The sequence below is a fragment of the Tasmannia lanceolata genome, unplaced genomic scaffold (genome assembly GCF_043159265.1).
Source record: "Tasmannia lanceolata isolate RefF3 unplaced genomic scaffold, GAP_Taslan_0.1 ptg000008l, whole genome shotgun sequence".
NCBI lineage: Eukaryota > Viridiplantae > Streptophyta > Magnoliopsida > Canellales > Winteraceae > Tasmannia > Tasmannia lanceolata.
In genome coordinates this window covers 18,976,610-19,092,973 of record NW_027518685.1, presented here as the reverse complement: position 1 = coordinate 19,092,973, position 116,364 = coordinate 18,976,610, and the positions used below count along the sequence as shown (strand labels likewise).

Genomic DNA, 116,364 nt, shown 5'->3' with positions numbered 1-116,364 from the left:
TCAAACAAGTCCTTGCTGCATTTTTATTAGACATCATATTCGCTGATCTATCTCTAAACATTGTCCATTCTGGTTTCGTGAAAATGGTAGTGATGCGTTTTTTGTCGACGCCCGCATAGACTTTGATTTTCTCCAACTCCATTTGCTTCTAATCGATGGTCAATTGCTTGTAGTAATGCTTCATCTGCATTATCATCTCATACAAAGTTAGAGAATATGCGGCATGCGTTGATTAGTGTAGAAATTGATGTTCTGTAATATAGCCTATTGGTGAAGGTAGATATGGAGTGTTTTCCCTTGACTCATTAAAATAGTATCTTAACTTGTGTAGCCAACATCAACGAGTTAATATTCTATAATATAAACAAATCAAAGATAAAAAATAATAATATTTGTGAGTACATAACCTATACATGTATAGGTGTGTAGTATAATCAACGAGACTTTGAAAGACCTGGGCATACACAAAGCGTATCTTAATACACAAGTGTTTGATTCCGGTCCTTTTCAACCAGGCAGTGCATAAATGAATTTGAGATTAGGGTTACACACTCATAAGATGTGTGTAATGATCTGAATCTTTTAAATCATAACATTGCCATTGTACACGTTATTTTCTACACTTATCCCTATTAGATGAGGGTTCTTTGTCTAAGTAATAGTGATGATACAATGCTCCTACAACTGCCGCAATAAATGTAAACATTCTCAACTAACATTCTCAACTCCAACTCCACTAAGCCTTTGTTCCAAACTAGTTGGGGTTGGCTAATGAATCCTTTAGAAAATTTTCATGAAGAAGGTGAAAGAATCTATCCGGCTCAAATTGACTAAGTCAAATCTTGACACTAGTTGGGTTCATCTAATGGATCATTTTCTTCCATTCTCTCCTATCCAAGGTCATGTTCTCTGTCATGTTCCTAGCCATCAAGTCTTTCCTCACTGTTTCTACCCAAGTTGTTTTCGGCTTGCCCCTACCTCTTTTTACAATAAATGTTAACATTATGATAATAAAATCCTTTTTTTCTTTTGATCCTTCAATCTCTGTGTTTCCTCTTCTTCTGTAGCATTCTTCCTACTCAAAGTCAAATAAGTCCACTTGCATTTCATTTCTATGTAGAGCAAACAGCTGCGTTAAAAAAACAAGAAAGAAGAAACCATTGCATCTAAATTCTAAACAGCTTATTGATACATTTCAAGTGATAGTAAACTAAAGACATGTGCATTTCAGTGATAGTATGTACATTTCAATACTAGTATAGTAAGAGCAGATACATTTCAATGTTAGAAAACTGAGCATACAAAAACATATGGAACATGACGATACATAAAGAATTTAGCGTGCAATGATAGACAAAAGAAATTGTTTTGCTCCAAACTCAATAATCAAAGACAACAACAGATAACATTGGTTCTAAATGTCAGATGAAACCAACACAAAACAACAGATATAGTTCCGTTTCCTTTCCTTCTGAAACGTAATATTTTGTTCAACTTATATAAATTTCGAGAACGTTTCTGTCATGTCGAATGAAACGCTACTACTTTAATGTATAAATCATAGACATTTAGCAAGATATCAAAATTTTGACCGAAGTGCTTAGAGAAACTTGAGTTTTAACATTTTTGCTTTGTAGATGCTTATTTTATAGTTGTTGTTTTTTGGTCGTTTATGTTTTAAATGCATTACATAATTGTTATTTTAATGTATTTGCATATAGAGTGGTGCATGGATTTTTATTTTTATGGATTGATGGTTTTGAAAATTGGAAAAAATATTATTTTGACTAAAAACTAGTCATATCTGTAAGGGCCCGTTTGGATGCCTAGAAGATTTTGATTTGGAATTCTCACATTTGCAGCCCTTTTTGCGTTGACATTTGGATCCCGATCAAATCCTTGAATTTCCAATTCAGCAATTGACAGTGAAAAAAAAAAGATTTTCAAATAAGCTGTGGAAATAAGAAATTAGAAATCCACTGATGTGGCAGTTTACTTCACCCTCTTGGTTCCTCAACCTCTCCCCTGCAGCAGGAATCACCCCCTTCCCTCCTCTTTCCCTCAACATGAGCTGGCAGATCTATTCATTTTGTATTGAAAACACAATTCCAAATCCAAATACAAAATCTGAGGTATCCAAACGGCCCTAATTTTCCATATGATTTTTTAAATGAGTTATTCATCCTTTATCTCGAATTTGTTTTTCAAAAATTAACTACGTTATTTATGAAATAAATAGAGTTGTTAAAATGCATCATTATGTTGTATTGAAATAAATTGAGTTGATTTTTTCGAAGCATATGTATATGTAATATTGAAAAAAAAACATATGTAGATGTGATTGTATACATATTCAGTTTAGAATGGACCTTACTGTTTCCGGGGGCGGAGCCAGGAATGTGCACCAGAGGGGGCAAAAAATAGTTGTTATACATCAATTAATAAATTATTATAAATTGAAAAAAAAAAAAAAATTTGCACAAATTTCTATTCAAATTAGTTTCAATTTTAAAATTATATGATGGGTAGGTGTACAAACCTTTCAATTAAAAAATTATATGATGGGTGGCTGTACAAACTCTTATTTTTCAAAACATACAGTACGGCCCACTCAAAATAAAGTGGGCTGTCCCAATTAATAAAAGGGTCGAGTATATCATTCCCTATATTTTATTCCGGAAACTTCTCGTTTAAGCGCAGAATCACCCCCTTCTCGTTTATTCCGGAAAGTGGGCTGTCCTCTTGTAACGTTTCGATTTTGAACAATGAATGGGACCCACATCAAAAACCCTACCATTAGGTCCATTATGCTGTTGGCTTACGTTTCGATTTTGAACAACAAATGGAACCCACATCAAAATCCCTACCACCATGCTGTTTGCTTTTCGTTAAGAGGAAAAAAAATTGGGCTTTCTAAAACCAGACCTATCCAGTATCCAATCCCCTAAGCTCTGAAAATTTTCTGCAAAAATCGAGGGGGGGGGGGGGGGCAATTGGACCCCCCTTGGTTCCGTCCCTGACTGTTTCATACATGCGCATTAAGGCATGTTTGGCTACCGTGAATTTTTTTCCCTTTATATTAGCTGACCCAATGGTGAGGCAAGTTGGGAGAGGGATAGACGCAAGAGGGAGGGAGTGAGTGAGAGGGTAAGAAAAGCTTGAAAAACAAGGAAACAAAAAAACTCCTCCCAATATGTGATTTACATTTTTCCTTGTTTTTTAGCCACTTCTTACCCTCTACTCTTTCTTGCCCACTCAAGCCTTTCCTCCTCCCACCCTCGCTGACCCTCTCTCAACACTTTAGACACTAATTTATCATAAACAAAATCATGGTTGCCAAACATAGACTTAGGTATTTAATTATGTCAAACTAGTATGGAGGATTGCATTGTTTATGTTATGGTTTCTAAGTGAGTTTATAGAGTGTAGTAATATTCATGCATTTTTATATACTTCAATGATTTAATAAAATTTTGATCGAAATCTATAGTCAAAACCATCATGTGTTGGTGACACCAAAATTGTATATCGAAACTGACATTCAAGACCTTATAATAGCTGCCTGGCGAAAGTACCTTATAATAGTTGCATTGAATGTATAAGCTTTATTTTTGCAAAGAGTTTTGAATTTATAAACTTTATCTTTGCAAAGAGTTTTGCTAACGCGTCCCCAAGACCCTCTAGATACAGATTAAGGGTAAGGCATGTCTTGAAAGTAATACTAAACAACTGATACAAACCCATTTACTCATCCATCATTAGAGGTTGGAAGGAGGTTTGTTACGCTTCAGAGAGAGAGGATGGATGCTGCCGAACCCTGGATCGCTCAAGTTAAATTATGAAGGGTCAAGGTATGGCAAATCCAGGTCCTGCCAGAGTGGGTGGTTTGCTTAGAGACGAGGAGGGAGAGGCCAGAGGGCCTGAGTGGGTGGTTTGCTTAGAGATGAGGAGGGAGAGGCCATATGGTCTTTCTCAGGTCCCATTGGATTCAAGGATTCTAGTGAGCCAGAGGTCAGGGTATGAGGCTCATTGACAATAACATATTTGATAGTTTGATAGTGGAGGGGGATTCGCTTAATACTATTAGATGGTTGGATGGTAGAAAGCCGTATCCATGGAGATTTGCTAATTTCATCGATGAGATCTGTGATCGAGTGGAAGGTCATCCTGTCCGGTTTCAACTTTCAACATCTTCGCTGCTCGGCTAAAGTCGACGCTGATCGGCTATCAAGGAATAGGGTGAATCGGGCGTCATTAGCGATATTTGATTTCCTTCCGCCCTGTCTTGTTTCTCCTTGGCTTGTCTTTCTTCCCAGATCTTTTGGTCCAAGTGGGCTAGGTTGAGGGAGGTTGGACCCGATTGAGCCCAAACTAAAACCATGCTTGGTAGGATCCCTTGGCTAGTTGGACCCTAGGCCCAAGCCCAGTAAATACTAGCGGGATAAGAGGTATGGGCTTGAGCCCAGCCCAAGAGCCTAAATTTCTGCTATCGACCCAACAAGACCCTCTATTTTTAGCGGCAAAATATAAGTGGGTTCCACATGCTCAATGATCCAAACCTTTTATTTCCTAGGCGGGTGGGTCATGGAGCAAAATCCGCCCTAATTGGACAATTCTAACCCTCCGATTTGCCTTCTTTGATACATCACCGTCCATTTAGCGGCCACAAAATGAAAGGTTAGAATCGTCCGTTGAGAGTGCATTTTGAATCATGGACCATACATAGCAAGTCCTAACACATAAATAGTTTGGATCATTGAACAAGTGGCCCCAATTATACTTCTACCCAACTCATATTTTTCACATAAGAACAGCTATACAAAATGCCACACTCATGGTATGGTGCACATAAGATTGGGGTCGTGGTTAACCAAATTTTTTGACTGGAGTGAGCCATGGGTAACCAAATTTGTCAAGTCAGAGCCATTTCATCTGGGTAATAGGCCCGGCCTGCAATTTACAAGCCCGATTCATATGAGAAATTTGGAAGGCAGACCGGGCCTAGGCCTCTTTGCTTGTCACCATAATTGGTCCTTATTTGCACATAAGATTATTATATTTTAGTTTACTTTTATTTATAAATGGGGCATTAAGGCCTCTTTAGAAGATAATAACTATAGATTTGCTAAGCAATTTTGCAGAAAGCCATCTCGCGGCTCACTTTTGCTTAAGAGAATAGCCAAGGCAGATGAATTACATCAATAGGACAAAATCTGCTAAAAGGTGAGCATGGCGCTGCTATCTCCTGCAAAAGTGAGCTGCTCTTTCCGTGAAATTGCCTAGCAAACCCCTATTAGCTATATAGTTATTTGTACATAATTATATTCAACTTTGAAACCATATACATATGAGATTATAGGGCTGCAACAGGGTCGGGTTTTTCAAAACCCTAGCCCAACCCTGGAACCTATTATCTCGGCCTTGACCCGCCCTGACCTTGAGTCAGGGCCAAAAAACCTCAACCCATTGCCCGTCCTACATGGCTCAGTGCTGGCCCTAGCCCGCCCTGATTCGGCAGAGCTGGGCCGGCCCGGCCCTAATTGACCCTAGTGCAAATACCTGTTAAGAGTGCCAAAAATAAAGCAACCACTTATCATATAGAACAAAATGATCAATAAACAGAGAAAGGGAACAAAATAAGACAATATGAATTCAACAACATGACGGGCAACAGAGACAATTAATAATAATAATCTAAATAAACATCAATCCAAGATAATAGAAAACATTAGCAAAAGAAACATGCACAGATGGTTTAATTTTATAATAGAAAACTTAGGGTCTGGCCATGTCAGGGTACCCGAGGCATTAACCCAGAACCCGACCCGACCTGAGTCAGGGTCTAAAAAAATGAACCCTGACCCGCCCTCAGGGTTGGAAAATCCAGCCCTGACCCTGTTCGGGCTCAGGGCAGGTCAGGGCTGACAGGGCCAAACTTGCACCCCTATGATATTATGTGTAAGTAATTTTTAGAGGTTTTCAAAGAGGCCCTAAAGTCCTCACAATGAATATGGCTAAGGGCCTGTTTGTTTTGGATTTTGAGAACCGATTGTGTCCAAAACTGATTACTGATTATTGGACTCTTGGGATATTGTCAAACTAATATAATCAAAATTCGGTTTAGTGCTCTCGGTATTTAGAAACTGATCTCGTCGATCATCCACTAAATTAGATAGGTACTTACGATGTAGTATGAGTGATCGAAATTAGATAGGTAGATAGGTAACTAATACACGGCACAGCATTACGAAGAAATTTTGAAAATACAGTTCCTTTGTCATACACAATTTTGGGAACCTATTGGATATATATATTATCATGACATGGCATATTCATGAAAGATTTGAGTCTGGATCATAGTTAGCAAAACATGATTTGGCAAAAAAAGGGGACGCCAAAACTTTGAGTTTAATACGGTACTGGATAAAAAAAACGGAAATACTAGAAAATGAGTTTAGAATTTTGTCATTTACAAAATATGATGGTGTAAAATTGGAAAGTAGGCAAAAAAAATACTTGTTTAAAACGCATTTTAAACATGCGTGTTTAAAACGTTTGCGTAAAAAAAATGGAGTTTTATTCGTCGTAAAAGTTTTGTTACGGCTCAGCAATAATTGCCTAAAAAACAGAGTTTTATTGGTTGATATCTTTTTTGCTAACTATGTTCTAGATGTCTTTCCCAACGTGATCATAAGCTGTGTCGCAGGGACATTACACGCTCTAACTTTAAAGCCTGTGGCAAAAGACACATCTCAGTATGAAGTCTAATCATATATTGGTTAAATTTTTTTCAAGAATTGTCCTAAGGAGCCAATTGGTAGCTACAGTTAACACAGAAGCGTACTCTTAACTCTTAAGCATGGTTTCAAATTTTGGTTTTGGAATGCGTTTTGGTCCTCGCCGAAACTGAGATTTCGGTCGAAATTGAATGAAATAAAAAAATACCAAAATTTCAGGAAATTTCAGCTGAATAATTTTAACTAAAAAAATAAAATCGAGATTTTTGGGTGATCTTCCTTAAACGAAATTTCGAAATTTGCAAAATTTTGTAACGTTTCGGGTATACCCGATTTCGATTTCGGTATCCACCTAAATTCCGGACCGAAAGATTAGGCGTCAGAGGGAGGGTTTTATCCGTCAGAGAGGGCGGGAAATATCATTCCCCTTTGTTAAACGTTCACTATTTCAATCCCACATTGAGTAATAACGGTTGAGAGTTGAAAAGAAAGATTAGGCCGAGTTAGCAACAACTATTTTCCAACCTAACTAGAGAAATCGTATAGATTAAATGTTAGTTTCTTTCTTCTATCTCTACATGTAAGTTTGCCACCAACTAACTGTATTCCATGTATGTTACCTAAACATACGATGGAACAGAATGCAAGTAAGCTAGATGAAGAAAATAGCCTTACTTCGAGGCGTTTTAGGTTTAGGCCAAATATCTCATAAATTCAGAGTACAGCCTTAAAGCGTATTTTTTTAAGGCTATACTCTGAAAATTTAATCTCGTGACTATGCCCCGGCGACAATTTTGACATTTTTAGGCCATGTCTTTGGCAACCATGAAAATTCATTTCATGGAATATTAGCTTACAATAACCAAGTGTCAAAATAGAGTTATTGTTTTCCTTGTTTTCCAGCCACATGGCACCTTCTCCTCACTCATGGTCATGCCCTCTCAATTCTCTCTGTGTCCCACCTTCCTTGCCCCTCTCCCATCATTTGATAAGCAAATATTCCATGGAAAAAACTTTCATGGGTGCCAAACATGGTCTTACTGAATATTTTTTGTCGTCTTCTTATGATGTTTAATGAGGAATGATCATGTGGATAAGCTGTACACCAGAAGGCATTCCTTCTCTACTGTACATTAGCTTCAAATGGGTATCAATCCAACCGGTTGTAACTGCCCTCCTAACTTCCTCTGACGATGTTAAAGTAGGGTATTGATGGGACTTTTATTGTACTGGACAATATGGATTGATGGGAAAGTGTACTGTTTAAAAATAGAGATGTAAACGAAGGGGGTGCATTTATCATCTCCCTACATATGATGCATACGGTCCATAGTAAATGACAAAAGATACATTCGATTGAATAGTTAGGGAAGTCTATTTCAAATTTTCAATGTTTAATGTTTAGCGGATTGGAGATGAAATGTAGTGTCCATGAGATGGATTGTTTGGATAATCACAAGTGTGGCCCATTACAATCTTAAACTTCCTTAAAAAACCCTAATGTGAGCATGTGCAAGTCATTCACTGGTGATTCTTTGGTTTGTGAGTTTGGGCTTCTCTTGCTTTCTCATTATTCATATTAAACCCATTTGATCAAGTTCTTTCTAAATCCATAATATGGGAATGTCTAGGCAATTTGGCACCAAAGCCAGTTAGCGGCCTTTCTATTTCAAGAGAGAAAGAGCAACCTCATTAGCTCGAATATCTCTTAGTTCATTTAACTCATATGTCTGGAGCATGGAGCTTATGAAACTTGCACTCCTATCCGAAACAAAATGGCCAATGATGAGAAAAATCCTATATATTAATTTACTCAAATGGCTAAGATCATACAAAATCTCTACACGACAATCCATAGTAGGGCCCACCAATAAATGTCTGTAGAGGATTGCTAACCTGAAGGGCGCCCATGCAAAAACCAGACAACGGGCCACCCTATCTATACCGGTTTTTAGTTTTAGTCCAACTACATGGGGGCATGTAGTTGTCTGGTTTTTGCAGAAACAAGCCCCAAGCACGCCCATTGGATCCATGTCACCAAAGTGTAGTTATTCCTTTACTTTAAAATTTCCAGTGCTAATATAATTACACTTTGATAACATGGATCCAATGGGGGTGCCCGTTGTATGGTTTTTGCATGGGCGTCCTTCAGGTTAGCATTCCTTACGTTTGTAATACGGGTTTATAGTTTTAGTCCAACTACATGGTGACATGTATATGTAATCGGAACCATTGATCTTCTTGGACAGCCTGATGAGAAGATCCACACGGTTCTGATACAATCATGTGGGCCCAGAAAATGGCTGTTAGGAAAGAACCTGACAGTCACCGTCCTTTTAGAATTTTCTAACACACTCCACATCCAAGTGACGTACGAAGTGAAAAAAAAAAAATCAAATTGTCCCCATAAGACAAGGTCTTTGTCACCTTTTTAGGACAATAAACCTCTTTCTCTCCCCACCTTCCTCGAAGTTTCAAATTTGTACCGCAAAAGAGAGGGAAAGTCAAAAATATTTTAGGGAAAATTACATTTACACCCCCTCTAGTTTCCGACACATCCACTTCCACCCCTATAGTTTAAAACGTGACAAATATACCCCTGTAGTTTCAATTTGTTTAAGGTAGGCCCCCTCAGCTGAAGGTTCGTCTATAGATTGAAGGGTTAGGATGATCTGATGGAGCTGATTTTTTGGGCACACCCTATCTATGTCAGGACCCATCAAATGAACGCTTTGGATCATCCAAACAATGTAGGCCCACATTATTTGGATGATTTTTTGGTAGTATTTGGATTCGGGTATGGGCCCACATTATTTAGATGATCCAAAGCGTTCATTTGATGGGTCCTGACATAGATAGGGTGTGCTCAAAAAATCAGCTCCATCGGATCATCCTAACCCTTCAATGTATGACGAACCTTCAGCTGAGGGGGCAAACCTTAAACAAATTGAAACTACAGGGGTGTATTTGTCACATTTTAAACTATAGGGGTGGAAGTGAATGTGTCAGAAACTAGAGGGGGTGTAAATGTAATTATCCCAATATTTTATTAGTGGGATTTGCTAGGAAATTTCGTGAAAAGCGCTGAACTTTTCAAGGGAGAACATTACAACAACCACCTAAAAATCTGCTAAACTGCAAAAGTCAGCAGCATCCCTCAGTGGCTTAGTGCAAGTATAAATGATATTTCCACCCAGTTCCCAAAATTTCCACTGCTCTTTTTGCCATTAAAAAATGAACTCGTTTTGGATAAAAGAGAAACAAAATAGGTTTAAAATGCAGTCACTTTTAGGATAAAAACTGTCAAAGGGGAGTGTAAATATCATTTCTCAAAATATAATTGATCATGGATATTGGAAATTTAACATACATAGTAAAAAAAAATATTTTTTTATAAGTTTAGTAGGATTGTCTCTAGGCGCCTGTTTATGACATTGAGAAAATTAACTTGGGAAAATGTTTTATATTGATGAAGTGTTGGGATTCTATCTTGAAGACGTCATTTTTACAGAATTAATTTATAAGAAGCAATATTTTCCTATAAAGATTTTTCTTATCTGGTGTAATTTTCTCTTTTGTACATTTGAAAAATAGACTTTCTTAGGCAATTCATACAGATGAGTAGCCAAGAGAATAAATTACAATTTATAAAGGGCGATGATGTTTTCACCCCCCTGCACTACGCATGCGCCCACGTCAAAAGGCGTTAAAGTTGCCCACTTTTCATGTCAGATACTCAAATCACGTTATCAGGGGAGCGCATATGTAATGCAGAGGGAGTGAAAATATCGTCTCCTTTTATAAATAGAAATTATACGGTGTTCATGAGAAGGGAAAAGTAAGTCTTGGGGCCATTTGTTCGATGATCCGAACCGTACATCTGCTTGTTCTCACTGTAGGTCATGCCTCAAAACTCTTTCATCACATGATCTTGACCCTCCGTTTTTGTTGTTCATAAATGTATAATTAAAAAGATAAAAAGCAGTAATCCACGTTAAATGGGAAAATCTCTGCAAATTGGAAGATTAAGAAAGGTTAATGGGTGATGCATAGCAAAATATATAAATGTTTTGCATCATTAAATTTAAAAGGAAAACGTTAAGAAAATTCAAAAAATAACGTGACAATGAACCTGTTGGACCACTTGGGCCCCACTTTGAAAGACGAAACGACTATGAAATTGTCTCACGTTATTACTCAATGTAGGCTTATCTCACCAGTTCACATCTCATATTTAAACATATTACAGAGGAATTATCTAGTGTTATAATTAAGGAATGCTTTTGTCTGTAATTCAGATTAAGTCGGTCTCATTGTCGTAAGGGTTTTAAGTTCTATGAAATTTTTAGATAGCTTATTCTCCTTCCAGAGAGATGCCAAAACATTTGGATTTTTTATTATCAATAGAAAAAAAGAGTTTTTATATGGTGGCCGACCATCCAACAATAAGGGCAGAGAGAGGAAAAAATCTCCCCCTTGATTTTTGATCCAGGTCAAACTCCCTCTTTTTACTTTTACCTCGAGTTTGATCTCCCTTTTTTACTTTTACCTTGAGAAAAATCAACGTGTCTCTACTCCGCCCTTCACCATATAATTTCTCAGAAAAAAGAGTGTTGGAATTGGTATCTTGTTTCGACACAAGTGGGTACTCATTTTATAGTTTGCAAATAAGATTATGAAAGAGAGTGCTTGTCTTGGATGGTTTTTAAAAACATTGTTTTCTAATTATATTGAGAGAGAGAGAGAGAGAGAGGGAGACTTAGGTTTAAGAAATATCTTGGGGTCGAGAGATAAATGAAAGAGATCTTTTAAAGGGTATCAAATAAAAGGAGACAGAGAGGTTGGACAAGAAGATTATGAGAAGGGTTTTGTGTATTTGATTCGGATTTTTGGAGTACGGACTATCTACAATGGGGCCCAATAAATGACGTTAGGACTTCGATCACATTTATCCTCCCTTAATGTTTGAAATATAATCCTCATATACATGATGTTGTTTTACCTCCATTACTAAGAGTCACTAAGGCACCCATAATTCAGCCTTTTACTTTAATGCGAAGGGTTGTGATTAATCTAAGTGAAAAGCATGTTTTTTTTTTAATTCTCAACCCTTCATGCTCAACGTAAATGCTGACTTCTGGGCAACACCCTTAAGTCGCAACTGAGGTGAAAACACCTCCATAGACGTAAACACGATAAACGCATGCTATTTTTTCTTCGGCACTGTTTGTTTTTGGATTTGAGAAACTATTGAGTAAAAAATTGATTATTGGACAGAAAATTAAACGTAAGGCCATGTTGGTTTTGGATTTTGAGAACCGATCACATCTTCAAAACCAGTTAATTTTGAATCCAATAACCAGCAATGGACTTAAAATCGATTCTCAAAATCTAAAACAAACAAAAGACCCAATTTTGAGTCAAATAATCACTTTTGGACATAATCGGTTCTCAAAATCCAAAACAAAAAAGGCCTAATAGTAATAGAGTAGTAGGGGGTGTATTTGGTGACACACCTAACCACAAAAATGAGTCAACTTTCCACATCGCATTCTTACTTTAAAATATTAGCAAAGCTCATTAAAGTCATGCCACGTGAGTAACAAAGTAGAAAAAACATAGGCTTAGGCATGGCTGAAACGAAACGGCCTAGTGGTGCTATAGACCATTGACTTTCCGTATCGATACGTACCTACCGATACAAACCTCATTCCGTCCGAAAAAAGAGTTTTTATAGTAAGGAATATTAGGGAAAGGCATCTACACTTCTTTCCTTCACTTTTTCTAATTGGCTGTTAAAGGTCTGTTCAGTTACCAAACGTCTCTTATGCATCTAATCAAACAACCAAATGCATCCATTTCTTTTAAAGATAGATGGCTTTTTACAGTTTGGAGTTTTCAAATTGTCAAAAAGAGACCTACGACTCTCTACCATCTAAATAATAAAAATCAATTCTTTGGAGTTAAATTCTTATTGTTTGGTTGACATCCTTCTATTTCTTGGAATCTTGAGTTCTTTTGTTAAGGTGATAAATCCATGGAATTTATTTGTTAGTGAAATGAGTCTATTTCATGTGTTTTCGCCTAAGATTAGTGATTAAACTATAACAAATTTCATAGAATGGTTGTGACTACGTGCTCTGTAGAAAAAACTGACGTGAGAAAATTGCTCTGATCACGCGCAAAGTAATGGAAAGATAATAAAGAAGCAAACACACTCACACTCACAAATACGAGATATATGTGGTTCAACCATGGTTTGAAATATCGGCAAAAATCTTACAATTTCAGTTTCAGTTTTAAATTTTGGTCCCAGCCGATTTCAGATTTCGCCCGGAATTTAAAACCATGGGTTCAATAACAATGCCTGAAACCCTTTCTCTTCTCTCTCCATCATGACCTTACACTGAGTGATTTCAGACTACAACAATGTAAGGCCTCATAGTCGAGGCATCTAGAATGTAGATCATTTCACATCGTGTGGGTTGTCATGATAAGAGAGACTATGGCAGGGCTACCCCATGGCCCAACTCGCATACGGAATGGACATCCTATCCATAAGATTGTGATCTACAAAAGTGAGTTACAAAACCCTAAACAAGGTCTTTATAGATAAAGGGTTGGCATTATCCTCTGACCAAGATGGTTGATTAAATCCATGGATCTGATTAAGTCCAAGGGGTAAATGTGAAATATATTTTTATTAACAAGTAACTTCTTCCTCAGAAGGAAAATGATACAAAGACATGCTTGTTAATTTTAAGATTACCTCACATCAACCCTAAGGCCCGGTTGCATTTAATTTTGAGTCCAAAACTGATTAATGAGCTTTGAATTGCATCTAATTTTGAGTCCAATAATAGCTTTTGGACTCACCTAATAAAGTCGCTAGCCATAAGAAAGTTGTCATTTTATAGGAAAATAAAGCTATTCTTGACCTGAAAATATGGTTATTAATGTGGTGTTATAAGTCAGAATCGTGTGAAAGTTCTTAAGGCCCTGCTCGTTTTGGATTTCTAGCCCAAAACTGATTATTGGACACCAAATTGCGTTGAATTTTGAGCCCAATAATCAGTTTTGGACACAGCTAATTCTTAAAATCCAAAACGAACAGATCCAACTAGACACGAGTCGATGGACCGGTCACGGTCCGTCGCGATGTACGCAATCCTCCTAGCAAAAGGAAAAGAATGCGACGATATTTTCACCCCCACCCCCCCCTGAAGTACGCATGCGCCCATCTTTTAACGTGATTTGACGTCAAAATTAAAAAAGCGTTAAAGTTTGCCAACTGTTCACGTCAAATCACGTTATAAGTGGAGCGCATACGTATTGCAGGGGGGTGAAAATATCATCTACCAAATAGTTATAAAAACCCTAGTAGTAGAGGACTCGAGGGCTTTCAGAGGAAATCCCCGTATTTTTCTCTACACGTTGTCTTAAACTGATTTTGCTCTCTTTTCTCTCCTTCAAGTACCATTAATGGTCGGATCGAGAGCTCCCGAAAACTACAGAAAACTGAAAAACCATTTCAAAATTCCCCAGTTCTCTGTAGAATTTCTGTCTGAATTCTTCTAGAGTAGTAAACTCAGTAGACTTTGGGCCAAATCTCTCTTTTAGAGTTCGAGTTTGAGAGAAATAAAAGCTCGAGATTCGAATTAGAAGTTAGGGTTAGTGTTTTGAGGGAATGGATCTGGATTCCAGTTCGCAATCTCGAGTTTTTCGGTATTTGGTGAGCTCTGAATTTTCTGTTTTAGTTCCTTTTGATTCGTTGCGTACTCTCTCTCTCTCTCTCTCTATTGAATTTCTTTTTTGTGTTATTTCTTTTCTAATGTAGTTTAATTTGTTAGATTTCTTGAAGGCATTTGTTTTTATCTTCTTCCATTGATGATGATTGGAAGATTTCACTTATTTGACTACTTTTAAGTACAAATTCACTACTTTCGAAAGATTTTCTCTGTTTTTTACTCGCTCTGTTTTTTTTTTTTTTTTTGTGATCTTCTAATCGTTTTGCTCCTGTAACTTTCTTTTTGGAGAACTTTCATCGTTTCGCAAGGTAAATGGTTTTTTTCGTGTTAAGTTAGCTATCTTCAGCACATTACTTGTCCGACTCAGCGATTTTTAGTTATTATTTCCCTTTTTTTTTTTCTTCTTTTCAAAGAGGTCTTAGAATGAATTACATAGGATTTTAACTCTCTCTCTCTCTCTCTCTCTCTCTCTCTCTCTCTCTCTCTCTTCGTAGTTTTTTAATGAACTTTAAAAGATTAAGGGGCCGTTTGGATACGCGGATTGTAGAATCCTGGTTTTTAGTTTGAAAACAGTGTAAAAGAGGGTATGAATCAAGCTGCTGAATGCTGTCGTGGCAGCGTTTCTTGAATTTTAAGCAAGAAAATCAGGTTTTAAAAATCTCTCCTACATCCTATGATTTCAAAAACTACAGCTGGTCCTCTTTTTCTCTTGTCTCTAACTCTCTTTTACACTGTTTTCAAACTAAAAACCTGGATTCTAAAATTCGCGTATCCAAACGGCCACTTAATATCTGTGAATTCTAAACTGTTGTTCTTCTCTTCACTTGTTGGTTAGCAATTTTGAATGGTTTTAATTGAGATGATTTTTGACTGCTTTTTATCTTTCAAATTCGGTTAGACCTTGTTTCAGGTGAGTTGAATTGCTATTTTTATTGTATTTTTCTCAATTATCTATTGTTATTTTGTAGAAGAAGAAATATCTATTATTTGAGTTCACGTGAATTCTAAACTGATTTTCTTCTCTTCACGTGTTGACTAGTGATCTTGAATTTGTTTTAGTTGATATGACCTTTACTAAATTCTCTCTCTCTCTCTCTCTTTGAATGATGTACTGAATTTTCTCTTTTAAATCCTGTTAGGCACGTTTTCTGGTTGTTTTTTGACGGATTGAATCTTTTTCTTTTTTAATTTTTTTTTCAATTATGTATTATTTGAATGTATGGCCTTGTTTCCTTTTCTTTATATAATTCCATCGTCCTGTTTTCTTTTCTCTAATATAATTCCATCCATTTACACGCATTTCTCGTGCTTAAGAGTTGATTAATGCCCTTTGTTTTTTTTTTCTTGAATGCTTTCTTCATTATTTGATTTGCAAGGTTATTCATGCCGCTTTTAGTTTCATTTGTTGAAATTTATTCCAAGTTTGGTTTCATTTGGGCTTTGTTTAATTACTTATGCCGAAAGATTCTGTTTGCTCTTTCATCTATTTTATTGTTTTTCATTTGGCTGAGAGATTCTTACAGTTTTGGATGGTATTAGAACTGATTAACAGGTTGGCCCATTCTTACAATTTTGTTTATGGACTTTCTAGTGAGTTTTCCTATTCTACTTAAAGTTTTTAAACTCATCCGATGGGATTTTAGCATGTTTTTAATATGGTACATCATTTAGACATGTTTGATGGAGTTCTTCCATCTTGTATTTTCTTCTTCCGCTGATTTTTGTTTTTAGATATCTTCACCTATCAATTTATAGTAAAGCATATAACTCTTCATTTTTATGTACCTGACAGAAAGCATACAAAACAACGCTCTGTCTGGCGTACCAGAGCCTTGGTGTCGTGTATGGTGACCTGAGCACTTCCCCTATCTATGTTTTCAGAAGCACCTTCTCTGGAAGGTTGCAACTCCACGAGGATGATGATGATATCATCCTTGGGGTACTTTCTCTGGTTTTTTGGACTTTGACTCTTATCCCTCTGTGCAAGTATATTATGCTTGTATTAGGAGCTGATGACAATGGCGAAGGTGCTCCCAGAAAAACCTGTATTAGTGTTAGATTTCTCCTTTTTCATAGTGTGGCTTGACTTCTTCCTGCGTCTAACAGAGCTTGATCTTTCTAGGTGGAACTTTTGCTTTATATTCGATACTTTGCCGGCATTCAAAAATGAGCCTTTTGAACACTGCCCAAGGTGCTCATGAGCAGCTTTCTGCTTACAACTCAGGTTCTCCCGTTAAGGAAACGAGAACGAGTTCACTGCTGAAGGAATTTTTCGAGAAGCATCGCAGTTCTCGCTTTATACTGTTGCTAGTTGTACTTCTGGGAACTGGTATGGTTATTGGTGATGGAATCCTGACTCCAACAATGTCAGGTATGGCTTTTTTTAAATAAAAAAATCTGCTATTTATATCTCAAAAAAAAAATCTGCTATTTCCGTTGAGTTTCACACTACCATATTCTTGGACATTCTGAGTTCTGACACAGGAATTAACAAGGATGGTCTCTTGACTTTGTGATTTTTTTATTGTTATTATCTGTTAATACGATTCCCGGTTAGTCGAAACCATGATTCATTGTGGTACATAAAGACATCAAAACTGGGCATGGTAGCACAACAGTCTTGATGATACACTCAGTGCCTACGCTTTTAATTGCTTTCTATGGTGGTGATAAACGGTTTAAAGTTCAAACTTTCTGGAACAAATCTTATGAGACAAAAAAATTCAGAGAGTTGTCATTCTTCTAAATTTGTAGAAATAATACCTCAGAATAGCGTTTGTATCTTTAGGATATATGAGAATATGATTATGAGAAAGCAAGAAAAGCTTTCACAGTACAGTAGTTCGCTAGTTTGGCCTCTAGAGAAGCACATAAATACTCATGGCACATGTGCAGGCAATGTGGACCCATCAATCAAAGGGACCCATCTGGGTGAATGGTTTCCAAATTTGAACATATCAGAGGATTATAACCATTTGATTGGTTGCTTGCAAAAGGATGGTTAAATTTTTAAAAGTAAAAGTTGGCTATGGTTCACATTTCAATGGATAAAATATTAATTGATCAGAGGTTAGGATTATGTGATTGCCACAATTCCCTTGATATGGTCGATTGTACAATTTGATTATTGGTACTGATCAGCCCGCACGTGTGCCACTTGTCAGTAATAAGCTGCTTTTTAGGAAACATAGGTTAACAGTGATGAACTGAGGACTATAATGTTTTGTTGCTTTTCTGTCCTTAAAATTCGTATTGGCTATGTTTTAATGTTTACATAATTTAGTACACATCTGAAGCTAGGTAATTGGGGCTGGCTTGAGTGGATTATATTGAAAAATAACAGGCATCTCACTTGAAGAGAAGTTGTGTTATCATATGATTATTCTATAGACAACATCATACTGCAAAACTAATATCTGGTATTTTCGTTGTTGGGATTTTCCAGTGCTCTCTGCAGTTTCTGGCGTCAAAATCAAGATCCCACATCTACATGAGAGTAAGTAAAATCACCAACTGCTATTTCTTCTAAATGACATAAATGACCATCAAGACTACGATTTTGGGGTTCTTATATGAGACTTTTTATGTGGTGAACTTGCTGAAGTGCAAGTGTAATAAAAATAAAAAAAACTGTGGGGCCAACATATTGGGTAATATAAACCATTCATTTCTTGGGCCCTAATGTAGATAGGCCATTCCAGAAAATCTTCTCCCTAAGATGATCCCAACCCTCCGATCTATGGAGATTTCTATACTGTGTTGTCCATTTTAAACCTCCACAAATAGGACGGTTAGAATCATCCTCTAGAGAATATTTTGGCGGCACGGCCTATGGCCTATCTATATCTGGGTCCAACAAATAATTGGTTTAGATCAACCAAATACATGGCTCCCATTGTATTTTTATTTTGCTACACTCGGATGGCCGCGAGTTCACAGTATGAAAACTCCTTATATGGTACCTGCACATATTTTCCTAAGAAAAGTATCAGTGGGTTGAAGTACAAGCGGGGTCCACTTGTTCAATTATCCAAACCATTTATCTGTAAATACAAACCATTGCTTCTTTGTTTTCTCACCGTCCATTAAATGACTATGAATTGGAATGTTAGAATTGTCTGATGGGAGTGGATTTTGATGCATGGTTCACCCATAGCTAGGGCTAACAGATAAATGGTTTGGATCATTGAACAAGTGCGCCCTTTGTATACATAGTTTCATAAAATTCATAATATGGTGTGGTGGTAATTGGTAAAGGGTGCCTATAAAGTGATCAAATATTTATGTGAAGGGTTTCTTTTGTGATTCTAAATTGATTTTCTCTGAAGAAGCATATATTAAAATTTAATGATAATTGCAAATGGGTAGAAGTTGTTATTCGTATAAGAGACCCCAATGCATGCCAGATCGAGCTTTATCAGCTAAATTGTTTGCCCTTCCAATGACGTGAACAAAAGAAAATGAAATTCTTGCATTCCAACAAATAGCAACGATACATTCACATAATTCATTGATCTCCATCTATTTAAATTTAGTGATAATTACAAGAAGGGCAGAGTCTGCCATTCCTTTATGTTTTTTGGAAGATAGCCCGGAATTTATCTAGGAATCTAGGCTGTCACCTTAAGTTTTATTGATAAGAACAAAAAATACTAGAGGGAGGACATTCCGTCTTACCTCCAAACCCAAATAAAAATCAAACATATTAAGTTTTTCCTTGAAAGCTACCAATGCTTAACGCATCACAACAAGTGGTTCCCCTCGGTTCCCTAGGGATCTGATGCCAAGTATAAAGCAATATGTTGTCCTTAATAGTGCAGGCAAACTTTGCTAATGAGTCAGACACTTGGTTACCTAGACACTTGGTTACCTTCTTTGTAATGGTGGGTTATGATTGAATTCAAATACCTCAATAAACTCTCAATCTCTTACCAACAGTAAAGAATCGACCATGGAATATTGTCCTTCCCCTTAATGTCATTAACCAAACACTTAACTATCTGATTCAACCCATAATCTTTGGATCTCTATAGCTTTACAATATCTAAGGACATCTAGCAATTCTCTTCATTCAGATTGCATATTAGAACCCTTTACATACTAGTGATAGAAAGCTACAAATTACCTCAGCTGTACATTCGCAAATAATGTCACCACCTCCAGGCTCACCTGGGTTTCCTTTAAATTCACCATCAATGTTTAGCTCGGGGGAGTTGTTATGAGGTCTAATCCAAGTTACCCACACAGCCTTAGGAGGAGTTACTTTGATTTGATCAATGCCCATTGGAGGCAGGGCCAAAGTTTCTATAAAGGAGCATTCTTTTCAAGGATTTATGCTACCTACAATGGATTTGATCCACTCCAGAACATATTTGATCATTGTAGTAGGGGATCTGATTTTACATTTCATACGCCTTCTACACCTTTCCTTCCAAATCTCCCATAATATAAAAGAAGGAATGATTCTAATAAGGTTTCCAAATTGATTTTGGCTGCTTTTGCTAGCTATGTTATACCAACACCAACCTTGTACACTTTGATATTGGATCATAGGGATGTCGAGCTTTGTAGAGAAGTAAATCCAAATTGTATTCTCCATACTACTATCAATGAAAAGGTAATCTAGGTTTGCCTCTTACCCATTTTCAACAATTACAGTTCAACGCTATATGAATAAATCTCTTTTGAATGCAGCTGTCTATAGGTGTAGCCATAGTTGTCAAACTCTTACCAGTCGTACGAGTCAACTCTCGAGTCGAGTCGTCCATGCGAGTTGCCTCTGTCGAAAACTCTTACGAGTCATCTGGTGACTCTTACGAGTCGAGTAAAAAAACTATGACTCTTACGAGTCGAATCGAGTCGTTTGGCCTGGGCTTTCTTGCTTTGATGGTTGAAAACTTGGAAGTAGGAACTTAAAACTTAATTATTTTTGTTCATGCAAGTTACAAGCATGTAGTTATTTATTAGTAAATGGTGGGCCCCACGCCATCAAAACATGAGATGTAAAATGGCAGGCTCCAGTCAAATGCATAGGTTTGGGTTGGGACGGTGGACACCACATTGTCAATAACGTTGGGGGTAAAATGGTGGGCCCCACTTTTTGCATTGGTTTGGGTAGAGACAGTGGGCCCCACCAATCCTAGGCATGGTCATTAAATATTGGGCCCCACCCCATCATAGCATGAGGTGTAAAATAATTTGTCCAAACCATTCAAAAAAAAAAAAATGGTCCCACGGTGTATGCATGGGTTTGGATAGAGGTGGTGGGCTCATCAGATCAAGGGTAAAATAGTGGACCCTACCCATGCTATTCTTGGGTATAGAATATGGGCCCCACCAATCCTAGGCATGGTCATTAAATATTGGGCCCCACCCCATCATAGCATGAGGTGTAAAATAATTAGTCCAAACCATTCAAAAAAAAAAAGCTGGTCCCACGGTGTATGCATGGGTTTGGATAGAGGTGGTGGGCTCATCAGATCAAGGGTAAAATAGTGGACCCTACCCATGCTATTCTTGGGTATAGAATATGGGCCCCACCCCACCCAATCAAAAGATCAAAACGGAAAATACTTTCCAGGAATTTTTTTTTTCTGAAAAGGTGAATAACATTTGGAAAGTTACGTGCTTAGCATATATTATGGATAGATGGATATTTATGGCTTAGTGCTTTATCTATGTGCAATTGGGTTATTTTTTTTACATGCTTCATCTTTTGAGATATAATGATCTTTTTTCGACTACATTTCTACTCTTTTCAAAAACTCTTATGAGTCACGAGTCATAAAATTAAGAAATCGAGTCACGGGCTGACAACTATGGGTGTAGCACTGTAGCACAGTTAAATCACTGCCACAAAAAGCGGCAAATCACCATTTAAAAAAAAGCAGCAAATCTTGGTAAGCATATCCTTCTAGATGAATCTCGCCCAAACTTTTTTGCTACTTTGGGTTCTAACTGTTTTCCAAGCTGAGCTGATCGAAAAGAAACCAAATATGTATGGAACCCAAATCAACTGATCTTCTCAGTTGGATAGAGTAAGATTTGAGTTCATAATATTGTTCACAATATCAAGACATAAATGATAAGCATACTTTTTTGCGTTTCAATCACCCGACCCATTATGACTTCTTCGTTACACATATCTACATTCACAACCAAAACGTTATCCACATGACTCAAAAGAGGCACATTGGTTATCCACCTATCCGCCCAGAAATTAATGCACCCTTTATCAACGTCTCTCCTGAGTATCTTGTCTTTCCAAAGCTTTGAATCACCTTCCTTGAGATTCACCAACTAGAACTTCTTGCTCTTTAAATACCAGATAGTCATGAATTCACTCCATAATGAGTGGTCTCCATGGAGCCTATGGATTGCTCTGAAAGCCATTCTAACATCTTGTCCCAAGCCAACCAGAGATGCTTGTTTTTTTACAAAGCTTGTCCCAAGCCAACCAGAGATGCTTGTTTCCATGCTCCATTTTTCTCCACCAAAAGTTAGCCAGAATTCTTTCCGTTCTCTTAATAACTGTCATAGGCGGATTCATAGCTGAAAGTATATGTCGGCATTGACGATAGAACATACTTCAATAAAACCAATTTACCTCTGAGATAGGTGTTTTCCTTTTCGGCCCGCAACCCTCTTCTTATTTTATTGACAAGCTTCTCAAAAAAGTCAACTCTTAGTCTTCCTTTAAAGAGGGAAGCTCTAAGACAGGTGATAGCCCGTTACTGATTGGATAATAATTTTCCTCGTAATAGAAAGGTTATACCCACATGCATGATCACTGTTTTTCTTGTTGATCAGTTGACCAGAAGCACTTTCATATAAGAGATCCCTATGGATGCCAGATTGAGACTATCTGCTGAATCATTGGTGCTTCTAGGGATGCGAACAAATGAAAAAGAAACGGTTTCATTTGAACAAATAGCAGCGATCTCATCCATATAATTTTTGAATCTCTATGGTCCCACATCTCGGCCATCAGCCCACAATCCAGAATTTGATGAGTACCCCTCGTTGATAAGCAGACTTTGAAAAGCCTATTGTAGATCCTCAAACCTGTAAGCACCTCTCTTATGGTTAGGATCTGATCTACCAACAGTAGGAGTATGATTGGATTTAGATCGTTAGAATCCATCTCCGTCTTGCAATAATCCAATTCTAAATTAAATTTCCGTCCATAAGTTAAAAAATAACCCATTATTGGTAGTTTTTTGTCATTTTTTTTTAAAGCCGTTTTTTGTCAATTTTTTTTGTTTGAAAAACAGTTTTTTGTCATTTTCTTCAAAGTTTCATATATATATATATATATATAACTTTTTCATTCTATATTATTCATTATAGGATTAAAATATTTGTATACATGCAGACTACATGGTATTCTTTGCCTGTGTTATCTTAGTGGGATTGTTTGCTCTTCAACACTATGGGACACACAGGGTTGGCTTTCTTTTTGCCCCAATCTTGATAGCTTGGCTTGTCTGCATCACTGGGGTTGGCATTTACAACACAATCCGATGGAACCGAAGTGTTGTCAGTGCTCTGTCTCCATATTACATATATAAATTTTTCAGAAAGACCGGAAGAGATGGATGGCGATCACTTGGAGGCATTGTTCTATGTATTACAGGTCTGTTGGTTTTCTCTGCCTTGAAAGTCTTGCATATGCTTTTGAATCTGTCTCCTTTTCACAACGGTTTATAAAGTGTGTCCGTTTGAACAGGTGCGGAGGCCATGTTTGCGGATCTTGGGCACTTTTCCCAGCTTTCTATCCGGGTGAGTTTCCATATCTGTTAGAAATTTCATAGGACTAGAGTTTAAACAAAACTAGAAAACAGTGAAAATGTGTGGAGCTGTTGGTGCTGAGCCATTAAAAAAATTTAGAAAAAAGAAAAAAATTGGTTCGTCTTTTAGAAAGCTGTCCATGTTGCTGCGTTTACCTTATGGGCTGGCATTTTGATTCATAATAATATGAATATTTGTTAATGCCGTTTCTATTCATGTCCAGGGTATGAACATTTTTCTAATTTTATTTATGATATTTTTTGCATCATTTCCACATTCTGTTCACTTGATTTAGCCCGGGAGTTGTTATGTGGGAGATTATCTATGTATTGATTACAAAGAATTCACATATTTTGTATATTTTTTCCATCGTAGGTTATGGTAAGGCTGGTGATATTGACGATTCTGTGGTTATGAAATCTTTGTTATGGCAGATAGCATTTACAGGAGTTGTTTATCCCTGCTTGGTTCTGGCCTACATGGGTGAAGCTGCTTATCTCTCAAAACACAAAATGGACCTTCAGAGAAGCTTCTTCAAAGCCATCCCAGGTAAGGATTTACATTTCTGCTTAGTTGAATTAAAGTAATGCTCAAGTTATTTATATTTAGGTATTTTAAAAGGGGAAAAATTGCATGTGACTACTTCATCTCATGAATACCCGAATGCAGGCAAAGTTTCTGCATTTGTATAGCTATAATACCCACAGGAAGCGTTTTAGTCTTCGCATATCATCTTTAGAACTGGAATAGCATGGACTATGGTCCGAAATTCATAGCTAGAAGGGTCTTAAATATTTTCATCACTTTACATCCTAATTGAGCAGGGTATATTTCTTGTTTTGTAAAATTTTGGCTCATGTAGTCATACTGATATGTGATGAGGCCAGATAAGATATACCCTTGGACTGCTATACAGTTACCGCCATCTTTTGTAATTGGGTAGAAACACCCATGCTTTATCAATTGCTGCAATAAATGGCTTCTGCTTGACTTTGGGTGCTACATTTTACGAGCTATAGGTACCGAAGGAGCTTTGTAAACAAAAAAGTGGAGTACTAGTAGGAAATTTGAATTTTGAACTTACCATTAAAAAAATTGCATATGAACTTTTCCAACTTAGATAGTCCTACTTTATTGGTTGTATCCGTTATTTTGTATGATTGCATTTGTGTCCGCAGTTTTTTTGAGATCCATGGATGTTTTCTTAATGGTGCCTCATGTTTCAAAAAGTGGAATCTCTCTCCCTCCCTCTCCCCATCTCTGTCTCTCTCCCCCCTTTTTTGTGAATATGGCTGCCTTGTTCTTCCATGTATGTGACATTTTTGGTTAATCAACGATATTTTTTCCACATTCCATTTCTCATATTTTTTGCTACTGCATAATCTCATAATCTTTTTTTTTTTAAATTTCTCTGTGCAGAGGTTATCTTCTGGCCAGTATTTATTGTTGCGACGCTAGCAACGGTCGTGGGGAGTCAAGCAATTATTTCTGCCACCTTCTCCATTATCAGTCAGTGTAGGGCGTTGAGGTGCTTCCCACGTGTGAAGATAATACACACATCAAGCCAAGTGCATGGGCAGATTTATATACCAGAGGTGAACTGGATGTTGATGGTCTTGTGTCTTGCAGTTGTCATTGGCTTTAGAGACACCGACATGATTGGAAATGCATATGGTATGTGGTTCTCTACTTCTCCTGGGCTCTGTTTCTTTTGACGTAAAATGGCTGTGAAACAAATTTTGTCTATTTGTACACTTAAAAATGGGCATAAAATTTGTTATTCTATACGTCGACAGAAACAGACCCATCCGAAAATATTCCTTCTGTTACTTCTCGGCTCTTGTCATTGATTGCTCTGCCTGTTCCTGATCTGATTTCACCGATTTTCTTTTTTCCCAGGCCTTGCAGTGATCACTGTAATGTTCGTTACTACCTGTTTGATGTTCCTCGTCATTATAACAGTTTGGAATCGAACTGCTCTAACAGCATTCTTGTTCGTCGCCATCTTTGGATCCATAGAGCTCCTCTATTTCACTGCATGTCTTACCAAAGTCCCAAAAGGAGGCTGGCTCCCTCTACTCTTCTCCCTAATTGTCTTGTCTGTGATGTCTATATGGCACTATGGAACTTCAAAAAAGCAAGAATTTGAACAACAGAACAAGGTCTGTATAGAAAGGCTCCTAACCCTTGGTCCAAGCTTGGGTATTGTCCGAGTAAACGGAATTGGACTCATCTATTCGAACGTAGTTTCTGGAGTCCCACCCATGTTTGCTCATTTTGTCACAAACTTCCCAGCCTTCCACCGCATCCTTATCTTCGTCTCCTTACAGTTGCTCACAGTTCCTAAAGTTCCCCCCGGCGAACGCTTCCTCATTGGCCGGATTGGTCCACCGGAGTTCAGACTTTTCCGGTGTGTCGTAAGGTATGGTTACAAGGATTCAAGGAGGGACTCTTATGATTTCGAAAACCACCTTATCATGAAGGTGGCTGAGTTCTTGCAGCGCGAAGGCGAAGAAGGGGGCAGCATGGCCAATGAGCAGCTGTCTATGATTGGAAATCTGTCAGGCCCGGTGGTGGATGCTGTGGGGCGGCCTGAGAAAAATGCGGGCATTGGCAGGCGGAAGAAAGTGGGGTTCCGAGATGTCGCAGTGAGAGATGAAGTGAAGGAATTGGTTGAGGCCAAGGAGGCTGGGGTGGCATACATGATGGGGCACACATGCGTTGTGGCGAGTGAGCAATCTTCATTATTGAAGAAGTTTGCAATTGACTTTGTCTATGGGTTTCTCCGACGGAATTGCCGGCGCCCGGCGGTTTCCCTCGGCATCCCACATACTTCACTGATTGAGGTTGGTACGGTTTACCATGTGTGATTACACAATGGGATGTGAATATTAGGCAAATGAGATTCTGATTCAGCTTGTGGCAATCCTGGAGAGGGAGGGTAATATATAGCTGATATTTGATCTTCTGTTGATAACTTGATACTAATTGGGGAAAGAAAATGACAAATATATGCCACTGGAAGTTGGTTTTCTGAAATTGGGTGCAATATCGGTATGCGGAAGACAGTGGGGATATATTTGACATTTATTGAGAAAGTATGGACATATTGCTTCTTATGCCGTCTGTGGGAGAAGGCTGAAAGAAGTAATGAGGTGATCCAAACTGGCTAAACTGTACAAGAGGTTAGGAGAGGATACAAACCCAAAATTCTTCTTTCACCATCTTTTTTTTTTGGTGACTCACCATTTTCGTTTCCCTGTATATTCTTGTATGTAAAGATGTGTCCTATTAATATTCTCTTTTAAGAAATGATATATCAAGATTTGGTGATGGAACTGTTTTACATTTTTTCTTGGTTTTGAATAGGAAGACAACTAATTTTCAAAATAGAAAGAAAGAAAAGGAAGACAACTATCGTCTTAAAATTAAGGGAAATGATAAATGCGAAGTACAACAGCCCCTTTTCATCACTTGGGACACCCAGCTGCATTGTACGTGGCAATCAGGTCACTTCATTCCTTAAATGTGAAGTACAACAGCCCCTTTGCAGTCATCGATACACTGTAGCTGGGTGCCCCAAGTGATGGAATGGGGCACATTTATCATTTCCCAAAATTAAACCTAAATTTGAGTCCAACAATCAGTTTGGACTCTCAGTTTGTTCTCAAAATCCAAAACAAACAGGGCCTAATCTTTATTCATACTCTAAACATAAATTATAGATTGCTCAAGAATAAGTCCCGAAATATGGATATCGTAGTTATTTTATTAAGGGAAATGTTATCCCCCCGAACGGTTTCTGTGAGAATGGTTCACTGCTTTGAGGATAGATTCACCCCCTTTAACGTTTTTCTTTGCCTTTAGTTAACTAAAAAGTTGGGGGGGGGGGGGGGGGGGGGGGGGTTGGTTTATCAGAGAGCAGTTATATTAAGAAAGAAAAAGGGCAATGAGTGTAATGTGGAAAGGGCAATGAGTGCACCTATCATTTTCCTTGATGGAATCTACGTACAGTTAAGGCAGGTAAGCTCATGTTTTTGGTGTGAGAACCACTTCTGACTGAAGTTCGGTGAGGGCAGCCATTCTTCACAGTTCTTTTTCTCTTATTTTTTCTTCTATGGTGAGTGAGAAAACTGAAAAAGTTCGAGATTGGCAAACCCCACCATGACATTCTTCATGTGGGCTCTTCGGTTTTTTTTCTTTTATATTTTCTCTATATTTCCAGCAATGGATTTTATCATCACCATGTTTGATATGAGTTTGGCAGAGACACTATAAAAACAGGTATAACACTTGTAAAGATAATACACCATGAGACTTTTTCATTTCCATGATGCCCAGAAATCAGCCCACTCTGTTGTGAAAGGCTGAGATTGAAAAGCATTTTTTTTAGTGATACTAACCTCAGTTTTTCACAGGAAAGTGAAAGCCTGATGATTTCCAGGTGGCGCACTCAGACACAACGAAGGTGAAACAATATCATACACCATTAAGTTCTTGTGGGCTAATAATGAGGTTGGATTATGATAGTGTGATGCGAAAAACAATACTTCCACCCCCCTTGTCTGTCTTTTGGTTATAATCAGGTTGGATTATGATACACTGCTTATGCAATTAGAATACCTCTACTTCTTTTTAGCTTTTTACTATTGTGAATTTAGCATATCAGACTTTTCCTCTCTGTTGTGAGAATGAAAAACTCTTGATTTCTTAGAGTAGATTGATGTGTTCCTTCCATGAGATGAGTTCTATTGGCATTTAGGCTTTCGATGTAAAATGGGTGTAAAACAAATTTTAAAGTCATTTTTTAGTTCAAAATTGGGCATAAAATTTGTTTTACGCCCGTTTTACGTCGAAGAAACGGAGCCATAAAGAAAAGGGATAGAAATTAGATAAAAGGAAACAAGAGAAGAAAAATCTTTTCTGCAATCCAGACATATTTGTAGATTAAAGATTTCTTCTTTTTCTTAGTAATTCAAAATTATGCATCAGAAAAAAACAAGGGCATAGTTACAATTTCTAGGTTTAAGAGGATGTTACATTAGTTTATTTTGTTATATTCTCTCCAATATTTTTTCCCCTAATTTTCAATTGTCTCTTGCGCTCATTTCTCACGCATTGCTAATGCCTTCTTTTTAGTTAATTTTATATGGATTTTTACTAAACATCTTTTAGTAATCGTTTACAAACATCTTTAGAGGTTCCTTTTCTTTCTTTTTCTACCTTAATTACATACTTTATCGGCCGTTTGGATGATGGAGAAATTTATTTTTGAACATCTTTTCATGAAAAGTGAATTTTTGCTAATTCATTTTGAAGGAAATTTTTTTCCAAAATAATTTTATTTTTAAAATTTTAAAAAAATATTTTTTTCTTCTAAGGAAATATTCTTTCACATGGGAAAGGTAGTATATATACATGTTTGGCAACCATGAAAAAAAAATTCATGGAATATTTGTTTACCCAAAGTTAGAGAAGGGTAGGGTAGAGAGAGGTGGTGAGAGATAGATTTTAGTCAGGAGTCAGGAGAGCATGTGATTGGGGTTGGTAAACAAAGAAAAGAAAAATCCCGTTTTGAAAATGGGATTTTTGTTTTCCTTGTTTTCCAATTCCACCCCATGCTCTCCTGACTCACCCACCAAGTCAAGTCACTCTTTCCCTCCAGCCTATTTGGCCTTTGCCCCTCTTGTACTACTCCACAAATATTCCATGAACCATGGTTGTCTAACATGGCCTATAGTTTTTTTTTTTCCCGTTAGATCCAAACAGCCTATTTAGAGATAATATATGCATTCCCTTGTTTTGATAATAGCCCCCATTACTTTATTCAAAGATGGAACATGTGGGACCTTATGTTCTATAGGTGGTCCACCAAATCAATGGCCCCGATCAGTGATTAGTATAATTTCCCCAGCAAAGAGGGGCATTACTGGAATACGATTATTACAAGTCGGCCGTTTGAAGTTTGAAAAAATGATATGACCTTGGAATCTTCCCTTCAAACTCCCCAAATTCGACCGTTACTATGCATTTAAAAGAAATATGACCGTTGAGAACAGATACCAATTGAATTTCTTTCCACTCTTCTTCTCTTTCCTCTCTTTCATCCCCATTACTCTCTTCTTTGATACCATTTTTATCTCTTTTCATTCTCCATATTTATACTCAATGATGTTCCCTTCTTCTACATCCATGGCAGTTGAAGAAACTAACCCTAAAGAACCCAAACCCCCTCACCCTCTCCACCAAATCGCCGAAAGCCCGACCCATAAGCTCCTCCTCAAGCAATGGCTCAAGGAAGATGAACTCATCTTCCGCAGAATCACCCTCAAAGAAACCCGAATAGACGCTACCCGTAAAGAGATAACCCAACTCTATTGTTCTTTCTTCATTTTCCATTCCACTGTTCTTCTCCTTCTCTATAGCACTGCGGCAAGCGAACCCCGATCCGCTTGCCACCGATCTTGGATCCCTTCCGTCTGCTCGGTTTTTTGTTCTTTGTTTATCATTTGGGCAATTCGTTATAAGACCGATGTCGAGTGTCATATGGAGAAGCTGTTGGAGAGGGAAAAAGAAGATGGGAAGCTTATGAAGAAATGTGTTGTGGAATTGAAGAAAAAAGGGGTGGAATTTGATCTATTGAAGGAGGTTGACGCATTGAGGAGGGCTAAGAGTTTGAGGGTTGAGACAAAGGCGGTGAATAAATGGTCGGCGAGGGATTTCGTAACTCTCTTCTTTGTGGCAGCTTCTTGCCTGGTTTTGGGTCTTATCAGGGTTGTGTTATGTAATTAGGGTTTGAAAGATAAAGGGTACTTTCTCATGGGATTTCAGAGAATTTATCCTGTTTTTCTTTCTTTTATTTCATATTTATCTTGTTGGTACTTTAAAAAAAAAAACACCTGTTGTGGGTCTTTTGAGTGGCAGAAGAATCTTGATTCTGCCACAGATGAGAAGGATGGGGGGTTAGACAGGAAAGATACGCAGAATGTTTTGTTCTGCTTTTGTAGCCATTGAAATCCACGAAGAAATCAAGAATTAAATTTGAATACGTTCAAATATTTTTCTTTATCTTTTACTTTTCTGGTAATTATTTTGTATTTAGTCGTGTTTTTCTGTAATTACAAATGGAATGGAGATGCAGGATATCTGGGTTTTGGTTTTGACTGAAAGAGTTGGTATCAAGCTACTCTTTCCTAGAATTTGTAAAAGAAGATTTTCTTCTTATACCGTAACATATGTCTTGGAGATTGTCTTTAAGACCCAAATGCAATAATGCATAATATTTTGTTAAGGTTGATTTGGTGATTGCTTTATATATTGATGGTAATTTAGCCTTCATACTATAGGGATAACCAATCCTTCTAGATGGTTTGAGTGTGCCGGAGGCCTGACACAAGTTCTATGATGTACAGTGGGGGGCACCATGGAACTTGTTCTAAAGTATTATTTAGAACAAGTCTTGGAGATTGTCTTTAAAGACCCAAATGCAATAACGCATAATATTTTGTTAAGGTTGATTTCGTGATTGCTTTATATATTGATGGTAATTTAGCCTTCATACTATAGGGATAACCAATCCTTCTAGATGGTTTGAGTGTGCCGGAGGCCTGACACAAGTTCTATGATGTACAGTGGGGGGCACCATGGAACTTGTTCTAAAGTATTATTTAGAACAAGCTCTGATTTGTAGAGCCATCCTTTTGCTATTTGAATCAGTTTTAATGGTGAGTAAAAATTTTAGGAGTAAAAGCTGCGCAGCGCTAGAAGTGTAAAATATACTCCTTTAGAGGTAACCCCAATCGAGGAGAAAAGCAAAAATATGCAGATCACTAAAAAGGGATTTGCTAGGGACCATCGCATAAGGATTTTGCAGGCGGGGCGGGGCTGTGTTGCATGAGAGTGCAGGCCACCTCTGATGAATTGAATAAATAAGACAAAATACGTGCCTATGTGGCTGCTCTCTCATTGCCAACTGCCAGCCTGCGAAATGCCTTCTGTGATGGTCCCTGGCAAATCCCCACTAAAAATTATGAGGAAAGGCTGCAGCAAGGGGTAGCAGAGAAGTGTGCAAATCCCTGTTTGGAGGGTATAAGAGATATTTACATCATATATCATAGGATATTAGAGATATATGCTCCTTCAAAATTCCTTCATCAAATTCCATTATTTGGTCAGATTGGATGTAGCCCTTCAATTTTTGTAGATGAAATTATTATGCTGCAGATCAGGCAACTCTATTTTCATAGTCGAGGTTGTGTTTTTTTCATGTAAACAATGACATTCCAATATCATTTTTTTGTTTCTTATACACATTCTGGTGAATGTTCTGCGTTTGGTGGTGTTTTTTGGTAGGGATTTTATAGGGACCATCGCAGAAAGCATTTTCGTGGAATGGCATGTTTCATGAGAGGGCTGCTACATAGGCTCAGATTTTCTGTATATTATTCTCCTTGAAAATACAAAAAGGTCAAAAAGGTTTCCCCTCATCAACTACAGAGAATAATATACTGAACATTTTGTTTTGCATATGAAAACTTTTGAAACCTTTTACTGTGGAACATCAAATGGGTGACCTGTTCAGACAATATTTGGTATGCTTAGCAATGTTGTGGGACCACCTATATACATTCGAATTATGGTAAGGATGAAGATGATTCATGTTGATGGTCAGACAATCTTCATGTTATTTTTCATTTTTTACAGTCATATCATATATAAGAATAGTTTACTGTTCCTTCTAGTGTTTTTACGTTTCTAAGGAACTCAAGATCCCTCGATGATTTTTACAGTAGGTAACCATGGATATCTCAAACTACAGGAGAATAATATACTGGATATCTCATTAGGTAACCGTGGATCTTACAGTAGGTAACCATGGTAACCCTGCATAAGCTTGAAGATTTTTACAGTAGGGTAACCATGGATCTTATTCTTTTATCACTTGGATATCTCAAACTTTAGAGGCGAGATTATCAACATCCTCTTGTTCTCTGAATTATTTTTAATGGTAATTTCAGGATTCATTTAATTAATTTATTTATTTTTCTGTCTTAGTTGTAGCTGTTTTTGTAGTAGAGAATTGTGCTACAGACCAACCATTCTATATTTCGTTTATTTAGTTGCTATCAAGGAAGTTTCAAGCACTATGGAATGATCTTTTAAAATTTGGGAGGTCGCTCTCTGTCTCTTCTGTGGAAAGCTGAAGTTTGGGTACATTAATGGGAATATTTCAATGCCACATATACCCCAAAATTTTGTTCAGTTTTACTTATTCAGTTGCTATCAAGGAAGTTTCATGCACAATTCTACATGTATTATGCATTTTAACTCCGAGTTTACCCTATGGAATGATCTTTTAAATTTGGGAGGTCGCTCTGTCTCTTCTGTGGAAAGCTGAAGTTTGGGTACATTAATGGGACTATTTCAATGCACAATACTTAGTTGCTATCAAGGAAGTTTCATGCACAATTCTACATGTATTATGCATTTTAACTCCGAGTTTACCTATGGAATGATCTTTTAAATTTGGGAGGTCGCTCTGTCTCTTCTGTGGAAAGCTGAAGTTTGGGTACATTAATGGGACTATTTCAATGCACAATACTTAGTTGCTATCAAGGAAGTTTCTTGCACAACTCTGAGTTTACCCTATGGAATGATCTTTTAAATTTGGGAGGTCGCTCTGTCTCTTCTGTGGAAAGCTGAAGTTTGGGTACATTAATGGGACTATTTCAATGCACAATACTTAGTTGCTATCAAGGAAGTTTCTTGCACAACTCCGAGTTTACCCTATGGAATGATCTTTTAAATTTGGGAGGTCGCTCTGTCTCTTCTGTGGAAAGCTGAAGTTTGGGAACATTAATGGGACTATTTCAATGCACAATACTTAGTTGCTATCAAGGAAGTTTCTTGCACAATTCTACTTGTATTATGCAATTTAACTCCGAGTTTACCCTATCTTTTAAAATTTAACTCCGAGTTTACTCCGAGGTCGCTCTGTCTCCTTCTGTGGAAAGCTGAAGTTTGGGTACACATTAATTGGTTATGTCTTGGGTATCACAAAAACCAGCTTTAGACCAACAAGGACTAGATGGTGTTTTTGTGCATTATGCATTTCAATGCCATATACCAACAAGGACTATTTTTGTTGGGTATCATGCATGCACATGGAATGATCTTTTAAAATTTGGGAGGTCGCTCTGTCTCTTCTGTGGAAAGCTGAAGTTTGGGTACATTAATGGGACTATTTCAATGCCATATACCCAAATTTTGTTGAATGAATTGGTTACGTCTTCTTGGGTATCAAAAACCAGCTTTTTAGACCAACAAGGACTAGAGTGTAGTGTGTTGAGAAAAAAGCCTCTGTGACAACCTCATAATCGCAATCTATACAGTATCTATCCTACTTTTGACGTTCAATCAAATTGTGATGGATATACAACTAGATCAGGCATTTTGTTTGATCATTGAAGCCCACAAATCCAAAATCAATCCCGAAAATTCATAATTTGGCATGTTAGTCAGTGGTAATCTGGATCAATTGGTCTGTACACAACATTTAGGCCCTTTTTTTGTTTTGGATTTTGAGATAACGTAGAGGCCCTATTGGTTTTGGATTTTGAGAACCTAATGTGAGTCCATAATTGATTATTGGACTCAAATTTATGTTTAATTTAGAGTCCAATAAACCAACCGGGTTTATAGATACAAATATAATAGAAGAATCTCTACATTTATCTCAAAAGAAAGCCATCATATCTTACATTACTTAAACTAATTTACACCCATATAACCCAACTTCTCATCTAGTATTACAGCAAAAGAATAAGCAACACAATCCCTTGAAAGCAAATGGGGAAAGGAAAAAAAAATCAAAACTCATACAAGAATTACAACAACAAATGACCTCAAAACAAACTAACTCATTAGAGAAAAAAATTCAGTGGTCTACTCAAGCAACTCAAGGAGGCTTTGAAAGCAGAAACCTGTCTCTGTTCTTTTTTTTTGCACTGCCTCTCAAACATTCATTGCATTTCCCTCCTTCATATGGGTGGTTGGAGGGGATGAAGTCAGAGACCCCACACCACCTGGTGGTGGGGTCGGCACCCCGTAAATCTGCGCATTGGTTCGCACATCTTGTCTCCCCTTTGCTCTCCCAAGATAATAGCATCCAAAACCGAGGATTATGGCGAAAAGAATCAGAGGGAGGGAGATAACCAGAACAAAACCCATTTTTCTCTTTAACAAAAACTCTTTAGATCTGTGATCAGATTTCAACTCCACCAGACCAATATCTGCAAGAGAGGGAAGAAAACAAAGATCGCAATTCAAATAAGAGAATCTAATAAAATAAAGAAAGGAATACAAAAGCCTAAAAGATTAAGCCTGATACTTACATTTGATAGGCTTTGATGGGAATAGATTGGGATTTCAAATACGAAAAAGAGGTGTTTGTGATTGAAGGGTATGATGCTCAGAAATGAAGAAAGAAATGAAACAGAGATGGAATGGAGATTTCATCAGAAGCTTGGATTTTATAGCACTATGCCTCACCTCTAAGGAAGAATCTCATCACGTCACTTTTTCTCTCTCCCTTTGTCTCAACGGTTCCTCAACGTTCAAGTTTTAACGGATACTTTTTTGTCCTGGACCACTCAAAATTATGACTTGCATCATAATGAATTCCAAGAGCAAAGTCTATTGTTTAGTGAATCGACCCACTACTTTTGACTGGTGTTGACTCAGGCCAACGAATCACTTGTGAAAATGATTTCTTAAAAAAGTTTATAGGGGGGATGATAAACTGAAGGGTGCCCATGAAAAAACCAGCTACAAGGGTGCCCCATTGGACAATCTCATGGAAGCGCATTTATATTGGCACAGAAAAGCACGACATTAATGGAATATTAAATGTACTTTTGTAAGATGGTCCAATGGGGGAGTTTATATGATGTATGCACATTTTTTTTCATTACCAGGTGTAGCCCTGTCCGTTTCTAAATTTTGGGGGTTCGTTGTGTCTGACACTAGATCTCCATGTCTGTGTCCACAGATAAAAAAAAATATGTAGGAGGCTAATATCAATCTGGGAAATGTTATCATCACTACTCTATTTTGATGAGGGCACTCCTCACTTTATTAAAAGTATGGTATGGCCCACATCATAGGATCATCCAGACAGTCCATTAGATGGGCCACATCCTAAATAGGTAGTGCCCCAAAAATCATTTCCATAGGTTGATCCTAACCCTCCGATCTGAATGTTAGAGGATTGATCCTATTTAGGCTTTTTGGGGCACAACCTATTTAGGCTGTGGCCCATCTAATGGATGGTTTGGATCATCCTATGGTGAGGGCCATACCGTACTTTTAATAAAGTGAGGAGTGGCCTCATCAAAATACAGCAGTGCTGATAACATTTCCTTATCTATATGCCCAATAAACAATATCCATGTGCTCAAATTGTTGTTTTGTGATATCTCATGGGCTTGGGTAGTAATAATTGCACCGGCAATTTAACCTCTAAAACAATAAAAAAGAGATATCCAAAGAGAGTGGTTCTGGAAACAGATAACGAGAAGATATCCAAAGCAAGTTGTTTCAGAAAAACGATTACTTGATTGGTGTGTGATCAAGGGCCATAAGATATCTGAAGTGAGGCCGATCAAATAGACAGCTTGGATCAATATAAGTTGGGCACCTCTGTGATGTTATCTATGAGCCAAATTGTACAATGAGATCGGGCCCTACTGAAGCAGAATGATGTTAGGATAACCAGTTAACCACCCTTGCCGAAGGGTAGTGTCCTACATACAATTCCCACCCTTACAAAGAGGTGGTGTCCTACATAGAATCCCCACCCTTACCAAGAGGTGGTGTTCTTCATACAAAAATGAAGAAGCTCGACTCTTCTATTTGCTAAGCCTCTGACCAAACAGTTTTGCTCCTATATAAACAGTTTCTATTTGCTAAGCCTCAACAAGATCTAACCCGACCCGAGTTGCATCCCTACTTTTTTTTTTCCCTATTTGGGAGAATAACAATCGTTTGATTGCAATTCACATATTCACATATTACTCAAATTCGAAAAACATTTTATTAAATTGGACTGGAATTAGAAACCTTTGATCGAAGGGTATTTCATCTTATTATTAAAGTAGAGTGTAGGATTTTTGCACCAACAAGGTCTTAACGGGAAAAAAATCCTACTAGACCGACAATCGCATTAAGGTTTTTTAGCAGTTTAATTGAGCTTTAAGTGTGCAAGAATGACACCTCATTCTCATTCTCGATCATCTTATTTGAAGAGATCATCTTTTCCCCCTTACTGTTATTGATTACTTCATCTTTCTCAGCCACTTCACCCATTTCAATAGCTTATTCAATGTCTGTCCCCCTACTATGTAATGTTCACTTCCCTATACCCAATGCTCTATCGTCTATGTCAATGTTTCTCTTTAGATTGTCCCCTATATTATCCAATGGGCCTTACCATGGGTTTCATTATTTTGGAGAGTAGAATTGATAGCCATGGGAGATCCAAGATAGGTCCCAACTGGGTAAATACTTTAGATCCATGGAATTGAGAGAGAGAGGTTTGGTTAGCGTGTGTGAGGAGATAAAAGTGGACTAGGTAAAAGAAAGATGGGGAAAGGTATTTTTTTCATTATCTATGAAAAGGAGGGTAGAAGAGTATAACTTTATGGGAGTGTACCAATGATAATGCCCTAACTTTTTGGGAGTGTACCATCGATCCATCTTTGATGATTCAAACATTTGATAGAGAGCTGCAAGATCGAGTCTGTTGCAAATGATGTTTCAACTTTCCTCTCATACATAGTAAATGAAAATGATATTTCCATCCCCTTTGGTTGTCTTGTTCATACCCACCTCCTGTTTGGCTGTTTCTCCTTTCTTCAAAATAAACCCCTTTTCAGGGTTAAAAAAGTTCAAGCAAAAGGGGGTGGAAATAGCATTTTCCGTGTGCATTTATTAACATAAAAGGCGTGGTGAATTGCCACATACATTCTAGTCAAAACATTTTCTTTCACCCTTCAGAAACATAGGATTTTTTATTTTTTATATTTTGAAAATTGACGTTTAGTATTCCAAAAAGTGCCAAATAAGGGGCGAGCGGTACCCTAACATGCTACAACAGTACGTGTTCATGGGCGTAAGTCGCCTGATCGCATAGTTACATGTACATATTCATGTCTAGACAGCTCGAAAAAATCATCAGCTTCCTTCGATAATCTCATCCAAGATCGGTTGAGTAGTACTCACAGCTGAGAGGCATTCCTCATGAACACCAGTGCTTGCAGTTGATGACACAATGGATTGGCTGCTATTGGAATTACCCGTGAAGGCCCTTGATGTGGCGCCACTTACAGAGCTTCTATCATCTCTGAATGCTAGATCAGTTAAGTAACTGGGCCTCGATGTAACAATGCTCACGTCCATGTCCCCCAACAGCATGGCAACCACTCGTGACATTGATGGGCGTAGTGATGGTGATGCTTGAATGCACAGAAGCGCCACACCTATAAGTCGAATTGCTTCTTCTTCATCGAATTCGGGTAACGTTGGATCTATCAGTTGCAACTTGCGATCATTTTCATGTAGATACCAAGCCTGCGAGGTTATAGAATGAGGGAGTTAAGTTCTCTGTATATTAAAGTTAAACATGAAATAATAAAGATACCAATATTGTAGAAATTTATGGAAGTTAAACATGGTCTTGCTTGGGTGTATGTTGAGGAAGATTGCTTTCTTGTTGTGCCAAGTAGATCCATTTCAATCATTCTATGTTATTCAGTCTTAAATATATTTTTTTTTCTTTTATCTTTTTGGGGCTAATAAAGAATCTCAAAATTTTCCAGAGCCTCTAGATCTAACGGTTTTGACACGTCAACTCAACTGTGTGGATTGGTGCTTTTGCTAATTTGAGAGACAGTTCAGTTTATAGCTTAGGTAGATAATCCATCATACCCATTCAAGGAGATATATCTTGTCTGAATCCACACTCGAGCTTGAATTTGGCCTTCCGCTAAGAACCTCCAGAGCAACGACACCGAATCCAAACACATCAGCCTTTTCTGTCAGATAACCACGCATAGCATACTCCGGTGCAAGATACCCACTTCAACAATTACAAAGGCAGGTTGAGATACTCCAATATCAACAAACATCTTGTAGTTACCAATTTAAGAAAGAAAGAAAGATGAAAGGAAGGGTTTACACAGTATTTACATTGTCCCTGCAACTCGTGTGCTAATGTGGGTCATTTCGTCATCATAGAGCTTGGCCAAACCAAAATCTGAAATTTTAGGGCTGAGGTCAGCATCTAGCAGAATATTACTGGCCTTAACATCCCTGTGTACAATTCGGGGCCTCGACTCTTCATGAAGATAAGCTAGACCTCTCGCTGTTCCCAAGCATATCTCATAGCGGATTGGCCAATTAAGAAGCAAATTATTCTTTCCTTCAAGACAATGACAACTATTCACATAAATATGTCGTATGGAAACTACCCTTTATCTGCCAGACATAATAAAGAATAAAATATGTGAATACGAACTTGACTACAACCATGGTTTTAAATTTCAGCAGAAATCCAAAATTTCGGATTAGATGGGAGTCATGGGACCGAAACCGAAATTTTAAGATTTACACCGAAATTACTGAAATTTCGGTTTTGGCTGAGGTCGAAACCGAAATTTCAAGCCTTGACTATAACAATTGCTGCGTATCATGAGGTACATAATCTAAGTATGACGAAAGGGAATGAGTCCATACGGAAAAGTGCCTGATCAAGACTCCTATTTTCAAGATACTCGTAAACCAAAAGGCGCTTATCTCCCTCGATGCAGCATCCATACAGCTTGACAAGATTTCGGTGTTGAACAGCAGATATAGTAGCAATCTCTGTTACAAATTGACTCTTTCCTTGGCGAGAGGATACTGACAATTGCTTCACAGCCACTGCCCGTCCATCTGGAAGCCTTCCCTATAGCGCCAATTCAATACAAAATAACAGAGACTCATGTTATACATACATGTATCTATAATGATGTATGCATGGTTTTAAATTTTGGCCGACACCGAAATTTTGGATGTCAGTCTGGACTGACACCAAAAGTACCACTTTCGGTGTCGATCCAGATTTCAGATATTTCAGCGGAAATTTCAAGAAAATAAAATTTTAAATTTTTTTCTTTCCGAAATTCAGTTTTTTCCAAAATTTTGGCTGAAATTACCAAAATTTTGGCAAAAAATTCAGATTTGGCCGAATTTTCTTTTTACTGAATTTCAGCCGAAATTGTGGCATTTCAGCCGAAACCGATAACGAAAATGAAATTTTAAACCTCGGATGTATGAATGTGTATCTGTTAATGTACAATTGTACATAAATATGTGCATGTGCTTGTTTGCACATTAACAGATGATTTCTTACCCTGTGACATTCATATGCTATTAATTATCATTCTCTTTTACTTTATCACAACCATTTACATTTTCTTGAAATTCTGAACCATAAAACCAAATCATTCCATCTTCTGATTATTATGTCAGAAAACTAAATATTACTACACAAATTACCTACAATAGAAGAAAAATACCTTATAAACGGGCCCAAATCCTCCCTCCCCAAGCTTATTTGCAGGGTTGAAGTCTTCGGTAGCAATCTTTAGTTCAGCATAACTGAAAGTGTTTGGTCTGGCACCCATTTCAAGGAACTCTGCAAATTCAATTAAGAGGACTGGTTACATTCATATACTTATGTCAGTTCAATACAGAATTCATTGCATGTATTGCATCTCTGTTATTCAAGCATATTTTGATGAAACAGTTATATTGTTTCTCAATAACTATATGTGTTGATATGAATGTATTTCTTTTAGTAACAGAAAATTTTGAAACAGTTTCCATCATTTTATAGAAAACATTTTTTTGTTGTTTGGTTCAGCCACATAGGCCCATCATTTCTCCTGGTTGAAAATAATTGAAACCAAGACTTGAACACGATAACACATAGGCAATGCACTGCCCCAAATAAGTGGATCGGCACATTTACATATTTTTTCTCACTACTATGTGGATTGCAGATGTATGTATTTGAGTTTCTGTACATATCACTTATCTAGCAACAACAAATATTACCTTCATCATTGTCAATGCCTAAACTTTTCCTTCGCCTCAAAATGTAAAGTGCAAAGAAAGATGCAAGGATCACAACTCCAACTACAATCCCGACGATCAAACCTGTCCTGTTCGTTTTTGAAGCAGCTGTTGGTGGAAGGTTACCAACGGTCGCCTTGAAATCTGAAGAATGATCCAATACTAACTAGTCAGTATTAAACTACCAGAAACTTTACAGCTTGATTCTAATATTCAATCAAACTTAAGTCACCAAGTTTCTATCTATTACCTGGTGTAGCGCTGATGGATGAAATGGACGGTCCATAAGTACCTGGAGAAGGTAAGCAGCAAGTCCCCTTCCCAGCCCAAAAAAGATGGATTTCAAGATAGTTCTCGGAAACCGTAGCATTGAAGTCCTTCTGTACAGCTCTATAAGAGGCCCCGCCCGCCTCCTTTTTTATGTCAAAGTCTTTTGATACCAAAGTGCCCTGGGTCATTAATTAATGGAGATTACTGACATAAAATATTCACAAACTGCATGAGTGAAGGTTTCAACATGACGGTTTGATATGCACTTTTCCAATATCCATCAAAAATACAAATAAAGATGTGTCCTTTCACACAGTATGGAACCAATTTTTGAAGTTGAAGAAGAAAAAGATCATGATTCTCTATGGTTCTATCCACACCATGGTCACATCAAATAGTTGGTTTACTTCACATGCTTCAATGACTTCGGTGGTTATATCCTTATAGTAGAAACAAGCCCATTTATGGTTTCTCCACCATTATTTTTATAGTAGAGTCAGTAGGCTTTTGCCTTTATTTGGTGATTATAGACTATTTCATGCAATTACGCAAGTAGGAACGGCTTGGTCCATGCGAGCACTTAAGTAGGAAATTTTGTCCTATTATAAACTATTTGATGCAATTATGTAAGCACTTAATTAGGAAATTTTGTCCTTTCATTTATTGGACACAAGTACGAAATACATATCCATAGAATACATGGTTGGTCTTCTCCAAGAATATTATAATTTAATTTTTCTCTCTGAAAAAAATGTGTTCTGAGTTGTTTCCAATCCATGCGTAATATTCTCACATGACATCAAAGAATATTCATCTAGGCATCTGAATGCCACCTTCTTCAACTAAAGGTTACTTCTTTTCTGCGCCAGTACTTCAAAGAACATATGGCTGATCACAGGTTTTACCAGAAATCGCCATGACATACAGAAAGCTGAATCAGAACCTGTAAGATGAAATAGATGTGGAATGCAGAATTGTGGTGTGGACGACTTTTATAGATGCTTCAGGTGTATTTAGAATCACCTTTTTTGAAATTCCAGATTCAAATTTGTGTCTCACTGTCTCATAAGGTAAATTTTGAATGTACTATCTTTGAAAATTCCATATGCAGATTTCTGTCTCTTCAATATGCAAGTTTAGAAATTTAAAAGAAAGATACATTTTTTAATCATTGAGGATTAATGGAATGAAGATTAGTTTGATCTGTGTAATCAGTTAGGTTACTTTAGTATTCTAATTGTTGCAGAAACATAAAACACTGATAGTAAAGAAGAGTGTGATTCTAGTCTTCTCCAAAAAAAAAATGTTTGAGTTTCGTTTCGAAACTAATTAAGTGTTTTTTAGTTTTTATCCGAAGCTATATTTCATAAAAAAATTCCATTAATACTCCAGTACAAGAAGAGCTTCACACCAATGAATAAATTTTCTAATTAAATAGTTGATTGTTTGGTTAAAGACAGAGACCTTAGTTCAGAAAGGATAGGTAAAATTTGTAAAACATCAAATAGGTTGAGCACATTGCCAAAACACTTTGAGAGAATCAAAATTTAGGGCAGTGGGCAGACAGTAATTTGTTGAAAATTGCAAATGCTAAGCAGGTAAAGACTGTAGAGAGAAAACAATCTTAATATCTTATCAACGCAGGGAATAAATCCTATTTCAACTACATACCTGGACATAAATATCAAAATAGCGCCTTGCAATACTATCCCAAGTACCCGAACTTGGAAAAGATGCCTCCGCAAACTGCAAACTTACAGTGTAGATTCCATTCTCAAGTCCCAGACCGTAGTATCTTAGTGATCCTGGTGATAACCTTGATGACTGGAATAGCCCCAAGTCCAAAGTATTTGTAAATAGGGATGTAGTGTATCTGGTGTATTCAGCGTTATTGCTTTCGAGAAATCGTCCGATATTGCTGACTGCCCACCTCTTTGTGCCAGTCACATAATATGATGCTGCGCCAAGAGTGGCATTATCCTCCTCGAACTTTGCGCGACTAGAAGTTGCCATCTCTTGCCCACCACAATTGATTGCAAATGAAGAATCTGTAAATTAATAGATCACGGGAGTTTTCAATATCAAGTTCCTATTAAGGGTGGACAACATAAACATAGTTGGTCCACATTCCATTGCCAAAAAAACAAAAAAAAATGCAAAGCACACATATGAGGATTTAGAGAGAGTAATATTCAAAAGATATTGCAACGTACTTGCATGTTTTTCATGCTGTTTTCAGAAACAACTTAGAAGGTTGAAATTTCATTTCTTATTGTATTACTGTTAGGACATACTTGCGGGGCATTTTTGTTATTTCATATCACCGATGTACCAATTTAAAAATAGGCCATTTTACCAATCATTTGGTTAATTGATGAAATCATCCAAAGGGACTTCACTTCTATTCTTTATATCTATCCTATCTACTTTAGGTTCTACGTATTTTGCATTATTTACATGGTATTAAATCAGGTTGCCCTCAAAAAGTCTGATCCAAATCCATTTAAAAGGCAATTTCTTCGTTATCTTTCCCGAACTTATATTATATTTTCATTCCTCTATCCTTCTATCCATTTTCTACAAAGACCCTAATGGATTCTATTACTCTCTACTTTGTTCTCTCTTCCTTAATCTCCAAAACCCTAATTAAAGCTTGTCTTTGTTTCGAAGCATCTAATCTTGAATATTTTTGTTGTCATTCGTTTCTATTCCTCTCGTATTCGAACATCAAATATCTCTTCTCGAGGAAAGTAGGATTTGGAGAAGGTTGAGGAAAGAAGTGGCGAGGGGGCAACGTGGAGGGGAATAGGATTTGAAGAAGGTTGAGGAAAGAGAAGAAGGGAAGGGAAGGCTGCAATGGTGGTCTCTTGGGGCGAGGGGGGTCAAAAACCCTATGGCTCTGATACCATGTTAGAGAGGAGAAGAGAAGCGAAGAGAGTGAGAGAATGAGTTGGAGATGAGCTCCCCCTCACTTATGTATTTATATAAAAGAGAACAAGAGTACAAAGACCATATTGCCTTTAGGCGCATATACACTTCTAACACCTTTCAAAGCTTATAGAACTTTTCTGACTTCCCCTGGGCAACATACACCAGAGGTTGCTCTTTATAAACAAACTTTTTCATGAAGAAAGGCGATCTTAATATCAAGCTACCATAATGGCCAATCTTTATCAGCTATAATTGAAATAATTACTCAGACCGAATCTAGTTTAGCCACTAGCACAAATGTTTCAGAATAATCAATACCAAAGACATGGGCGTCCACTAATTAGGCTTAAACCGTTCCATCTGGTAGATACGTAATAGTATAAACCCAACAACATCCCAAGAAACACTTCTTTGCATGTAATTTAGAGAGTTCTCACATTTTATTTTATTTAAGGGAACTTATTTCATCGTCCATGGCTTGCATCCATCCATCATGAGACATCACCTCTTGTAAAATATGAAGTAGAACAGTAGAAGAAAGGGATGCAACAAAACTTTTATGTGGATGAACAAGAAGCAAAAAAAAAGAGAGTTATCAATGGGATGTTGAGTGCATGATCATATACTTTTTCGTACAACAATAGGAAGATCGAAAGGGGAAGAATAAATGACAAAATATCTAGAAACATGGAGACTGGGGGGTATACGGCCCAGCACACCTACACCTACTATATGTACTATGTTAAGTAGAGTCAATATTTCATGCAAATTAGTGTTGGTTTTATGTTAATTCGATAGGGGCCATCAATTTGATGGCCCTAGTGGCACCTTTTGTAATTATGCTTAACTGAATATTATAAATATAACATTTGATATTGGGGATTACACTACACACATGTTATTTTCTTTTCTTCTCCCTCTCTTCTTCCTTTCTTATCATATGTGTAAAGAGAAATAATCAGCTTCGGATCATAATTATACAATTGGGTGCACCAGGTGCGATCGTACCTCAGGTTTCACAATCAGACCGACAATGACCATTCCATCCTACATGGATGATCCAATTTATACCCTACACATTGATCATCCCTCATAAGAAGAGCCATTTAGTTATCCCTAAAAAGAAGTCATAGGTCTCATACATCTCCAAGTTATTTTGACACACCCTATAGGGTCTTCTAATTAAGTGGTATAGGATAGGAATAATTTATCAAATAATGACTGAATATTACATAGAAAGAACACCTTTAAGTTATATATAAAATTATATGAAGTATAAGGGGTAAAATGGAAATAACATGAAATAATGTACAATAGCACGTGTGGATTATTTTTCCTTATACTCCCTATCAAGTTAGCACTTAGCACATGAAGTGTCTACAATAGCCAACATGCTCTGAAATAATAGAATACAACCTCCAGCAGATTAGTTTAAAATGGTTGCTTCAAAGAAAAGAATTAATATACGTAGGAGTAAACTAGCAAAAGCAATAATAAAAGAGGAAGATGTCACATTTTTACACAATAAGGAAAAATCAAAGATCATTCGTTGCCAAAGAAATCGAAAAGGAAAAAGATGGCTTACATCGTGGGGAATCCCGATTGCATGAAAAGTTTCGCTGAAGACAATCCAACCCTGAAGGCAATATACTGGATGTACAAAAATAAAGCACTGAGAACCAACTAACAGATAATGAGTTTCTTGTACCCAGGAAGACACAACATTACATGTAATATAAGCGCGGCCAAAAATAGGGTGGTCTACTTGTGTAGTTATTGAGGGATGCTTTTTTTTTTGTGTCAATAAGCGTATGGAATTGATAAGCACCTCATGTTAGAATTATCAAAAATGAAGTTGTTGGCAACCAAGTTCCTGCAGAGGACACAACAAAGATGTCATAAATAGTGGCTGGATATCATAAGAACTATATTGAATATAGGCACGTGATGAAGCTTTAACATGACTTGTGGTTTTCTAAGCATGGTGGCTCCCTACAGTCTCCATTGCACATATGGCACACATGTAGGATGATTCAGAATCATAATCTAGTGGGTCATCGCCCAAAAATACAAATGAAGAAATAATATATGGGATTTGCTGACGTGCGACAGACCAGCCGCGAAATGTCTTTTGCGATGGACGTTAGCAATTCCCACAATATATATGTGAGCATAAATTAAGCAATGGTACGTCCACAAAGAATGGGGAAAGTTGCACTGCTGGAACATCTATAATTGCCTGATTGTTGTGCTACGTTGGTTGTCGGCAACTCAATTGATGGCCCATGAGATCAATGATCCGTATTGCTCTACATATGTGTGTACGGTGAATAAAACAAGCAACAGTGGCGATCCATGGTAGCATTGTCCTTACAAAAAAGCATGGATTTAATTCGGTTTTGGTTTCGATCCCTGCCGAAACCGATTTTTTTTTTTTTGCAAATTTCTGTCTTTCGGCCGAAATTTCGGTCAAAATGACCTAATTTCGGGCGAAATTGAAACCGAAATCCAAAATTTCGGCCGAAATTTAAAACAATGCAAAAAAGAGCCTGATTACATGAGAGGGGAGTTGAACTTCCTGAGTACTGGACCTAGTCATGGGTGTGGAATCTTTTTTTTTTCTGAAATGGAAACTCATATGGGTGTGGAATCTTTTGGAATAGATATAACAGGTTTTTAATAAGGCATGCTCGTTTTCACGCCCTGCCTCTGTGAGCCAAGCATATACTACAACAATCGTCCAGTCTGTCTAGCTTATATCTGACTTTGAGGCTGATCAAATAAACAACCCAATGTGTCTGGGGTATCTCTGCAATTTGCCCCAGCCGAAAAGCCTAATGGCATGGTCGTTGACTAAATATGTTATAAATTGTTGAAGTAAAAGGAATTGTGTTTTGGGAGGGAATGCAAGAGTCCATTACCATCTTCTGACTCGTTTTCTTACTAAACATGAACTAGTAAAGATGTCTAAAACAAAACTACTCCGAAGAGTTTTGGACTAATGAATCAAACACATCAAACTAATTAGATAACATGCAAAGACCACTCCAGCCCAAGGAGAATTATCATTGACTGCATAAAACCAAGGTTTTAAATTTCGGATTTCGTTTGGACCAAAACCGAAATCCCAAGAACCCGAAATTTCAGAAATATCCCAAATTTCGGAAATTTCGGGAAAAAGAATTTTTTTCATAAATTTACTATTTTTCCGAAATTTTCTTTTTTCCCTGAATTTCGGCAGAAATTTCGGTTTCTGCCAAGGCCGAAACCGAAACCGAAATTTAAAACCTTGCATAAAACACCCTAGTAGGGCCTAAGAAGGATCTTAGGTTGGTCAATCATAGTACCTCAGATAAATAAATATTCAAGCGTAGGGACCCAGAGAACTTTGCATATGGCACTAAACTTTCAGCTGGTAGCACGATTTAATGGTGTTCTCGTAGCGATCTAGATCAATGTGCACAAATACGCACATTTATACGAGGACACAGAGTACCACTGATTTAGAAGCATCAGACTACAACCTGCAATCATCTCAAATATAATAATTGCTTGAATGCATGACACTGAAAGGACCATCACACTTCTCATTCTTCTCACAGAATAAACAACCTAGAATGCTTGCAAAGTCACAAGCTTCACAAAAACATTTAATAAAGTTTGCATCTGAAGATAGAGAACGAAACATATAACAGGAAAAAAATATGACTTCCTAGGTGAAATTCCCAAGGATCATCTTTTTTATGTTAAAAATTCAAACTCGAATTGGCAACAACAAGAAGTTGGAGAGGGAAACAGGTATAGGACTCTAGACTCATGAGTCATGACTACCACATATTGGCAATCTTTGTCTTTGGGTCTTGAAAGACAATGAGAAGAACTTCTGTTGTGCTACTAAAGGATACAAGGTTAGAAAATGTAGGTAAAAAGAATGAAGGAAAGAAATCACTTTATTTTAATGGTGGAAAAGGAACCATTGACAAGTTTGAAAGGATCTCCCATAAAAAAAAAAGAATTTAGAGTATAGAAGACTTACTGCTCTTATGATTAATGGCAATAGATTCAATAATAAAAACAGAATAAAAGAGTACAGAAGACTTACTGTTTATATGATTCCAATAGATTCAATAAGCATTCAATGCCAAACTCAAAAATATAATTGTTAAGGCTATCTTCGTGGTCCAATCTAGCAAGCACGATTTTAAATTTTGGCCGAAATACCAAAATTTCGGATTTCGTCCAGGACCAAATTTTAAAACCGAAACTGAAGTTTAAAAATTTTGGCAGAAATTTCAATCCTTGCTGGCAAGTGAAAAGCTTAGAAGCAAAGTAACCTGAAGCATTGTTGAATAAGCTCCTAGTTTTGCTGAATAAGCTCATTCAACAACTCTTTCAAATTGCTAGAAACCCCACTAGAGGGATTACTAGGATAATAATAAGTCTCTGTTATGTGTGTGTTGTGTTTGTGCGTGTGTGTGTGTGTGTGTGGAAATCCCGGCCCGGCAGGAATTGGTGGCCTCCTTCGAGACGACGGTGGCGATACGAAGTGGGCATTCTCAGGCCTTATTGGAGTGGCAGACTCCAATGAGGCTGAAATCAGAACGATTCAACAGGGCATCAAGATGATTGAGGCTAATATTCTCGATCAGGAATCAGTGGAGGGAGACTCTTCAAACATTATAAAATGGTTGAAGGGAAGCTGCAACCATCCTTGGAGGTTTGTTCATTGGATAGATGAGATCCAGGACAGAGTTGCAGGATCCTCCATCTCTTTTCTCCATGTAAGAAGGTCGGCCAACAGTGATGCCGATAGGCCAGCTAGTGAGGGTGTATCTAGGTCAGCCTTGGAAATCTTTGACTTTCTTCCTCTGTGCCAGAGCTTTGTATGGTGTTGTTTCTTCTTTTCCCTCTTTTTTCTTTGTTATCTCGTATTAGATCATCTCGATCGCTGGGGTTTTCCCCATTTCTTCTTTCAGTTAATAAATTCTTTGCCATTAAAAAAAAACATCCATTACTACACATTATGCAATAAATTGTGTCAATGCAGTATACATATAGCTTAGTATATATCCTAGCGCAGCCCTAACATACCTCATGCAATGCATCCCACAGTGGAGGTACCCGAACAACCTGGCTCTCATTGTACCACATACATAGGCAAGTACTGAATTGCATACTCGTTCTCGTACTCCTTAATGGAAAGGCCCATGTTCTAGGCATGAACTAATACATTTCAGCCAAGAATGAGATTGTGAATGTTATTGAACATTGGGCTTAGCAATGCCAAAAAGATAAAAATCCATCTTTCGCCTAATTTATTTCTCTAAATCTTCATGCTGATAGATTAGGTTCGACAGTTGCTCAGCTCCTCCCACTTACCATGGCTGATAGATTAAGTTCGACAGTTGCTAGCTCCCCCCACTTAGCATGTGTTGTTTTAACTATTAAACCTCCACGTTTTTTTACCTCATCATAGGTGAGAAATTTTTCGCTAAAGCTATTTTATTCGGACAACAGTATTTTTTTTTCTTTGGAAAATAACCTTTTTTACATCACCCAAAACAGGCGTAGAAGAAAAAGATAGCCCGTCGTAGACCAGGCTCGGGTAGACTGTAGATCAGCCCAGGCGTAGCCTATTAAAAGCCTTAATACTAACCTAGCGCTTGAAGAGAAGACATGTTGAAAATAATTCAAGAAAAGGAAAATGAAAGAAGTAATCCTTCTTCATACATACAGTTGCAAGTCTTGTTGTGTAACCCAAGACGGAAAGCTTCCAGATAATTTATTGTATGACAAATCACTGCAGGCACAAAACATAATCCAAAGTCAATATGTATTTTGTGCAAATAATAAAAGGAATCATAAAAAGTAAGAATAGGTTATGCTAAATTGATTTAAACAGATTGCAGGGATCAAGTTTAGTGGATGTAACTGCTAAGAATGTGCCATTAGGCAAATTTAGTATCTTTGTTGCAAGAAAACAATGGAAAAATCAAATGAGCTTCTTGTAAAATATAATAGAAAGATAGAGGTAAGGAGTTGAACTGATTTAAAAATTGATCTCTTGAGCAAATCAATGACAGGGGTGACAAAAAAGAAAGTATGCCAAACAATAGTAAACCCCACTAGGACAGTAAATTTAATACAAAAAAGTCAGAAATTGATCTCTTGAGCAAATCAATGACGGATGACTAAAAAGAAAGTATGTGAACCCATAGTAAACACAACTAAGACAGTAAATTTAATACAAAAGGTCAGATGAACATACATATTGAGAAGTGATGGACTTTTTTCAGAAGGCAGGATTCCAGATAAGTTATTGGTTCCAAGAAACCTGCGCATCAAGATGGTACGAAGTAAAAAACAACCAATCAAATACAATCAAGTAGAGGGCATATGTTGGCATGTTCACTAAGCGTAGAGCAAGGCTTAATATTGTCTTACAGGTAACCAAGTGAACTCAAATTGAAGAGAGAATTTGGAACTTGTCCAGTTAAATTGTTGAAGCTCAAATCCCTGCAGAAGTGTAAAACTTGTGACCACAGAATAATTGAATTCTTTTGAAGTCTTCTGTACTATGCCTTTCTTTATTGAACACCAATAGTAGATTAAATGAGTGGAGTAAATTTTCGAGTTTGTTATCTGAATGAATCAAATATACAGGAACAACTTACAGGTGCTGTAACACTTCGTACTTGCTCATATTGAATGGAATAGTACCCGCAATCATATTATTTCTCAAGATTCTGTAGAAAATACAAAGTACATTCATATTACTTTAATTCTCAAAGACATTGAATCCCAATAAAATTAATTAGAAATCATTGTTACATGGATCAGGGCCATGTTAACTTACAAGATGGTTAAAGCTGTCATATTTTTAATAAAATCCAACGAGCTCCCGTTAAATACTTCACTCATACGTCTACAAGATTAATCGTGATAATCAATAAAAAGCACACTAAAAATTAAAAAAAACAAAGGATATAAAACTCACAAATCAGTCAATGAGGTCAAATTAGAAAAACTAGATGGTATTGGACCCTCGAAAGAGTTGCCTTGAAGCCTCCTGCATTAAGAATTTTAGACTTAGAAGGCTCTAGAAAATAATCCTTAGAGGCCTATCAAGGAAAAAAATGAGTGTTCGTGTAGTCATTGATGTTCCTACAGTAAGAAGATAATTATGACTTGCCCAGAGGTTGTACCGATAAGTAATAACCGATATATACAGCGAATGAGCAGGTAGAAGTAGGGGACAGTATGATAGAGCTATATGGTTAGAGAAGAAATTTTATCATGCGGAGAAAGAAATAGAGAAGATTAAAGAATAAGAAAGAGGAGAGAAACTATCTCACAGTTTTTTTCTTAATCATAGTTTAGCTTACAAAATTTTAAGCTCTGTCCAATACCCAATGACGTCTATCTTGCCTGTGAACTGATTGCTCGAAGCCCATCTGAAACCAAGTGATATTTTCCATGGGAGCATGAGAATAGTAGTCATAAATTAATGGCATCAAATGCAGAAAAATGAATAAAATTGCGCATAATCACAAGCTCTTACACGGTCTGCAAGTTTCGTAGGTTTGCAAATGTGGAGGGAATCTCACCACTCAATCCAGCATTGTCCATGTAACTGTCAAGTGAACACAGATCATAAATCCAACTAAAAGATTTCTGTCACATGTTTTCTCAATTTTCTTGCAGGATCCATTAAATTTTAAAGATACGAAGAGCTTAAGAGACAGCACCCTATAAGGAGGTTGGTAGTTCATAACACTTTAGATTCTAAAACAAAAGTAGATCTAAGGCACAAAAGATTTCTGGCATGTTCATAATTAAGTAGAGCCATCACGTATTGTCATGCTGTGAATAGCATTGTGTGTGTGTGAGAGATTTCTGGCATCTTCATAATTAAGTGGAGCCATCACTTATCGTCATGCTGTGCATGGCATCGTGCGTGCGTGCGTGCGTGTGTGTAAGTCTCTATTATGTATAGGGCCAGTTTGGAGATTTATGTTAAAAACAACTTAAGTAAATATATTTTAGGAGCGAAATTGTGAGACGCACTCGCATTTTTCTCATCTCCTTTCTCCCCTATGCTTTTTAATTATCTTCTCTTCTCTTCTTATTTCTCCTCCTCAAACTGTGACATGGTATCACAGCAAGAGATCTGAACTTTGATCTCCACCCATACTCTTTCTCTTGATGTATTGATTATCAGACATGAGTGGCAATGCATGTTACAAGATGTTTGATGTTGTTAAACCACTATGGGTGATTTTTTGCTTACATGATGGTTTTTCAGTTTGTATTTGTGTTTATTCTACCACTTTATGAAGTTTCATCTTAAATGTCCATTTGCGTATGTTTCTATACGTCTAAGTGATTTTACAGGATTTCTATCCGAAACCGACATGTTTCCATTTCCATCATGACTGAAATGCATAGCGAAACCGAAAACCAAAACCTACCTTCGAAACAAGAGCAATCTGAAGAATTTAGAGCTGCTAAATTCCTTTCTTGATTACAGCCTGAATGATCCTATGCAGACACAAATTCTAGGCAGCAAGGTCATACCATCTTTAAATGATAGTTTTCCCATCTTCAAGGAGTTTCCCTTGGTAGAATTGCGTCAAATGATTACCCCTAATGATCGGACAGCTCTTACCATTGTTGGAGGGAGTCGTTGTCGTGGAAGCAGTAATCAAGGTGGCTGTGATTTAGGGGAAGTCCATACGTAGTAAGGGCCATGAGCCTAGAAAAGGTACACACATACCTCATTAGAGCAATCGGACCCTAATGGTAATATTTTCACTCTTACTCGTGATGAATGCCAGAACCTAGTTAAAGGTCAGCCACAACATTAAGTTCCTTCAACTGCTGTCACGCTGGACCCCGATGGGTATTTTCACTATTAAATCCTTTTATGAGCATCTGGTCCAATTTTCTTTTCTATCACCTGCTAGACATTTGGAAAATAAAAGCCTCACTGAGAACGGTTTTTGCTGAACTGCATGTCTAGACAAGATTATAATCAATCAATGCACCCTTTGTCTAGCTGATGCCAAGTATATCAACCACCTTCTCTTTCATCGTAGTTTCATTTGCAACCTTTGGTTCTTTGTTCTCTGTCTCATCTGTGATAGACTGATAGTTGGGTTCTCCCTGGCCATATTAATGAACCTTTGAGTCGCACAGATCTGCTCCCTAGACCTCTAGAGGTAGGATCTTGTGGAACTTATTTTTTGCATTCACTCTTTCACTCGTACGGAATGAAATAAACATGGGAGTTTTTAAGTGGAACTTATTCTTTGCTTCCACTCTTTCACTTGTACGGAATGAAAGAAACATGGGAGTTTTTAACAGAGTATGGAAAGGTGTTAGTAATATTCAGAGACAAATCTTCTATACATTTGTCCAGTAGTCACCTAGACTTTTTGAGTTCCAAGGTATTTCGGTGTCCTTTAGCCTGGGAGGAGATCAAACTAAGTAGCGTGCATACCCACGGCCCTCAGCCTAAATGAGAAACTCCTCCTGGGAGACTGAAGTTAAACGTCAAAGGGTCGAGTATTGGAAACCCTGGGCCGACAAGTATTAGGGGGCTTTCGAGAAATGATGCTGGTGAAGTTCTCTAAGCTTACTCGGGACCCATAGGAGAGAAGTGTTCTAACAAGACAGAGGTTTAAGCTCTTCTTCATGGGCTCAGACTGGTAGACCAATTTCACATATACCACGTTATCAGCAAGGGAGACACCCTCAAGTGGTCAGATGAGTGAGAGGGGGTACCATTTTCTCATGGAGGTTTGCAGATGCTTTAGAGGAGATCCGCGATCAATCAGAGAGTCACATTATTAAGCTCTGGCTCATCTGACGATCGGTTAACTCAGAAAAGGTTGCTCTTGCTAGCATGGTTTTAAATTTCGTCTGAAATCCTGGGGACCGAAACGAAATAGTAGCAAAACAGAAATTCCCAAAATGTATCAAATTTCGTCGAAATTTCTAATAAAATAACAATATTTTATCATGTCAACAAATTTCAAACGAAATTACTGAGATTTCGCCTGAAATTTTGGTAATTTCGATCGAAATTTCATCCTAAAAATCTGGGATTTCGTCAGCCAATACCAAATTTCGCCCGAGATTTCGGGATTTCGGCTGAAATTTCGGTTTCGGATAACTCTGAAATTTTAGCCGAAACCGAAATTTAAAACCATGCTTGCTAGCTCGTGTGTCGAAAGAGAGGTAATTTTGACATTCAATTACATGCCTCCTGAGGATGTTGTGCTGGTTTTATTCCTGCTTTGTATCTATTATAATATAGCTTTATGGTTTGTATTTTCCTTGACCACCACGGTCATTGAGATTTTGCCCCCTTAGTATTTACCATTGAAAAAAAAAAACTACTACTGCCACGCTTGCTAGTGCAAGTACATCTTTGCTCTCTTCTCTGTCTTTCGCTCCTTGTGTGATTGACTCGGAATCATTTGATCTATTGTTGCCATGATTCTAAATTTTCACTGAAAACCACATGAAACAGCCAGAATGTCTCCATTCCCATTCTCATTGAAATGCATACCAAAATCAAAATCGTAAGTTTATTAGTGGTACACTATATTAGTATGTGTTATAAACTTATATTTCTATGTATTGCATGTGAAATGTGTTTTATGCATTATGTATTTGTATTTATATGAATTATGTATGATAGGTAATGAATTATCAAACATGAGTTGTCGCACAAGTCACTAGGTGTTTGATGTTGTTAAATCATGATGGATGATTGTCCGGCTTATCTCCATAAGATGATCCCAACCCTCGGATCTGTCGATGTTCCTATACTGATCTCTCTGCATGTACAAGCAAGTACACCGAAAAAATATAGCGGTGCCATATTATTGGATGTTCCAAACCATTGATTTACTGGGACCCAACTTAAATAGGCCATGCCTTGAAAATCATTTCCATAGGATGATCCCAACCCTTTGATCTATAGGGGCTCTTATACCGATCTGTCTGCACATATGCAAAGCTAGCAGTCGAATAACAAGTAGAAATCTAGGGTTTATGGGAAGGTAGAAAGGAGAACGTAGAAAAGAAAATAAGAAGAGAAAAGCATAGAAAGGGAGAAAGGGACCTCATGAGGGAGAGAGTGTATCCCCGTGAAATCCCAATCTTCATGTATATTAAATTGCATCAGATATTTACAAAGTTGCCACCCATAAGTGACTTAAACATGATTGGTACCATCTATGTAAACAAATCATTAATAACATCTACGATAGGGCCCATGACAAAAAAATGAAGAGTTCGAATTTTTTCCATCTCCTTTCAATGAAGTTGAAATTTTAAAAATTAGGAATGTTATTGTATTTTTTCCTAGAGCAGAGTAGAAGGGTTGAGAAAATAAGTTTAACTTACAGTTGTTGAAGATTGGTCAAAGTCCCAAGCTCAGAAGGAAGAGAACCAGAAAAGTTATTTCCACCTAAACCCCTACAAAGAAAGAAAAATGTCATTAACATTACGTATTCCCAATAGAAAATAAATAAATAAATAAATAATGTACTTTTAGCATGAAATCACTAAAGCAATCCTCATAATTTCCAGATAGTTACAATGCCCTTCTCCTTCGTATTCGAAGATAAAACATTGCAACATAGAACATACTCAACCTTTCGCTAGGCTACAACTGTACATTATTATTTTTGGAAAAGAAGAATTGTATTTTTGCAGCTTTAAAGAGCTCCTAATTTTAAATAAATGAGTCCCCAAAACCCTTCTCCAAAGGAACTCCTAAACTCGTCCTCTAAAATGTTTCCAATACCAGCTCTAAAAATCCTTCTAGTATGGAGCCAATGCTCTCTTCTTATAGACTCCAATAGTTAATACCAAGTTGAAGTCAACACCGAGGCGGATGGGCCCACACGAAGCCTTTTGCTTTGCATATAATTCTTTTATCCAAAGTTTTGATTGTTGGGCTGTTAATATGGTGGGCACCATCATATTGTATAGGGAAGACCGTTTCTACACTAAATGGACACCCCATGCGCTAGATCAAGGCCTGCAAATCTCAATGGTGAAAAACTGTTACAGGATTGCCTAGAAATATCCCCCTTTGGAAAATCATCCGCTTTGCACTGGAAAAATCTTGCTTGTACAGTCTAGTGGTGGCCCACCAGACCAACAGCCCTAATCAGCCCACACTGGTGACACACTGTTGTGAAAAGTGAGCAAGAAAAAAAAAACTTGCTAACAACAGTAGGCATGTGATGAGGAAAAGGGGGGGGGGGGGGGGTAATAAGAGAAAAAACAACCATGGTAATAACAGTAATTTCCAAGCCACAAATGTTAAACCACTGAAGTAATTCAATATGTTTTGGTTCTTTTCATTCAGCCCCAAAATAATAGAAAAAAAAAAGTACTTAGAAAACAAGGGATCATACAGTATCTTTAAATTCTGAAGGTTTCCAAGCTCTTTTGGGATGGTTCCGTATAATGCATTAACTCCAAAGGTCCTGAAGAAAAAAAGATTCTTAGAGACTTAGAGCATGAAAACAAATGAATAAACACAATGTCAAGTACATAAATTAATTGGCGTAGAGATGACCATTCACTGTCCATTCCCGAAAGGATATTGATTAGTATACTACCTCAAGAGTTGCCTCAACATCACAGTAAACTAGATCCAGTGAATAAGTTGGCTACCAAACTAAGGTGTACAATTCATACACATAATAAGTTCCTCAAAATAATAAGGGGAATCTCATGGTTAGTGACTCTAAGAGAAAACAAAGACCAACAACTATAGTTTAAGATATGATTGGTTTATTTATTCCTCTTCTACATGGGGACAAACAGGAGATAAATTTAGGGGACAATAAGAAGTAAAAACAAGTTTATTGTACCTTTTATTTACCTTCCACAATAGATTGACTAATCTAAGGAAAAACAAAAAAGGAATTGCATTGAAATGTATTTTTATTGATCAATCAGAATTGCATCCCAGGACCTATAATTGTCTCGATAGGTCCATATGGGGTCAGCCCATGCGCAAATGAAACAGCTAATGCCATGCATGCAGGTCCACAGAAATATGCCAACCACAATACATTGTGTTCTTTTTTTTTCATTTAGATTGGTCTTTAACATATGATTCCATAACAACAATAATAGCGACATTAATAACATCAATAGTTCTAAGCTTTTAAAAGTCAAAATTATGAAGCACTTACATGTATAGCAATGTAGTTAATTTGCCAATAAATGCAGGCAGTGGACCTGTTAAGTAATTTCGACCCAAGTTCCTACAAAATAGCGCACACTTAGTACCAATAAACTGGTTGCAACATTTAGTTGGAGGCATATAGGATGCACATGGAGTTTCATGTCTTAAAATGAGCATCATTCAATGTAAATGAAACTTTTTTTTTGGAGAAGTAACAAGATTTTATTAATGAGAAACAGCCAAAGTACAACAACGAGGACCAGGTGTCCCACTAAACAGTTACATCTCGCTCAAACAGCGCCCACAGCCTATTCCATTAACAACCGCCTTCCAACTCCCACCCCAGCTAATGTCTGAATATCTCAACCGCATCTCTCTCCGTTCCCTTCGCTAACCAATCAGCATGGTCATTTGCGGATCACCTCATATGAGAGAACTACTGGGTTAAAATCAAAGGTCTCGAATTTCTGAAATGATGTTTGATAAATTCCACGCCAAGCTGTTAGTGGAATCCCCTTCAATGATTAAAGGCATGGAAGAGTGACTCGCGTAGCATCTCAAACCCCAAAGAAGGGCTCTCGCTTCCTCCTCGTTAAAGTCACACACGCCTTCGGTCTTGGAGAAAGATAATAGAATACACCCATTATTATCACAGAATACGACTCCGATTGCCACTCACCCTGGATTTCCTTTTGAACTTCCATCGAAGTTAAAATTCACCCACCCTAGAGGAGGTGGGCACCATCTTGCAGTCATCCTTACCTTCACTCTCTTTCCCAAACGGCCGTCTTCCAATTTCTAAGGATGCCCTCTATGAAGAAATGTGAAATCATTCTACCCCAAGAGACAAGATCAGTTTTAATTTTCGTTATTGTCTTTCCCAAGCTCTTCTTTTTCTCTTCAAAGATGTGATAGTTCCTCTCTTTAGATAAGTGACATATCATACTAACCTCCAAAGGGTCCCTCCAACCTTTCCAAACTGGTCGTTGTTCCAATGCAAGATAGTCTACTTAATAGATCTATGAAAGACTCAAGCCATGCCGAAACTTTTGGTGATTGTCCTTAATAACCTAAAAGAGTGAGCAATGTAGCAATACATGATCCAGAGTTTCTCCTTCTTTCTTGAAAAAGATATGCGTGCTGGACAGGGAAATGTTCCTCCTCTTGAGGTGCTCACACGTATTAATTCCCTTGTTTGCCACCGTCCAAGCAAAAGATGTGGTGTGTGTGTGTGTGTGTGCGCGTGCGTGTGGTGGTGGGGGTGGTGGTTGTGGGGGGGAGGGGGGAGGAATTTCGCCAGTGGATAGGAGGGGAAATGTTCCGTATCAGAACTCATATGTATGATACAAATAAACCCTCTCATAAATGAGGAACGAAGGATAGTTTTATTTCTTTGACCGTATCTTATTTTCTTCAATATCCATACAGGTTTTAGAAAATGCTATGACTCTTAGTAAAGATGTGTAGAAATGGATATTTTAAATTCAAATCAGCATTTAAGATCTAGATAAGGACAAAGATATAGCAGTTTTGACCTTTGCAATTTATATTATAGTTTGTTGCAGAAAATGATAGTAAAAATAATAGTAGGGAATCCTTACAAGTTAGTGAGAAAAGTAAGATTCAAGAACTCTTCTGGAATTACCCCTGCCGCATCCTTCTCATACACTTTCCTGAAAAGGGGAAGGAAAAGATGAAAAGAAGAAATGAAAAACATTGCAGCTTCTTACTCTGGAGCTTCTAAAGTACTGAATTCCTGCTATGTTTGGATACCTCGTGCTTTTGTATTTGGATTTGGATTTGAGTTTTGGATACAAAATACATCAATCATCCTCATGCTCATGTTGTACGAGAGAGAGAGAGAGAGAGAGAGAGAGAGAGAGAGAGAGAGAGAGATGGAGGCATGTCTCGATGCTGCTGCTGCAGCAAGGTCGAGGACCAGTGAGGGTGAAGGTAATTGCCACAAATATTGACTTCCAAATAATGTCTTGCAGAACAGATTTGAAAATCAGATTTTTTTCCACTGTTGCAGCTGATTTGAAAATATAAGGATCTGATCCAGTTCCAAATCTCAACTGCAAATGTGAGAAATCCAAATCCAAATCTTGTGGGTATCCAAACGTGGACTTAGAGTCAAGCGATTATTTAGAAGCACGGAATATAGAAGAGGCTCTTCAACAATGCACATGGTTCTAAAAACGCAATAATAAGCCTTGCTATATATGCTTATGGAGAGCTCTCTTTGTGGTCCATGCAACTTGCTAACAAAAAAGGAGTGAGAAGTCTCACACTCATGTGGACCCAATAGCACAAAAATCCATTTCTTTTTGCCAAAACTTATGTGAGATCCCATTTTTGCAGCATAAAATGCATAGCTTGTGTATTCGTCCACTATGCATCAGTTAGCTTTACTTAGGAGTAACATTATCTGGCACATACTTTAGAGTAACATATATATGGAGTAAGGGAATACATACATTTCAGTTACATGGCAGGTGGTTCCATTGTCAAAGCTACAGTCACATTTAATTGCTGGATTGATGTTTGGGCTGTCAATTTTTGTAGCATCAGTGGCACTTCCGGTACATAGTTCTCCACTTATATTCCACGAAGAAGGTGCAGAAATACCCCATTGTTGAAAAATTGAGTTTAAAGCCCTCGCTGATCATACAAAGCAAACATGTTATAGGTACGACTAAGCAAGATTTTAAATTCAGTTTCGGTTTCAGTCGCCACAGAAACAAAACATTTTGGTTTCAGTTGAAAGTTTTGGTGGAAATCATGTAAAATCACGGAAATGTATGGAAGAATATGCAAATGATAGAATTTTAAGATGAAACTTCAGGAAATGCTGGCATGAGTACAAATATACACTTTGAAACCATCATATAAGCAAGACAATCATCAATAATGATTTAACAACATCAAACACCCAATCATTCAAAAAATAAAAAACATCAAACACCCAGTAATTCGTGTTGCTGCACATGCCTGATAATTCAGTACATACCACATTTCGTGTTGCTGCACATGCTCAGAAAACATCATTAACAGTGTACATATTTCAAAATCACCCGGAGGTGGTGATAAAATTCAAAGAAGATTTCACTAATTCTTGAATTAATTTACAATGAACTAATGAGTGTTTAAATAGAACAGTTATAGGATAAACATGGAAAGATATAATCTCAATCTAATCTACTTTCCTAACAAGCCTACCTATCTAAATTTACCACCAAAACAAATCTCTAATATCCTAATTTATTTTGCTCGCCCCATCTAATCTACTTATTAAATCTAATTACCTCATTTAACCAACATGCCTAATCTACTACCACCTCGTTTGAACCAAAGGCCCCCTTAAAACAACAGAGCTAAAAAAACTAAAAACCCCCAAACGAATAGAGTTGCTTGATTTCACATGGGTATCAGATGTTTAGGCAAAAATAGCAACGAAAGTAGTCGTTTTCAGTATGAGAACGTGACACTCCTAGAGAGAGCTCAGAGACATATATATACCTTCAGATGGGTCCGTTTTAGGTTGAGCTTTTGTTATCTCCACAAAGTAGAAAAGATTAAAACAGCAAAAGGCTAGGGCAAGTAGAGAAGAAGAAAATGGAGACTTCATCATGAGCTTCATCTCTCTCTCTCTCTCTATGATGAACCAAGAGCTAGGCTTCATCTCTCTCCCTGTTTCTGCTCTTCTGTTTGAAAAAGGTCATAGGCCGTGGGCCCCACTTGTTCTGTTAAACATGGGGGCGAGGATCGGGACGCACCACCAAACTTATCCTCTCGTTAACAAATAACAATTGTAAAAGTGACAGTTTTGCGAATTAGTTGGGCCCACTTTTGGCTCGACACATTAAAACGCAATAGGCCCACCATGATCAAAGCCCGTGTATTTTTATTTTTTCTTTTGTTTGCAGCATGTGCATGGACGCCTGTCCTGTCCAGTCCACCATATAAAAACTCCTTTATACAGTATCTTAAAGAAGAGAGGAGTTTTTATAGGGTGTTCACACATGATCATGCGTATTTAAAACAGAATGAATATATTCGCTCCCTTTTCTTCTCCCGGACACCCTCTCTCTCTCTCTACCTATTTAAATTTTAAAATGGTTATGAGAAATGTTTTTCTAGCAATCAAAACAAGGCCATGGGGGAATCAGCATTAGTACACTAATAAGAGGAATGATAGAATGAAGGACGCCATTGCAAAAAATCAGCTCCGAGGGCGCCCCTATTGGTGGATTTTTCCTAATATTAAATATAGCATTTATAAATCTCACATCTTTTTAGCCTCACCTGTCTTAGGACTACCCTTCCAACCCAAGTGTTCCCACTTCAAATCCATTTCCCATTTCTTCCAAATTAGATTATATGCCAAATGGCACCGAATGTAAGCATGTTTAAGAGCTGGTTTGACCTCCAATTATCCTAATCTCAGAGGATTAGTCAGTTTCTACCAAGGTCCTCGAAGGGGGCTAATTTGTCTATTGTTTTGTTTCATCTTCTAACCAAAAGGGTAACATTGGTAAAGAAAAACAAAATTAAGTCGTTTAAGGCAGTGAACGGTAGTATTAGGAATAAAGAAAGTTTTATGGGGATTACTGTAGATAACTTTTGATCTAGGGTTTTTTTGTAGTTTTGTAACGACCCGGCTTCCATTGCCTGAGGTCGCTACCAAAACCACTGAAACTTTTTTTTTTTTTTTAACAGATGACAATTAGCGAAAGCGATTAATTAAAACTTAACTAAATTAAAACCTTTCTATCATCATTATTCACGAGAACAACTAACAATAAAAAAAATGTCTCCAAATTTGAGACCCATTAACATAATTAAACCCAAAGTCTGAAAAACCAAAATAATAAATCATAAATCCAAATAAACCAAAACCACGGACGTGACCGTGATGACAATCCGCACTCTATGACTCTAGCACCCCAAATGCCCGCATTGGTCTCATCAAATGTCTTCATTAGCAAAAGCTCCCTCCTCTTCACCTACCATTCCTGTAGGATATGAGGGTTAGAAGCAAGTAAAGGAAACTCTCTGAATAATGAAATTAAGCGACATGCATTTCACCATAATATTTTCTACAACAATGGAACAATAATAAAACATGAACTGAAGCAGTCTTATCATCAACTTATAACTAAAACAAATAATTGTAAGATGCAATGCGTGTGTGAAACTTTAAATGATCTCTCATTTTCCCCAATGATCATGCGGCAGTTCCCATTGATTTTCTCCTCATGCATTGCGGTGGCTTTCTAGACTGACCGGTGATCATTGACCATCAAGGACCCTCCGTTCCCTAATGGAACATGATCCACTTTAGGATTTCGATCGGTTCACCACAAGGGTTCCTCTCAATGCATCGCCCACCAACTGTCGTACGCTCTCGGACTGGTTGGCTTTTGGCTTTCCGCCCAAGGTTGGATCTAAGGGTTCTCCTTAGTCCTCCCTCCCATTATTCCCAATCCTAAATATGTGTACAATTATTTTTCAATAAAGCCTTTCTTTTACAATCCATATCTTAATTTTCCAATCCATATCTTAATTTTCCAATCATTATCCAATTCCAAGCATTAATTAATTGAAATCGGAATAACATGCAGAATAGTCCACTCTTATTGCACATGCTAAATTATTCATTTCATTATTATGGAAAATAGAATAATGAAACCACATCAACATTAAAAACATTATAAAGCGAGTAACCAGAACTTGCCTTGATGCCTGAACTTGGGAAATTTGAACTACCTCAAACAAGGATCAGATGGAAACAAGTCCTAAAATCATAGAATTACAAACAACTAAGCTTTCCATTTAAATGATAAGTTTTATCCCAAGGCGAGGTTCATCCCCTACTTATACATAGATATCCCCCCCCCCCCCATTTTTTTATTTTTTATTTTCTCAAACTTATCTCTAAGAGGTCTTACTTATACCTAAGATAAAAGTACTGATTTAAACTTTTGAATTATTGGACTCACATACGTTTATAAAAATTAAAACATTTAGTGGTGGTACTAACCTTAATGTAATATAAAATTTGTTTGAAACCTCATACTTGATAATATACAGAATACTTAAGAAATATTATGATTTTCATAAACTTAATATAATATGATATTGAGATGAAAACTTTCAAATTTCCATGCACCTACTTCTTACACAACAATACTGTCAAGAAAAAAACTTTGAAATTCTATTCATCTAATCTATTAATACTATTGACAAGAAATTAATTAGATAAAAATAAAATTCAGTTATGTCTTTTAAGGTACCGTACCTTACCAACCTTTTTATTTACAATCTTTTACTTCAAGTCAATTTATTGACGAAATTTCTTTAAGTAACTAAGGTATAATGGTATAAGGCATAAACACAATTTCTTTGGAGTACCTAGTTATTAATTAAATGGGTATACATATACTACAGTAATTTAATTTCATCACACACGATTTCTCACATAAAATTTTTCTTTTTAATTAGTTCTGACCTTAATCCATAACTATAATTTCAACAACATAATAATATTTCTATCCTGCATATGTTCGTCTTGATGTTAAACTTTATTTCTGTGTATTATTTTCTTCATAAATTCGATTATTAAAACCATTTGTTTCAGCCATTTCGAAAGAACTAACAATTTTATAATGATGTTGATGATACTTACTTGCTCTATGCTTGGCACAGGTGAAGACGAATTTTGAATCAAATTAACGTCCCTTAAATTCTCTTCTCCTTTTTCTTTTAATAGCCGAACACCTCTCTCTCTCTCTCTCTAAGTTTTGATGGGAATAGAAAAAGATGAAATATACGTTCATAAGACGGAGAGAAAGAGAGGAAGGCTTCATAATTTATAAATTTGATTTCTACCCAAGAAATCCCTATTTACATAAGTTTTCTATTTTTATTTATCATCCTTCCAATTTATCCACCAAGAAGATTAAAAGGTTACCAAAAGAAGAATCCTTGATTGCAAGATTGAAGGTGGCCCACACAATATTTTAAGGGAGTATGGAAAGGCATAAGTGCACACGTTCCCACTTCTTTCTCTTTTTATATAATAAATTTAAAGCAAGTTTCCTCAAAATCTCACCTTGTAAAGCAAGTGGCTTTTCTCATTTTATTAATACTGTACATTTCTCCATCTAAGGAGAAATGGAGAAACGTACAGAGGTTTTCAAAAAAAGAAAGAAGTCAATTCCCATTCATTTATGATGCATGAGTATAGACATATACTATATGTATATAAAGTATGGGCCCACAAGTGGCGCCCCAACTAGGGGAGAATTAATTGAAATTTCACCCAAAATGGAAATAGCGTCAGAATTTTTGGGAAGGATACCTCCTGCTGAAATTTCTGATTTCTTGATAAAGATGGGAACACGTCCCAAATTTGTATGCCAAGAATGCCCCTCACACAAATGCCTAGTGTGATAATCTTGATTGGGCAATCTTGCCGCGCCCACTTTAATTACAACTTGGGGTGCTAATATCAAATTTTAAATTAAAAAACAAGAGGGTCGGTTATGAAAGAATATGAGTTACAGGTTAAATAGTAGGGTCCCACCAAAATCGAAAATTAAAGCCTCCATTGACTTTTATAAAGAGCCAAAATACACCTTGAAATCCTTTTTATGAAACATATTAACTAGGTTAATTTAATACACTCCGAATCTTAAACTTTTAGGGTGAAAATATTTTAAATAAAAACCCAAAAATTTCCAGTTGTACAAGTTTTCACAAGAAACAAAGCCTAAACAAATGAAATTGGCAATACCTTGTTTTGATAATTGCACTAGCTCATCTTGTCTTTTATCATTTAAATAGCTGTCAAAAGTTATTCCATTCCCAAAAGCTCTCAAAGCCTAATAATGAAGAAAACACAAAATGAGTTTGTGCAATTATCAAAACATGGTAGTGCCAATATCAATATCCAAAATATATTAATCCCAAATAACAACCAATATTCATGTTCATCTCTATATACATTACCATCACAACGTATGAAAGAAACAGAGCCTAAACAAATGAAAAATATAATAATCCCAAATTACAACCACAATTCCTGTTCATCTCCATATAAATTACCATCACAACACATGTACTCACCGAGTATAAATGCACACATATCATATATTTATACCTGTAAAGACAGTTTGAATGGTAATCCTCATCGTCCTTCTCCGATGGTATCTTGCAACATAGGTCGAGTGATAATAGGTGAGGCGTCTGGTTGAGCTACCGAGCTTGTATTTAATAAAGTGTTACCTTGGCTGCTAGAACTTATCCCAGTTGAATCTCTAGAAGTATCAGTCATGAAGTTTTGTATATCATTGAGTTGCAAATCTGTTAAGTAGCCAGGCCTCGACGTAACATTACTCACTTCAATGTCTCCTGACAGCATGCCCACAACACGTGACATGGGTGGGCGCAATGCCGGTGATGCCTGAGTGCACAGAAGAGCTACCCCTATCACTCGAATAGCTTCTCCTTCGTTGAATTCAGTTAACATTGGGTCGACTAGTTCCAATTCACGGTTGTTTTCATGTAGATACCATGCCTAGTAGATAATAGAATGAACAAGGGATTAGTTACACAATAGTTTTGATAAATCATAAGCAGATCAGTCTTCCATGGGACAATCTATCATGGAATGTTAGTCAATGGTAATTCACTATGTTTACTAGAAAGAATGATGATAAAAACAGCTCATGATCAGTTATAATACTCCATTTTCACCTATATATAAGTGCAAGAAAGGGGGGAGGGGGTCTATATTTCACAACCATGCATGGGTTCATCATTGTTTGTTATAAAAAAAGAATTTGAGTTGCTAGCCTTTTGATTCTGATTAATGGATGGTAAGTAAAATTACTCACCCATTCAAGGAGATATATCTTCTCTTCATCCAAACTTGAGTCTGAATTCGGCCTTCCACTAAGCATTTCAAGGGCAACGACCCCAAATGCAAACACATCAGCCTTTTCTGTTAGATGCCCACGCATGGCATATTCCGGTGCAAGATACCCGCTTCAATAGTTCCAAAGACCAGTTTGAGTTGTATTGATATAAAGATCTTCTAATAAACAACTTACGAAACAACAAATGAATGGGGACAGTTGGCGGTGCTTACATTGTTCCTGCTACTCTAGTGCTGATGTGTGTCTTCTTATCATCGTAGAGCTTGGCTAGACCAAAATCTGAAATTTTAGGGTTTAGATCGGAATCAAGAAGAATATTGCTGGCCTTCACATCCCTGTGCACTATTCGGAGTGTTGACTCTTCATGAAGATAAGCAAGGCCTCTTGCTGTTCCCAAACATATCTCATATCGAGTTGACCAATTTAGATGCAGATTTTTCTCCCCTGAAATACGACGACAGCATCTGCATAAAGATTCTAAATAATGCAATCTATAGATGCGACGATAAAGGTTTAAAGCGGGATTACTGTCTGAGTCAAAATTGACTATGTTAGAGAAAGCATATATTTCCTTCATAACTTGTATTTCCCTTCGTTTAGGGTATTATTGTAACTTCCGATGGAAGTCACTTAAGGCTCTGTTCAGTTGCGTTTGTCAGGTCAGGGGAAAAAACATAATGTTGCAAAGAGGAAGCATCGCTGCTTAGTTGAAGTTATTCGTACACTCCTGATTGAGATGTAGATACCTAGGTGTGTTGTTGTTCTTACTGCATATTATTTGATAAATCATTTACATTCATCTGGTTTGAATTCTAAGTCTCCGATTGCATGTTTGGATTTTGGCCGCTCTTCCCCTTGTCATTGCTCTTCATGTGTTTGGGTGTGTCTGTTTTGTTAAAAAACTAGAACATTTTAGAGATAAATTGCGCAATAGGTCCATTAAGTGTGTCATTGTAGGATACTCTCATTCCCAAAAGGATACATGTATATCAATCCTATCACAAGAAAGAGAGGGAATCTCATATGAATGTGAGAACTCAAGGGCAAGTTCTTTTCAAGAGCCAGTGACCGATGTAGTACAATCTCATATTGAGGTTGTAGATGAGGTGGATCAACATAGGCGAAGATGGAATATGCAAAAGTTGTTAAAACTTAAACATATCCAAGGAGAGGGAAAACAGGGACTGTTCGTGACCCAAGACCAGACATATGAACTAAGGAAGAGAGTGAATTATACTGTTCGTGATCCAAAATCTGATGCAGGTGGGGCCAACTTCAATGGGAAGAAGGTGGGGTCCACTTATGTATGATGAAAGCTTAACTTTTGCTGATTTATATGCCTTTTTTAAGTCCTCTAGTTATTATGTTTCTTTTTGTTGAAACTCATGCACCCAGAAGATGACTCTTCATTAAAAAAATTCCAGAGCTGTGGAGAGGTAATTTCAACAAAAGAAAATAGGACATCATAACACTACATAAGAAAATAGCTAATCAAGAAAGGAAAAAAAAAAACTACATAAGAAAATAGGACTGCCATCATACCAAATACTGCCTGGTCAAGGCTCTTGTTCTCAAGGTACTCATAAACAAGGAGCCGTTTATCTCCTTCGATGCAGCACCCAAACAGCTTCACAAGGTTCTTGTGTTGCACGGCAGATATAGTAGCAATTTCCGTTACAAACTGACTCTTTCCTTGGTGAGATGTCACTGAGAGTTGCTTCACAGCCACTATCCTCCCATCTGGAAGGGTACCCTGTCAAATAACACAATTATCCAATAAAATGTAATGATCCTATTTTCATGTAGAGATGTATGTATTTATGCAAAGAGGCATTTATGTACATATATACCCTTCTATAAACAAGTCCGTATGTGTGCACATTAGCTGATTCTTAATTAATATGTCACTCAGGTAGTCATTTACATACAATCCTCTCATAATGATGTTGAAAGAGTTCGCTGTTTTTCAGGCTAACTACTAGAAAGATGCTAAAAATACCTTATAAACTGGTCCAAATCCTCCCTCCCCCAGCTTATTTGCAGGATTGAAATCTTCGGTAGCAGTCCGAAGTTCGGAATAACTGAAAGTTTTTTGTGTCGCACCCATTCTCAGAATCTCTGTAAATTAAATTAAGTACAGTTATAATGAGATCCAATCAATTCAAAAAATACCCCATTGCACGAATATGTCTATTATTCGGGCATGGGTTTCCTTGAAAACAACAATAGAATATCCATTCTAGTATATTTAAATAAGGAACCCATATTGACCACTTGTTTAAATGCTTTTCACCCATCACTTTTATTTAGAATTTTTTCATTCGCTTCTTCTACTCATTCTAAACAAAAACTCCATTGTACAAGCCAATGAATAAATATTCTTGATAGAAGTTATGGAGGAAACTACCAAAACACGCTGGTAGCAATCTCATTTTTTATTTAATTATTATTAGGCATTAACACTTTTTTTGTAATGGCAAGCAAAGGGTGAAAAAATCAAAAATATAAAAGCTACTTGTATAGAGGACCCAAACTCAAGACGGAACCAAGATAATAGTTACCTCATTTCTAATATGCTTGGTATATGTATGGGTTCATGGTTCACAGTTTCCTAATAGTTAATTTACGTGGTACATCAGTATAGGCTTAGTCAGTTTGTTTTCTGATAGCTAATCTGCCTCTTTTGGTTTGTAATTTATTTTTGTTTTAATATTTTGGCTTTATATGAAGGAAAAATACATTAGTAATATATAGATCTTTTTATTTTATTTTAAAATTTTGTTTTAAAATTAAATATAATTATTAGTAATTGCAAACTTAATAAGTTACAATAGTCATTTATTTATAACAAATATATTAAGTAATAAGTAGAAGGTTTGGACATTAAAAATCTGCAATTCTAAAGTAAGGATCCAGAAATCAACAATTCCTTCTGAAATATGTAGTTCAACTTCGTAATGAAGAGCAATAAATGCAATATTTTAATTACTTTTACCTATTTACTAGAAATAAGTAAAACCTACTACCAAATGAAATTATGAATCCAATAAATCTGGAAGAAATGTGTATTTGCTGATGTGCCAAGAAAGTACACGTACAGAATTATAATGGATTAAAAATTAGTAGGTTGGCAGGAAATAAGATAAACAATAGAATGATTTAACGTGCTACCATGGTCCGGTTACAATTCTGCAACACACCGAATAGTATGCTGACAGAAGTTTAGATGTTGGATTTATTTGTTATTTAGCAATGTCAATATTACCTTCGTCTTCATTGATTTCCATGCTTTTCCTTCTCCGTCTCAAAATGAAAAATGCAAAAACAGATATAAAGCTCACAACTCCAACAGCAACAGAAATTCCGACAACCAAACCGGTTCTGTTTTTGGTTGACGAGGTGGTTGGTGGAGAGTTACTAACAGTTGGAATGAAATCTGAATAAGGACTCAATAATTAGTAATCAGCATTGAACTATTGAAAAAACGTGGGGCTGTCTGGGTGCAGGAAAATGAATTTTATGGAAACTTTGTTCCATGGAAAAAATTTCCATTGTCTAGTAGAGTTTAAATTTTATTAGAAAACAGGGATTTTTATCATTTTGGAAAAAAAATTCCATGGAAATGAGTCAACCAACCAAATGCTGGAAAACTCATTTTCCAATGAAAGGTTTTTCCTTCCATCCAAGTAGCCCTAGTAAAATCAGTCACTATTTTTTATACGTTACCTGGAGTGACACTGATGGCGGAAATGGATGGCCCATAAGTACCTTGAGCTGGTATGCAGCAAGTCCCCTTTCCAGCCCAAAATAGATGGATTTCAAGGAAATTTTCAGTTACCTGAGCTGTGAAATCCTTTGGAACAGGAATAAGAATCCCACCTGCCTCGTCTCTTATATCAAAATCTTTATGGGCAAGACTTCCCTGAAGCATTAATTAGCAGATCTTTAAAATGAAAACATTTTCAGAATGAATTAATAAAGTGCAATTGGTTACATATTTTGCAATAAACCATGGTTCGAATTATTCACTTTCATTGACACAAGATCTGTTGTTTTTCCTTATTCACTTTCAATATCCAGTACATGCGAGAAACAGGTAATCCACAAAAGGAAATAAAAACCAACAAGTTCAATAAAGAGCTATGGTGGTAAAATAAAAACGACCTCATTTCTGGTTTCATTGACCATCTCTTTCAGAATAAAAGCTTAATATATAGATTAGCAGTGAAGAATTTCCATTAATCATAACTCATCCCAGGTAGATAGCAATGATCGATCGAATTTTCCGGTTCAAAACTTTATTGCACTATTAAAAGCAATAAATATGGTCCAAGATAGCACAGGTTAAACATGCAAACCAACCCTTGAGCACATGACCAAACAACATTTGTGTTCTCAAAAACTTTCAAGAGGCACCACTTTATAACAGTTGGTGAAAAAATGACAGAGAATAGCGATTCAAAAAACAATAAAATCTAACAATCTTGGGAAATATAACCTATTTCAGAGCACATACCTGGATATAAATATCAAAAAGGCGCCTTCCGACACTCTGCCAAGTTTGTGAATTTTGGAAAGCTGTCTCAGCAAATTGTAGGTTTACAGTGTAGTTTCCATTCTCAAGCCCTAGACCATAGTATCTTAATGACCCTGGCGATATCCGTGCTGTCTGGAACAGCTCTGAGTCCAAAGTATTTGTAAATTGTGATGAAGTGAAGCTTGTATATGAAACATTGGAGTTTTCAGCAAACCGTCCAACATTGCTAACTGCCCAATTGTTTGCATCAGTAACATAATCTGATGCGGCACCAAGAGTTTCACTATCACTGTCAAATACTGTGCCACTAGAAGATGTCTTCTCTGGGCCACCACATTTGATTGCAAATGAAGAATCTGCAAACCAATAAAAAATGATCTATCAAAAAACGATATGATGTTTATTGGTGAAATATCACATTTTTCCTATGTCAAACACTTGTCTTTAGATAATGAAAGAACAGGAAAAGGTCAGTTGTCTGCCATCTCACATTGACAGGAGCAATGGGTCCCCAATAAAAAGTAGCAGGACACCATGAATTTGTTAGGGTCCCATTCCTTGCACCTACTGTCGAGAAAGGTGTGATGTGAGCTGTGTATGCCTTTATGCGAGGCATGGGAAAAGCTCTTCTGACATGCATGTCTGAAGCATAATGCTTACGAGGAATATTCCTCAACTATGAGGTGCATGTGAGACATAAGCTTCTCAATCTAGATGATAAATTCCGTAACTTAAAACAATTATTATTATTATCGTGACTACTTTACCACTTGAAGCCCTAATATGCCTTAGTTAGGGTTAAATGTGTAGAATAAAATTTTTTGAGGTGTTTAATTTGCCCAAGGCTCAAAATGTCGATATAAGTCCGCATATAAACTACTAGTATTGTACTATTGTTCATATCTTTACGCCCTTTAAGCCATAATATGCCTTAGTTAGGGTTCAATGTGCAGAATAAAAGTATTTGAGGTGTTTATTCAATGCAAGCTTCAAAATGTTGATGATACATATAAGCATGGTTTAAAATTTCGGTTTCGGTAACCGTTTCAGACCCCATCGAAAACCGAAATTCCAGCGAAATCCAAAATTTCGGTCCGAAATTTTGTAATTTGGTTCGAAATTCCAGACCGAATTTTCGAAATGTCGGCCGAATTTTTGTTACACTTTTATTTTTAATAAATAATGCCATTTAATCAAAATTTCGGACGGGTCCGAAATTTTGGACCGAAATCCGAAATTTTGGTAAATGGCGAAAAATGGAATTTCGGATTTCGGTCGAAATTTAAAACCATGCATATAAGGTGATATGGATTCTCATGATCACAAAAATTGATTGATACACAATCTCAACCACACTTTTATGCTTACTTTTATTTTTAATTGCTTTTGGTGAATTTACTTCAACTAAAAACTATGATTTGATAATGTTAATGGTATTTAATAGGTTTGTACTTGTTGGCGAGTGTATCGGTTGGATGTCTATCTACTTGTTTGTCAAGGTTTTTTTCAGTTACTACAAGAACTAAAACTGTAGAAACCATTATTCTGAACAATTAATTAACTAAAGAAATGATCTAATAAAAATAAATTAAGGAAGCGCAAACGTAACTGCAGAAGTACTAACAGGCGCCTACAATTTAAAAACAATAAACACCAATCTTCCATTTCCTTCCAAGTCTATCTTTGTCTCCTTAATAATATATATTTAAAACCAGATTTTACATGGTATCAAAGCAGGCTTGATCAAGGTCTATGGACAATGTTGGTCCAACAGAGGTACTTCCACTTCCTTACAATTCTATCTATGTTTCCTTTCTTAATTCCTTACAGTTCTATCTATGTTTCCAATCCTCTTCCTTCCTCATCAACCCAAGTTTCCTTAGTATCCCTCATCTTGATCATATTTTCTTTACCATATCAATGTTTGATCATCTCAAAACCCTAATTCAATTCTTCGCATATCCCAAATCAAGAAAATCAACCTTTGCACACCCCAAGCCCTAAACCCAAACTTTCAAACACTCCAAATCCAAAACCCAGCTGATTTGTGAGAGAAAGATTTGATGCAAGCAAATGGAGAAGAGAACGAAGGTGCAGAAGAGAGAATGCGTGGAAAAATGAGAGAGTTTAGAGAGCCTAACTCCCAAATCCCACTTAAATTAATATGAACAGCAATCTTTGAACACCCAAAAAACCTTCGAACATCTCAAAACCCATCTCTTATTTTTTAATATATGCAAAACTCATTACCAACCCTTCGATCAACCCAAAACCCAACCTCAACCCTTTGAAACATTAAAACCAAAATCCTAACTTGTGATCACCCAAATACCCAATCCCTACCTCTCGATCATCTCCAACATTCCAACCCTTCCAACCTTCTTCACCCCCTCGAACAATGTAATTCCTTCCCATTCCCATTCGATCAACCAAATCTGTTTCTGGGATCATCATAGACTGGCCATTGCCATTGCTGAATGTGTAAAGAAGGCAGAAGGTGACTCTGCCATTAGAAAAGAAGAGGCTTGTTATTGGAAAGACACGTGAATACGAGGGCTAGATAGTCAAGGACCAACTACTGATTAAAAAATGATCAACTCTACTCTCATTTATGAGGTTCTTGCTCAGGTTATAGATATATCTACCTCTCAAGTTTCATAGACAGCTTCATGATTCTTATTCTCAACAGCCCGAAAATTGAATCATTGCACTCCAGATAGCGATTCAAAACTGTCAAAAAGGAAATCTATCTATCCCAAAGTTTCTTAACAAACTCAAGAGTCTACTTGATCAGTATGCTGAAATACAACCACTTCCAGATGAAAAGGACAAGGTTCGTTCACTCTTACTGGTTGGAAGATGAGCACTGATGTTCAATACCCCCATTTTCACACTCAACATTCCCCACATTTTCTAAACAGTGCAAACCCTGACTAGAGACCAAAGAGTTTTCAAGCCCAGAACCAAAATGAACATTTAAACATGACTTTTCTCCTTTTCATTATCCTTCGTAATTTCCACTATGCCCTAGTGTCACACCCCTAAACTCGATGCCATAGTCTTTGGCTTATGGTGGCACCTTGCACCCTTGCCAATAGCCAAGTGGGCCTTGGGAGTTAGCCCAAGAAGCAATCAAGGTGGGAGAATGACCATGGCATTAGACCATGGCAAGGAAAGTCCAAGTGTGGAAGAGCTGGGCAACAAGGCACAGCAAAGACCTTGGCAACACAACACAAGTGTGCAAGGAAGCACACAAGTATTGGTGGCAGCGGCACCAAGCAAAGGCCATGGGCTGGGCTGGGCTGGGCATGGCAAAGAGGGCTGGTGCACAAGGCAATGCGCAATGGCCAACATGTTTGGGCATTGGCGCCAAGTGATAGCATTGGTGGGCTAACAATAGGCCAATCACGCGGGACACACAGGCCAGCAAGGCGTGGCCCACAGAACTCTAGCAGGCAGTTGGGGTGGTTGGGCGCATGGTAACAGGCCTAAGGGCGTGGCAAACAGCAGCACAAGGCATATTGTTGGGGGGTTGGTGCAGTTATGGGCGTGGCAGCAAGACATTTGGCCAAGAGAGTGCTGAACATCATGGTTTGGTGCAAACAAGCCTAAGGGCGTGGCAAACAGCAGCACAAGGCATATTGTTGGGCGGTTGGTGCAGTTATGGGCGTGGCAGTAAGGCATTTGGTCAAGAGAGTGCTGCACACATGGATTTAAATTTCGGTTTCGGTTTTGGCCAAGGGTGAAACCAAAATATCGGCTGAAATGCGGTTATTAAAAAATCATTATTTTATTAATTCCCAAATTTTGGCCGAAATTACCAAAATTTAGGAATAATAATATTTTTTTTTTAAAAATCAAATTTTCGAACCGAAATTTGGAATTTCGTGATATTTCGGAATTCGTCCAAATTTCTGACCCAACCGAAATCTGAAATTTCGGATTTCGGATGAAATTTAAAACCATGGCTGCATATCATGGTTTCTCCACATGAGAGGTTGTAGGCTGTAACTAACTGATGCACTTATGTAAATGGCCCTATGGGCAGTTGTAGCTGTGGCCAATGGGCTTGTAGGCAGTTCGTATATGGGCCAATGGCCTTGGGGTGGTTGCCCAAATTGGCCTATATGTGGGAAAACGCCCCATGCACCTAATGGGCATGAGTGTGTTTTTGAAAGCTTCCTTGTAAAGCTTTGGCCTAGAGTGGGACGTTAAAATGCTTGTGTCCCTTGTTGCCTTGTATTGCTTGTGTTTGCTTGTGTGCTTTTCCCTTTTGTTGAGAGAGCCTCGAGGGTCGGACTAGCTGTCTATGTTGGGAAGACTTAGGCCATCATGGGTTGCCTTTAAATAGGAGCAAAACGGGGACATCAAGGGAATAGAACAAGGGGGATTCTTTTGATTTTTTAATTTCCAAGGGATTTAATTTATTGTACCTTATGTAATCAAAGTGGCTGTTCAATTTCATAAAATAATCCCTTTCAAGGGGAATTTTAATTTTTTTTTTGTTAGGTAAGCTGGGATCAAGTATATGACCTTGGATAGGAGAGAATGGAAGAAAATGATCCATGTACATGAACCCAACTAGTGTCAGGATTAGACTTAGTCAATTTGAGACGGGTAGATTCTTTCATGTTCATCATGAAAATTTTCTAAAGGATTAATTAGCCGACCCCAACTGGTTTGGGACATAGGCTTAGTTGAGTTGAGTTGAATTGAGGTAAGCTGGGATCGAACCTGCGACCTCAAGGTTTAGAAACAAAGCCTCAACCATTGAGCTATAGGCCCAACCCCAAATTTTTATAATATATACACACACACACACACACACACACACACACACAGAGGAAATGGTTTGTGTGCAGCTGCACAGATGAGTTATCTGTGCATGGCTCACAAACCATAGGGGGGGCCACATTTTTGGGGGGACCCAAAGCATTCATTTGGAAGGTCCTTCCATGGATAGGGTGTGTACCAAAAATCAGCCCTATAGGATCATCCTAATCCAATCAAAGGTGGAGGGGAAAATGGGCAGACACTGTTTCTGCCCATTTTTTCCCTCCACAAATGGCAGGGTTAGGATGATCTTATAGGGCTGATTTTTGGTACACACCCTATCCATGGAAGGGCCTTCCAAATGAATGCTTTGGATCCCCCCAAAAATGTGCGCCCCCCCCCCCTATGGTTTATGAGCCATGCACAGATAAGCTTATCTGTGCAGCTGCAAACAAACCATTCCTCATATATATAATAATAATAATAATAAATTTTCAATTTATATCCTTTCTTGCCTTGTGAATGTATGTAGTATACTAATAAATTCATGTGTACAGCACTTCCCATAACTTTAAGTACAGAAAATAATAAGCTCTCACATTATGGTGGTGTTTTTATAAAATGATAATAGGCTCCCTAACTCATACTTGAAATGTTTCAGTTCTGTTGATGAACAGGCTTAAGTTAGTTAAATGTACATAGAAGCCAATTACATACCTCTATAGATAGAGCAAAAATAAGCTCTCACATTATGTACAGAAAATAATAACTACAACTAGAAAGAAAAAAAAATGATGAGGGAAGAGGATGACTTACAACGTGGAGAACCACGATTGCAAGGGAAGTCCCTCTGAAGACAATTCAATCCTTGAAGAATACTGAATAAACAAAAATAATGTCTTGAGAACCAACTTTAATAAAAGCTACTTATCAAAGATTCAATACAACATGGATATCACCAAGTCGGAGAAAGGTGGTATCCTTCTCGCCCAATTATACTATTTCTTAGGCATGCTTTCATTTTTGATAGGCAAAGATAAAGTAATTCACGGCATTAATAATCACCTGCTGTTGGAACTATCAATTATGAAGTTGTTGACTACCAAGTTCCTGCACAGAACACAACGCAGGGAGCTCATAATCAATTTCGTGGATATTTTTGAAGAAGTGTGGAATATAGGTGCCTAATAGAACAAAGCAGCTTCAGTGTGATTATTACGAGAAACCAAGATTTAAATTTCGGCCAAAACACCAAGATTTCGGATTCCAGTTGGGACCGAAACCAAAATCCCTTGAAACCTAATTTTGGCCATAATCCTAAATTTCAGCCGAAATTTCGGAAAAATGAGTTTTTTTCCAGAAATTTACTATTTTTCCGAAATTTCGGCATATTAATGTAATTTCTTTTTTTCCCGAATTTCGGCCAAGGCCGAAACCGAAATTTAAAACCTTGCGAGAAACACCCAGATTCCAGAGCCAATGGATAGAAATACTAAAGCGTGGTGGCCATGTCATGATTATAACTGCTTGAATCTGATTCAAACCATGTCAACATAACAGAAGAAGAGACAAAGCGGGGTGCTATTCAAACCGATGGAGAAGTTATATCGGAAACATATAATGCTATCCAGTGTTACATTGAAACTAGAAAAAAAAAAAAAAAGGTTAAGGAAATGAGCTCTCTGCGTGTTCCACCTACAGTTGAAAACCTTGTTGGGTAACCCAAGAGGGAAAGCTTCCTGATAATTGATTGTATGACAAATCTCTGTGCACACAACATATAACAGAAAGTCAATATACCTTGCATGAAAATATGATCAATGGTCATACTGAGTCTAAAAAAAATGATTCTAGGTAGCCTTTGCGAGGTAGGAGGTATGGATGCAGTCAGTTAACAGATAATATATGGTACTTTATAGATAAAGGACAACAAATTATATTATGAACTTTCACGAAAAAGAATGGATGGATGGATGGATACATTGATTTACTCCATAAAATTAATGACATATCACAAATGAAACAATGGAGGGGAGCCCAGTTAAGGAAAAGAGAGAAAATATAATTGGGATTATCGACTTAATACAGAAAAATTAGATGAACATACATATTGAGAAGTGTTGCACGTTTTTCCAAAGGCAGGGAACCATTTAAATTATTATTTCCAAGAAACCTGCTCATTGACATGATCAAAGGCAAAAGAAACACATAGATCAAATAATATTTAGTAGAGCATGTTAGAAGCTTCACTAAACAAATGACCAAGGCCAGTTATAGATTCTTACAGGTAAACAAGCGAACTCAAATTGAAGAGAGAGCTAGGAATTTGTCCAGTTAAATTGTTGAAGCTCAGATCCCTACAAAACTAAACAACTTACGGCGACAGAAAAAGAAAAAGTTGAAGTAAGACATTCTAATGTTAGATAATAATGCCTTTCTTCAGTGAAGATTAGTATGAAAGTAGCCAAAGGAAATCCAGATACCACTAAGGCAGATTATATGGACTGAGAATACATAAGAAGTTCTTATTCAAACATAAATACTATGCACGAATCACATACAAGGTCTAAAATTTCAGTGTCGAACAAAGCCGAACCGAAATTTGGGCCGAAAATCAGTTAAATTTTTTTTTTCAAACTTATGCCGAAATTTTGGAAAAAAGTAAATTTCAACCAAAATTACCAAAATTGCCGAAGGTAGTTTCGGATTTCGGTCGAAATTTAAAACCATGATCACATATAAGAAATAAACTTACAGCTGCAGCAAAGATTGGTATTCTCCAATGCTGGAAGGAATGGTACCGGAAATCATGTTGTTTCTCAAGATTCTGAAGAAAACAAGAGAGCACTTTGTGCATGTTATTGTGATTTTCAGACGCATGTAGACAAACAGAAGGAATTTTCAAATCAGTATCAGAACGCAGATCCAGATCATGTGATCTTACAAGATACTCAAAGACTTCATTTCCCGAATAAAATCCAATGATGAGCTCCCATTGGCTATGTCACTTATTCGCCTACATATTATACAGTATAGTCAAAGAAATGTATAGTGAAAAGTGAAAACACAGAAGAAAAAGTGAAGATATCATAAACACTTACAAATCAGTCATTGAGGTCAAATTAGAAAAACTCGAAGGTATCGAGCCCTCAAAAGAATTTCCTTGAAGCCTCCTACATGAGAATTTGCATAATTTTGCATAATTAGAAGCCTTTAAAAGATTCTTTGATGCTGTATCAAGTACTTTCATAGTCCTGGCCGTATGCAACGGTAAGAAACCGACTTTAACTAGACAAAAAGAAGCATCTATAACTGAAATCATATACACAGATCTCTATATGAAGGACATAACTGGATACTGAGTTTTAACATCTAGAGCAAGAAAGAAGATAAAAACTCCGTGGGATGAGTGGAAAACTCTCATAACTGACTTACAAAGAAGTCACATTCCAATTCCCAATAAATTCAGGTATATTGCCTGTGAACTGATTGTCTGATGCCCACCTGAAACCGAATGAGATTATTCATGGTAAACAAGCATGATTTTTCTTCATACGTATAAAGAACCAACATGAAAATTTAATCTTATTGAGACGAGTTATGAGCTTTTACACAGTATGCAACTTCTGTAGGGCAGCAAATGTTGAAGGAATCTCACCACTCACTCCAGAACTGTCAATGTATCTGTCAATGTGAACATAGCTCATGAATCCAAGTATATGATTTCCTCCCATTTCTATCCTCATGAATTTTTCATGTTCTTCTGAACTTTAAAGATTTAGAAAGATAACGTAGAGTCACCACCAATGTAGGTAGTGGTAGTTGGTGACACTAAAAAAGACAAAAAATAACCGGAGATATAACAAAAAATTTTCACATATAGAAAACTAGAACTATCATGTCATTAACTATTCTTGTTCCATCATGATATTTTATATACTAATGATCACAGATATATAGAAACAGACAGATGCAGTCAAGCTATCATTCAAAAAAAGAAAAGATGCATACAATCATTTCAAGAAACATGTATTTAAATACTTAATAATCGATTCTCAGATACATTTGTGTGGGCAGCTGTTGTAGAAACTCCTTCACATATACATTATGCATCACCCACTACTTGAGAAAATTCTTGTGAAACAGATGGGACGCACTTTAAAGCTGTTTATATGTTTTCTACACTATGCTGTATCACATAAAGGAATTGTTGTCCAATATAATGTATGTGATGTAAAGTCGGTCTTTATTTTGGTCGAACACATGGCCTCAAGAAAGGATCCGCACATCGGTTTGGGTCTGTGCTTCAGTCCTCGCTAAGGTGATAGTACTTCGTGTATGTGTATCAATGTCCATTGAAATATTATAAAAAACATATAAGTTTTATGGCAAGTCCGTAGAAACAATGAAAATTTACGATGGAACTTCGGAAAATGCTAGTATAAGCACAAATACACACTTAGAAACTATCACATAAGTAAGACAATCATTCATAATGGTTTAACAAGATCAAACACTTAGTAACATACAAGATCAAACACTTAGTAACATGCACCATAAGGTTCATTCCAAACATAGATACTTCACATGTTTTGAAAGCTGATGATAATACCATTTCATTTTCTTTTCATGTTACACACTTATTAATGGAATGACCATTTAATATTTCCTAAATACATGAGTTTTTTGTTTGTGGGTTCATGCAATGAATCAAACTTCAAACTCTGGTCCGAACTTACATCAGACTTCGACCCCCACAGAAGTGGATATGTGTTGGCTGGAATCGACACATTTCCTCTTTAGAAAAAATAATGAGATATCCTTTTTTGTCACTATAGAACTTTTTCGTATCCTTTATTCTCACCAACTTTTTAATTGTTCCAAATTGAGCCAACATGCAAAAGTGCATAACCTTTATGACATTACGTCAAAGTAGATAGCCTTTTATTTCATTTCCCTTCAAATGTATTTAATTCGGAATTTATGGTCTACCCATAAAAAAATCGAGTGACAAATGAAAATTTTCTAACAAATTTCATAGCATTTACTCAAGAAGGCAGTAGCAGAAAGAAAAAAAACTAAACTTACAATTGTTCTAGATTGGTCAAATTCCCAAGCTGATCAGGGAAAGGACCAGAGAAGTTATTTGAGCCCAATCCCCTGCGCAAGAATGCAAATATGTTAAGTTATACATTTTGAGACCCATAATATAATTTTTAGCATGTAGTTAATCAAAATAGTCTCATCTTGCTTGTGGGGCTTGTTGGGGGCCCACCAAATGAAATATTATGATCACCACTCATAGGTGCCCCATGTATGGTGGATCATCGATTGAAAAAATAAATAGGCAGAGCATTCCTTTTAAAGTAATAATGATAATGATAATGATAAATAATCATGATAAATACTTTAAGGTTATAGTGGTCATTAAATTTTAATGTAAACATACATGACAATTTTATAATTATTATGATTGGTTTGGTTGGCACATGCGGGAACCACCACCTGCACTTGACAGTTTACAAGTAGTGGTCCCCACATTTGACAAGTGTATCAGAGATTGGATGATTTTTATAATTGATTACACTAAAACATGTATGTTCGGTGCATTCTTGATCTTAGCATACTTAAAAAAGTGAAACAAATTAGTAAGGATAACTTACAAACTAATTAGATTTCGAAGGTTTCCGAGCTCCATTGGGATGGCTCCTGTCAACGCATTGATACCAAGGCTCCTAATAAGATACAAATAATTGTAAGGGCGAAAACATAATAAAGTATAACAACAAAAAAGGGAATAATAGCAGAGGGATCAGATGGATACAATATGCATTGATATTTTGTGCAGTCGATACAGAAAACAGCAACAATAGAAGAACTATTATGTGTATAAACTGTACACCACTATTAGGTGCATACTCAATCATCATGGAAATAAATAGTAGATAGCCTCAAGATGGTACCAAGGTTTTAAATTTCAGTTTCAGTTTCGGTCGCCATGGGAACGGAAACGTTTCAGTTTCATTTGGAAATTTCAGTGTAAATCCTGTAAAATCACAGAAATGTAAAAAATATATAGAAATGATAGAATTTTAAGATGAAACTTTGGGAAATATTAGAAAAGGCACAAATACGTACTTAGAAACCATCCAATAAGCAAGATATCTGTCCATAATGGCTTAATAATATCGAACACATAGTGACAAAATGAGATCCACTAATGCATGACATTTCACATGCAATCACAATTCATATGTAAAATCATTGATAATTTAGTGCATACCACATCTCACATGCAAATCATAAGAAAACAATTATGTAATACATACCGATATAATATACCACTAATGCAATTACGATTTTGGTTTCAGTATGTGTTTCAGTTTCGGGATCGTCTCAGTGGAGATGGAAACGAAAAGTCCAAAGACATTTGGAAGCGAGCTGAAACCTTATATTCAGGAGTAAATAACTTGACTGGGATGCGTGATATGTACTCTGAATTCCTGAATTTGAAGCGTGTAGACAAGTCAGTTTCTGAATTCTACTCACAGGATGTGACTTTATGCGAGCAGCTTGATATGTACTTGACATTCACTACTGATGTCACTGTCTTGGCCAAGCATCAGCATGATTTGATTGTTATTCAGTTTCTGGATGCTTTGGGGCCAAAGTTCCTACACATGAGCAGATTGGTTTAGGATCTCTTCCCTCCTCTCTTTTTTTTAAAATTTTAGGGTCTCTTCCTTCCCTAAATGAGGTGTTTTCTCGAGTAGAGAGTCTATGAGAGTTGAGGGTTCAAGTGAGCCTTATGTTGAGCGCTCAGTTGGGTTGTGAACGTAGTGGTCGATCTGCCCGTAGTAGAGGTCGTCGTGGTCGTGGAGATGACTGTGATTCAAGGGGAGGCCGTGGTACTGGTGGTCGTGGAACCCGCTTTTGCACTCGTTGTTGTATGGATCATCACTCTGTCGACTATTGATATGATCTGCATCCGAAGTTACGGCCTTCTCGGTATGCCAATCATGCTTCAGTTGCTGCCTCTGAGAGCTCAGTACCACCGTCATCTGGAGAGGCTGAGCCAGGCGATTCTCTAGTGATCTCTCGTGCCGAGTATGATGAGTTTTTTAGGTCCAAGGACAAAGACAAGCAGTCAACTGCCACTTCAACACAACAAGGTAGCACTAGCACTTTCTCTTGTTTCCTAATTGCTTCTGGGTCATGGCTTATTGATTCAGGAGCATCCAATCATATGATCAGTAAAGCCAACATACTTTCTTCCTTTCAATTATAGTCTTCATCGAGTCATAGTGTTATCTTTGGCTAATGGGACTACATCTCCTATCTCAGGAGTAGGTGTAGCTTCCCCCCATTCAGGTCTTTCATTATCATCTGTCCATTGTGTACCCAAATTTTCTTTTAATTTAATTTATATTATTCAGTTAATTTAACATCTGAATTGTTTTGTTTATTTCTTTCCTTCTTATTTGTTTTTCGGGATGTGAAGACTAGGACGAAGATTAGTTCGGGTCGTGAGGTGGATGGTGTTTACTAGCTCGATCAAACAAGGGAAAGTGCAGGCTTACGAAGCTATGTTAATTCTTTTCAGTGGCATTACCGTTTGGGCTTCCCTTCAGTTAAGAAGCTTTGGAAGTCGATCTAAGTGTCAAGTCCAGTTAGTTCGTTTCAATGTGAGTCCTGTGAACCAAGAAAACACCATAGGGTGTCCTTTCCCTCCAGGGTAGATAGTCGACTCTCTCGTCATTTTCAGCTATTCCATTCTAATGTATGGGGTCCTTGTCGAACTCCATCTTTGTTTGTTTTTAAGTACTTTATTATCTTTGTTGATGATTATTCAAGAATGACACGGTTGTTTTTAATAAAAGATCGTTCAGAAGTTTTCTCTGCATTTTGTGCTTTTTATTATTAGATTTGCAATCAATATTAGTGTTCAATTAGATGTTTAAGTACTGATAATGCCAGGGAATACTTTTCTACTTGTGATGGGTTCAATCCTTCTTGGAGTCGCATGGTATCCTTCACCAGTCCTCCTATGCTTATACATCCCAAAAAAATGGAGTGGTGAAGAGAAAACTTTGATACCTTCTTCATATGGATCGTTCTCTCATGTTTCATATGGAGGTCCCTAAAACCCATTGAGTGATGTTGTGCTCACTGCTTGCTTCCTTAGTAATTGCCTACCTTCTTCTGTGTTGGATAGTCAAACTCCATTCTCAGTGCTTCATCCTTATGGTAACCCTTTTCCTTTGATTCCACAAGTACTTGGTTGTGTGTGTTTTGTTCATAAATTATCCCCTGGTCTAGACAAGTTAGATCCTTTTTCTTTTTCTTTTTTGAATGGTTTAACAAGTTAGATCCTTGTGCAAAAAAAATTGTTTTCCTTGGGTGCTCGCGTACTGAAAAGGGGTATGAGTGCTACTGTCCCACCTTACGCAAGGTCTTTGTTTCTACTGATAGTACATTCTTTGAGATTGCCTCTTACTTTTCTGAATATGAGATTGATTTTGTTTGTGACAATGGTCTACCTCTTCCCATTCATTCCTTCTCTTTGGATGTCTCACCTTCTCAACTGCAGGTTTATACTCATGAACCTCGCAGGATTTGGCAAACTCATCAAGATGCACCTGACTCCAATTCACTTCCACCCACGCAATTGTCTTCACGGTTTGAAAGGTATTTTGTCGTTGCCAATTCTCTAATTGCTTCTCGGACTTGTTCACATACTGTCGCACATCCTATTTCTCACTCTGTTTCCTATGATCGTATTTCTCCTTCCTATCAAACCTATCTCTCTACTTGTCTTCTGTTGTGCCTCCCCAGCTTGGCGTGCCATGCCCTCTGCAGAAGCAAAGTATCAATTGGCGTGTCATGCCCTCTGCGGAAGCAAAGTATCAATCTATGCCTGCCACTTCAAGAGAAATTGTGTGCTTGTGTTGGATTCTCTATGTTTTTTTTGTATCTCTTCTTCTAAAATACCTCTTCAAAAAAGAAGAAGAATGCCATTCATATTTTTACCAATCCAATTTTATGACAACACCAAGAGTATTGAGGTCGATTGCCACTTTGTTCGTCAATTTTACTCCAGATGATTGGTTACACCTCCATACATCTAGTGCGTGCATTAATTAGTGGATATCTTCACCAAGGCCATGATTCTAACTCGGCATGACTTTTGATTTTGAAAACAGATGCTTTTATGGACCTAGTGAATCAATTTTGTGTGTGTGTGTGTGTGTGTGTGTGTGTGTGTGGGGTGTGGGTGTGTGTGTGTGCGTGTGTGTGGTGGTCGTGGTGGTGTGGGCCGCGGGGGGAGATAGCTCGCGTATGACTTACATACACAACATAATGGTGTATATAAGTTGTGGGGTTGGATTACATTGCACATGACTTATATACATGTGTGCATAGGGTATATAGATCACTTGGGTCAGATTACCATTATGCTCGATAGTTTTGTCTAGAACCCACGAGCAACTTACGTAGTTTCGTCTTATTTTAGTTATACAAAGCACAAAGTTGTGAGCCCTAACTTGAACTCTTCCTTCCAAAATAGTTAGTGTGGTCGGCTCTTCCCTATTCTTTCTTCACACTTCTCTGTCTCATCTCCCCCCCCCCAAATTCAAGAGGTCTTGACATCCAAATCCGAACTCATCTCTCTCTCATTTTTTGCATAAACATTTTCGTCATGGAATTTGATTCATGCTTATCCTTTTTCACTTTGTGCTTATTTGCCCCTAATGGATCTACATGTATTGAGATGTTTGGAAGCCGGAAAAATTGAGCATTTGTGAATTTGGATGTTGGTGTGGAAATTATGGAGGACGGATGGATTGACAAGGAAATGTGAAATAGAATATGGTAAACATTTTCCCATCTTAAGAAATTGTAGAAAATAAATAGAAAAGTGATGTGGAAGTCAGAGTGCAGATATTATTGCCCTTTATGCATGGATCCTTACATCTTACAATGACTTAGACGTATGATCTATGTATAAAAGCTTGAACTCGAATGAAAACTCACCCAAGGTAAATCCAAGTTCACTCTGGTGAGTAATGAATGATTGGCACGACTAGTTTTCATTGGCCCAAGTAGTCAAGGGATTCCTCAATTGAGTCCGTATAGCTAAGCATAAGTGAACTCGGGCAAGGTGACCCAATGATTCACTCAGTGAGTTTTTAAATAGTGGCACGACACAGTGAAAGAATTCATATAAAGGAAGAACAAAGCGGCTTGTGACAATACCATTTCCCTAGCATCATCATCATCATGTAATAATAATGTTAGAATTTTTAATAAAAGATTTGAAAAGTCAAAGATGCTTTTTCTTTTTGTTTAAAAATTTGGAGGGAAGATTCAAATTATGTTTCCCTCTCTTGTTTTAAAGCAAAAGACTTTTGCATATGTGGGGACTTGAACCCAAGACCTTGGTGAGTGTGCTTGTGGTGTGTTTTCAAAACCAAAACCGTTTTTGTCTTTTAATGGTGATTAAAAGAGAAACGTTTTTGTCTTTTAATGGTAATTAAGAGAGAAACGTTTTTGTCTTTTAATGGTGATTAAAAGAGAAACGTTTTTTGTCTTTTAATGGTGATTAAGAGAGAAACATTTTTTGTCTTTTAATGGTGATTAAAAGAGAAATGTTTTTTGTCTTTTAATGGTGATTAAGAGAGAAACGTTTTTTTGTCTTTTAATGGTGATTAAAAGAGAAACGTTTTGGTCTTTTAATGGTGATTAATTATCCTCCAACAGTCATATTCTCATCTATAAAAAGAAGAGAACAGCACCATTGGAAGATATAGTTTTTTACAGAAAAAAAAAACATCAAAGTTTCTGCTTGTCTTCTTCTTTTCCTCCGTTCTGATCTGAGCACAGTTCTACGGTGATTCTGGGTGGACCAGTCAGCGAGTGCACGTGGACTGGAGCCAACTTTGGCTGTTTTATCTTGGAGCATCGGTTCGCGGATCCCGGTTTGCACCGGTAGGCGGCGGATACGATTCTTAAGGAGAGTGACCAGTGGCACGACTCAGCCTTCTTCTTCTCGATCTGTTTTACAGAAACGTTTTCTACAAAAGCTAAGTACTGATTTATTTACATTTCTAATTTCTGGATTCAATCAAGCCATATATCAGATCCTACTGGACAAAATCTAAGATTGTCCAACAATCTTAAGAATCGTATCCTTCAAATCTGATCATATGGCTTCTGATAATCCGAACCCAACTTCTGTTGATACCATCTCTGTTGAGAATTCCAATCCAACGGTTGTTCGCACCTCTGTTGTGAACAGAATTCTCAACACCATTCCAGATTTTTCCAAGATCGAACGCCTCACTGGATTGAACTATAAAAGATGGAAACAACAGATCTTGTTTGCTCTACAACAAATTGGTGCCGCTTTTGTTCTTACACAATCAAAACCAACTGAAGATTCTGCTGATTTTGAAAACTGGAATAATGCTGATTATATTTGCAAGAACCATCTCTTGAATGGTTTGTCAAATGACCTTTATAACGTATACTATTCATTTGAACATGTTGCTGATCTTTGGAATGCATTGGTAACTAAATGATTTAGAGGATGCTGGAAATAGGAAATATGTGATAGGAAATATTTTAGACTTTGCTGTGGAAGATGGGAAACCTATATCTGCTCAAATAGATGAGTATCAGTTCCTAATTGGAGAATTGGCTAAGGAAGGTATGGAGTTACCTGACACATTCGTGGCTGGTTCTCTTATTGAGAAACTGCCTTTGTCTTGGAAAGATTTTAAAATCGGAATGAAACACAAGACAAAAGAATGGACCTTAGACCAAGTAGTTGTTCGGATTAAAATCGAAGAGAAAAACAGACTAAAAGATAAGCAACAAAATGCCAAAGAGTATACCTCTAAGGCAAACATTGTTGAGACTAAGAATGATGGGTCTAAGAATCTGAAACCGAAGAAGGAAAAGAACTTCAAGAAATTTGGACCCAAAAAGAAAGGAGTCTGTTTTGAATGTGGAAAACCCGGACACTACAAGAAGGACTGCCGACACCGAAAGACTGGTTCGTCCAGTGCCAAGGTTAATTTAACCGAGGCAGATGTGATTGCAGCGGTTGTGACTGAGGTAAATCTGGTGGAAAATCCAAAGGAGTGGGTTCTGGATACTAGTGCTACCAAGCACATTTGTGGAAACTGAAACTCCTTCTACAACTACACCTTAGTTAAGGAAGGGGATCAAGTTTTCATGGGGAACTCACAGACCTCAAAAGTCGTTGGTAAGGGCAAGGTCTTGCTGAAGTTAACTTCAGGGAAAGTACTTGCACTTCAGGAGGTGTTGCATGTGCCGGATATACGGCGTAACTTGGTGTCTGGTGCGCTCTTGAACAAGAATGGACTAAAGCTCACTTTTGAAGCAGACAAGGCAATCATTAGCAAAAATAATGTGTTTGTAGGGAAGGGCTACAATGCAAATGGTTTATTTGTTCTTAATGTACTTGAAATCCTGAATGAAAAAGTATCCTCTTCTTCTGCTTACATTGTTGAGTCCTTTGATATTTGGCATGGTAGATTAGGACATAGAAGTGCATCTTACATTAAAAGACTTTGTAATTTAGGTTTAATAAATGAAAAAATTGAACCTTGTAAAGAAAAATGTGAAATATGTGTTGAAGCAAAATTCACAAAGAAACCTCACTTTAGTGTTGAAAGAAAATCTGACTTATTAAAGTTAATTCATAGTGATCTAGCTGATTTTAGAAATCTTGAATCTAGAGGAGGTAAAAGGTACTATGTGACCTTTATAGATGATTACTCTAGATACACTAAAGTATATCTTCTTAGAACTAAAGATGAGGCTGAACAAGCCTTTATCAAATATAAAAATGAAGTGGAAAATCAGTTAGATAGAAGAATTAAAAGACTTAGAACAGATAGAGGTACATAATACTTTATAACTAAGTTCTGTGATGATAATGATATTATCCATGAAACCACAGCCCCGTACCAACCTGAATCAAATGGTATAGCAGAACGAATGAACAGAACATTAAAGGATATGTTTAATGCTATGTTGATAAGTTCTGGTTTACCCTTGAACTTGTGGGGGGAAGCACTTCTTTCAGCTTGTTATATATATAACAGGATACCTCCAAAGAAAAAGGGTCAAATACCATATGATATGTGGCATAACAAAATGCCTAGTTTATCTCATTTGAGAGTTTGGGGTTGTTTGGCTAAGGTTGGAATACCAGAACCTAAGAAAAGAAAACTAGGACCTAAAACATGTGATTGTGTATTCATAGGATATACTCAAAATAGTACAACTTACAGATTTCTAGTTTTGAAATCAGTTGAAAATATCCTTGAATATAACACTATAATTGAATCTAGGGATGTTGAGTTCTTTGAACATCACTTCCCTATGAAGAAAGAAATTCCTAAAGAACCTAGTCATGATTCAAGAAATCAACCTGAAACTGAAAAGGAATTGGATTATGAGTTTCAAGAACTCAGAAGAAGTAAAAGACAAAGAAAAGAAACAAATCTAGGAGATGGGATGTTCACCTATCTAATAGATAAAGATCCTGTAACTTACTCTGAAGCTGTAACATCTCCAGATGCTGTATTTTGGAAAGAAGCTATTAAAAGTGAATTAGTTTCCATAATAGAAAATCACACTTGGGAACTAGTGGACCTTCCACCTGGAACAAAAGCACTAGATAGCAAGTGGATATTTAAAAAGAAGCTAAGACCTGATGGGACAATTGACAAGTTTAAAGCAAGACTAGTAGCTAAAGGCTTTAGACAGAAAAAGGAGATAGATTATTTTGATACCTATTCTCCTGTTGCTAGGTTGTCCACCATTAGGATATTATTAGCTATAGCTTCTATTCATAAAGTGGTAATACATCAAATGGATGTAAAAACAACTTTCTTAAATGGAGATTTAGAAGAAGAAATTTACATTAAACAACCTGAAGGATTCATTGTGTCTGGTCATGAAAACAAAGTTTGTAAACTAATTAAGTCACTGTATGGTTTGAAACAAGCACCTAAACAGTGGAATGACAAATTTGATAGTGTCTTAATTACAAATGGGTATAAGATAAATGAATCCGACAAATGTGTTTATAGTAAGTTTAATGGGGATAAAGGTGTAATACTTTGTGTATATGTAGATGATATACTAATTATTGGTACTAATTTGGACATAGTAAAATCTACTAAGAGATTTTTAATGTCAAATTTTGAAACCAAAGATATGGGTGAAGCTGATGCAATCTTAGGGATGAAGATCATCAGAAAAGGAAATGAAATAATATTGTCTCAGTCTCATTATGTAGAGAGCATTCTAAGGAAATTTGGACAATATGATAGTTCACCTGCAAAGACACCTTTAGATTGTCAGGTACACCTAAAGAAAAACAAAGGTGAGTTGGTATCCCAAAAGGAATACTCAAGTATTATAGGTTCAGTGTCATATTTAATGAACTGTACTAGACCTGACATTGCACTAGCAGTTGGAAAACTCAGTCAACACACACATAGACCAGGACATGAACACTGGCGGGCTTTGACTAGGTTGTTGAGGTACTTAAAAGGTACAATAAATTTTGGAGTGCATTTTAGGGGGTTTCCTGCTGTCTTAGAAGGCTATAGTGATGCGAATTGGATCTCTGATTCAAGAGATTCAGTGTCTACCAGTGGATATGTATTCACCCTTGGTGGTGGTGCGATTTCTTGGAAATCGATTAAACAAACTTGTAGTACAAGTTCCACTATGGAAGCAGAATTTATAGCCTTAGCCTTAGCAGGAGCTGAAGCTTTATGGCAGATGTGCCTTTATGGCCAAGGCCGGTTCCCTCAGTGTCTTTACACTGTGATAGTCAAGCTGCTTTAGCCAAGGCCAAAAGTAAGACCTATAATGGCAAAAGAAGGCATATACGCCTAAGGCATAATTTGGTAAAGCAATACTTGAGTGAGGGAACAATAGCACTCGACTTTGTAAGGTCGGAGAGGAATCTGGCAGATCCTCTGACAAAACCACAGATAAACAAGGTGGTTTATGAGACATCGCAAGGAATGGGGTTAAAGCTCGTGGCATGAATCATTAGTGATGGACACCCAACCAATGTGAAAGGAGATCCCTGGAATTTGGTTCAATGGGTACTAACAAGTCACCGGATGGTTTGTTAACACTATCACCCCCTACTCCTAGATGCAAAATGATGAAAGATAGTGTTCACTGCAAATGAGAGAGGATGAGTTATAGACTCTTAATCAGATCATAACCTGTATTGGGTGGTATGTTACTTGCAGTGCATACTTGATGACTGACCTAAGTGAATGTGGAGGTAAGGCCGCTTCCTATGAGAATTTAACGAGTAATTCTCTAGAACATTCATGAGAACCAAGAGGGGAACAAGGCCAAAATGTTCCAAAACTGTGAATGAATCACCAAGGATTCGAATGTAGAGTGTGGATAACAGGTTAGTCAGTTACACCCACGAGGAAAGGTTGAAGGAGTCTAACTCTACCCGTACTCGGTAACGTAATCTGTTTACCCTAAATATCGGTTGAAGTCCAAAAGACACCGGTATGAATCCACTCTATTTTCTAATGTGCTCAGATACTTCCGTTTTCAATTTCAACTGTATTTTGAATCTTGTGGGGGGATTGTTAGAATTTTTAATAAAAGATTTGAAAAGTCAAAGATGCTTTTTTTTTTTTTTTAAAAATTTGGAGGGAAGATTCAAATTATGTTTCCCTCTCTTGTTTTAAAGCAAAAGACTTTTGCATATGTGGGGACTTGAACCCAAGACCTTGGTGAGTGTGCTTGTGGTGTGTTTTCAAAACCAAAACCATTTTTGTCTTTTAATGGTGATTAAAAGAGAAACGTTTTTGTCTTTTAATGGTAATTAAGAGAGAAACGTTTTTGTCTTTTAATGGTGATTAAAAGAGAAACGTTTTTTGTCTTTTAATGGTGATTAAGAGAGAAACGTTTTTTGTCTTTTAATGGTGATTAAAAGAGAAACGTTTTTTGTCTTTTAATGGTGATTAAGAGAGAAATGTTTTTTTGTCTTTTAATGGTGATTAAAAGAGAAACGTTTTGGTCTTTTAATGGTGATTAATTATCCTCCAGCAGTCATATTCTCATCTATAAAAAGAAGAGAACAGCACCATTGGAAGATATAGTTTTTTACAGAAAAAAAAAAAAAAACATCAAAGTTTCTGCTTGTCTTCTTCTTTTCCTCCGTTCTGATCTGAGCACAGTTCTACGGTGATTCTGGGTGGACCAGTCAGCGAGTGCACGTGGACTGGAGCCAACTTTAGCTGTTTTATCTTGGAGCATCGGTTCGCGGATCCCGGTTTGCACCGGTAGGGGGCGGATACGATTCTTAAGGAGAGTGACCAGTGGCACGACTCAGCCTTCTTCTTCTCGATCTGTTTTACAGAAACGTTTTCTACAAAAGCTAAGTACTGATTTATTTACATTTCTAATTTCTAGATTCAATCAAGCCATATATCAGATTCTACTGGACAAAATCTAAGATTGTCCAACAAATAAGCACTACCGTGTTTTGATATTTGCACTAACTCACCTTGTCTTTTTCTATCTAACCAGCTGGCAAAGGTTATCACAGTTTCCAAAAAAAAAAAAAAAAAAAAACTCTTAGAAGCAAATGAAGAAAGAACAGACAAGTTGAGTTAGTAAAACTATCAAAACAATGTAGTGCTAATATCAGTAGCCTAGTAATATGAAGAACAAGGAGGAGGAGGAAGTGCTACACACATGTATTGCATGCCAGTTAAATTGCCGATAAATGGAGGCAAGGGACCTGTTATGTAATTTTGTCCCAAATTCCTGCAAGGGAAAAAAGAAAAAAAAGAAGGAAGCATAACTCAATAAAAAAATAAAAATGGAATCAATAAAAAAATGGAATAAAGAGGAAGGAATATATTGATACAGATTGGTGAGTCGAGTTAAATTGGCGAGCTCTGGTGGAAATCGCCCTACTACATTCAGTGCATATACTTTCCTGAAAAAAAGTGACAAAATCAAAACAAAATACATATATCTGAATCATGGGGGAGAATAAGAAGAAAAAAAGTAAGAAAATGGATGGGTGGGGCGCGGCTTAATCAGAGGGTATATCAAACATACAGTTGGGTTATACGGCAGAGGGTGCCGTTAACAAAATTGCAGTCGCATTTAACGGCAGGATTGATGCTCGGGTCGTCAACTGTGGTGGTATCCACCGCACTTCCACTGCATATATCACCGCTAGTATTCCAGGTACTGAAAGCAGTAATTCCCCATCGTCCAAAAATGGAGTTTAGAGCCGAGGCTGCATCAAACACACCATGTTATAATAAACTTATAAACTCTGTTAGTAAACTGATATATCTGGCCCTCTTTTTTACTTGGGACACCCCTACTCTAGTGGAAAAGGATAGTATCACTTCTTACAGCCATCGATTGGTGGGCCCCATCTCCACCAGATCACTTATAACCTGTTTGTTTAAGATTATGACAACCGATTTGGGCTTAAAATTAGGTTTAAACTCACAATTGGTTGTCATAATCTTAAACGAACAGGGCCTAGATTTGAGGGGGCCATCTCAACCAGATCACTTAGATCTAAACCTTTCACTTTATAAGGCTTGCTTTGGATCTCACATCGACCCAAAAATCACGCAAATCATCTGTTCCTTTTATCCAGCAGTATTGTGTGTTTTGTGGGTTGCCCATGGGCCCCGCTTGGGGCAAGGGTTAATGTTATAACCACAAAAAGTACTCTTTATTGGATGGCTGGCGGGTTTTTTGGGCCATTGAGCCCAATGAATGGACGGTTCGGATCAATACAAGAAGGTACCCATTATGCCAGATGTAAGTGCGCTTCATTATATAAGAATGAGGTCACACCCCACTCATCATTCATCATAGTTAAAGTGTCACATTTTCCAACGTTTCAACAAATAAAAAAATGGTGTTGACATTTCTTTCAATAGCCAAGTTGGAATGGAAACACCACCTCATGGCTGAGCACCTTGCCACTTTCTAATTAATACACTAAACCTCCAATTACATATATATATTACTATTGATATATACATTTAGCGGGTCACTTTTGCAGGATAGAACAGCCACCTCATGTGAATTAAATGAATAAGACAAAAAAATGCTACAAAGTGAGCATGTACGGCTGTACTATTCTGCAAAAGTGGCCCACGTAATGGCATTCCGCCGAATTGCCCAACAAATTCTATTTTACATTGAATTGAAAAACTTGGGTGGCTCTCGGAGTCATTTAAAACATTTATAAATGTGAAGCAGCTATTAAATATTGGGGAGTGATAAATCTACTCCCAAATATGATAAATCGTCTCCCATGTGTCTTTCTCTCTCCTCTGTGTCAGAGAGAGATAGACACATGGGGAGTCGACTTATCATTTTGGGGGGTTGATTTATCACTGACCTAAATATTTTGTACATGTAAAATCTTTCTTTGGCTATTAAATACCTTATAGATAGTTGACAAGTGAAAACACATCACAATCATCTAATTCTAACGCACCGAACACTTGGTGTAAATGCTATCCAACACACATCTACAAAGGGAAGCCCACCAACCCCTCTGAATCATCCGTTGGTGGCTGCAAATAGCGTATACACAGAAAGATTGCCGTATATGCTAGTTTGCCAGTTTTCTAAATTCTCTTCCTCCGACAAAAATATAACCTGATTGTTTAAGATTACGAAAACCGATTGTGAGTGCCAAACTGATTATTGGACTCAAAATTACGTTTAAATTTGAGTATAATAATCGGTTTAGCACTCACAATAGGTTGTCATAATCTTAAACGAACAGGTAAATGAGAAAAAAAATAAAAAAAATCTGAAACCATCCCACCTTGGTGGTTCTCCTTTTACTTTTTAGTGAAATTTTAAATTGAATCCGATGTGGTTTTCAGACATTTGTTTGGAGAAAAACTAATGGAATAATAAATAGAAGAGAAGAATCAGAACAGAGAAATGAAGTTCATTTTCTTTGAAGAAAAGCACAAGCACCTTGAAGCTTTAACTGGGTTTTGGGTATTTGGGAGAAAATCATGAATATTTCCAATAAAAATAGGGGAAAAAAAAGAAAATCCAATGAAAGCTCGTTTTCCTTTCCATGAAATTGTAAATTGCGGAAAAAGCAGAGCTTTCTGCGACATACCTTCAGTTGGATCTGTTGTAGTTGTTGTGTTTTGAGCTTGGGATCTTTCCACCTGGCACAAAAGGTAAATATAGCAAAAACCAAGGAAAAGTGTGGAATAAGATGGAGATTTTGACAAGAGCTTCATCTCTGTCTATGAACAAAGATCTTTCCTTCAACTAAGTTTTGTGTATAACACTGGATATCAAATAGAGGAGATGAAAAGACAAATAGCCTTTTGACTTTTCAGTTTGTTGCGTGGTGGCGGCTCAATGGGATAGAATCGCTTTCTTGAATCTTTCATACTTAGAAATGTCGAGATGAGAAACAAAGGACCTGTGGTTTTGACATTCATATTACCAATCACTACTTCAAATATTTTACAGCGATTTGCTAGAGTCCATCGCATAAGGCATTTTGCAGAACATTGTTGCATGGGAGAGCAGCCACCCCTCATGAATAATGACAAAATCTGTTGGAAAGTGAGCCTACGTGGTTGCTCTCTCATGCATCATACATTACGAGAAATGCCTTTTGCGATGGACCCTAGCATAATTTCGAAAATACCCCTCCTTCAGAGTGGCTTGAATAGGCCCGTCAGAGGATCCGACAAGCCCAACTTTTGATTACATTTTGTATTAGATACGTCCTATTCTATTCAATTTTCAGCTTGCTTTGCTTGCTGGCCAAAAATCATTTCTATAGGATGATCCAAGCCCTCCAATCTGTAGAGGTTTCTATAATGCTGAGTCCCTCTATAGATCAGAGGATTATGATTGTCCGATGGAAATGATTTTCACATAACAACCCATTTAATCTGTGACCCGACAAATGGATGGTTTGGATCATCTTATGGAGTGGACCATACTGTACTCTTTGAAAAATATTGTTCCAATCTATAAAGTTGAATCCACTATGGCGTGGTAGTTGCACATGAAAAGCCTCGTGGCCATGGACCACCAACATGGCATTGGCATAAATTTATTAAATCTTATATTCAATGGGTCTGTCATGGATTTTCCGCAGTCTCTAAATCGATCCAACCAAACAATCCTAAGGCTATACTTGGCTGCCTAAAAGATCGGCTTTTTCATTGGATTTTGAGTCCAATAATTGGTTTTGGACTCACAGACGGCTGTCATAAACCTAAACAAACAGTGCCTAATTAAGTATTATTCTAAATTCTAAATAAAATCCCCAAATCGCTAGAAAATGCATCATCTTCTAGTCTTTTAGTGCGACCGGGCACATTATCACTGTTGCATTGGGCTGTGAACTGCGCTTTACCAGATCGATAAACATTAGGAGTAAAGATGGATGTCAAAAGTTTATTGATTAGGGCACCCGGATGAATAAGCTGGAAAAGCAACATTGAATTGGTCATCAAATGGATCAATCATTACTCGAGGTGGACAAGCTCTAAAGAGAGCATTTAGAAACCATTCCTAAACTCTTGTTCACCGAAAATAATAAATCCCTAGGAAAAGAAAGTAAAATGATGTCATTTTCCCATTCCAAAGGTTGTTTGGTTGGCATTTAATTGATTTTGTGATCCACGTTATTCTCCTCATACTCTAAGGTGGATTCCTAGCTGGCCACTGCTCCCATTTTCTAACAAAATGGAGCGTAAAATGGGATTCAGAATGAGAAAAACGAAGAGAAGCAGCAACCGTTAGGGAAATGGTTTTAGCACTCTACTCTTCTGATATGTAGCTAAAACTTCTAGTCTTTTAGTGTTTAAAGGGCTGTCAAAATGTTATTTACATTTCCAACAAAGCTCTGACAACAATTAAAAACTAGAATACAAGAAGCTTTCGCCACATATAAAAAGAGTGTTGTGCTAAACTCATTTCCCTATCATTTTCCTCTAAATTATGTTAAGTAAACATTTATATTTTTTCTTTCAGAATTATTTTTTTTCCCGCAATCCAAACATAGTAAAAAGAATCTTGACATGGTGAAGACTGAAGGACATGCGTGGCCGAGGAGGAGAAAGTTAAAAAAAAATTACAAGCTATTCCCATCCACATCATTATAAGAATCTAAGCTAACCTTTCATGTCTGTGTAAATGTGACTTGGATCTAGTCAAAGATAGGTACAATTGGGACCGTTGATCTTGTGGCTCACCATGAGGCATGGCAGACTGGACATCCCACTCTTAAAATTAATGCCTACAAACATTAGCGGTTTATCTTCTACTGTGTGCTCTGTTTGGTTGCCACGTGTTTGGCATCCTCAACAATGTTCAAAGTAGAAAAATGTTTTTTTGGTAACTTTTATGGTGCTTGGTAGCCAATTTAACACCACAATCCATAGAGATTACTAGACAAGATTTAAAGCTAATTAATACTTTTCCAGTGACGTGGCATCCATGTGTTGGAAATCTGCTGCGGAGATGGGAGAGATAGATAAGAATGGAAATGCTTCAAGGCGCGATGTCGCTTTCCTTATGCTTTGTTTGGTTACTGGTAGATGTTGGGAGGATTTAGAGAAGAAGAAGTCAAAGGGAGATTAAAGCAAATCAAAAGGAAATCAGTCAACGGGGAGATTGAGAGTAAATCTAAAAGATGTTGTTTGGTTTGGCCAAGATTTGCCACTTCCTAATAAAATTATACCGGGCAAAAAGTGACCCGAACCCGCGGGTCCACCCGGCCCGCCCGTAAATTACAAGTCCGAGTCACCAATCCGTGACCCGTTTGAAATTGACCAGCGGGTCCACCCGGCCCGTCAAAACGGGCCAGGCCGGGTGGACCTGCGGGTGCCCGTAGATAAGTGCAAAAGTTTTATTTTGGCCTTTTTTTTGCCGTAATTGTCATAATTTTTTAATTTTCTTTGTAGTTTTTTTCGGTAATTGTCATATGTTAGTACATCCTTTCGGTATTTTTTTTTCGTAATTTTCCTACTTTGCTTCCATTTTTCCGTAACTTTTCATTTAAACTTAGTACTTCTGCCACAAATCCGTAATGATTACTATGTTTTGCTATTATGTTTTTGCTAGCCACCTTTGCATCCATGTTACTTCTGCCAATCTTTGCATCAAAGGATGGGCCACAAGCCGACAAGTGGCCTCGGCGAAGGTGGCTAGCAAATTCCTATATATATATAAAAAAATCTTAAAAAATACGGCAAAAATTCGGGTGACCAGCGGGTTGACCCAGCCCGTAAGGGCCGGGCACAGGTCCAGGCTCAGCGACCCGTAATTGCCAGGTCTAAATAAAACTCAAAAGATAAGATTTGCCCAAGAATTTCTCCCATTTTTTCTTCATTTTGGAGAAATGTGTTGAGGGAGTTTAGAGGGTTCCACGTTAGCAGATAAGGGCCCGACAACTCCAGTGGTCAAACTCCCCATTTTTGCTAAATTCCAAACCAAACAACTTTAAGCAAATCAGTAGAATAACATTCCCTGGTATTTTCCTCAAAAAAAGGTAACCAAACAGAGCATAAAACAATATTCGCCCCCACCAGTAAGTGTGCAAGGAGTACCACGAATATGCCTCCAAGATACAATGAAGCCCGGTGTCTACACCATATGCCTCCAAGATACAATGAAGCCCAATGTGTACACCGATATGTTTGTTGACGCTTTGCACTAAGCGGAAACAAACCTAAGAATCACCTTTAGAACAAATAAGTATTTGAGACCCCTATTTCTGTTGAAAACACACCCTTACAGGGCACTTCTTTAGAGCGGGTTTGATTCTGGCCGTTAGATCGCGCCCATCCGCTACTCTACGGTCCAGATCAATCCTGGAGTGATTGTTGGGTTGTGTAAAAATCCTTTGGACTCTTGACCGTTGTGCAGAAGGGACACAACCAACGTCATCGTCCTCTAGCCGTTACACTCCGATCTGACGGTTCGGATTGCACCCGCGGCGTGCAAAGTGCGCCTAAAAAGCGCCAATAAAGCGCCCTATAGCCCACGCCGCGCGAGTTGCACCGTCCCGCGGGTCCACACCCAATGACTATAGCCCATTGTGTATTAAAACTAAAGTCCATTGTGTATTAAAACAAAAGAGAAAAGAGGGAAAAGCTATTTAAACTTTTCTCCACATTTTTTGTAATCTTATGTGGGACTATCTTTCAAAAGCACATTTTTCTCTCTTCTCATAAAAGAAATCATTTTTACCAAACAAAATCACTATGTTTATAAAATACTTTTAAAACACCCTGTTTTGAAAATTACACTAACACCATGTTCCCTACTTATACCTTCCATGCCATCCTCCTCAAAAAAAGAAAAAATCCTCAGGTAGAATTTTGCTCTCTCTCTCTCTCTCTCTCTCTCTCTCTCTCTCTCTCTCTCTCTCTCTCTCATAGCATGGACGTGTATATCTCACGGCATTTTGGAAAAATTCAAAATAATATTTCCTTTTCTCTTATGCTGATATCTGTAGTAGGTGAGAAAATATCTGTAGCAGGTGGGACGTGCATCTGTAGTAGAATTGGATAATATCTATGCCTGAATTGGATAATATCTGTAGCAGGTGAGACGTGCATCTGTAGTAGAATTGGATAATATCTATTCATGAATTGGATAATATCTGTAGTAGGTGGGAAAAAGAGAAGATAAATATCCGTAGTAGGTGAAAACCAATTTAGGAATAGACCATTTTACCCTTGACTGTAGAGATATATAGATGAGATGAAGTATAACATTAAAGGGCCAGATGGTAAAGAAATCAAACATGGATGTGTAAATCTCATAGCATTTTGGAAAAATTCAAAAAATTCCCTAATTTCTCTTCTGCTATATATATATATATTAGTAAAAAAACCTGTGCGATGCACGGGGGCGCCAAAAAAATAGAGTAAACCTAGATTTTAAGTGGAATGAGAAGGATTAACAAATGAAAACTATAGTGAAACAAAAAGGTCAGAAGATACACATATTAACCCACTAAACCTGTATAAAGGAAATAAAAGAAGCATTTTGGGATTTGCTAGCGTCCATCGCACAAGGCATTTCGTGGATGGTCCGTTACATGTCAGAGTAACCGCCAAGGTTCACGTTTCAGCAGATTTTGTCTTTATTCATGAGGTGCAGTTCCTTGTCAAAGAAATTTATTCTAAAATTCAACTTCCAAGATATTCTGAGTTCATTGGAAATAAAGATGGGAATGTTGCCTTTAGGGGAAGATCATGACACCCAAGTATCATGCCAAAATTGAATTCTTATACACTCTAAACCTCGTGCTCTCATCAAATTGTGAAGATTTGAACAAAATCAGAGAAGTGAAAAAAAATAAAGAAATCGATTCATTAAATATGAAGTTATATTCATTTACTGTATGAGTCATTAAATAAAGATCAAAGAAATGATAGCTCCCGATGAAATTAAGCATGGTTGAAGTAGACATGGATTCCTCCTTGAAAGCTAATATTTCTACCCAAGAACATCATAGATAATGATTGGAATTCATCCTTGAAAATGGATTGCATCAGCATGATCAACTTGAAAACCTGCACAAAGACAATTTAAAGGCTTAAATGTCTATGCAGTTATTGTTGCTGAATATTTCGAAGTGAAACAGATTTTTTTTATAAATAAACTATACCCCAAATCTGAATCAAAACTTGCCTAGTACATCAACCACCTACATTTGACAAAGATAATAAGAAAGTTACATATAAGGAATGAGAAGTAGACTCAGAAAGAAACTTTATGAAAGTATTTCCTTAACTTGAATAAGCCAACTTCATTTTTAAGGCCGCAAAGCAACATGTTCGAAATTAGATTCTATAAAAGATCTTGATTCAATTGTTTTTACCTAGGAGAAGAGCAGCTAAATAAATGGATACATTGAGACATATTGGGAAAAGTATGTTACATAACCAATTTATGGAGGAGTTAAAAGATAATTAATTTTCTCAACCCCTCAGCAATTTCAGCACAGGCTATACCATTCACCTCTGCCTTTTTTTTTTGAAAGTTTCTTTGAAATGCTAAATCATCAACAGACTATACCATTCACCTCTGCCTTAGAAATGTATCAATAATCCTATGTGAACTATTAGGGCGTAAGTGAATAGAACAACAGAAGATGTTCAAGAAAATGACTGCTTAAATTGATCTACACCTGAATGCCTAATGCAATATCAACCATGTTAGCTTACAACATGCAAAAGAGTCAAGTCAGTTAGAAATTGCAGAATCTTTGAAGAAAAATCCCATCTAATAAAGTTTAATTCAAGAATTTCGCAAAAAAATATGAGGAAGAGAAAAACCAGGAACACCTAACCCAAGAGTTAACCATATAACAATAAAACAAGAAACCAAAGATAGGAAATCCTACCAAAAACTCTTTAATCTGAGAAACCCAAAACTTAACGGATGGGATAAATGAAAAAACACATTTATTACATAAAAAAATATGCAACCTAAATCACTTACAGAGAACATGCTTTTCAAAATCATCTGTGCGTCTTCTTCTTCCTGTTCACTGCCTCTTTCTCCATTTCAGAGGAGACAGGGCTCATGAATTTTGAGTTTTGCAAATGATAAAAAGCTTTGTGAGAGATGAGGAAGGCTTGGTGACAAAGGTAAAACATCTAAGGGGGAGAGAAAGTTAATGAATTGAACCTAAACCATGCAATGTAATCCGACGGAAAAGGGGAATGAATCACATATATAGAAACTTCTATATTGCAAATGCCTCCATAATTCTTGGAATAAATATCAAACAGGCTCAAAGCTTACCCAAATTAAAACAATCGAAGATATAAAATATATCTATAAATCAGTTGACTGTATTATCTACATCAACTGAAAGCTATGTAATAGAAAATAAAACATTTGAATGGCAAAATAATCCATGTTCAGAAAATAATCACAAATTTTGTTTGAATGGTATGAGCATAAGAAGATAATCTCATTAAATATTGAAAACCAATGAGCTTTGGCGTAATTGCTTTGTGATAAAAAAAAAAAAGGTTTTGTGAGAGATGAGTCCGTTAATCAAACTTTCTAAAAGAGAGAGGGATGGGATTATCGTTGTAGTAATTAAAAAAAATCTTGGAATAGGTTCGTGAGAAAAGGAAAAAGAAAAAGATAGGATACACAATAAAATAGATAAGGGCTACCTGCTGAAGGGAGCCCTTCCATTTGCTTTTGTTGTTCCACCAATTCAAACAGTGGAAATGCGGTTAGCCGCTAGAAATGTTTAAAATAAAGACCGGTAGGCATATGTTACAGTCCTCCCCAAAAATCAAGGGTCCCACAATAAACGTGACATTGAAAAATTTTGTAATGCACTTGGGTTCTCAAGGGAATTCCTAAAAGCCTTGAAATGGGGCATAGACTCAGATGCCATCTTTTTTAAAGGAGATTTGGTTGTTATCTTACTCAATGGACAACTTGAGGTAAATGCGTACATGTGAATCAAATCTAATTAATCAGTTTGGACAGAATTAAATCTATACTCGTGCCTTCGAAAGCGGGAATCGAAGGCTCCCAGGGAAGAATCCTGCTCAAGGTTGCCAGAGCGGGAATCGAAAGCGGGAATCGAAACGAGAATCGAAGGCTCCCAGGGAAGAATCCTGCTTCCTTGGGCTTAACTACCTACATTGTGTTGATTTATAATTTCATCTCTGCTTAGCTAAAAAATGAATAAATGATTGAATCATTCATGACATGAATCATTAATAGAACATTTAGAAATACGGACCATTCATGACATAAATATTCAAAGAAGCATTTGCAATAAATTTTCTGCACAAAAAAAAAAAAGCTGTATCCAAAGGGCATGAAAAACTCAAAAAAGTCATGCATTTGATCACAATTATGAGAAAAAGGTGTCGAGAAATAATTGGAAATAGCGATCTAAAGCCCAAGATCAACTGTTTGGGGGAGGGGTGGACTTATGAAAGAATGACCGCAAATGGCCAAATAAAAATGCTATGCATACATGAAATAAACATGCTTGCACTTTTTTCTTTCCTATGAAGTCCAAGATCAACTATCTGCCGGACCGGGTGGACTATTATTAAAGACCATTAAATTTACATTCAAGAATCAATTGCAAAAGCAAAGAACTCTCTATATACTTTTCTGAACATCAAAACTCGTGTCCGAGACAAAAGCTTCGAATAGGAAATGCCATTACATATGAAATCAACATTTTCGTCTACAAAGATAAATATAAAAAAATTATCAAAACACCCATCCATTGTGTAATAAAAATAAAAAGCTACTCATCCATTGTAACAGAAAGAGAAGATACCCATGAGGATTTGCAAGACTAAAAAGGAATTGGGGAGGAACATACCTTGGGAGAAGCAGCACCCTCCTCGCTCCACTCTTGGTGAATGCCGAGGCTCAAGTATTTCTGAGACAATGGAGATATCAATTCCATTCAGCTACAATACTCTGCTAAAAGTTTTTTAAATATGTAATTAAGGGTCCGTTTCTCTTGATGTAAAATGGACATAAAAGAAATTTTATGCCCATTTATGAGTGTAAAAAATGTGCGCAAACTTTGTTTTTTCTGCCCATTTTACGTTGAAAGAAATGGAGACTAAAGACAGAATCTGTTGTGCCTGCTGCTACCAACTACTATGTTTTCAGGTTGCCAATTCAAATCCACAATACCCACAATTGACAGCTACTCCACCTCACAACAAAATTGATGTCATGGATAATGAAGTGGCACCTATTTCTTTGTTGAGCAGGGGCCACACTATCTTGCAGCTACCCACTACTATGGGTATACATGTACGTTTTCAATGTTGTCCCTGCTAAATCTGCACTTGTGTTCCTCTTAGGCTCTGGTTAATCTAAAACTCTCAGTGGATTTTTTGAATCACCCGGTTATATCAGTGAATGGAATACACAGAAGAATATCGCTTGAAATTATTAGATCAGAACGTTGAGCAAATGGTCGATATACTGCCTCTTAAAATCAGGGAATGGAATGAGAAACAGAGAAAAGAATAAAAGCTCAAGTTCAGTAGGGCCCGTTTGGATGCCGAGAAGATTTGGATTTGGATTTCTCATCCAAACGGGAAGATAAATCTTACGAACTGATGCAAGAATTAATCCCCCTCGAGGATATGAAGGGAAGGAACAAAAAATTGCCTCATTTATAGTAACAAATATTACCTTTTCTCTATCAAAAGCAATACCCATAGCTTGACACCGCAACACACAACTTTAAGAGTTGAATGCATCGCTTCGTAGGAGATGAAAACCGATGTCCAGATCCTGATTCCAAGTATATTGTCAGGTTTGGACATTGAATTTCTACTTTATAAGCTGTGCAAATACAATTTTCAGTTCCTGAAATCACATAATCACAATAGAATGAAGCTGGTCTATGAAATCACATACCTGTCTAAATATAGATACATGAGAACAGGTTTCTACCAAGACTAGTTGGTTATGCAAATACTGAAAGTACTAAATTGTCATCCATTCAGATTTCATACAGGGAGCTAAAGGTATTTGTCAAATACCCCTTAAGCCAATGTATTTCAAGACATTAGACATGGAAAAGGCTTTGAGAGTATGAAACCCTAAATCCAAGAAGAAGTAGAAAATGCAAGAAACCTACAAAGAATAAAATACCTAAAAATTTAGAGAAAAATACAAAAATCCCAATGTTCTAGAAGAAAGCCAGGAAACCTAAGATGATGAAGAAGAAGAGGGAAAATAGTAAGCCAAAAAAATCTCCTGTTAACTCGGTTCATACCTTGGAACCATTGAACCTTCGAAAGTTACAGATTTCTTACGGGATGAGTTTGCCCTAAAACAACGCAAGAAATGAGATTTTTTCTCTGGTCCGAAGGCGAACGGGTGGCACAAAATCCCTGATACTTCGGGAATGATATCCCTCGATTTTAGAGAGAGGAGAGAGAGATTTTCGAAAATCTCGTCGGGAATTATATCCCCAGTTTCGAAAATCTCGTCTGAGAGAGAGAGCCCTCGGTGTCTTTTGAAAATCTCGCGAAGCTAGAGCCGGGATTTTATCCGTATCGCGAGACGGGGTTTCCCACTTTTTTTTGGCTGAAGAAGAAGGAGCGACCAACACGTAGGTGACTTTTCCTTTTATTTTTTTAAGCCTTTTCCATTTTTTCAAGAATTTAGGAAATGCATAAAGAAATGCAAAAAATGGCTGAGAAGAAGGAGAGACCAACAAGTGGGTGTCAACAGTAAAACTTCCCTCCCTCTTTATAATAAACTAGTAAAAAACCCGTGCATCGACAGAGAACTGTACGGACCACGTCATAGGTTGATCCAAACCGTCCATGTGATGGAACACAACATAAATAGGTTGTGCCCCAAAAATCATTTCCATAGGCTGATCCTAGCCCTCCAATCTATAGATGTTTCCATAATTCCTCTTAAATCGGATGGTTAAGATCACCTTATAGATTTTTTATTAAAAAAACAATAAAGGAAGGGGGTAAGATTGAAATTATATGGCTTTAATGGGTGCCTTTGTTCAAAGCAATAAAGGAGGGGGTAGGATTGAAGATATGTGAGTTGAATGGGTGCATTTGTTAAAAAAGTCAAAAAAAGTGATGTATAATTCTCATATAATTTTCAAAAAAATCAAAATATTCTCTTTGTTTCCATCCAACTTATTATAGTAGATATAACTAGCTGCACGGGCCGGCCCATAAAAGATTTATGACTTATGTTTTAAGCTCTTAGGTAGTTCCAAAGAACCTTAATTTGTAGAGCTACCACAGAAAGTATTAGAGAAATAGAGGACAAAATAATATTAAAGTCGCTCATTTCGATCAACTAATCAGCCTTCAAATGATTATGGCACACCATTTTCTGCAAAAAATCAATAATGAACAAATGAACAAATACAGATGAAAAAAAAATCATGTGTTTCACCTTACCCTGTTTTCATCCGTAGTTTCACAAACCAAACAATGAAAAGCAAACTCCAATGAAATCCTTTCGTGAAGAACCATAAAGCAGCAACAAATAATCCTAAACCCCCAATCAATCACTGAGATTTTTACATACATGAATAAAAGAAACGGATGGAACAGGACTTTCAATAGTGTACTCATCGCCATTGTGCATCACAGAGGCAAAAAAAATGAAAAAACAAAAAAAAAAATTACAGAGAGAGAGAGAGTTAGAGGTTTTGTTGGCTTAGAGAGATGGTTTCGTTTTTAGGATTATCTGTGTAGCAGATAGAGATGGCTTGGCTTTTAGGGTTTGCTGGGTTGCACAAAGAAAGAGTGAGGGGTTAGTGTGTTCTGCTTCCTTCTCTCTTCTGTAGAAAAAACCCAATCCAATCAAACTCATACATAGAGTTTTTGGAAATGCTAATAAAAAACTTTCAGAAAAATAAACAATGAAAATGCAGGAATTTTTTATATATTTTACCTTCTTCTTTGGATGGACCGAAGGTCGTCGGCGTTAGAAGCACCATATACAAATAGATCAGACCAGTTTACTTTCTCAAAATGTTTATATTTAAAGGGCCAGTATTTGGAAAGAGGCGTTTGGAATAGAAAGTGTACGTTTGTTCATTATTACAAGTGGAATAGAAAGAGGCGTTCCAAAATCAATGAGAGAGAGAGAGAGAGAGAGAGAGAGACGTTGCAGGTAACATTTCCAATTAGTTTGTTTTAGGGGTTAAAGGACGTGTTTTTTGGACGTGTTAGTGCAATTAATAAAACATGGTGGTGGTGATATCATTTTCCTTCATGTCGTGCAAAAGAGAAAAATTCTTAATTGGCTTACCCAGCCTTAGTCCTTTTTGCTTCTCTCATTTGCCACAAATCTGCCCATTTTTGGCCTCCGCTTTTGGAGGGGTTAGGATGATCCAATGGAGTTGATTTTTGGTACACACCCTATCTATGATGGGGCCTTGCAAATGAATGGTTTGGATCACCACAAAAAATGTGGGACCCATGTGTTTGGGCCTTCAAGCTCATATAAGCTATATGAGCTTCAAGCTCACAATCATTTTCCTTTATATATATATATATATATATATATATATATATATATATATATATATATACATATATATATATATAATCCAGCGGCCCCTCATATAATCTTATATGAGGTGACTACTAAAATCATGGTGGGCCCATATTTTTTGGGTGATCCGAACTGGTCATTTGATAGGCCCTGACATAGATAGGGGGTGCCGAAAAAATCAGCTCCATAGGATCATCCCAACCCTTCAAACTGTGGAGGTGAAAGAGGGGGAAATGGACGGGTAAGTGGGCAAATTTATACCCGCCCATTTTCCCCTCTTTGACCTCCACAGTTCGAAGGGTTGGGATGATCCTATGGAGCTGATTTTATGGGCACCCCATATCTATGTCAAGGCCTATCAAATGGCCGGTTCGGATCACCCCAAAAATGTGGCCCACCATGTTTTTAGCGGTCACCTCATATAAGCTTATATGAGGGGCCGCTCACAATCACTTTCCCCATATATATATATATATATATAGAAAAGTGTAGCTACACATACGTGTAGCTAACTTAGCTACACATACGTGTAGCTAACTTAGCTACACCAACGGCTTAAAATACAGTGGGCCCCACATTCTTTGGGTGATGCAAACAAGTCATTTGATGGGCCCCCATATAGATAGGGTGTGCCCAAAAAATCAGCTCTATAGGATCATCCCAACCCTATGATTTGTGGAGGCAAAAATGGACGCGTAAAAACCTTCACAAATCTGTCCATTTTTGCCTCCACAGTTTGAAGGGTGGGGATGATCCTATGGAGCTGTTTTTTGGGCACACCCTATCAATGTGAGGGTCTATCAAATGAATGGTTTGGATCACCCAAACAATGTGGGCACACTGTATTTTAAGCCGTTGGTGTAGCTAAGTTAGCTACACGTATGTGTAGCTTCACTTAACTCATATATATATATATATATATATATATACTACACATATGTGTAGATAAGTTATCTACACATTAGCTTAAAATACAGTGGGGGCCACATTATTTGGGTGATCCAAACCATTCATATTTAAGGCCCTCACATAGATAGGGTGTCCATAAAAAATCAGATCCATAGGATCATCCTAACCATTCGAACTGTGGAGGCAAAAAATGGACTAATTTGTGAAGGTTTAAAGACATCCATTTTACCTCCACAAATTGTAGGGTTGGGATGATCCTATGGATCTGATTTTTTGTAGACACCCTATCTATGTGAGGGCCTTTAAAATGGATGGCTTGGATCACCCAAACAATGTGGGGCCCCACTGTATTTTAAGCTAGTGTGTAGAGAACTCTCTACACATGTGTAGGAACCGTTTTCTCATATATATATATATATATATATATATATATATATATATATATATATATATATATATAGAGGAAAGTGTCTCTAGTCTCTCCTCTAGATAAGCTTATCTACTCCTCCCTTTAAAAAAACACAGTGGGCCCACGCTGTTTGGAGGATCCAAAGCATTCATTTGATAGGTCCTAACATAGATAGGGTGTGCCCAAAAAATCAGCACCAAAGGGTCATCCTAGAACTTCGTTTTGTTGGGCACACTGTGTCCAAAATGGACGCATATAAACGTGGACGTTTATATGTGTCCATTCTGGGTACCACAAGGCACCACAAAACGAAGTTCTAGGATGACCCTTTGGTGCTGATTTTTTGGGCATACCCTATCTATGTTAGGACTTATCAAATGAATGCTTTGGATCATCCAAACAGCGTGGGCCCACTGTGTTTTTTTAAAGGGAGGAGTAGATAAGCTTATCTAGGGGAGAGACTAGAGACACTTTCCTCATATATATATATATATATATATATATATATATATATAGAGAGAGAGAGAGAGAGAGAGAGAGAGAGAGAGAGAGAGAGAGAAAACGGTTCCTACACATATGTGTAGAGAGTTCTCTACACACTAGCTTAAAAAACAGTGGGGGCCCACATTGTTTGGGTGATCCAAACCATTCATTTTTAAGGCCCTCACATAGATAGTGTGTCCACAAAAAATCAGATCCATAGGATCATCCTAACCATTCGAACTGTGGAGGCAAAAAATGGACTAATTTGTGAAGGTTTAAAGACATCCATTTTACCTCCACAAATCGTAAGGTTGGGATGATCCTATGGATCTGATTTTTTGTAGACACCCTATCTATGTGAGGGCCTTTAAAATAGATGGCTTGGATCACCCAAGCAATGTGGGCCCCCACTATATTTTAAGCTAGTGTGTAGAGAACTCACTACACATATGTGTAGGAACCGTTTTCTCATATGTATATATACACACACACACTAGTAAAAAACCTCGTGCGATGCACGGGCCAACAAAGAACTGTATGGACCACATCATAGGTTGTGCCCCAAAAATCATTTCCATAGGCTGATCCTAGCCCTCCAATCTATAGAGGTTTCCTTAATATGTTGTTCCTCTTAAATCGATGGTTAGTATCACCCTATAGATGTTTTATTAAAAAAGCATAAAGGAGTGGGGTAGGATTGAAATTATGTGGCTTTAATGGGTGCCTTTGTTAAAAAGCATAAAGGAGGGGGTATGATTGAAAATATGTGGGTTGAATGGGTGCCTTTGTTAAAAAAAAGTCAAAAAAAGTGATGTGTAATTCTCATAGAATTTTGGGAGAAATTCAAATAATTCTCTCATTTTCTCTTCTGCTATATAGTATACTAGTAAGAAACCCCGTGCGACAATGAAAAAGGTAGGATAAATGACTTGAGAGCCCAAAATACCAAAAGTAAATAAAGAAATAAATTTTAAGTTCGAGTAGAGAAGAAAGGAATGGGAGAACAGAAAAGAGAGAAGAAAAAAATTATGAAATTTTGCTGCCAAAGTAGTTCTTTATAATAACTATCTGCCAATGGAGATTTGACTGACAAAGAAAAGTAACTGAGTTAGGAGATTTGCCCAACAACACAAAGTAACTCACAAAAGGATATTTAACAGATGGATATTTCTCAACTCTTAATTGGTAAAAGAGGAGACCTGCCCAAAATGGACAAATGTCCTTCAAGTGTTCAATGGCAGAGCTTATAGTGCCTTTACCCAACAGAAACAAATTTCCCTTGAATGTCTTCCCAGTTAAAGTTTCACCAGCAAAGTTGAAATTTCCACACATTAATTGCAAAAGAAGATGTGTATGACAAACCCAAATATTCCTAAACTGCTTGTTTCCAAAAGATTGGTCCAACAAAATCAAATTTTCTACTTTTGTCTTGATCATCGTCTAGTACTTACAGTAAATACATTGAAGTATCTAAAAATTTAGTTACTTTTCTGACACTTTTGATTAATTTTTCCTTAATTTGCAAAGTCACAATAGAAATTAAAAAACAAATGCAAAATTAGGATGGCAAAGGAACATATCTAAATTCTGAAGTGCAAAAAGAGACAGAAAAAAAAAACAAAGCAAAATATGGACTTACATGTGCATAAACATAAAGAGGGAAATCAGGAATAAGAAGAAAAGGCAGAACCCAAGAGGAGACAAAGAAGTAAATAATGCTTTAGTCACAGTTTGGTTCAGACGGTAGTTCTTAGAACAGTATAAGGAAACACTCATGTTTAAGATTGTTAGACTCGTATGTTGAAGTGCCTTCACCAAGAATATCCATATATCATTGACTCATTCCAGGATGACGTATATTAGACCAATTCCATTACTAAAATAAGTCAAAATTTCAGTTTCAGATTCATTCAGGGTTATGGTGTTTAGTGAAGCCATACATCTATCACAATGCAACCAATAAAGAAATATAAACAACACAGAAAACAAGGATTTTGTATAAATAAACAAAATGAAGATGACCTTGCATTTCTATACCCTTGTTTCAGCTCAAAAGCGATTCTCGGAGGCAATATAGTAAAAAAAAATCATAAGAGAACCCAAAAAGGGGTTTGAGATTTGATTTTTTATTTTATTTTTGAAAAATAAAAAAGGAGTCTAGTATTTGATGATAATTGACTGAATTGAACCCAAGCATTCAGTTCTGACAGTCACATACATCACTGTAACATAGCACACCACCAATAAACATGGATTTTATATAAAAACAAAATGAAGATGACCCCGCATTTCTAAGAGTTGAGTATTGAATTAGCGAATCAATTTGATGGGATTAACTGAATTGGACATGGGCATTCACTTCTCATAATTGTTGTGAATGTTGTTCCTCTTCAGGTGCTAGGAATCCGTCAATATTTTGCAAGTGTCCTGCATGAGTAATATAAAGTAGTTCTTTCGTCATTGTTATATGTCTTTACGCCTTCTTGGTAGTTTTTTTTCGTAATTGTCATAGACAGGTACCCGTGTCAGTACTTTTCGTATGTAGATTACGATTTTACCCTCAAATAATTTCTCATTGAGATAGATGTTAGATATCAGTAGGGCTGCAACTCGGGTCGGGTTTTGAAGAACCCAACCCTACTCGAGAAATATCTCGGGTTGGGTCGGGTCGGGTTTTTTTTTCCGGAAAACCCACGATTCCCAAACTCAGCCCTACCCATGATAAATCTCGGGTTGGGTCGGGTTTTTTACGTTGACGCAATTTTTTAAGGAAAATTCTTGTTTGACAAGGCAACTCAACTAATAGAAGTAGAAAAACTCAAGCATGGCAAACTCTTTAGTGCATTAACTAATAACTAGTCCAAAGAGAATAAATTGATGCATTACCAAATGAAAATGATTATACTCATATGAGATAAATAACAAACTATTTAGTTGAAACTTGAAACCCTAGAGCTAAAGGGGGGAAACGAATAGAAGATGAAAAGTGTCCCTATGATTGCGTGCGTGAGTTTTACTTTTAAGTTTTCACTTTTAAAGTAACAAAGTTTTAGAAAAAAAAATGCATACTATAACTTAAGTAACTCGGGTCGGGTTGGGCCCCTTCAAACCCGGCTCGACCCGAGATTCATGCGGGCTTTTCGATCGTAGACCCGGTTCGACCCAAAACCCAAGAAACATGAACCCAACCCAAGCTATTTTCGGGTCGGGTCGATGCGAAAGGGGTTAATGGTAAAAGAGTAATCCTGATGTGTACATCTGAGATAAAAGAAAAGAAATTCTTTTTTCTCTCGCTATATATATATATATATATGAGAAAAGTGTAGCTACACATACGTGTAGCTAACTTAGCTATACCGACGCCTTAAAATACAATGGGCCCCACATTGTTTCGGTGATGCAAACCATTCATTTGATGGGCCCTCACATAGATAGGGTGTGCCTAAAAAATCAGCTCCATAGGATCATCCCAACCCTATGATTTGTTGAGGCAAAAATGGACGTGTAAAAACCTTCACAAATCTGTACATTTTTGCCTCTATAGTTTGAAGGGTTGGGATCATCCAATGGAGCTGATTTTTTGGGCACACCCTATCAATGTGAGGGCCTATCAAATGAATGGTTTGGATCACCCAAACAATGTGGGCCCACTGTATTTTAAGCCGTCGCTGTAGCTAAGTTAGCTACACGTATGTGTAGCTTCACTTAACTCTCTCTCTCTCTCTCTCTCTATATATATATATATATATATATTACTCAATGGTATTTATTCGATGTGTTTATTAAACGAGCTGAGCCCAACCAAGCTCGAGCCTGGTTCAGCTCGGCCACTATTAGCTCGGCTCGTTTTCATCTGTTTACTAAACGAGCCGAGCCGAGCCAAGCTTGAGCTTTGTTGAATTTTGGCGAGCCGAACATGAGCCCATAGTATAAAGCTTGCCACGAACACGAGCCGAGCACCAACACCCCAAAGTTCGGCTCGGCTCGGCTCATTTGCAGCCTTTAGGGAGTTGTTAGGGAATTTTGAGGAAAGGCATTCCTCGGCTGACTTTTGCTCAGAGAGAACAGAACAGTTGCCGTCTTTGTTCTTTCTATTAATATTTTCTGGTTGGGGTCTGCCTAACCCCACATCATCCATCGAAGAGAGTCAAAGGCTGCGTGTACCTATTGACATTTCACTAATGAAACTATTTATTTCATTATGCCTCATTCCATCAAATTACCAAAATATCAATAACACATTATATAAGTCATCAATTGCATTTCAAAAAATAATAATAATAATGCATATAAAAAATCCTTGCATTTTTATGACTATTATTCATCAAGGCATTTTGCAGGTTATTTTAATTATGAAAGACAGAGCTAATCTTTTAAAAAAAAATGTCAAACCAAATTCAATATGTACATCCAAGCACTTTCAGAGAAATATCTCCAAGAGTACTTCAAGAATCAAACAATAAGCATAGATAAAACAAACTAATCCATTACCATACGATAGAAAATGATTTTTCTTTTTCTTTTATGAAACATCGACTATCACATCTTCCCAAAATAATAAAACTCTAGACACAAGAATCTGTTAGAGTAATTAGGTCAAACAAGAGGTTGCTTGAAGCATTACACCTAAGGTATCTAATTTGGAATACCAAGTTTGTTGCCTCCAGCCCCTATATATAGAGATACACTAGGGTTTTAATGGGTTAATGGGCTCTAGCCCAAATAGGCCCACTACACCGGTCCATTATCTTATTGAGCTTATATTAGAACATAATAATAGGGTTATATTATATACCCAACAGAATCTTCATGGATCGCAATCAAGCAAAAGTTCCATACGTTTTTCAACAATCAATTGTTATTAGGAAAAGGGAAAGGGGCGCATTTATCATTTCCCGAAGGAAAAATATGGGTCTACGAGGAGCCAGATTTGACCGATACGATCACAAATCTTTAAAGTGGCAACGTCTCCGATCAAGGGTTTAGATCACCCAATGATGTGAGCCCGTGTAGTTTTTTTTGTTTGCAACATGTGCATGAACGCCCGTCCACCATATAAAATTTACTTTATACAGTATCTTAAAGACAAGTTTTTATAAGGTGTTCACACATAATCGTGCATATTTAAAACAAAGGGAAAATGACCAAATGAAAGGACTTTCTACTGACTATGACATATGAAGAGGGGAGACTTGAAAATAACCAATTTATAGTGATGATGATTGGTTTGCAAGGGTTTAGGACAAAAATACCCTCATTTTTAAAATACCGTCACCTCTCTCTCTCTCATGGGATGATCCCAACCATCAATTAGAGGGTCACAATTCCTCTCTCTTTCTCTCTCATGGGATGATCCCAACAGTCCATTAGAGGGCTCTCTCTCTCTCTCTCTCTCGTGGGATGATCCCAACCGTCCATTAGAGGGCCCCAATGCCCCCCTCTCTCTCATGGGATGATCCCAACCGTCCATTAAAGGGCCACAATGCCCCCCTCTCTCTCATGGGATGATCCCAACCGTCTATTAGAGGGCCACAATTCCTCTCTCTTATGGGATGATCCCAACAGTCCATTAGAGGGCCACAATGCCCCTCTCTCTCTCTCTCTCTCGTGGGATGATCCCAACCGTCCATTAGAGGGCCCCAATGCCCCCCTCTCTCTCATGGGATGATCCCAACCGTCCATTAAAGGGCCACAATGCCCCCCTCTCTCTCATGGGATGATCCCAACCGTCTATTAGAGGGTCACAATGCCCCTCTCTCTCTCATGGGATGATCCCAACTGTCCATTAGAGGGCCACAATGCCCTCTTTCTCTCATGGGATGATCCCAACCGTCCATTAGAGGGTCACAATGCCCCTCAGGTTCGTGCACCTCTCTCCGGTATCCTCTTATTCTGAGTGAACCTCCTCTCATAGGTTGGTAGTCTCTCCCTTTCAGTTGTTTAAACCCTTAAGTTTTTTAGAAATCTATGGTTTAAAGCCTTAAAGTTTGGTTTAAACCCCTAATTTTTCCCAAATTTTTCACAGATTATTGGTTTAAACCTCCAAGTTTGGTTTAGAAATTTAGTTTAGAAAACCCTATATTTTCCCAAATTAGTTGAGAAAACCGTATATTTTGGAAAATCAATTTAGAAAACTCTATAATTTTGTCAAATCAGTTTAGACTCAAACCAATAAGTTAGGGTTGGTACTCTCTCTCTTTCAGTTTGGAAAATCAGCAACTAAAACCCTAATTTTTTTTTAGAAATCTATGGTTTAAAGCCCTAAAGTTTGGTTATGTTTTTTAGAAATATATGGTTTAAAGTCGTAAAGTTTTGTTTGAACCCCTAATTTCTTAGAATTGTATGGTTTAGAGCCCTAAAGTTTGGCTTAAACCCCTAATTGCTTCCAATTTTTTCACAAATTTTTTTCGACCCACAATTACGGGCAAATTCTTCCCGCCGATGTATTCAAATGATACCGCATCCTTTACAAAGTCGTCGACGTGTAAGATAAAAGAAGCTCTTCGTTCTACCGTTCTTCTGTTTACACAAAATTAAACCATTGTCAAAATAACCAATTGAAAAAAAATCATTCAAATTAACAAGTAAAGCAGCCATTTTAGAATTATGCACAACTTCAACCACTACTAAATCTCCATAAAACAACATAAACCACTACTAAGACAATTCGGGCCACTTTTAAACACTCCAGACCACTACTAAGTCATGACAAGGAAATATGAACCACTGCTTATCCTATATAAACCACTTATAAATTCTATAAACCACTGTTAAGCCAATATAAACCACTTATAAACAGTCTAAACCATTGGTAATCCTAAATAAACAACTTATAAACACTCTAAAACCAGTGGTAAGTCTATATAAATCACTTATAAACACTCTAAACCACTGATAGGGTTATATAAACCACTTATAAACACTATAAACCACTGATAAGCCACTCTAAAACCACTGGTAAGTCTATATAAACCACTTCTTACCCTGTATAAACCATGTATAAACACTCTAAACCACTGATAAGCCTACATAAACCACTTATAAACAGTCTAAACCACTGATAGGCTTATATAAACCACTGTTTACCCTATATAAACCAGTTGTAAAAACTCTAAACCACTGATAAACCTATATAAACCACTTACAAACACTATAAACTACTTCTTACCCTGTATAAACCATGTATAAACACTCTAAACCACTGATAAGCCTACATAAACCACTTATAAACAGTCTAAACCACTGATAGGCTTATATAAGCCACTGTTTACCTATATAAACCAGTTGTAAACACTCTAAACCACTGATAAGCTTATATAAACCACTTATAAACACTATAAACTACTTCTTACCTTGTATAAACCAATGATAAACACTCTAAACCACTGATAAGCCTACATAAACCACTTATAAACACTCTAAATCACTGATAGGCTTATATAAACAACTGTTTACCCTATATAAACCAGTTGTAAACACTCTAAACCACTTATAAGCCTATATAAACCACTTATAAACACTATAAACTACTGCTCACCCTGTATAAATAATTTATAAATCCTTATAAACCAATTATAAACACTCTAAACCACTGGTAAGCCTTAATAAACCACTAATTATGATTATAAACCACTACGGAGGATTCTTAACCAAAGAAGCTATATAAACCACTTATAAACACCCACTTCAGTACCGGTTTATGGTAGTGAAATACTGGTTAAACTTAAGAAATTAGTGGTTTACAGAAAAATAACAATGATTATAAAGTGTTTAAAGTAATTTAAATAAGATTAAATAGTGATTGAAGGCTTTCTGCAATGGAGGACAGTAGTTTAACATGGAAAACTTTCATTCAAGTTTATAAACATGCCTTATAATGGAAAGAGAGGGGAGAGGGGTAAAAATACACACATTTCCATTAAATGGAAGCTTTCTGCAATGGAATGGTGGTTTCTAGTGAAGATTTTTAAGATTTCCAAATCCAATAACGTTTTTTTCCAATATTTGTTGAAAATGGAGGCGTTGTGCAATGCAATGAAGGGTTAGGAAGGCTTTCACATCTAAAAATGAGGTTTTCAGCAATAGAATGGAGCTTTTGGCATCTAACAATGGAGGTTTTTGGGTTTCAAAAATGGAGGTTTTTGGGTTTTTCATACGTACGTTTTTTTGGTAGGTGGGAGGAAGAAGAAGAAGAGGGAAAAAGGTGGGTTTTGGGATTTGTTTTTCTCTAAATGTAATCATTTCAAAAAGGTGATTTGATAGGGAGAGAGAGAGAGAGAGAGAGAG

General features: G+C 37.2%; 4 protein-coding genes and 2 long non-coding RNA genes across 8 annotated transcripts; 2 read left to right on the top strand and 4 right to left on the bottom strand.

Moving 5' to 3' along the window:
- The first annotated feature begins 14,148 nt into the window (after nucleotides 1-14,148).
- LOC143884674 (putative potassium transporter 13) lies at nucleotides 14,149-26,608 on the top strand. Its single transcript, XM_077388357.1, has 9 exons — nucleotides 14,149-14,469; nucleotides 16,278-16,512; nucleotides 16,608-16,856; nucleotides 17,931-17,981; nucleotides 22,860-23,120; nucleotides 23,214-23,266; nucleotides 23,710-23,824; nucleotides 24,695-24,949; nucleotides 25,175-26,608. The coding sequence occupies exons 1-9, from the start codon at nucleotides 14,425-14,427 to the stop codon at nucleotides 26,143-26,145; spliced, it is 2,235 nt and encodes a 744-aa protein (XP_077244472.1). The 5' UTR covers nucleotides 14,149-14,424; the 3' UTR covers nucleotides 26,146-26,608.
- A 2,539-nt stretch (nucleotides 26,609-29,147) lies between these two features.
- On the top strand, nucleotides 29,148-30,418 carry LOC143883377 (uncharacterized). Its single transcript, XM_077386735.1, has one exon. It carries the CDS (start codon nucleotides 29,318-29,320, stop codon nucleotides 30,065-30,067), a length of 750 nt encoding a protein of 249 aa, XP_077242850.1. The 5' UTR covers nucleotides 29,148-29,317; the 3' UTR covers nucleotides 30,068-30,418.
- Nucleotides 30,419-33,985: 3,567 nt separating this feature from the next.
- On the bottom strand, nucleotides 33,986-34,924 carry LOC143883376 (uncharacterized). The gene is made up of 2 exons (XR_013252369.1): nucleotides 34,669-34,924; nucleotides 33,986-34,566 (listed from the first exon to the last, which is right to left on the bottom strand). It is a non-coding gene; the product is annotated as an uncharacterized LOC143883376 (long non-coding RNA).
- A 2,407-nt stretch (nucleotides 34,925-37,331) lies between these two features.
- LOC143884671 (putative LRR receptor-like serine/threonine-protein kinase At1g56140) lies at nucleotides 37,332-60,687 on the bottom strand. Its single transcript, XM_077388353.1, has 24 exons — nucleotides 60,393-60,687; nucleotides 59,351-59,534; nucleotides 58,475-58,546; nucleotides 56,881-56,952; nucleotides 56,092-56,163; nucleotides 55,070-55,141; nucleotides 51,213-51,284; nucleotides 51,037-51,105; nucleotides 50,649-50,720; nucleotides 50,508-50,576; nucleotides 50,326-50,397; nucleotides 50,096-50,167; nucleotides 49,920-49,985; nucleotides 49,386-49,451; nucleotides 45,480-45,524; nucleotides 45,237-45,301; nucleotides 42,392-42,768; nucleotides 40,701-40,899; nucleotides 40,433-40,594; nucleotides 39,892-40,010; nucleotides 39,068-39,278; nucleotides 38,522-38,753; nucleotides 38,261-38,411; nucleotides 37,332-37,903 (listed from the first exon to the last, which is right to left on the bottom strand). Exons 1-24 carry the CDS (start codon nucleotides 60,553-60,555, stop codon nucleotides 37,508-37,510), a joined length of 3,150 nt encoding a protein of 1,049 aa, XP_077244468.1. The 5' UTR covers nucleotides 60,556-60,687; the 3' UTR covers nucleotides 37,332-37,507.
- Nucleotides 60,688-64,812: 4,125 nt separating this feature from the next.
- Nucleotides 64,813-94,641, bottom strand: LOC143884672 (putative LRR receptor-like serine/threonine-protein kinase At1g56130). 2 transcript variants are annotated; one of them, XM_077388354.1, is made up of 24 exons: nucleotides 94,345-94,641; nucleotides 92,286-92,469; nucleotides 92,089-92,160; nucleotides 91,914-91,985; nucleotides 80,789-80,860; nucleotides 80,214-80,285; nucleotides 78,738-78,809; nucleotides 78,561-78,629; nucleotides 78,227-78,298; nucleotides 78,070-78,141; nucleotides 77,881-77,952; nucleotides 77,411-77,482; nucleotides 77,233-77,298; nucleotides 76,825-76,890; nucleotides 76,191-76,235; nucleotides 75,942-76,003; nucleotides 70,332-70,708; nucleotides 69,542-69,737; nucleotides 69,081-69,251; nucleotides 67,815-67,933; nucleotides 67,358-67,568; nucleotides 66,028-66,259; nucleotides 65,774-65,924; nucleotides 64,813-65,454 (listed from the first exon to the last, which is right to left on the bottom strand). In XM_077388354.1, exons 1-24 carry the CDS (start codon nucleotides 94,469-94,471, stop codon nucleotides 65,065-65,067), a joined length of 3,114 nt encoding a protein of 1,037 aa, XP_077244469.1. In that variant the 5' UTR covers nucleotides 94,472-94,641; the 3' UTR covers nucleotides 64,813-65,064. The 2 variants fall into 2 exon arrangements, with proteins under 2 accessions (XP_077244469.1, XP_077244470.1); XM_077388355.1 differs by lacking the exons at nucleotides 91,914-91,985; nucleotides 92,089-92,160; nucleotides 92,286-92,469; nucleotides 94,345-94,641 and adding an exon at nucleotides 85,161-85,352.
- A 5,020-nt stretch (nucleotides 94,642-99,661) lies between these two features.
- Nucleotides 99,662-104,189, bottom strand: LOC143884673 (uncharacterized). Of its 2 annotated transcripts, XR_013253036.1 has the most exons (5): nucleotides 104,011-104,189; nucleotides 103,422-103,868; nucleotides 102,589-102,648; nucleotides 99,880-99,918; nucleotides 99,662-99,784 (listed from the first exon to the last, which is right to left on the bottom strand). It is a non-coding gene; the product is annotated as an uncharacterized LOC143884673 (long non-coding RNA). The 2 variants fall into 2 exon arrangements; XR_013253035.1 differs by having other exon boundaries at nucleotides 103,422-104,189.
- Nucleotides 104,190-116,364: the final 12,175 nt, after the last annotated feature.

Excerpts from the sequence above, each read along its gene's own strand:
- LOC143884674 (XM_077388357.1), top strand. The coding sequence starts at position 14,425 with ATGGATCTGGATTCCAGTTCGCAATCTCGAGTTTTTCGGTATTTG. Across the intron at positions 14,470-16,277 it reads CTCGAGTTTTTCGGTATTTG|AAAGCATACAAAACAACGCT; the intron begins GTGAGCTCTGAA and ends TGTACCTGACAG. Across the intron at positions 24,950-25,174 it reads CATGATTGGAAATGCATATG|GCCTTGCAGTGATCACTGTA; the intron begins GTATGTGGTTCT and ends CTTTTTTCCCAG.
- LOC143883377 (XM_077386735.1), top strand. The coding sequence starts at position 29,318 with ATGACCGTTGAGAACAGATACCAATTGAATTTCTTTCCACTCTTCTTC.
- LOC143884671 (XM_077388353.1), bottom strand. The coding sequence starts at position 60,555 with ATGAAGCCTAGCTCTTGGTTCATCATAGAGAGAGAGAGAGAGATGAAG. Across the intron at positions 50,577-50,648 it reads TTGACCTCATTGACTGATTT|ACGTATGAGTGAAGTATTTA; the intron begins GTGAGTTTTATA and ends TTAATCTTGTAG. Across the intron at positions 40,900-42,391 it reads ATTTTGATATTTATGTCCAG|GGCACTTTGGTATCAAAAGA; the intron begins GTATGTAGTTGA and ends TTAATGACCCAG.
- LOC143884672 (XM_077388354.1), bottom strand. The coding sequence starts at position 94,471 with ATGAAGCTCTTGTCAAAATCTCCATCTTATTCCACACTTTTCCTTGGT. Across the intron at positions 80,286-80,788 it reads CTTCGAAATCTAATTAGTTT|GGGATTGGGCTCAAATAACT; the intron begins GTAAGTTATCCT and ends ATTCTTGCGCAG. Across the intron at positions 78,630-78,737 it reads CTACAGAAGTTGCATACTGT|GTGGGCATCAGACAATCAGT; the intron begins GTAAAAGCTCAT and ends ATTCGGTTTCAG.